The following is a 144179-nucleotide window of genomic DNA, read 5'->3' on the forward strand; positions in this document are numbered from 1 at the left end:
GTCTCCTTCAGGGCCTGCAACCTTGATCATTGGGAAGGTCGTTGTGCACCTTGGCGTGGTCAGTTCAAGCATCACCTGACCCTTTCTTTCTGTGGCACGGCTTCTTGTGTGTGCTGCCACGGGTGAAGCTGGTGGCGGGGATGGTGGTGGTGGTGGTGTTGGGGAGGTGGCGCTTCCCATCGTCTGGCGGGCGTCATCATACGGGACTAGCGGCCCTGGGTGCAGCGGCAGCTGTTGGGCTGGTGGGAGTGAAGAAGGCAGAGGTTGTGGTTGTGATACCGGAACTGATGGCACTGGAGCTCGCAGTGCAAGTGTGGCAGACAGAGTTTGCTGCCGTGGTGGCGCCAGAGCTGGTGGCGCTGGAACTGGTGGTGGAGGTGGGGGAGGCAGGGGTAGCGGCTGTGGATGCACCTGAGCATGCAGCTGCTGGGCTGGGATGACTGGAGCAGATCTTGGCGGGGCAGCGTCGAGGTCTGGATCGGCTACAACAACACACTGAGAGACTTTTGTTAGTACACTTTTTAATCCCTTCCTGTCGTGCTTGCCTTTTCTCGGCTTCTTCAAGCCAACATTTAGCTTTTTCTTCCATATCTGCTTTATGTTTAACAAAATACTGTTTTTACTGTGTTTCTCTATCTGCGCCCTTGGGCTCTGTTTTTACTCTCTCAACTAGTCGGTGCAGATAGTCTACACTCAATGTTCCCTTTGAACCAAACCCATAATGCTAAAAAACCCACATGTCGAGTTACATCTTCTAAATAATCTCTGGTCATTTGGTAAATCACACTTATAGTTATTATTATTATGATTATATTAGGAGCCTCCGATGCTTTACTCTTTCTATGTATTTTACCAATTTTACCCAAATGATGTTTACTCATAATTCTAGACAATCCCAGAGATGACCCTTCACACTTTTTTTTTTGTGTGAGGGGTGCAAAAAAATCCCAAATCAATTAAACACGTTAGAAAAAGTCCTCAAAATTTAGATCCGCTCTGCATACCAACGTAACAAACAGTTCCACCCGCCCCTATCGGATATCTCTGCCACTCCGGAGCTAGCCAACACCATATTATGTCTAATCAGTGCGCTTCTGCCCAGCTGGATCTCTGGCCAGACTGACGGGCGCTAGGCTAAGTCCTATCTCGCATGGGCGATACCGTTATACCCCCATCTTATAGACTTTCTGTAGGCGATATCTCACTATATTCCTATCGTATAACAGAGATCATCCGGCGGGCCGACACTGACGGATATTTAACACTCAAAAAAGAGAAAAATCCTCTAATTTTTATAAACTAAAAATGAAATTCCCACTTACTGCGGTTTTTGTTAGATCGGGCGGAGAACACCACCGGAGACTGGCGGTGACGTCACTCCCTGGATAGGTACTTTACCTTTTCTCGTGGGGTTCCCACTTTGCCCAGCCAGGGATCTCATCCCCCGGGGAGCGTCCTCGAAGATCAGTCACCGCCTTTCCGGGGTGCCTATCGCCGACCCTTGTTCGTGACGCCAAATTGTTGTGGAAATTTTCTAATAAATGGATGAGGACTCAGACGTGGTTAAATGATTAATTTATTACAAAAATATAAATATATATAAATAGGACAAAGACAGATACAAGACAGACACAAGACAGACACAAACATGAGAGTCTCATTCAAGCATGACAACTCTGAAGACAGGGGGGCAGTCCCCCTGCTTATATACAATCTTAAACACAATTCAGCAGTCCTAACAGCAGGTTATCTTTAGCACAGCATGTTCCAAAACATAAGCATCCAGCAGGCTACTTTGTCTCACGTGTGTATCTCCTAATATGGACTTCCCTAGAGTTAGCGGAAGCAACTGATGTGTCAGTTGAACACAGAGAAAGCTAAATGACCCAAGACTAGTAGCCTAGTGACTACCTGTTAACAGAGTGTTCTTACCCTCAGCACTCTCCCTGACCTGGGTCACAGTATAGTACACATGCATAATATGAACTAAACATGGTTACACTGAATCACACTACTTCATTATTGTAGTCCTTCTCCTTAGTCAGAATGGACATGTCCTAAATCATAAAGTTCATAATGATCTCTTATAATAAATAAACATGATCTAATCAATGATGATAAGTCAATAATCAATAATTTCTGTCACACCATCTTCACACGCTCTCACGCCACACTTCCGAATGCTCACGGCAAAAAAAAATCTACAAAATTTACTAAGCAAGTTTAAGCACCGGACTGCTTAGACACTCACCGTGTGGAGGGAAAGCGCGCGGTGATTCTGTGTCCAGTGTCTCGGGCGGAAGTGCACACAGTCCGACAGCTGGGAGTCGCTCACTTTCACTTAAGGCTGTATGAAATGTAGGGCCCTTAAACAATCTTTGCTTCAAACCCTTGATATCGATGGTCGCAATCGCGCTCAAATTGGATAGCAACCTTACCAATGTGTGCAGAACTTCACAGTAAGAGTCTTTGTCTGAGTACATAAATACATACATATGTTGGGATGTTTCCATCAGTAGCGATTCGTGACCATTAAAGACCGTTAATTAGGAGAGGAAAAAATTACTCTCCTAATTAATCAAATCTAATCTAATTTTATAGCGCTTTTCACAACACATGTTGTCACAAAGCAGCTTTACAATCTTTACAGGATTTACAAGGTTAACAATCGTATGGGTCCAAATCCCTAATGAGCAAGCCAAAGGTGACAGTGGCAAGGAAAAACTCCCTATGATGGGGGGGGGGTTAACTGCAATAAAGAAAATAATAATAATAATAAATAAATAAATAATTGAGATGACAGTACAGCTTTAGAAAGGCAATAACCAATAATATCTGTACTAGATAACTTCTTAAGCAAAATAAGGTTCACAGCTCCGTGTTCCTTGGAAGCGGAATATGTAAACAATGCTCACGAGGGCATCAAAGGACTGAATCGAAACTAGCCAGCGGTGGTACGCTAACGACAGCTAGCGTCGCCACAGCGGGCGGAAATTATCATACAGTTAAGGCCGCCCACTAAGAGGGAAGATATGATTGGTCAATTTTACTGTCATTTGAAACTGGTATTGCGCTGAATTATAACTGCCTGGCCCTCTGTAAATGAACAGCGGGCATCACAGTCCTGATGGGGGGAGTCTGTCATGGTACGGCGGGCCCCCTGCTGGTCGCACCTGTCTACAGAGGCAGATGTCCTGTCATTTTGTAGCGTTGTGTGCGTCCCTCAGGTGGGCGGAGCCCGCGATCCGTCTTACCTGAGGGTCGTTTGTCTATATATGTCTTGTCTTTGTACCAGTTGACCGCTGGTCATTATATCCTTAATTTGGATCAGTTCACGGGTTTTTGGTTTGCACACTTTCTTCAATTAAACCATCCTTTTACCCTGAGACTTGGCGCGATCGCTTCCATATTATTTCGCTCACCCTGCCCGTCACAGAGACACAGGCTCACAGGCTTCCACTTAACTCTCACCTTCCAACACAGATTGAATAGACACGGTTGAATAATTTATTTGCTAATATTTTTGTAATTGTTTAGATGTTGATTGTCAAACTGTAAGTAGATAAAATATAATTGGATAAATTATATTATATATATTTGTTTTAAGTAGGGGTGGGCATAGATTAATTTTTTTAATCTAGATTAATCTCACTGAAATCTTGAAATTAATCTAGATTAATCTAGATTAATCTATATTAAAATGGCTCATATGCGTGCTACCCAAGTAATGACTAAAAGTCAGTTTTTGAGATAGGGTTTCTTAATACAGAGGGTGCATTAGACCAGGGGCTTATCTCCTGTTTCCAAAATGCATCAATGACTGCTTGAGAAAGCTGTTCTACTTTGATACTTGAAGAAAAAAAAACATGCTCAATAAAATGTAGGCTACTCGTGTTCAACGGTTTATTCAGTTAAACATGAATTTGTAAGCCTATACTGTACATTAAAAGGGGTTGATAACATGTTTATTCAGCTAACATCCATCACTCCCCCTGCAAACCCAAACCTTTAGGACCTATTGCACTACACTATTAATATAAGCACTATTGCACTCATTGCATCTCTCATTTGCAGCTTTGCACCAAAAACTTGTATTGCTGCTATTAATATTTTTAGTTTAGTTATAATACTTTAATACTATACATAATGTAAATAGACTAGATGTTATACCATGCCACATAATCAAAGCAGTCATACCATCATGCCATAATTGCCTCACCTACAGGGTTGCCAACTCACGCATTGAGCGTGAGACACACGCATTTGACCGTTTTCACACGCTCTCACGCCACACTTCCGATATCTCACGCCAAAAAAAAATATCCAGTTTATTTACCTCAGATCCACATATATGATTCAATACGTTACTAGTTCGCTAGCTCTGGCGCCATCCACGGCGATATAACACTGAATCTGTTATATATATACAAAATACACTCGCCACCGGCTCCAGGTTAAAATCTCACTCCAAGCGAACGTCAAAAGTTGGCAACCCTGCACCTACACCATGGTGCTGATATAAACCAATATCAGTATCTGTCCCGACAGACTACTGAAATGTTTTATGTATACATGTTGTCCTGCACTGTTTTTATTCTTTTAATCGTGTTATGTGACTAACCTCACGGACGTAATTGGGGGGGGGGACCGGTTTTGGTCCTCTGCAGTTTTAACGGATAAAAAGAAATATTTAAATAGCGACGAATCTAGCGCTAGGACCGCTCCGAGCTCCGCTCCGGTAACACTTTACGTTCCTAAAAATGAATTTTCCATGAAGCAAACCTGGCGACTTCGTGGCGGAATCCTTGTAAAAACACGTACAATTTGTAATTCACAGGTTTGAAAACTCGTTCTCGCCCCTACTGTGCAATCTGGTTAGGAATACAACCGAGCTAAACTATCAAGTTGAAAGTCATCATAGTTTGCTTACCCATTTTGACCCAGTTCCCAACCCAACTTTAAGAATAGATTAACGGCGATAATTTTTATATCGCCCGATAAGAGTATCAAAATATAGCCGCAAGCGGCGATTGGCGGGTTCACACACAAATAGGCATATTTTGGCCTCAATAGGCAAAAGGAAGCCCAAAAGGTCCTTTTAGACCTAAAAGTGAAAAGAAGCTGTTTGGGTTTGGCCAGTGTGTGCTCTACAGATAGTGTGTGATGACATCTGCGTGTGTCAGAAAGGGAGACACAGAAATAGCACATCTGGCTAGGGCTGCATCTATGTGAACAATATAGGAAGGCCTGCATGTGTCTATACATGATTGGGCCTGTATATTACAGACAGAGAGAGATTGAGGGTGCCAGAGACTATGCTTTGTTAATTCACTCCTTGCACACCTTGCACGCCTAACATGACTGCCCGTGTATTCAAAGTATGAATGTAGTCTGCAAAGCCTGGCATTACATGACTGACATGACTGGCATGACTGGCATGAATGACATAACTGATATGACTGGCATGACTGAAATGACATCACTGGCATGATGAACAAAAGTAATATGACTGATATGACTGACATAACTGGAATGAGTGACATGACTGGCATGACTGTAATGACATGACTGATATGACTGACATGACTTACGTCTGACATGACTGGACTGACATGACTGATATGACTGGACTGAAATAACTGACATGACTGGACTGACATGACTGTTATGACTGGACAGATATGCATACAAACTATACATACATTTAGGTAGAAGTGTGTGTGTGTGTGTGTGTGTGTGTGTGTGGTAGTGTATGTACTCAAACTATGACAACATATACTAATACATACATACATAAGTATACATAGAAACTATACATACATATAGGTATAAAGGTGTGTGTGTCTGTGTGTTTGTGTGAGAGAGAGACAAAAAAGAAGCCAAATATCAGTTTGTATGAGCATGTGTTAGTCACTGAGATATGGGTGGGTATGGCTAGGGAAGTGTCATTGTGAATGCTATAGGAAGGCCTGCTTGCGCCTGTATGTGTGTGTGCCTGGTTAATAGACACAGAGAGATCTAGGTAGCCAGAGCAATGTTTGCTTAGGGCACAGAGATGGAAGGGGGAATGTGGGTGAGAGTGTGAGAGAGACTGAGTGTGTGTGTGTGAGTTTCAGCTTGCGTGCGTGTGAGAAGGAGAAGGTGACAGAGGGACTTTACATGCATTTTTATGCATTGTAAATAATACTGCACTGTAGAGCCATACGATAACCGATTTAGATGAAACTTGACAAATTTGTTCAGGATGGGATTCTGAATGGGCTTGTGCATTTTGGTCAGAATTGGATAAAATATGAAAGAGCTTTAAGAATATGAATATTATATGTATCGATGCTGTCCATTAAAAAAATATTTAGCAGGTATAAGTGTCCTCAAATCCAAAATCTTTGGATTGTTTTTTGATTTCACACTCTGTAGAGTATTATAAGACTTTGCTTGACATGATAGTATGAAAATCCTAGGAGCAGTATGAAAAGTGATGATTTCAAACTATTATTAACTGTAAATAAACTGTGCATTTTTTAATAGGACATGTAATGGGAAAGTTGTTCGCACTACTGCAAGGAATCAAAAGAGTCCAATTGCATGTTCCCAAGTGGAATTATGTAGGGGATACACTTGCTTTTTTTGCAATAGCGCCCCCCAGTGGCCAATCGACACCCGGCTGGATTATGTCATAGGGGGCGTGGCCTTGTCCACACCCAAGAGGTTTTGTGCAGATCGACCAATGGTAAGCCTGTCAAACGCGTGCCGATCACTGATTGGCCGATTACGTCAGCCATTTTGGAAGTATGGCATGTCTGCTTTAGGACCTGGTTCCCAGAGGCCCATAGATGATGTCTGCCAAGTTTCATGTGGATCGGCCAATCTGAGTGCATGGGGCAAATTTTTGCATGTTATAGCGCCCCCTAGCAGGTGAGGTATGGCAACCTCTGCGAGCTGCCCCAGACCCTCACAGGGAAGCTGTCTGTGAAGTGCCATCTCATTACATGCAAGTTTTCTTAAGTTAGAGCTCCATATGTGCAAAATTTACTATTGAATTTACGCCCCCTCATTTGATTGGCTTATACTGACTAGGTAGAGAAGAAATTAGCATTTTTGTTGGATACATTTTAAAGTTCAGACTCTTCTGAACGTTTTGATACCACATATGTGCATGTATGTGAAAAATCCAGGGACTAGTTCGCGCTCAAAGATGTGTGTGATTTTGCACATTATGCAAATTAACTCGAAATCTAAGTGGGCGGAGCTAAAGGGTCCTAGAGGCTTTTTTGTTTGGTTTGAGCCAAGGAATCCATCAGAAGTGGAATTTCGTTTCTATGACCTACGGTGTAGGAGATATGGACCAAAACGCAAAATGCTGCGCTATAGCGCCACCATCAGGCCAATGTGGGTCATTGTCTGGGTTTCCCTCATTGCACCTCTGGTGCACCTGTCTGACAAGTTTGGTGTTTCTGGGCCTTACGGTCTAGGCTGCAGTATGCGTTTTACAGCCTGAAAAATAATAATAAATATAGCCGCAAGCGGCAATGAGCGGGCTCCTCGCAAGTGGCATAGGTACCGACTTGCATGCCTGCGGCGAAGGCATAGTAGATATGGCTAGGCCAGTGTGTATGTGAAACCTATTGGTAGGCCAGTGCATGTGTGTGCATGTGTAATAGAGAGAGAGAGGGGTTTGGTGTGATAATGTTTGTTTTCATCAGTTAGAGCTGTGTATGTGTGTGAGTGATTGCATATAATGGGCAGTCTTAGTTGTCACAGTGAACTCACATGTCTGACATGACAGTGTATGTGCTCAATTTGTGATGCATACACATAAGTAGGTGTATGTGTGTGTGTGTGTGTGTGTGTGTGAATTAGGTGTTTATATGTGTTACTCTAATGTATGAGTAGGCATGGCTAAGGCAGTGTGTATGTGAAGCTTATAGGGAGGCCTGTTTTTTCTGTGAGTGCATGTGAAATAGAGAGAGGGAGGGGGAGACAGAGACCATGGGTTGTTAAGTGTTAGAAGGTTGGGGGAGTGTGGGGGGAGTGGATGAGAGGGGCACTCTGCGTCTGCGAGAATGAGAGCGTGCGTGCCTGCAAAAGGCTCTCTACCGCTCCTTGCACTGCTGAGTATGGAAATTGAAAATATTCACTGTAGAGTCATTTGTGGACGGATTTAGCTCAAACTTGGCACATATCACCTCAATGGTCATGTGAATGTGCATGTCAATTTTCATAAACATAGGACATACTATAGCGGAGTTATTAAAATATGAATTTGATGTGTTATGATGGTACCATTGTGATGCATATGAAAAATATAAATTTGTGGAAATCTTAGGATTTTTTGCACAACATTTGCATTGCATAGTCTGCTGAGTATATCAAGGTGTGATTTGAGGTGATGGAGTGAAAATCCTAGGCGTAGTATGGAAAGTGGAAATTATACATATTTGATAATATATGAAAATCCGTACATTTTTGTAAAGCACTTGCAATTACAAAGTTGTTAAGGATTCTACGTAGAATCATATGAGTCCAAGTTTGTTGTTTTATGTCATACTATGTGGGCGTAATTCAGGAGTTTCTAGTATAGCGCCACCTAGTGGTGCAATTGCCATCATACCCCAGTATGTCTTAGAGGGTGTGCACCTGAACATGCCATGTGAGTTTCAGGTCAATTGACATATGTAAAGCTTGTAAAGCTTGTGAAATTGTATACTGACAGCTAATTGGTCGATGGTGGCGGCCATATTGGACATATGATGGTGCAGACCTAGGACCTGTCTCAGAGGTGCATGTAGATGATGCATACCAAGTTTCGTGTTATTTGGCCAATCGGTGTGTGCAGGAGAGTTTTTTGGCAGTTATAGCGCCCCCTAGGTGTGAATGTGTGCCAAAATGTATGGGCAGGTGTAGACGCCCAACAGGTACATGTATATGAAATTTGGTGTGAATATGTAAAAGTATGCATGAGATACAGCAGAAAATGTGCATTTTTGGCTGTGAAATTTTTGCCCCTTGACTTGTGTGGCATGTGGCCACGCCCATGTGCAGAAATGTGCATTTTTTGTTAAAGATTATTAAAGTTCAGACTCTTCTGAACGTTTTGATACCACATATGTGCATGTATGTGAAAAATCCAGGGACTAGTTAGCTCTCAAAAATGTGTGCGATTTTGCATATTATGCAAATTAGCTCGAAAACGAAGTAGGCGGAGCTTATGGGTTCTTGAGGCTTTTTGGTAGGTTTGGAGACAAGGAACATGTATATGAAAAAATTTTTAATTTAGGACATACGTGGTACTGGCAATTTACTTGAATGCGTTTGCGTGCGCTGTAGCGCCACCTATGGGCGGATTTGGCTGGCGTCTTGCGCCTGAGTAGCGGGAGGGACTACTACCTATTGACCAAGTTTCAAGTCTGTAGGCCTTACGGTTTGGGCTGTGCGATCCGTTTTAAGGCAGAAAAAGAATAATAATAATAAGGAGAAAACAATTACAATAGGCCTCCAGCACCTTTGGTGCTCGGAGCCCTAATAAGAAGAAAAACTCGAGCAATTACAATAGGGTTCCCACACTATGTGTGTGAACCCTAATTAACGAACGCCGTTAACGCCGGTAACGGCCCACCACTAGTTTTAAGAATATTTTAGGCCCTCTGAGAGGGCGTAGAGGACCTTGACGGTTCCCCACTGGTTTCCATACATGTTCTCGCAAAACGTCAAATGTCTAATCTTTTTTTAATCCATCATTATTTAAGCTTGGATACTAATCAGTTCATTTAGGCGTATCAGAACCTGAGAAGAACCAGAAACAGAGAATAAAAGAAGGAATACGTTTAGGTGAAAACTACGTTTGTCTCCACACAGAAAAAAGTAGCCGAAGACAATCACTAAACTATGAAACATCTCTCTCTCTCTCTCTCTCTCTCTCTCTCTCTCTCTCTCTCTCTCTCTCTCTCTCTCTCTCTCTCCACTTCAAGATTGCTTTATTGGCACGACCAGTTTTAACAATTGTTTTGACCAAGCAGCAGTTTAAGAACAAACCTAAACATAAAAAGCACTAATAGAAAATAAGAAAATGTTTAAATACATAAAAAAATTAATAAAGCGATTATGTTGGTCTTTTTAGTGAAGAATTCTGACCTAATCCCACTGAGCATTACGCTCAGGAAGTGTGTGTGTCTCTCTCTCTCTCTCTCTCTCTCTCTCTCTCTCTCTCTCTCTCTCTCTCTCTCTCTCTCTCTCTCTCTCTCTCAACTCGCAAAACATCTAATCTTTTTTAGTGTTTGCTTTAATATACTGTACAGAGTAGATACTACGATCAGTTTGGACACCTACATATAGCCTAGGGATCGTTTTTGTCTGGAATCGACGAGTATTTACATGTATTTACATGTATTTGATACACATGAGTACGCATTCCAGTGCATTTGCATATGATTTCATGGGGGAATGAGACCGGGTTGCGATGTCCAGTCTGTTACGAGGAATTGGCCAAAGCATTTGCATGCCAATCTTTACTATTTTGGTGGCAGTGGCTCTTTAAATGAAAAAGGGGTTTAGCGTTGAAGCATAAGTGAACAGTTTTGGGACGGATATACGCTTTTGTAAGTCAGCTCTTTTGTTGTGCTGATCTGTAAGACAGTTGTGCCAAATGATGTTAGATTTTCGAGAATGTAATTTTGGTTTCAGGAAATGAGCCAAACCAATCGATATAAACTAATAAACTGTAATATGGGAGATATCTGGGACATACTCTGAACTGAACCAATGGCCCCATCTAATGGCTATAAAATGTATAACACTTTGTATCACACTTGTCTACTTGTGAATGCATTCAGGAGAACAATGAGAATAAATCTTAATCCTGTTACATTACATTAAGAATTATTAAGATCTGTTGGTTTCAAGTGTTTAATGAAGTCATTAATAAACACAATACGACTGTAGCATCTCTGCTGACATATGGATAAGTTCTCCAACTATTAATCTTTCCTTTATTCCCCCCATACTCAAAACAGCGGCCGAGCTGTTTTGAAAAGTGTTTTTTTTTTTTTTTCTTAGGAATCTTTTTTTTCAATCGCGCTATCCGCTCTTATTTTGAAATCGCGCACCGCGATCTCAAGACGATGCCGGGGATTGCCTTTATGGCAACAACAAACGACCCCCAAATGCGTTCACACCCCCCCCCCCCCCCCCCCCCCCCCCGTCAGTTCACGTTCGCTTCCCCCCCCCCCCCCCCCCCCCCCGTAACCGGCCCCGTCAGTGATTGAAAAAATAAAATGTGGCCCGTCATAATTTCTATTTGAGTACCCCTGCTTTATTCCATTAAACACAATAATAAAATATAGTGCTCACCAAGCAACTCAGCCACACAACACAATTCCATAATTTTCAACAGATGCATACAATTTAAATTTAAATCTATCATTAATCTCTACACAACACTAATGTACATGGTGTCACGTAGGGCTACGCCCCCCACTCTAGCTGTCACTTTGGTTTCCCAGCTCCTCGTGTCTGTGTTGTTCCCTGCTCCTTGACCCCGCCCTGTTGTCTGTTTCTATGGTTTCCCGTGTCTGCCACGTCTGTGTCGTCATTGTGTTCACCTGTGTCTTGTTAGCTCCGTGTATTTATAGTTCCTGTGTTCCCCTAGTCTGGTATCGATTGTTTTGTTCTGTCAGTCAGTGTTGTGCTTTGTTCATTTGCTCATTCTGTGATTTTGATGTTCTTCCCCATGTGATCTCCATTTGTTCCTGCCTGGTTTGTGAGTTCTCCTTGTGTTGTGATCATGCCAGTTTACTTGTTTAACCTGGATGGCTCTCCCATTATGACCCCTGCCTGTGACTATGATCTGATATGACTCCCCTTATTAAACCTCAGCACTCCTGTCCGCCTCCTGTCCGCCTCTTAGGTCCGCAACGCGTCAAGCGTTACATATGGTCATGACATGGGGGGTCGGGCCCTTCCACAGCGGCAGTTGTCCTATTTTTGTTATGTTGTGTTTGTCCCTCAGGTGGGCGGGGCCTATGATACCCTTCAACTTTTGCCTTTGTCACTTTTGATCACTTTTCATTTGCACTCCCTACCCATTACACACATAAGACACATTCATTATAATGAACTGAATCTCTACATTTTGTAGCTATACTATGTGATTTATAATATATATATTACTGTTACATCACCAAAATAAACACGATATGTGATTTATAACATACATATTACTGTTACATCACCAATATAAACAATACATGTGATTTATAATATACATATTACTGTTACATCACCAATATAATCACTAAATCTCTAATCACATGGATACATGTCCAGTGACCTCAGCTCAGAGCAGCTGATCACAAACTGTCAGGGTCTCATTTACAGTGTCAGTAATCAGTAATTTCATCCTATATTAACCCACATTTTTATCTTAATATTTCATCAAACTTCATCCATTTTCCCTTAAACATTTATTTTGCTCATGATCTCACACCCTGAGCCTCTATATTATTCTGAAGTTCTTACTGAGCATCGTGTCCACTGTCTAATTATAACTGTACTTCTTCCTTATAAAATTTTTTTGTCCTTGACATACTTGTCCCATAGAGCGTTAACAACTGCATCAATGCCTTTACCAATTACTGTCCTCTCAGTTTCTACTGAGGCAGCTCCTTCCTTAAACCCCTTACTATGTCCCAGTTCCTGTCCTTTACTGTACCCCTCCATAAGTCCTTCCTTAAGTCCCTCCTTTAGTCCCTCCTTGTGTCCCTCTGTTTTTGCCTTTTTGACTTTCTTGTCCAGTCGGGCACAGAATTCTTTTTCAGCTTGTTGTCTTGCTGCCTGTTCTGTCTCCACACACAGTCTTTTCTTTTCCAGTTTATGTATCTCTCTCATATAAGACATCTTCCTCTCTTCTTCCTCTTTACGAGCTCTTTCTCTTTCTTCTTCTTCTTTCTGAAAAGTTTTGAACGTTTCCTCTAATTCTTTTTTATATTTTTCTTCTATTTGCTTTGCTTCAGTTTCTCTCTGGTGTTCCATTTCTCTCTGCAGTTGTTTTATCTTTTCATTAGCTTCATCCTCTATTCTTTTTTTCTCTTCCTCTTCTTTCTCTTTCCTCTCTTTCTCATCCAGGTATCTTCTCTTCCTTTCCAGTTCTTTCTCTTGATCATACTTCTGTTGTCTCATATGTTGCTCAGATGTCCACTGTTTCTCCTTAGACTCCAGTGTTTGTCTCCACATATTTTCCTGCTCTTCTCTCCTCTTCTCCTCCTCCTTCATCCTCCTCTCACTCTCTAGTTTCTGAACCCGCTGGAGTTGCAGCAGTTCCTTCTTTTTACTCTCCTCTGCATGTCTGATTTTCTCCTCTAACTCTGCTCTCCTCTTCTCCTCCTCTAAGGTCTTCTGTTCATACTCCTGCTGCAGTTTCTGTTCATAAGCTCTTTGTTTTTGTATCATGTCTGCTTTGTTCTTCTCAAAGTCCTCTTTCTCCTCTCTCTGTTTCTCCTTCCAGTTTTGTTCTCTCCTCCTTCTCTCCTCCTTCTCCTTATCTCTCTGTCTCTGATCTTCTGCTCTTTGTTTTTCCCACTGTTTTCTGTTCTCATCTTTTTCTCTGTTTATTTGATCCATCCATTCTTTCATACTTCTTTCATCCTCCTCTCTTCTCTTGTTGTAATGTTCTTTTTTCAATTGTTCACGTTCTTTCATCTCTCTTCTGATTTCTTCTTCTCTTTCCTTAAATTGCTTCTCTTGTTCTTTTTGTTCTTCTTCCATCCTTCTCTTCATTTTCTCCATTTCAGCTTCATGTCTTCTTTTCATCTCTTCTTTCTCTCTCTCTATCTCCTCTTCTCTCTCCTTCAGTATTCTCTCCTGTTCCTCTTTTAGAGCTTTCTCTGTCTGCTGGAACATCTCATTAGTGTAGCAGCTCCCTCTGTTCATGTCCACTATGAAGTTGACCTTTCTCAGGAGATCAGTAACCTGTTTACGGTCATTGGGATTTCTGTTATTGAATACATGGTAACTTTTACTACATTTAATTATGAGGTCCTTAACGTCTTGTTCAGAATCTTCAACATACTCTTCAATGGTCTTGTTTCTCAGATCATCTCCTCTGGTGAACACCACCATGGTGTATTTTCTGGATTCATATCCAAACAGTTCTTGAATTATCTTCACTGCTTCTTTCTCCTCTTGTGTGAAACGGGATCCCACTGAGATCACCAACAGGAAGACATGAGGTCCTGGTGCTGCCATGGTGACACATTTAGCAATCTCCTTCTGTATCTCCACATTAGGAATACTGGTGTCAAACAGTCCTGGAGTGTCAATCACAGAGACCTGTTTTCCTTGTATTTCAGTGGACACTTTCCGACACACAGTAGTAACTGATCTGCTGTGTAAACCTTCTTTGAATACATCTTCTCTCCCCAGGATGGTGTTTCCTGTAGCACTCTTCCCAACTCCAGTCTTCCCCAGCAGAACAATACGGAGGTCACCTGGTTCCTCCTGTTTATCTGCAGACACAATAAATTTGTTAATCTCCTGAGTATCTTTCACTCATTCTGATTTTTAGGCTTTTCCTAAAGAAGCATGTCATGAATATTTCATTTTGATAATGTTATTTGGTATTTTAAAGCACATTTCATGATAACACAATATAGTTGAACACACTGTAATATTAAAAATCTTTAGAAACAGAAGTGTAAGCTGAGTAACTAACAGTACATGTTTTTCTGAGATTAAAATGTCCCCACATGTCATTTGTGACCATTTTGTTCATGTTGTTAAAGCATCCTTGGGTATATCATGGCCTGGCGGTTAGGGAACTGGTCTTGTGACCGGAGGGTCGTGGGTTCGATTCCCAGACAGGCCATGACTGAGGTGCCCTTGAGCAAGGCACCTAACCCCAACTGCTCCCCGGGCGCCGGGCTAGGGCTGCCTACCGCTCTGGGAACGTGTGATCCACAGCCCCCTAGTAATCACTAGTGTGTGTGTGTGTGTGTGTTCTGACTGCACAGATGGGTTAAAAGCGGAGGACAAATTTCGATTGGGGTGTAAAAATCACAATTGACAAAATATGGCACATTTAAAAAAAAAAAAAAGTGTTGTTCATGTTGCCTGATTCTAGGGAGAGTGGCACTAGAGAGTCCTCTGCTTTTGCCACTTAACATGGACTAGAACTGCCTACTATTGCAGGAAAAGGAAACCTGACTGACACACACATGTAACGCAGCACGCGCTGCGGACACAAACGTTGAGGAGAGCGAGATTTAATAGAGGGAATTCAATAATCAAAGTCAAAATCACAGGCAGGGGTCAAAATGGGTGAGCCATCCAGATTAGACAGGACAGGTACAGGGGCATGATAAACAGACAGTCACGAAACAGGGCAGGGTAACACTGAACAAGGAACAGACAACGGAGAGAATTACCACAAGGCAGCAACGACAGAGCACAGGTCCACACCACACAGGAACGCTAAACCACATCAGAACAACAATCCACAAATAACCGACCAGGGGCTAGGGAAATTATTAAATTTAAATAAGATGCTTTTTGATTGATAGTCATCAACACATAGTGTAGTTAAGGTGGGGACTTTAAAATACATATTTAACTGGCACTATACATATCAGACTGTAGAGATCAGACTGAAATCAGGCTGAAACTACATGTCTACACAGCTGGAAACAGTAGATGGATGTTGTAGTTTTAAACCATCAGCTCCTTGTAGGAAATACTTGAATGTTCCCACATTGATCCCATTTTCAGTTTCCTAACAGCAGCTAATGCACAAACAGGAAGTTAAAAGACACAATGTGCAAGAGCTGTGTGAATAATGCACCACATCCACTCAAGGCAAATAAATAAAATAAAATAAATAACTGTTTACCTTGTGTTTGTTTTGCATGTTTAATTCGGAGATCACAGTTTTCCTGTTTCAGAGCTTCATTTTCCTTCTGGTACTTCAGCAGTGTCTCTATCTGTGCGTCCATGTACATGTCTTTGGTGAACTGTCTTCCTTTGTTTCCTCTGAGGAGCTGGTTGACCCACTCAATCACCTCTGATGTTTTTGTCTGGGAGCTGCAGAAGTGGTATGTTCTTCCATAAGACTCTAATCTCTTAACATTTGCATCCAATAAGTGTTCTTTCTTATGGGATTGTGTGATGAGGACCATGGTATGTTTATTAACTCTTGAACTGAAGATTCTCTCAATCGTCCCCATTTCTCCTTTATCTTCATCAGTGAGGTGAAGCCCAGGAACAATGAAGATAAAAGCATGGACTCCAGGATCACAGAGAGAGACACAGTGGAGAGTCTCACGCATCACCTCCTCCTCTGAGAGCTGAGTGTTGTAGAGAGCTGGCATCTCCACCAGGGTGAGCAGGTGTCCACACACCTCTCCCTCCCTCACACACACTGATCTGGGATCTGGAGTTTGCTCTCTTTGGCCCAGCTTTGATGGTGATATCTTTTTATTCAGCAAGATATTGGATATTGAGGCCTTCGCTTTTGGCTCACTTCCACACAGCACCAGGTTGAATCTTTTGTTTGATACTAAAAGAAAAATGAATATCATTATTGGCAGAAGTAACAAACGGTATTAGATTGGGCTTGAAGCATTCAAGTAAATAGTTATTACTTATTTACTTTAAAACAACTTGTGAACCAAATACAGTGATTTGCCAAATATACTGAATTGTAAGAAGATAACTTCAAACATAACATTTGAAGTAACATCAACAATTCGTATTTTAGGGAAATTACCAGTGCATATTCATAATATATCGCCAGCAGATATCTGCATGATAATGGGGTCCAGATCACAGCAGCGAGTCTCACACATCACACTTCCTCCTATTTGATAGTATTTATAGCATATATACTTTTATGCTAAATACTTCCGATTTATTGGATAATAAGTTATCCTTCTTGGACTGAGACAAGGGGTGTCTTTGCCTATGTAGTGATTAAGTTTAAATTGTAACCGGTCTAAAATTCATTTCTGTTGCTTATGGTGAGATGAGCTGGACAAAGAATGAAGAATGTGGTTTACATATGTTTTTGGTTTAGGTGAAAAGGGACCTTAGTCCAAGGGTCAAAGGCAGAGGCGTTGCGCAAAATTCTGGGGCCCCACCGCAAGGAGGCAATGAGGAGGCCCGTGCGTGAGCTAAAATCTCGCGAGCGACCGTAGCGCGCGACCCTGCGCGAGCGGTGTAGGCGTTTATACTTTCGCGAGTGTCGCGAGCGTCACTGCAGTGTAAATATGGCTTTGCAGTGTTGTCCGAAACCATACGTTAACAAATACGAGCCTCTTGCAATTCCAGGACGAAACATGAGAGAACGTGAAGACGTTAAGATTGGGCGTTTTGAAAATAAACAACCATTAAATAATTTGATAAAAAGCGAATAATTTCGAGTATATGTATAAATATTTAACTAAGTTTAACGTGCTGGGAAATATTGAAATGGACCTTGAAAGTGATGTACGCTGTCGCGGCGCGAGGTCGTGCACCTCTCGAATTTTGTAACTTCGCGCGCGCGCCGCGCTTCAGCGCGATCGACAAAGTCATGTTTGCAGGGTTCATACACCTAAACAAGGTGGAATTAAAGCACTTGTACGGCACTTTTAAGGTCCATTTCAATATTTTCCAGCACGATAAACATAATTAAGTTAAATATTAATACATATACTCGAAATAATTCGCTTTTTATCACATTATTTAATGGTTGTTTATTTTCAAAACGCTCAATCTTAACGTCTTCACGTTCTCTTATGTTTCGTCCTGGAATTACAAGAGGCTCGTATTTGTTAACGTAATTTCAACATTTTAATGTACTTTAGCCTAAATTCCAGCACTTTTCAAACCTGAAACACAAAGCAACATCAAAATGCGTCAGGTAAATGTTCATTCCCCTTTTTTTGAGGGGTGTTTCTTTATACTACCACATATCGTTTCGGACAACATTGCAAAGCCATATTTATGTTTGATGCCTGGTGTATATATACGGTCTCTGGTCAGGTAAAAATGTTCTTTCCCCGGTTTTGCAGAGGTTTTTTATTCTCCACTGCCACCTATCGCCACCTATCGTTTCGGAGAACACTGCAGCGACGCTCGCGGCGTTCGCGAAAGTATAAACGCCTACACCGCTCGCGCAGGGTTGCGCGCTACGGTCGCTCGCGACAGTATAAACCAGGCTTTAGGCGGGGCCCACCTGTGTTCGGGGCCCCCCCGCAGTGCGTGCCTTGCGTGCCCCTCCCCTACGCCAGTGGTCAAAGGTCTGGTGGGCCCCTTTCCTGTCTCTGTTTAGACTAAGTATTGAGGCCCTTCTCACTCTACTCATCTTTCTTTATCAATATGTATGATGGTTTACAGATGTGAGGGGCCCTATGCTTCTTTGTGCAACTTGCGTATAAATATGAGTAGACATGCTGTGTTCGGGAGAGGAGATTCACAATTGGCCCGAGACCTCTCTCAAGCAAGACCTAGGTGCTTGATTTGATGCTGTTCTTTTTTGTAATAAACTTATTATTGACAACTAAGACAGTGTCAGCTGAGACTTTATTCATCATCACAGCATTGTTAAAGAAGAAATACACCTCAGGGGGACAACTGAAAGTTGATGTCTACTGTAAACCAGCCCATACAAAAGGACATAAAACAACCATACAACACTGGTAAATCATAAACCGTAATCCTGTATGACACTGATAGTGGCTGTATAGACAAAACAAAGAACAGCAAAGAAACACAGAAAACACAGGGTATAAATAAACAGGAATAATGAGGGGACTAAACTAGAAACAGGCGACAATCACAAGGGGCGGGGTTACAAATTGAGAGGGGTGTGGCAGGAGAACACATGGGAAAACAAAAACACTAGAACATGGATAAACAGGACAAGGACATGACTGACAGGAGGGGCGGGGCTAGACATGACACTGCCATAACATAGTGGAACACTGTTGGTTGGTTTCACCCCAGCCAGTGGCCCTGGCCACATGACCTGGGGCCCCCTTAACTTCCTGCTGGGCACATGGTTAAAGGTGGAGCTCTGTAAGTGTGACCTCATCTCTGTCATTCTCCCATGTGCTCTTTGTCGATGTCTTTATCTAGCCATGTGTTTGTTGTTATGGTCCCTGGCCCTGCCCCCTACATATGCTTGTTCCCTTCCCAAGTATTTCTGCCTGTTCCTTGTTATTTTTTTCCATCCAACACTTGCATCCTGCCCGTTATTATCACATGCCATGCTTCATCTAAAAAATGTTTGCGTTGCTTGGCAAAAGTCTTGCCAGAGTCCATTTGTGGAACTATTGGTGTGGGCAGAGCAACACCTCTTTCCCTTCTTGGCGTGGGTTGTGTAACCTGGCATCTTGGTCGGCTCGTCTTTCTGTGACGCTCGGGGCAGGGAGACGGACGAGGCATGAGTCCCACGGTTTCACGAACATCACTTTAAGTATACACAAAAATAGCGCAGACAGCGCACGAAGAACACATATACATAAAGTCGTGTCAGACTCAAACAAAGACGAGCATGGGACACTGCGCGAACGCACATTAAATAGACAAACCACATAAGCCCTGAGTGATCACAAGACGACCCACAGGTGAGACGAATGAACACATTCCGACACATCCACACCCACGAAGATCCACAGACGCAGATGTCTAGACGTAGACGACATAAACACACGCCCAAAGGGGAGGGGTCAGGGGCTGTAACGTGAGATTGACCTGTACCAGGCTCCATCGAGGATGGCTTAAAGGAAGAAAATAAACCTGGATGAGAACAAAGATGCAATTGATATGTAAAGAATACACCCAATATTTGTGGTCCTCTTACTTTAAATGGTATAGTCTAAAAAACATAATAATTTATTATTTTTATTGTAAATCTTTTATTGTCAAAATGTATTTCTTTGAATACCTTTTCTATTTCTTGGCTTTGATTTTTTATTTTATGTCTTCAGTGACTTTTTGAAATGAGAAACACCTTTCACTAACATGAGTTTTGTGACTTTCCCATGTGCTCATTGTTTTGCTAAAACCTTCAAGCCAATCCTTGTTTCTCCCACATTTCCTCTGATCTGTTATTATTTCTCCCTAGTTTGTTGGCACTTAAAGCCCTCATATTCTCATCCTCTATAGTCAGTTATTGAATGGCCATTGTTAGTAGCCGGCATGGTCCATTATGTTATAGTTGTGTTTGTGTTGTTTTTCCTGCCACGTATGAATGTGTATTCCTACCCCTTTGGCATACCTTCATCTCAGGGATTCACCATCGATTAGATGATGGGGCATGCCACTTACCCGGCAAAGGGGATAAAAGGCCACTCAGAGAAGACAGACGAGGGGAACGATTTTCCATCAGAGCGAGTGGATATTTAGTTGTGCGAGAGTTTGCTTGTGTGATTCTTTGGGCTTTGAGTGTAACGTGGTAGGATTCGAGGGTGAATCCACCGTGAAAACTTTTTATAATTATCTGAACCCAAGAGCTTAACCACAGAAAAATTAAGAACTAAAACCTAAAACTAAAACTAAAACCTCCGCCAAATGAACAGTGGGAAAAGCACCCAACGAAAATGCCACTGTAAATGCAGTATTGGGAAAAATGGGGAAAACAAAAGAACACAGAAAACTCAACTCGAGGAAAAATGCAACAAACGAACTGGGGATGCCAGGGGAAGTAGCTGGTTCTCTTATCATAGCGTTGAGTAACAGAAATCCCTTCCCAAAAGAACCAACAGAAATCTGGATAGAGAAATAACAGGAGAGGAAAACTTGAGAATGGCCAGGGCGGCGCAGGAGTGAAAACACTCAAACAACTGAGAGAAATCGTGGTGGCGAACCAGACAACGCAACATATTACCAACAAGAAAGAATGACTGCATGCACTTAGCACAGCGCAACAAGCAACTCAGCAGTGAGACACTGCAACTGCCTTTCTTAAATAGGGAGAAAGACAGCTGATCACGACTGCTCTGTCGAGATCTGGCTCGCGAGCTCCCCCCTGTGGCGACAGTTGGGACAACTCTGAAGCCAGCCCCGACATTGAGTATATTGACTGTACCTTATGTTCACACTCAAGGCTGATGTAGTTGTCACTAGTTAGTTTTGCTTTTTGTGTTTGTTCCAGAGAAATAGAACAGTCTCTGTGATTGGGCATTTTTTCCATCACCCCAGAAAAGAGAGGGAATGGGCCAAGGAGCTAATTCCCCCCAATACATGTTATACATTATATATTATTGTGGATTTTCACACTCTTATACCCTTTGTGCATTTCCATTTTAAGCGTGGCCCATGTGTTATAAAACAAGTGGTTTCATAGTAGTATACCTGTTCACCTGAGCACATCAGGCAGAACCATGAGAATCATGTTCTTTGATTTCTCCAGCACATTCAACAACCACACAGCTTGTGCTGCTAGGTGAAAAGACCCATTCCTATTCAAACTCCACACCTCTGACTTCAGGTCCAACAGAGTGCTGTCATCTGCAAAACTTCACTGATGACACAGCCATCATGGGGCAAACCACAGATGGATAGGAAGAGGAAAATAAAAAGCTAATGGAGAACATTGCTGACTGGTATAAGCTCAACTACCTATAGCTAAACAGAAATATCAAGGAGTTTTTAGGAAGTCCAAGCCCGCCATTTCACCATACTTCTCCCCAGCCTGGCTTTGGGTACAACCTGGTTTATAGCTGCTATAATGAGTTATAACTGCTATAAGGAGTTCCTTATGAAGGGAGATGGGGAAGGAGGTTGCCACTTTATTTGCACATCATTCGCTAGCTGGCATTTGTTTGTCATTTGCTTTGGGTTTTATTTTTACCTGTGTATGACTTTGCACTTTGTTGTATAACTTCAAGACAACATTTACTCCTGCTAACACACCACTTGAATATTGCACTGAAGAGACAGAGAAGTACATTCATCAGCAGCAGGTTACAGATGCGCTAAATTAGAGAGCGCTGTGGCAAAGAGTGCTGTATTACAGCTGTGCTGTGTTAGAAAGCTCTGTGTTACAGCTATATTGTTATAATGGAGGTTGGGGGGCAAACACTCATACGGAGATAGATGCTACTGGGTGGATTTGTCCCGGTCTTACAAAGGCAACACGCAGGAGACAGCAGGTGCGGTGCAATGGTGTGGTTTATTATCAAAATCTGAATAAAAGCAGTAGAACATGCAGGCTACAACCTAAAGCTATCCACCATGTGCACATATCTATTCACATCTCTCTACCAGTATTAACATTGTAGTGCACATGTGCATGGTCTAAGGCACTTTGAGCTCGTTAGCACAGTGTGAGGGTTACTCACACTCCTGAGATGCAGATGCTACCAGAGAACAAAATGAAGTGTGGATCCAGGCAAAAGGGGAAAAAGTGAGCAATGCTGGCTAAGGCCAGCTAAGGAATTGTGTCTTGAATCCTGCTCAGTCTGGTTTTAGGCAGGGACACTGTACAATAACCACTGTAACCTCTGTAACTCATAAAAATAATATTATAAATGCTTTGGATGACAAAACGTCCTGGGTTGCAAAACGTCCTATTTATTGATTTATCCAAAGCATTTGATACTGTTGATCACAAAACTCTTCTGCAAAGCTTGAAAAGCATAGGCTTTAGTTCAATTGTTTTAAATTGGTCTTCAAATTACCTGTGTCACGCCTGGCTCCGCCCCCTCCCTGTCTGTCTAGCCCAGCTCCTCCTCCCCTGGTCTTCTGTTTAGTTCCGCCTCTCATTTTGTCATTGGTTTCAGCTGTCGCTTGTTTGTGTTCGTTTGGGTGTGTATATATTCTTTGTGTTTCAGGTCTTCAGTGTGGGTCAATGTTGATGTCGATAGTTTTGCGTCTGTTCATGTCTTAAGCTAGGTGTAGAGTTTTTGGGCTGTCTTTCTCCATGTTGCAGTTGGATGTGTGTGCCTGGTTTGAATTTCAGTGTGTAAGGTTTGTTTCTGGTTTGTCACGTTTCCCTTTGTTGTGTTCAGTTTGCCTGGTGTTGTATATGGTTAGTTTTTGTTGAGTCATGTTTCCTTATGTTGTATTCTAGCTGTGTGTTGTCCTGAGTTTGTGTTTTAGTTTAGTAGCCTATGTGTTCAGTGTTTCCTAATTCAAAGTGTATAGTATGTATTATGGTCTTCATTTCTGTTTGTTCTACTTGGGTCTCGTGTTTAGTTCTGGTGTCCTTGTATTGCCTCTAGTCTTACGTTTTGGTGTGTTCATTATCTTTATGTGTCTCTTAATAATACAAGTTTGAGTTCACTTGGTTATGTGCTGCGTCTTGTTTTGTTGGTAGTCTTTGTGTCTGTTATATGGTAAAACATGCAACAGAAGAGTAGAGTTATCCGTGTGGGCGCTTTACGGTTACCCAGTATGGCTACCTCTAGCAGCCTTGAGTCCCGCTCTCTAACGCCAGTGCGTCCGCCCCCTAGTCATGGTACCACCCCACCATTACAACCTGAGTGGTAGAACTTAATGTGTAGCTATAAATTATTGTAGCTCATCATTATTAGAGATAAAAATGGGTGTTCCCCAAGGTTCAGTTATTTTCTATTTACTGTATATAATTTGGTATGGATCTGGATTAAGTAAAAGTTCATCTTTATGCAGACAGTCTGGTATGCTTCAGCTAGCTAATTACAAGAGTGTCACGGAACAGCTCCGGACCCCTCCTTTTGGGCGTGTGTTCATGTCATCTGTGTTTGGTTATGACCGTATATGTATTTCTGTGGGTGTGGATTTTAAGTGAGCATGTTCATAGGTCTCACCTATGTCTCATCTCATGATCACTGGGGATTGTGTAGTTCATCAATTTAATATGCGTTCGCGCAATGTCCTGTGCTCTGTATAGTGCACAGGGGGTGTGGTGATGAGCGTCAGGTGGAGATCAGGTGGCATTCCTTACAGTACCCCCCCCCCTCAAAGGAGCGGCTCCAGACGCTCTACGACGAGACGGGGGGTCTACCGCGGCGCCTGGGAGTGGAAATCCGCCAACATAGTAGGGCAGAGAACATCCCTCGCTGGAATCCAGGCCTGCTCCGCAGGACCATATCCCTCCCAGTCTACGAGGTACTGGAGTCCGCCCCGTCGGCGTCGAGACTCCAGGAGCTCTCGGACGATGTACGCCGGCCGACCATCGATTTCCAGGGGTTCAGGAGGGCTAGCAGGCACAGGGGGAGTGGTGAACGGACTATAGTGGACCGGCTTTAGGAGAGAGACATGGAAGACAGGATTAACACGATAGTGAGCCGGCATAAGGAGTTTATATGAGACAGCGTTAACTCTGCTGAGTATTTTGAATGGTCCGATATACCGTAGGCTTTGTAAGTTTCTTACAACGTTGTTTCAAATGCAGGTTTTGTGTGGACAGCCATACCCTCTGTCCTGGGTGATAGATCAGGGCTGGAAGACGACGGCGGTCCGCGTTGAGCCGGCGTGTGTGCAGGGCGCGGCGTAAATGGACATGTGCCATCTCCCAGGTGCGGGCACTGCGCTTGAGCCACTCATCCAGGGCCGGGACGTCAGCGGGTGTCTTGTCCCACGGGAAGAATGCAGGTTGATAACCATAGACACATTGGAAGGGTGTGAGTTTGGTTGCGGAGTGTATGATGGAGTTGCGGGCATATTCTGCCCACGGGAGGTATTTGTGCCAGTCATGTTGGGAGGTACAATACTGACGGAGAAACCTCCCTAATTCTTGACTGTATCGTTCTACCTCTCCGTTAGATTGGGGGTGGTAACCCGAAGTCAGACTAACTGTTATGCCTAGAAGCTTGCAGAACTGCCTCCAGACCCGAGATGTGAACTGTGCTCCTCGGTCTGAGACGATATCTTCAGGTAAGCCGTATATGCGGAAGACATAATTAAACAGATCCAGCGCGGATTCCATAGCAGTAGGTAGTTTGGAGCGAGGAATCAGGCGGCACATTTTAGAGAATTGGTCTACGATAACCATAACAACTGTGTTACCTCACAGGGACGTAAGCGAGGGTCAGAACACAGGAGAGCAGACAGGTAACAGAAAGGCTTGGTATGCGGCATGTGTCGGCAATACTTCGCGACTGGGGAGTGGAATGAGGGCGTGTATAGTGCACAGGGGGCGTGGTGATGAGCGTCAGGTGGAGATCAGGTGGCATTCCTTACATGCTCGTCTTTGTCAGAAGCCTATGTACGTTTTGTGTTTAAATGTCAAAGTGCTATGCGCTACCCGCGTTGGAATTATACGTGTGTAAATTAAAACGTGTGTGTTTCTCTGATACATGACTTGTTGTGTCTGCCTCCCTCACCATACAAAGAGGCAATGAACTGCTTATAGTTAATCAAGTACAAACATCCTTGGTAGACCTAATGTTGGTATTAAATACTTAAAAATCTAAATTTATGATTTTTACATGTTCACGTTCTCAAGCGTATTTTACACGTTTTAGATAGACAACTGGGTTGATGCTTTTTTGTATGGCGGAAGAGGCTGAAATTCCTCCAAGCTGATGTGCTGGGCTCATCAACAACTACCAGTAATGATTAGGTGCAGTTATTGCTGCACAAGTGGGTCACAAAAAATACTAAAGCAAAGGTTTACATACTTTTACCACTCACAAATATGTAATATGGCACAATTTCCCTGATAAATAATAATAATTTGCTTCATTTGTTGCCTTTATCTACTTATATCTGATATATTCCCACACATGTACTCTGTTTTACTCCTGCTCACTTTCATTCCCCTGCTCTCCAAAGCATATCTCCATCTTTCCAAGCTCACCTCCACCTGCTCCCTACTCTCACTACACATCATAATGTGCAAACATCATAGTCCAAGGGGACTCCTGCCTAACCTCGTCCGTCAGTCTGTCCATGACAATTGTGAACAGGAAGGGACTCAGGGCTGATCCCTGATGTAGTCCTACCCCCACTTTAAACCTGTCTGTCATTCCTACCACACAGAAATATAGAAACTTCTAAAGGGTTTACAAACTTCACATACTAGAATAAACAAAAATAAACAAATACATCAACAACCATTTTATAAACCATGACCAGTAATATTGAGATCAGACACTGGAGGAACACAAATAAATAAGTATTTTTATGTAGTGGTTTATGAGCTATAACCACAGTACTCTATTTCTGATATTAGACCAGACTCCTGCCAGTACAGTCTCCTAATGCTTTAACTGTGGAAAATGAGGTCTTTCTGATCTGGTTTTACACAACATTTTGCTCACATCAGTAAATACACATATAATCTGACCAGCTCATGTGGAACACATTGGGAATGTTGCCCATATTCTCATTGTACTTCCACACAGATGTGATGATCACAGATACGTGTACCATTTTTATAAACCCCACCAGGGAGGCACCCAGGAGGCACCCAGACCAGATGTGATGATCACAGATACGTGTACCATTTTTATAAACCCCACCAGGGAGGCACCCAGGAGGTATCCAGACCAGATGTGATGATCACAGATACGTGTACCATTTTTATAAACCCCACCAGGGAGGCACCCAGGAGGCATCCAGACCAGATGTGATGATCACAGATACTTGTACCATTTTTATAAACCCCACCAAGGAGGCACCGAGGAGGCATCCAGACCAGATGTGATGATCACAGATACTTGTTCCATTTTTATAAACCCCACCAGGGAGGCACCCAGGAGGTATCCAGACCAGATGTGATGATCACAGATACGTGTACCATTTTTATAAACCCCACCAGGGAGGCACCCAGAAGGCATCCAGACCAGATGTGATGATCACAGATACTTGTACCATTTTTATAAACCCCACCAAGGAGGCACCCAGGAGGCATCCAGACCAGATGTGATGATCACAGATACTTGTTCCATTTTTATAAACCCCACCAGGGAGGCACCCAGGAGGCATCCAGACCAGATGCCTGAACCACCTCAGCTGTATCCTCTATGTGGAGGAACAGCAACACTGCAGACACCACACCAATCCACCTCTTCACCCTTCCTTCACTGCTGAACAACATCCCAAGGTACCTGAACTCCTCCAGCACCATGGTGTCAGGATTAGAGGTGTTGATTCTCATCTCAGCTATGATCCAGTGAGAGATGGAGGTCTCAGCCTGACAATGCCAGCAGGACCACATCATCCACATAAAGCTGACGAGGAATCAGTCCACCAAACTGGACTTCTTCTACCACTTTACTATGCCAAGAAATTCTGTCTATAAAAGTTCTGGACAGAATCAGTGACAAAGCTCAGCCATAGTGGAGTGCAACCCAACTGGAAACCAGTTTAAAACCAGTTGCTGCCAGACATGCCACCCTCATGTTCAGTTTGTACAGGGACAGGGTTGACTGTTGCAGTTGGCCCAGTACACCATAATCCTGGAGTTACATTATGCCCATTAGGGTTCAGACGACTTCATTTGAATGTCTAGCATTGCTTATTTATGTTTTTAAACCAGTGCTGTTGCTGCTCATTTACCGGCCACCCAAAATATCACAATTTCTAAACATTTACCATCAAACACTTAGAAAAACCTCAATGACAGACTGCACACATCTTACATTCCTCCTTTATCATTCTATATGTTGATGATGTTCTATTAAGCAGTGAGACCAGAACACATTGTAAAGAATTAAAAGCACTTTAGGACTTTCTGGTGAGCAAAAGCCGCAAGACCCACCATGAAGATTGTGGATTTAGAACATCGTTTGACACAGGAACACGGTGGTCTTCACGCTGTAGCTCATCACTGAGCTAAGATGGATACTGTAGTGTGTGGTATGGGCCCTTGATTATGGGTGTAGAGGCAATTTAACTCCATGATTTGGATTCTGCAGCTCAAACAAACCTTTACAGTTTTTTCTAGTCCTAGACTGAAAACAAGTTTATCTAGTATAAACAAATGCATTACACTAGGGCTGCACGATTAATCGTATTTTTATCGTTATCGCAATGTGAAGTTTCACGATAAACACATCGAAAGAGCCACGATAACTCCTTGAATAACAGCAAACTCAAATTGCGTTATCCTCGTCCAGCAATAGAGGGAGCTATTCGCGCTGCAGACTATGATCACGTGACGTAAGTAGGCAAGAGGCAGAGTGAGGCAGAGTTGCCAGGTTCGCGGTTTTCACGCCAAATTGGGCTTGTTTGAAAATCCAGCCGCGGGTAAAAATTCTGGGGCCGCGGAGTGCGGTTTTTGGGCTACTTTTGAGTTGGGCTACTGCGGAAGTTACAAGTCAACACTAAGAATCGATCGCGATATAATACTTAATTTGTCTCCAGTTCACACTCGCAACACCCCCCCCCCCCCTCCGCCGACAACTTACACTCGCAGATTTTGTGCGGAAAACTTTTGTAGGACCTGGCAACCCTGGAGTGAGGTGAACACGCTCATCAGACACGCGATTTGGTTTAAGCCTGGTTTACACTTGATGCGGCGCGAGGGTCCGGGAGACGAAAATAACGTAATCGCGGTGGCTTCGCCCGTGTGCAATTGCCTCGCGCGCTGTCGATTCACGAGGTCGTGCACCTCTCGAATTTTGTAAGTTCGCGCGCGCCGCGTCTCGGCGCAATGAGAACAGTCATGTTTGCAGGGTTCATACACCTATACAAGGTGGAATTCAAGAACTTGTATGTCACTTTCAAGGTCCATTTCAATAATTCCCAGCACGTTATTGAACTAAATATTTATACATATACTCTAAATGATTCGAAATAATTCGCTTTTTTATCACATTATTTAATGTTATTATTTATTTAAAGTTCGCGCACGCCGCGTCTCGGCGCAATGAGAACAGTCATGTTTACAGGGTTCATACACCTATACAAGGTAGAATTCAAGCACTTGTACGTCACTTTCAAGGTCCATTTCAATCATTCCCAGCACGTTATTGAATTAAATATTTATACATATACTCTAAATGATTCGAAATAATTCGCTTTTTTATCACATTATTTAATGGATATTTATTTTCAAAACGCCCAATCTTAACGTCTTCACGTTCTCTCATGTTTCGTCCTGGAATTACAAGAGGCTCGTATTTGTTAACGTAATACAAGAGAATTGTTCAGTCAGACAGATATTTGTTGTGAAACGAAGTAGTTACAATTTCAAGCCTTTTCAAATACTTTAGCCTAAATTCCAGCACTTTTCAAACCTGAAACACAAAGCAACATTAAAATTGGTCAGGTAAAAGTTCATTCCCCTGTATTTGAGGGGTGTTTTTTTATACTACTAGGCCTACATATCATTTCGGACAACACTGCAAAGAATGTGACACGGCAAGATTAAACGCTTCCGCCGTTCGCGGAGGTTAACGAGGTGTGCGGAGTCGCTCACTCGTCAAAGTATAAACCTAGATTGAATCTATTGTTGAATAAACCTGCAAAATATTTGGAATTATTCTGGATTCATTACACAGTAAAAAACAAAACAAATTAACGTGCTGCTGTTCAGAGAGACACTACATTTCTGTATTTTAATCTTAATTTATCGTGGTTCACATCGATATCGGGATATCCAACAATGTTATCGCACATCGCAATTCTAGTCCATATCGTGCACCCCTACATTACACTCTGCATTGTGTTTGAAGGTGTGAAATAAACCAGGAAACATGAACTTTATTGACAAACCTGTTTCTGTCAGCCCATGACAGGCAGCAGTTTCCTCAAAACAGAAATAACTTCATGAACACATACAAAAAAACCTGCAAAACTCGTCCTGCTGACAGCACCACCTTACACAGACATGATAGTTATCTGGGGTGTAGGATGGTTGTCATGGGGACTGCTCACTTCAGATAACTCTATGCATGAATTTAAAGTTAAGCTCATGCACACTAATTGAGGTACATTTGGGGTACAAGTTCAAACATATAGAGTCCCATATGTCCTGGTTAAATACCTCTTCCAAATCCCTTTGCCAAACATTTTTCAAGCTAATCAAAGAAGATGAGGACTCATTAGATAGGACAATATATATCCTCGAGATCAGCCTCTTAAGCCCTATCCGGACGGGATTAGTTTATCAGGGGGTCCTGGGGTAATTTTCTCTTTTACGGGGGGTCCTCTGTGATTTTAATCCCGTCCGGAACGAGCATGTCCGTGTTTTTCTCAGACGTCCTCAGAGAAAATTACAGGCGGAATTACCTACTGTTTTTCGCTGTACTCCGTGGTCGTCTGGTAATTTTAGTCCCGTCCGGATCCACATGTCTGAGTTTATACATGCAGACATCACCTCGCGTTTAATAAAACAGCTATATGTCCACTGCCACGCACCGTAGTTACACGTTGGGCGCGCGTTTTCACGGAGATCCACGTAAAGACAGCGGCGAGCGAAAATGGATTTATTTTATTTTATTTAACGGATTTATTTAGCTATTTACATTAATTAGCGATTTTTTATAATGTGTTTTCTGTATTGGTTTAACAAAATAGCTTAACTTAAACGGAGATCTTAAATGCTGAACTGAACAGTAGTAAAGTTAAAAGTTAAAAAGGAATCATCAGAGTTGGCAGTGTGACATTATTAAACATGCTATCACGTGACAAGGCGATGTCATGTGACCGAGAAAGCCAAAAACTCACGGGTCCTCCTGTTTTTTCAATTGCTGTCCGGATGCAAGAGTTTTATCACTGAGTACAAGGGTGAAATATTTTTCACAGACGTCCCCCTGAAAAACTAATCCCGTCCGGATAGGGCTTTAGACTCATATTGTTTAGTGAAGAATTTTTCTATCTCTGTCAGCTCCACCCGCAGCTGCTGTTTGTCCTGAGAGGACTTAAGAAAGTGTCTGATTTGAAGATACTTGAAAAAATCTGATTTTGGCAAACTATATTTCTCCACAATATCTGTGAAGGACAACAGAACTCCATCTGAAAATAAACAAGAGATCTGTGTAATTCCCTGGTTAAACCAATTATGGAGACCTATATTGCGCAATTGGTAGGGAAAGTCCGGGTTATGAGCTAATGGGGAAAACAGAGAAAGATGTTTAGGTATTTTAAAATAGTTTTTAACATCTTTCCATGTCAACAGGGTATTGGATATGACAAAGGAGGCAGAAACACCCTTCAATTTTTCCGGGTTATGGATAAACGGTAGAAGATGGGCTGGAAGAGGAGAACACATCCTAGACTCCATATTAATCCATAAAGACTCTGATCTGTTAGCACACCATCCGAGGATGTGCTTAATCTGAGCTGACCAATAATATGACTGCATGTTTGGTACCCCAGCACCCCCCTTTTCCTTCACTTTCATTAAATTGGCAAGTTTAAGTCTAGGTTTCTTATTATTCCAAATAAATCTTGAAAAACAACTATTCAAATCTTTAAAGAATACACTAGAGAGGTAGCAGGGAAGAGATTGGAATAAATACAAAAAACATTGTAGGAAGAACATTCATTTTGAGGGCATTTATCCTGCCAAAAAAAGATAGAGGGAGAGAGCACCAGACATCCAGATCAGTCTTAATTTTCTGTACCAGGGGTAAGTAGTTTTCAAAAAAAAGGTTGCTAAGAGTTGGTGTTAAGAAAATACCCAAATAGTTAAAACCCTTGTGGGTTAATTGAAATGGGAAGTCATCCCCCAGAAAAGCAGACAAAGACGCAGGGGAGTCGGTCTGAACATTAACTGGTAATGCCATGGATTTAAAAAAGTTAATTTTGTATCCAGAGAATGTGCTATATTGAGCAATGTTATCCAATATTACAGGGAGTGATTGAGCCGGATTGGTGATAAACAATATAACGTCATCGGCATATAAGGAAATTCTGTGGTCCTCATTTCCAACTTTGATCCCCAAGATATTGGTGTCCCTTCTGATCAGCTCAGCCAGTGGTTCGATCACCAAAGCAAACATTAAGGGTGAGAGCGGGCAACCTTGTCTCATGCCTCTTCTGATGTGGATAGCTTGTGACATTTGTCCGTTAGTTAAAACTGTGGCTCGAGGGTCAGAATATAAAAGTTTGACCAAATTAATAAATTTCTGTCCCAAATTAAAATTTTCAAGTGTGGCAAAAAGAAAAGCCCACTCCACCCGGTCAAAGCCTTTTCTGCATCAAGTGACACAATAAGAGCAGGGTGTTTAGATGTATTAACAAAGTCCACAATGTTTAGTAACCGGCGTATGTTGTCAGAGGCATACCGCATTGTCACAAAGCCAGTCTGATCGGGTTTGACTATCTTAGGCAGCACCTTATCCAGCATACGAGCAAGAACCTTAGCTAATATCTTACAGTCAGTGTTTAATAAGCTTATTGGTCTGTAAGATGCACAGTCCCGAGGGTCTTTACCTTTTTTTCAAAATTAAACACACTGTTGCCATATTCCACGTTTCAGGCACTGAGCCATGTTCAAAAAGGTCATGGAAGACGGGTAATAGGATTGGGTGTAGCTCAGGCCAGAAAGTTTTTAAAAATTCAGGTGGAAAGCCGTCGGGACCAGGAGATTTGTTGGAAGGCTTTGCTTGCAGTGCTTGGAAGACCTCTTCCAGAGAGAACCTGGCATTTAGGTTAGCCCTGTCCTCATTAGAAATGGCAGGGAGAGCTAACTTATCCAGGAAGGAAATATCCACCTCTGATGCTGTATTTTCTGACTTATAAAGAGATTGATAATAATTTTTAAAGGAGCTGTTTATAATTGAGGGGTCATATGTAATTGTGCCATCGGGCTTATTTATGGATTTAATAGCTCTCTCATTTTGTTCCTTCTTTAATTGATGTGCAAGTAATCGACTTGATTTGTTGCCCCACTCAAAATATCTCTGTTTTGAAAAGAGAAGCATTCAAATTTAGTTTAGCTCTTGCTTGACATAACCCCACCCAGTTAGACTGGGTGGGGCAGGATTTATGTAGTTTTTCTAGGCAAGCAATTTCTGTCTCCAGATCCAATCGTTCTTGATTCTGAGCTCTTTTTACTGAAGAGGAGTATGAAATAATGTCACCCCTAATTGTAGCCTTGGCTGCATCCCATAAAGTAACCGGAGATACTGGATGTGACAGAAATGATTGATTATTGACTAATCATCATTGATTAGATCATGTTTAGTTATTATAAGAGATCATTATGAACTTTATGATTTAGGACATGTCCATTCTGACTAAGCAGAAGGACTACAATAATGAAGTAGTGTGATTCAGTGTAACCATGTTTAGTTCATATTATGCATGTGTGCTATACTGTGACCCAGGTCAGGGAGAGTGCTGAGGGTAAGAGCACTCTGTTAACTGGTAGTCACTAGGCTACTAGTCTTGGGTCATTTAGCTTTCTCTGTGTGCAACTGATACATCAGTTGCTTCCGCTAACTCTAGGGAAGTCCATATTAGGAGATACACACATGTGAGACAAAGTAGCCTGCTGGACGCTTATGTTTTGGAACATGCTGTGCTAAAGATAACCTGCTGTTAGAACTGCTGAATTGTGTTTAAGGTTGTATATAAGCAGGGGGAGCGCCCCCCTGCCTTCAGAGTTGTCATGCTTGAATGAGACTCTCATGTCTGTGTCTGTCTTGTATCTGTCTTTGTCCTATTTATATATATTTATATTTTTGTAATAAATTAATCATTTAACCACGTCTGAGTCCTCATCCATTTAGTAGAAAATTTCCACGACACTGGAGAATGTTTATTATCCTCCCAAAAATAGCGAATACGCTGACGCATGAAGTCGCAAAATGTTGTGCTTGTGAGTAAAGAAGAATTAAATCTCCAAGTCTTGCTGTTAGATTTTGGAATGTCCAATTTCATTTCCATATAGACTGGAGCATGATCAGACAGAGCAATTGGGCCTATTTTGCTTCCAGTTACAAGGGAAATTGAAGCATTGGGTACCAATACATAGTCAATTTGTGAGTATGAACTGTGGGGGTTGGAATAAAAAGTATAGTCCCTGACTTGGGGGTTCAGTTCCCTCCAAATGTCAATTAATCCAGATTCCGTGCACATCTGGTTAAGCACCGTTGAAGATTTAGAATTGGTAAAATAAGTAGATGATCTGTCTAAATTTTGATCCAAAATACAATTACAATCCCCGGCCAAAACACCTAAGTGTTTACGGTTACTATTGAACAACAAAATTGCATCAGACATAAACTTAGGACAGTCTTCATTTGGTGCATAGATATTGAGCATAGTAATATGCTGACCATACAATAGGCCTGAGATCATGACGTATCTACCTTCAGGATCGCTTATTTGTTTTTCAAGAATAAATGGCAGATGTTTGTTGATCAATATAGCCACCCCACGTTTTTTTGGATTAGAAGTACAAGACACAAAGTACACTTGTCCCACCCAATCCCTTTTAAGTTTTAAATGCTCAAAGTCCGACAGGTGCGTTTCCTGAATCATGGCAACTGATGCTCCCTCCCTTTTAAGAAAAGTCAGAGTCTTCTTTCTTTTAATAACATGCCCTAGACCTTTTACATTCCAAGTTATGTATGTCAGAGAATCATTCATATGCAATCACAGAACTGAATAAGAACATTGCGACTACATGGGTGTAGAATGTGGTACAAATTGAGTAGGAAAGTGTAGGAGCAACCAATTTAAATTTAACATACATAAAACAACGGACACAAACCAACCCACCCGCCCCCAAACGGCAGGGCAAATAGAATGAGAATAGGTCACTAGGTCTGCGGAGGAACAACCGCAAAGATAACCCCCTAAGAAAAACACACACCCACAAAAAAAAATATTCCACATTCGCTGTGAAATAGAGAAGAAGCCAAACGGGCATCGCTCCGTTACTTTATATTAAAACAACATTTGTTCGGATCTCAAAACAGAGAAAGGATTTGTCTGCCAACTTGAGCCAAGGAAAGAATAAATAAATTAATAAAATAAAATACTCTTCTTCCCTCACTTCCTTTTAATAAATAAAAAGTCGGGGAGGACAGTTTGTCACCTTAAGTGAGAGATCCAAGAAAAGTCTACCTCTAGTAAGGACTGTAAAAAGAAAATTAAAAGAACACCACGTTAGTCGGGTTCCCAGTACAGTTACTTATCTGTCTCGATAGTTTTCAGGAAATTCTTTGCCTCCTCAACCGTCGAAAGCAGACGAATTTTGCCGTCGTGAAGACACCAAAGTTTTGCGGGATAAGCAAATCCCCTAAAGAACTGTCGTGTAGAAAGCTCTTGCCTCAGCTCGTCGAACTCGCGCAGCTTTCTGAGAACTTCAGCAGAGAGATCTTGATAGAATCGGAGCTGAGTACCCTCGTGTGTCACCTGTCGTTTCTGCAGCGCGGCTCTCAATACTGTCTCTTTGTCTGGATATCGAAGGAAGCGAACCAAAACAGAGCGAGGACGGCCACGCAGAGATGGCGTTGGTGCGAGTGACCTATGCGCCCGCTCTATCTCGGGAGCAAACTCCGGTGAAAGGTCGAGCCATCGCGGCAGCATTGTGCGTAGGAAAACAGTTAGGGACGAGGAACCTTCAGCGCCCTCAGGAAGGCCAACAATTTTTACGTTTTTTCTTCGTCCGCGGTTCTCCAGGTTATCAACCTTGGACTGGAGTTGGTGAGTTTTTTTTCTCCAACGCGGTTAGTCGGCTATCATGAGAAGTTGTAAGATCCTCTACTGCTGACACACGGCCCTCTGCTTCAGACAGCCTACTCTCGTTTGAGTTAACCTTTTCCGTTAAGGCAGTAAGAGCTGCACCTAGTGTGGAAAGGTTAGAAGTTAGTACATCGAGGCGGCTGTCAATGGTGTCCAGTCGTGCGTCCATCCGAGAGCCAAGCGCGCGTATTTCGGACAGCACATCCTCTTGAGATGCTAATTCCAATGGCGCCTGAGAAGTTTCTGGCTTAGCAGCTTTCTGCTTTGCTGCTCTGGACGGCCGGGCAGACGAAAAGAGCGGAAAGTCTCGTGTCTCCTGGCTTTCAGACATTTCGGGTCCCGTATGACATCAATTAAAAGGTGCGAATCAGTTTTATAGAGGATAGCGTCGAATATAAAAGAGTAATGGAGCGGAGCAAAAGTTTAAGCAGCCATCTCCCAGTTGGTCACGTGACTCCCCAATTTTGACTTTTTAATGTATAATTTTTAACCTTTGTGTCCTTGAGTTTCTTGAAAGGCGCTATATAAATAAAATGTATTATGATTATTATTATTATTATTATTATTATTAACACAGGAGCCAGAGTAAAGCCAAAACTATTTAGTTTTTATTTACATGTTTACAAAGATAAACAAAAGGCAGCATCACAACAAAAGGATAACTCTCTCTACCAGCCTTATATGCACCTGCTACCCACATTCTCTCATCTCAGCCATCTCCTCCCTACAGCATAATTTCCAGAATACTGACTGGAGTAAATTCCTCTTCACAAACCAGTATGGACTCACACTCACCTTGACACACACTCACCTCAGCTGTTAGGAACTATATTAGCATGTGCATTGACAATGTCACCTCTGTCAAGCATGTCAGAATCTTCCCCAATCAGAGGCCATAGATAAATGCCAAGGTACACTTACTGCTACTGCTGTTCATGACACATGACGGTTCTGAAGACTGCCAGGGGTGAATAAGGCATACCAAGCTTTTCTTTCCCAGGTGCATGGCAAGGGCCAACATCATATGTGATGTGGATGAAAACATGTGGCCAACTGCTGAAGACCGTTTAGATTAGACCAGACTGTTCAGTTTTGTATTCTGTTTTTCCCCCTTGTGTGGATTTTTGGGTATATGTGTATTTTTACACATATGGGACTATGGCTAATTATGTTTACAATTACGATAATTATTTTTTGGGTTAGGCCACAATTTACAGTAATGTCCGTAATACAGTAAAAAAAATTTTTTACTGCAAAACTGTTACTGTTACTGACTCCTTTTTTGTCTAATCTACATTCCATATAGTACCTAACAGTAAATATCACTCATTGTGTAAACAGTATGTTGCCAAAAATGCACACATTCGGAAAAAAAAGTCCAAATGAAGCGGATTACAGTAAAAATTAACTGACTAAGAAAACAACAGATGTTACTGTAAAATGTCTGTTGTTTGCTGGGAGAGGGTAAAATATTACATGTAATACTGTTTCTGTATTTCCATCAAATGTTAGTTTTGTTTACAGTGGTTGTGCAGTGATTGACTCTGTTCATCTCAAAAAGAGAATATGTGCTAGTGTTTGTAATAATGATTGGATACTGAACCAGGTTTGCTGTGTTGTAACAAAGTTGGTGTATAAAGAGAAAACTTTGCATTGTGAAATGCAGAGTTGTTATTTAGTTAAGAAAATGTGCTTATGAACACAATGTTAACTATTTGGCTATTTGTGTGAGGTCAATGTGTTAGCATGTTAGCAGTCGTCAAAAACTGTAATATGATACAAGTCAATTTGTTGACACATTATAAATAGATATTGGATACGGGAAACACCAGTTATGCAGCAAAGAAACTACAACCTGAATATCAACAAGTTGCACAAGATTTAACTTGCTGTAGAAACAGGTACATAGGGAAAGCACCTGAATGTTACCTAAAAAAAGAGAGATTAAGAGTGAGAAAGAGAGAAAGAGACAGAGAGGAGACAGAGAGAGGTGGTCCATAGGGACTGTGTGTGTGTGTGTGTGGGTGTGTGTGTGTGTGTGTGTATGCACTGTAAGAAAAAGCATCGTTTCGTTCATCTGGTGTGAGATTTTGAGTTACTTAAACAAAGAAATGTGGATTACTTAGCAAGCAAAAACATGTCAGGCCAACAGATTTCTGATATTGTGCCTACACAATTCTTTGAATTACCAGAAAAATCAATTTGCTGTTACACAATTTGTCTGAGGTCATTAGGCTTTGTGCCCATGTGCACAAAGGCACAATGAGGAACGTGGGGTTTCTCAGCCTTTTTTTAACCACTTTATTTATAGAGATTTTAAATTATCACACAGATACAGTTTAACATTCACAAATTAACATAGTTCAAGTATTTGATAAATTAAGTCCCACCCCCACCCCTATATACCCTCACGAACATGTGTGGTTTAGAAAAATTAAAGCCAAAATATAATGTACACATATGTACGAACATACACACAAACATGTAGACATATATAAAACAGAAATTGAATAAAAGTAAAGATCCAGTATAAAAACAAATTATACATAACAAAGTTACCAGTAATAAACATAAACCTAACAGGTACGGAGAGAATTAGCGTTACCCTTTAAAGAAGGAAAAATAAAATATTAAATAAAAAAATTATAAATACAACCCCTCTTGCCTTTACTCCGGTGCAATATTGCAACCCTCAATATATTTGAGGACTGGTAGCCAAGTTTTTTTGAATGCTTGCAGAGAACCTGACCTATAAGAACGCAGCTTTTCCAATCTAACATTACTCAAGATCTCCTGAAGCCAATGGTTGTGAGTTGGAGGAGAGGAAAGTCTCCACTTAAGGAGGATGGCACGTCTGGCAAGCAGGGTACCAAAGGCAATCACTCTCTGCTTTGTTGAGGGAATTTGGAAGTTGGGAGGAATCCCAAACAAAGCTACGATCGGGTTAGGATCCAGTGAGAGCCCAAGTGCAAGGCTGAGTGACCTAAAAACATCTGACCAGAAGGCTCTCAGTTTATAACAAGTCCAGAACATATGATAATGGTCTGCTGGAGATTGACCACACCTGGCACAAGCATCAGACCTGCCCGGAAACACTCTGGCCAGTTTAGCATTAGTAAGATGCAGTCTGTGTAGTATTTTAAATTGTATCAGGCAGTGCCTAGCACAAATTGAAGATGTATGCACCCTAGACAGAATGAAATCCCACTGCTCCGCAGAGATAGATACTGCTAAATCATGCTCCCATAAAAGTTTAAGGTCGTCAGTAGAGCCAGTTTCTGAATAACCAACAATGGTGTAAATGGCAGATATTAACTTACCCTGAGATGGATTTAGAGCAAGGATTTTATCCATTCTGGACTCAGGTGGATGGTTGGGAAAGTAGGGGAATAATTTGGACACAAAGTGTCTAATTTGAAAAAAAACGAAATAAGTGGCTGTAAGGTAGATCAAACTTTGCCCTTAATGCTGTAAAAGATAGAAAAACTCCATCAGCATACAAATCGTCAATAGTCTTAATGCCCTTCTCAGACCATACACGAAAGGTCGGATCAGTAGTTGAAGGGAGAAATTGATGATTGTGTGTAATGGGAGTATAAACTGCACTGCTTTGTAAGCCTAAACACTTTCTGAACTGGAGCCAAATCTTAATAGAATCCCGTACAACTGGATTGGCTGGTAACCATTTACTAGAAACAGGAAGTTGGGAACAAATTATGGAGTTAACACTAGCAAGACTGAAATTTCAGGATCTCCAGGACATCACCCCTCCTTCTTGCTAGCAATTAGCCATCCTTTTATTATGCAAATGCGGAGCACTGAGGCAGCAGGTCAAACACTAATATGCCTAAAAGTACGAGGAGTTTCGCAGGCAAACCGCGCAGACCCCCGCTCTCCTTTCCACAGAAAACCAGCTTATCTGTATATCACAGCTTCAAGAAGCAATTCGAAAGTTACAACCCGTGAAACTATCTTTTTTTTATAGCGCGAAGGTAATTATTCCTATGATGAATAGGAATTAATCTTTTGGTTTGAATCTCGCTAAACATTCTAACTGAAATAAATCTTCGCGATAAAGAATAAACGTTGTATTTGTAGTAGGCGTACGTGCTGTGCGATTTTCACAAGGCAAACCAGACACTGACTAGCCAATTTTATGTGTTTCATACGCATTGTATGCTTACTTCATCGCACTAAAGAATAAACTACAATAATGTGCTCGTTGTAGGCATACGTGTTGTGCGATTTTCACAAGGCAAACCAGACACTGACTAGCCCATTTTATGTGTTTCAAAAACATTTCATGCTTACTTCTTCGCACTAAAGAATAAACGTTGTATTTGTAGTAGGCATACGTGTTGTGTGATTTTCACAAGGCAAACCAGACAATGACTAGCCCATTTTATATGTGTTTCATACGTATTTTACGCTTCCTTTGAAGCGCCGACCCCGCGCTGAACATTCTAACTGAAATAAATCTTCGCGCTAAAGAATAAACGTTGTACTTGTAGTAGGCGTATGTGCTAGAAGTTATTTGTTTTATACTATCCAAGTATTATCTAAAATGAAGTAAAAATCGAAATCAATCAGTACAAATTATATATATTCTATCCGTATCTAGATATTTAGACAGAATCAAACATTGTATGCATGTTATTTCTGCAATTCGTCCGTTACGAAACAGCACTAATTTACAGGTAGAGAATATATATAATTTGCACTGCTACATAGACAGGAAATGCCACAAAATAATCTCTGAAATATCATAAAAATGATATATATTCTATCTGTATATAGATATTTAGAGAAAGTCAAATATAGGCATTGTAGCCTACATGTTATTTATGTTCTGCTTTTATGAAACAGCACTACTTATATAAAAATTCTAGCCATATCAATTTTGTTTTTCCACCTAATTCCAGATAATTACAGAACAATTAAATTAAATTTTAACTCAGAGACTGACTGATTATCCATTCATCTATACATCTATTCATCCATCAGATATAAAGAAATGGAAATGCGCAAGTATCGGTTAGTGATTAGCGGGTATCGATACGCATGTCATTAGCGCCTTTGCATCAGCCGCCGTGAAGGTTCACAATTTACACTTGTTGAAGATGGGTGGGGTGTGGTCTTCTCCAAGCTGGGATAAAAACGGACACACAAACACAGGTGAGTCATTTCATATATTTTTCTTGTTCTGCGAGGAAGACACGGACACTACGATGGCACACAAGAGGATTTACACTCCTTTGCAAGCTTTGGCTCTTCTGAACGCAATGGATGACTATGATTCCGACGGAGGAGAGGAACTTTGTTTTAGTGCTGAAGACTCCGATCTGGCACTTTCAACTGGCGCAGATACGAGTGGACAATCGGATGAAGAAAACCGTAGCCCTCCACGAAAGAAGCGTTCTGTTGCTAAGGATGTCAGTAAGCCTGCAACGAACATAAACGCAAAAGATGGAACCGCTTGGGAAAAGACTGATGTTGTAAGAAGTCTTGGACACGGCAGCACCACTTTTACGTTCAGTGAGACCGCAGGACCTACAGAGCATGCCAAGGTAATGTAAAAAACTCTTTTCGTAGATGTATACAAGAAAAGTACAGAGGTGAATTTTGCCAGCTATATTTCCTCTTTTGTATAGATGAAACTGTAGTGCATGTTGTAGTGTAGTGCATAGGAAAAAACATTGAATTGAATTTGGCCAGCTATATTTCCTCTTTGTTATATTTTATAAATATATTTATATTATATTTCCTCTTTTTTTTTACATATAAGTAATGTTATCACGGATGTACATAGGAAAAAGCATTGAACTGAATTTGGCCAGCTATATTTCCTCTTTGTTATATTTTATAAATATATTTATATTATATTTCCTCTTCTTTTTTTTACATATAAGTAATGTTATCACGGATGGCCAACTATATTTCCTCTTTTGTAGATGTAAAGATGAAAAAAAATAATTATTTTATATTTCCTATTTTTTTACATACAAGTGATATGATTTTTATTTTACTTCTACAGCGCAGAATCACAAGCAGGTTGCAGAGCTTTCTGTGTTTGATCGACATAGAGATGCTGAGGACAATCACACACTGCACGGTCCATGAAGCCCACAGAGCGGATCAGAGCTGGAACCTGTCTGTCAGCGAGTTGATGGCTTTCATCGCAGTGCTTTTTCTGCGGGCAATACTCTGCCCGGTTGGAGCGGTGGCCGATTGTTGGTCTAAGAAATACGCTGTGCCTGCAATCAAGGACACGATGTCGCGTGACCGCTACAAAGAAATCATGCGGTACTTGCGCTTCGATGACAAGGACACCCGTGCGGAACGTGTAAAGAGCGACAGATTTGCTGCAATCTCGGACATCTGGCAATGTTTTGTACGTAACTGCACTCTGTGTTACACGCCAGGACAACACATCACCGTTGATGAGCAGCTCTTTCCAACCAAGGTCCGCTGTCCTTTCCTGCAATACATCGCTACAAAACCTGACAAGTTTGGCATAAAGTTTTGGATTGCTGCTGATTTGAAGACCAAGTATATGTGCAATGCTCTTCCATATTTGGGAAAGGACCCCAGTCGTCCCAAGGGAGAAAGACTGTCAGAGAATGTCGTCATGAAACTCATGGAACCATATCTGGACAAGGGCAGAACCGTCACCACTGACAACTACTTCACATCCCTGTCTCTGGCCAACAGACTGCTTGCATGCAACACAGCTCTGCTTGGGACAATCAACAAGATCAGAAGAGAAATTCCTCCTCCAGCAAAAAACACCAAGGGACGTGAGGAATTCTCCACACATGTGTACACATCAGGAAGTGCCATACTGACAGCGTATGCTCCAAAAAAAAACAAGGCAGTCTGCATTCTCAGCACAATGCACAAACAAGTCACGATCTCCGAAGGCCGCAAAAGGAAACCAAACACGATCACGGACTACAACAGCATGAAGGTATGCGTATATGATGATAAATAATGTCACATTATTGAATTTTTATGTCATATATGTCAGACAAAATGATTATAATGTTTATAATGTAACATAACCTTTTTATGTTTCTTCTTTGCAGTGCGGTGTGGATATCATGGACCAGAAGGTGCGTGGGTATACGGTCCGCGCAGGAACACGCAGGTGGCCTGTTGCAGTGTTCTACAACATGCTGGACTTGGCAGCGATGAATGCACATGTTTTGTATACGACATGCACGAGGTCCACGGAGAGCAGAAGAGACTTTTTACATGCTCTTGCTGAGGAACTTCGGCGTCGATTCTTACAGGAAAAGACAATGGCGAAAAAGCAACGACCTCCACCTGCTCCTGGAAAGACGACGCAGTGCCAGGTGCAGATACACTGCAACAGGAATCACAGCTCGGAGCGGTGTGCTGTGTGCGCCAAGTACACCTGTCGAAAATGTAGAAAGGATGGGCCATGGATATGTAGCAACTGTTAGCTTGCGGGATGCTCAAAGCGCACTTGGCTGTATTTCAAATGAGATTTCTATTTTTCTAATAAAAATATTGTTGTTCTGCATCACACATTTGTTTTACCCTGTCATTGCTAAGGCAAGAATATCTTTATTGTTGTTATTACTGGGTGGGGTGTGTGTGTGTGTGTGTGTGTATAAAACTTTTACAACGGTTCTATTACCAGCATTGTTTCTGTAAATCGCGTATATACTCAAACTCTAACACAATGTGCAAGTATGTTACATTACAAAAAATATAGGTACACAGATTGACTGGTATCTTACAAGTTTGTAGTGGATTCAAAATGTATATATGTTTACTCTGCAGCACGATTCTGTGAATTTGCCATCGCACTACACGTACCGCCAACGCATTGTTTATTCTTTAGTGTAAGCATAAAAAACATATGAAACACATACAAAATCACATAACACGTATGCTTACTACAAATGGATTGTTTATTCTTCTTGAAGCTGTGATATACAGATGAACTGGCCAGGCTGAATTTCCTTGGAAATGGAGCGGTGGTCTGCGCTTGAAACTCATAAAATGGGCTAGTCAGTGTCTGGTTTGCCTTGTGAAAATCGCACAACACGTATGCCTACTACATGCACATTATTGTAGTTTATTCTTTAGTGCGATGAAGTAAGCATAAAATGCGAATGAAACATATAAAACTGGCTAGTCTGTGTCTGGTTTGCCTTGAGAAAATTGCACAGCACGTACGCCTAATACAAAAACAACGCGAGGATTTATTTCACTTAGAATGTTTAGCGCGATTCAAACCAAAGGATTCATTCCTATTCAGCATATGAATAATTATCTTCGCGCTATAAAGAAAGATAGATTGTAACTTTTGAATTGCTTCTTGGAGCTGTGATATACAGATGCACTGGCCGGGCTGAATTTCCTTGCAAAGGAGAGCGGGGGTCGGCGCTTCAAACACGCACATATCTTTAGCAAGACAAAGGGCACTAATCTCTTCACAGCGGGGAAGTGGGCTACTCGGCGGCTGATTTTCCTTGCGACTTTTTTCGTAGCGTTGGCCTTCCCAGTGTTAAGCGAGTATTGGGATGATGACAACTCCAGCCGAGTCCACAATGGACAGTCACTGTAAGAGGTACCCTTAATCCAATAAATTATTTTATGAATATTGCATGCCCAATAGTAATGACAAAAATTAGGCAAAGCTAATCCCCCATCAGCCTTCCGAAGTTGAAGAGACGCTTTTTTAAGACGTGCAGGTTTGTTACACCAAATGAAGGGAGTCAATGCGCAATCGAGTTTATTAAAAAATGCTTTGTTAATTAAGATAGGGATATGCTGAAATAGGTATAAAAATTTAGGTAGTATGTTCATCTTAATTAAATTAATACGGCCAATTAGTGATAAAGGTAATGATGCCCATCTATTCAGATCGGATATGGTTTTGTCAAGCAGAGGGATAAAGTTTTCTCCCATTAAATCTTTAAAACAACGAGTAAATGTGATACCCAAATATTTAAATTTTCTATGAGCAACTTTAAATGGAAAGGAGGATAAGGGAAGCAACTGAGCAGCTGAATTGACCAAGAAAAGCTCACTTTTCTGGAGATTCAACTTATACCCTGATATATTGCCAAATTTTTGAAAAATGTCCAATATAAAAGGAATGGAAGAGCATGGATTTGAAACGTATAACAGAAGGTCGTCAGCATAAAAAGAGAGTTTGTGAACAGAATTGAAACGTGAAATTCCCTCGAACCCTCGATGCTCACGCAGCCATATCGCCAATAGGTTCCAATGCCAAATTGAATAACAAAGGGTGAAAGAGGGCATCCTTGTCGCGTTCCACGGTGAAGAGGAAAAGAGGAAGAGATGGTACCAAGAACAGAGGCAGTTGGAGCTGCATATAACAGATGAATCCAGGAGATAAACCTGGGGCAGCAACCAAATTTTCTCAAGGAGAGAAACAAATAATTCCACTCCACCCTATCAAAAGCCTTCTCAGCATCAAGAGAAATTACAACCTCTGGAGAGTCTGATGGCTGAGAATATAAAATATTGGCTAGTCTTCTGGTATTGAAAAACGAGAGTCTACCCTGCATGAAGCCAGTTTGATCCTGAGCTATTAAATCTGATAGAACCTGCTGCAGTCGGGATGCGAGAACTTTAGCCAGGATCTTAAAGTCCACATTAAGGAGTGATATTGGTCTGTAACTGTCACAGAGTGTAGGGTCTTTGTCTTTTTTGAGTAGAAGTGAGATTGTAGCATTAGACATGGATGCGGGTAGAAGGCCGATATGGTATGAATCGTTATACACTCTGGCTAAGACAGGAGCGAGCAAGGAGGAGGATTCTTTAGAGAATTCTATTGTAAACCCGTCCGGGCCAGGAGATTTTCCAGAATTCAGCGACTTTATAGCTTGCTGTATCTCAGAAATAGTGATAGGGGATCCCATTCCATGAAGCTGAGAGGACAACACCTGAGGAAATGGCAATGAGTCAAAGATAGAAAGATCCCTCTGAGTTAAAGGCTGCGACTCTGAAGCGTACAAGTTAGTGTAGTGATCTGCAAATATCTGATTAACTAATTTGAGGTCAGTGACAATGTCACCGCAGGTAGATCTGATTCTGGGAATTAATCTAGATGCACAAATGGATCGTGCCTGGTGAGCCAATAACTTCCCAGCCTTGTCCCCCTGTTCATAAAAGCGTAACCTGGATTGTCTTAATTGCGTTTCAACCTTACGGGTCATTAAGATCTCATACTCTGAGCGAAGTTGGAGACGACGTTTATAAAGTGATGGAGAAGCGCTCACTGCATAGTCAGCCTCCACCTTTTGCAGCTCATCTAAGATCTCAGACAATCTCTGCTTTTCAGTCTTCCTCGAGTAAGAGATGAATGAGATGATTTGACCACGAATATATGCTTTAAACGCCTACCAGAGAGAGTGGATGTTGACCTCAGGGGAATCATTACATGAAAAGTAAAGATCTATTTGAGACGCAATACAATTTTTGAAATCAGTATCTGATAACATGTAAGAGCTGAATTTCCAGTGCCTATGATTAGGCCTGTCAATGGGAAAGTGCAAGTCTATGGATGTAGGAGCATGATCAGAGATAATAATTGGATGATATGAGGATGAGGAGACTTGCGAGATCAATTTATTATCTAACAGAAAAAAATCAATTCTGGAATAAGTATGATGCACAGCCGAAAAAAAAGAAAAAACTCTGTCTGAGGGGTGATTAGTTCTCCAGGGGTCTGAAAGACCCAATTGGGATGAATACTTTAGAACCCGACCTGAAGATTTAGACAAAACTGACTGCTTGGGGGAGGACCTGTCCAAAAATAAATCCTGTACCAGGTTAAAATCGCCCCCAATAATAATACGATGGGTATTTACATTAGGAAGACTACATTAGGAAAAAAATTTGTATCATCCCATGTAGGAGCGTATACACAAGCTAATGTAACCGAGAGGCCCTGCAACATGCCAGACACCACAGCAAAACGACCATTAGGATCCAAAACAGTATTTGTTGGCTCAAAGTTGAGATCTTTGTGAATAATAATGGCCGTCCCTCTCGCTCAAATGGAATATCCTGAGTGAAAAATATGGCCCATCCAGGGTTTTTTAATGCGGCGAACTTCTGAAGATTTAAGGTGCGTTTCTTGTAAAAAAATTATATCCGCCCGGAGCTGTCATAAGTGAGAAAACACCCTACCTGATTTGACTGCATTGTTTAAACCATTGACATTCCAGGAAATCAATTGCAAGCTGCTAGTTCTGGTATTCATAGCATGGCTCTAAGGAGAGAGGTCCACTGCACAGTACTGATGTCCATTGTAAAGGCAAGGAAAAGATAAAGAGAGGAAAGAGAGAAAGAGAAAAAAAGAGGGAAAAAGAAGAGAAAAAAAACAAACAAACGGGAGAACATACAAAACAACACAACATATACAAATACCACACAAAGCCCTAATCCTAATATGGTCCAATAGGCTAAACGCCGAGGTCCTGAACATCTTTAGTACACTTGATACCCAGTCTCCAGTACACACTCAAATTATAACAGCAAAAAAAAAAACTATGCTGAAAGGCATCATTATATATTCCCTTAATATTAAAATATTAACATAAAACAAGAACAACACCTCAAACCTAAACAGTAATAAATGGCAGAATCCCAGTAATAAGACAGTAAAGTAACAAACAAAAACATTCAAAATAGTTCCAGCAGCTCACTAGTAGTTTCAATGCTGTACACACTAACTTAAAGCACATTTTACCGGTTACGATGTGAACTACCGGATTGTGTAGATTTAAGAAACTCCTCCGCTTCACTGATGGAGTTTAACCTTATCTTGCCGCCGTTTGGTGATGAAATAAAAAGTCTGGCCGGGAACCGGAGCACCGGTCTGTGACCCGACTCATATAACAACCGCATCACATCTCTGTATTTAGCTCGCTGCTCAAGGACCTCCGGAGCGTAATCCTCATAGATTGCAACAGAATGTCCACGATACTGTAGTTTACCTCGTCTGGAGCGAGCTGCATGAATGATGTTCTCCTTCACCTGGTAATAGTGCAGCCTGATGATAACAGCCTGTGGTCGGTCACCCTGTTGCGGCCTGTTAACCAGAGACCGATGCGCTCGGTCTATTTCTGGCGGTGAGGAAAGCACGTTGCCAAACACCTCCGATAAAAACTCAGAGAAGAAAGCGGTGGGACGTGGGCCCTCCATAGATTCAGGTAGGCCGATAGCACGGATGTTATTGCGTCTGCTACGGGACTCAAGGTCGGTAACTTTAGCATGTAGCTTAGCTTTAGCATCCGTTAGCTCCGTGCAAACCGCCTCCAGCGCTTGGATCCGTTCATCCACAGAGTTCGCGTGGGTTTCGAGAGAGGAAATTTTTTGTCCGTGATCAGTCACAGTTGTTTGTAATTGATCAATTTTCGCCTCCAGAGCAGCGAGAGCAAGTCGGTGGTCGGCACAGATAGCGGTGCGGTGTTCCTCTAACAACTTAGTTAAGAGGGCGACACCGACCTGTTGATCCGGAGCGTCGTGAGTATCAGATATTGTTGTTGCATCTTTTTTGCCTTGTTTCGCTGATTTGGAAGCCATTATCAGAAAAAATATGACGTCCAAAATGAGCAGAAAGCATTAAAATATGATGAGCAACTAGAATATTCGAGCTTTAAGGTGTTGCATGCAGGAAATAATATTGTACTGGAGACCGTGTTTAAAGCATCCTAGTCACTAGCCGCCATCTTCGATCTCCTTGCTGTGTTTTAACAAAGTTGTTTGCATTGTGAAATGCAGAGTTGTTATTTAGTTAAGAAAATGCGCTTTTGAACACGATATTAACTATTTGGCTATTTGTGTGAGGTCAATGTGTTGCTGTGTTTAGAGTTTTGACAATGTATCACAAGTATTGGGAAATGCACGTTAGTAGTCGTAAAAGCACTTTAGGACTTTCTGGTGAGCAAAAGCCGCAAGACTCACCATGGAGATTGTGGATTTAGAACATCGTTTGACACAGGAACACGGTGGTCTTCTTCACGCTGTAGTTCATCACTGAGCTAAGATGGATACTGTAGTGTGTGGTATGGGCCCTTGATTATGGGTGTAGAGGCAATTTAACTCCATGATTTGGATTCTGCAGCTCAAACAAACCTTTACAGTTTTTTTTTAGTCCTAGACTGAAAACAAGTTTATCTAGTATAAACAAATGCATTACACTCTGCGTTGTGTTTGATGGTGTGAAATAAACCAGGGAACATGAACTTTATTGACAAACCTGTTTCTGTCAGCCCATGACAGGCAGCAGTTTCCTCAAAACAGAAATAACTTCATGAACACATACAAAAAAACCTGCAAAACTCGTCCTGCTGACAGCACCACCTTACACAGACATGATAGTTATCTGGGGTGTAGGATGGTTGTCATGGGGACTGCTCACTTCATATAACTCTCATGGAAAAGATTTACAAAAGAGAAAGGGACAACAAACTTCAAGGAAAACCAGACAATGAATATGTGGATAATTTATATGTATATTCACTAGTCTTAGAGTATCCCTATGTAATACATTTGCGTTTTTGCCCTTGGGTTTCGGGACGCCTTGAAAGTTTGAAGGATTACCTGAGCACAAAGCTGTTCAAAGCATCTTGATTTTCTCCTGTATGAACTAGAGCTGTGTCTGTCTGTGTTAACCCGGAGCTACTAAGTACTGACAGCTTAGAAGATGGCTAATAAGACTTTTAATAATAAGCCTTGTTCTTTAAAAACTACAGACAGTGGACGGAGACAAAATACAGATGGAGTTTCAAAGTTAGAAAATAGCAGACAAAAAGAGATTGATTATAAACCCAGCACAGAGGAAAGATGGAGCAGAAGAGAGAGCAGGTCAGTAGAGGACAGGTGTTCCTTCCAGTTGAAAATTAACTGATCTGTAGCTCATAACCTTCTTAAGCAGCTTTTAAAACACGTGACTATTTGTATCTGAGCAGAACAAATACTTTGCTTCTGTGAAACAAAATAATAATTAATTAAATAATTATATATTAATTATTAACAATTATTTAAAACAAATAATTTGCTTCTCTGAAACGTTTTGTTTGGAAAAATATCTTGTAATGAAAGCCATGATGTGAAAATATGAAAGTTTAAGGTTTAGTGTTAGCTTTCATTAAGTAACCGGTTCATCTGTACTCAGGTGTTGAAGTGCGAACTTGGTAGTCCACGTAACGAAGGTCCCTATTCAAACATAATCTTAATTTAACGTACGACACTTGATCTAATTAAAAAATGTTAGAATATCTTACCCAGATGTACATTAATTTTGTTTGACTTTTAAAAAAGATTTTTCCTTACCTCTATTGAATTCCATGTTTCAATGTTGTCCCAAAATCCAAAGTGAAAGTAAGAAATTGTCATGAACAACAATTGCCACAAGCAACCGGTTTTCACAGGTAGATGAAGAGACAGTTGCTTGTCATTGAAGTGTTGCTTATTATTGTGCGTTACACCCGCCCCATTGATACGTTACATTTTCTCTTCCCAGATTTTAGATTTATTTGTCACAAGAACAACACAACACTAGTGAATCTTGTTTAAATGGGCATCGAAAAGGCACGAAAAGCTTTCACTTCATTAATCTCATGGACGTATTAGTCAGATTCATGAGATTAAAGAAGTGATGCATGCCCTGGGAGGTGGTCTGCCACATACATCATCCCCTCAAAAGCTCTTAATTATTTTTATTGTACACTTGGGACCAGAAAGTGTTTCATGCGTAAGATGTAACCAGGGTTTAGCAAGCTACTGGTGAAGTGTAGTGAGCTCATGTCAGCCCCATAGGGGAGCCGCCCATTCACATTTCACACAGTCAAATCAAATCAAAGTCTATTTGTATAGCGCTTTTCACAACACGTTTTCACAAAGCGCTTTACAGGATTTACAAGGTTAACAATACTATGGGTCCTGACAGGCCCATTGACAGTCTTGCTGGGGTCCGGGACAAAAAAGTTTCATGTTTCATATATATACAACAGACCCGGTTGTCCCCCCCTGTCGACGGGGCTGGGTCCAGAACCCTAATGAGCAAGCCAAAGGCAACAGTGGCGAGGAAAAACTCCCTAGATGGTGGGGAATAGGAAGAAACCTCGGGAGAACCAAGACTCAAAAGGGAACCCATCCTCCATTGGGCGGCCCGTTAACACACAAATTACACAAAATACAGACAAATACACAAGTCACACACAAATCACACAATCAGACTAAGTAAAAGGTAAAAATGTTCTGGGTTTTGATATTGTCACTGTAAATGTCTGTTGATGAACGCCAGGCTTTCATTCCGTGTTGGAGCAGTGATGCTGGTATTAATTGGAAGATTATTGTCTGGACTTTCTTTTTCTAACAGAGACTTGGCTTGATAGCAATGGAGCAATAGTGCTGAATGAAGCTTCACCTCCCGACTTTAACTATTTTAATGTCTCCAGGGTAAATAAGAGAGGTGGTGGTGTTGCATGTTTTTACCATAAAGCATTCCGATGTAAGCAGATCTCATTAGGGGAACATCCTACGTTTGAATATCTGGCAGTACAACTCAACAGTACTTATTCAGTTCTTTTGATTGTTATGACTACATGCAGATTTTCTTGAAGATTTTGAAGAAATGCTTTTTAGGATTTTAATTGATTTTGATTGTTTTAATTGCTGGGGATTTTAATATTCACATGGATATATCCACAAATCCAATCACTTCAGAATTCATGAGGATGCTTAACTCTTTTGATCTCATACAGCATGTATCAGGCCCAACTCATAAGCATGGCCACATTTTAAATTTGATCATTTCTAAACGTATAGAGGTTAATAATACTGAAATTACTGATGTTGCAATCTCTGACCATTTTGGTGTATTTTTCAATACTAGTCATTATCTACTAGAACACACTGAAAATTGCACAATAACCAAGCGTTATCTCAGTGCTGGCAGTGCCGTGGCCTTCACAGACATGATACAGTCCCTCCCTCCTCTCTCAGAAAATGGGAATGAGCTAGTTGAAACATTCGCACACAGAGTTAGGAACTGTATTGATGCTGTGGCACCAAAGGTAACTAAAATAATCTCTGGTAAAATTAAGATGCCCTGGAGAAACACTCCATCTATTGTCAAATTTAGGCAAGATTGTAGGCAGGCTGAGAGACGTTGGCGAAGGTCAAAATTGCAAGTACATTTTGATATTTATAAAACAACATTGCAGAATTACAACAGTCAAGTGAAATCAGCAAGGAAAAACCATTTCTCTACCTTAATCAATTCATCCAATAATAAATCAGCTGTCTTGTTCAGAAGTATAGATTAGCTAGTAAACCCCACCTCCTGTGTCTTCCTGAGACTGTTTCTGTTGAAAAATGTAGAGCTGGGCGATTAATCAATATTATCTATTAATTCGAATTTACAGTTAAGGACGATGTGTTTTTATGAAAATGGATTTTCTGAGTTTTAATTTTCACCACCGACGCTGCACTGTGGGCTCCCGTAGTTCAGTGAGTTTAGCACTTCCCACCCATCCACCCTCAACACACACACACACACATAAACATGATGGCGGAGCTTGTGTCCAAGAAAAGAGCAACTAGCTGCGTGATCTGGAGTTGGTTCGGTTTTGCGGCGTCAGACGTAGACCAAACAAGTCCTCGCTGTAAGGTGTGTTTGAAACCGATAGAGGGAGAGAGCGAAGAGTGCTATTGTTCAGTTGCGTTGTGAATAAAGTTTCCCTCCACGGGATATTTTGAATTAAGCAGTTTCTGCCTCGGTTACCGAACCTGCGTCAATTGATTATACTTTCGCGAGTGACCGTAGCGCGCGTAGTAATTGACTTGAGATTGAATAAGGATGCAGGCAAACTCTCAGTCCATTTTCTGCTAGATTTAAGTGCCGCTTTTGACATCGTTGATCATGAAATACTTCTTGATTGACTACAGAGCTGGGTAGGCCTTAGTGGCTTAGTCTTAGACTGGTTTAGATCGTACCTAACTGGGCGTGATTACTATGTAGCATTAGGTACCTCTTCCTCCACACGTCAAAAAAAATAACTTGTGGGAACAACAAGGATCAATTCTTGGGCAGTTACTATTCAACCTATATATGCTTCCGTTACCACATATCATTAATAAACATGGTATTAGTTATCATCAACATGCAGATGACACTCAACTTTATATTTCGCTAGAACCTAAAGCCCTAAAATCAATTTACTCACTGTTTGACTGCATAGATGATATACAGACATGGATGTCTGACAATTTTCTGCAGTTAAATAAACAGAAGAAAGAGGTTCTTGTTCTTGGCAGTGATTCACAGAGGAATGATGTCCAGACTTATTTAAATCATATGAATCTGAATGCCAGACAATGTGTTAAGAACCTGGGCGTCACCTTTGATTATGAGCTCAGCTTCAAATCACACATCATGACTACATGCAAGACAGCTTACTTTCACCTTCGAAACATCGCTAAGGTCCGAGATATGCTCTCTCCTGCTGACAGTGGAAAAACTTGTCCTTGAATTTATCACATCAAGGCTAGATTATTGTAACGCTGTTTATCTGCTCTTCCAAAGAGCTCTATTTCGCACCTACAGTGAGTTCAGAACGCGGCTGCAAGGGTTCTGACCCGCAGGAGAAAGAGAGATCATATTACACCTGCACTCCACTCACTGCACTGGTTACCTGTCAGCTTTAGAATAGATTTTAAGGTTCTAGTCATGGTTTTTAAATGTCTTCATGGTCTTGCTCCTCTTTACCTCATTGAAATGATGGTTAGATATGTTCCAGTCAGGTCTCTCAGGTCTTCAAACAGTAATCTACTGGTGATTCCTAAAAGCTGATTAAAGATTGGTGAGGGTGCTTTTAGCCACTATGGCCCAAAGCTCTGGAATTCTCTTCCTGAAGAGCTCAGAGGCATTTCATGCATTTCATCCCTGCATAGTTTCAAGAACAGTCTCAAAACATTCCTGTTTAGATCTGCTTTGTTAAGAAACTCTCAATCTTATTTACTTTATTACATAATGTTGTCTATTATTTTATAATTTGTCACTTTATTTCATTATTTTATTGTGTTTGTTTTATTGTGCTTGTTTTATCTTTAATTTTAATATTTTATTTTTTATCTTCTTATCTTTGCTTCTTAATAGTTTGGGGAGGCTACCCACCCTCCGTGTGTTCCGCACCCCCCATAGACTATGGTGGGGAGGAGGAGGAGGAGGAAGAGGCCTCCTACATGGAGGAGGACGGGAGTCCGCCCCCCTCGGGAATCTCCAGCGGGACTGTTAAGGGGAGGTGGAGTCCAGAGAGGGGCCCATCCTCCGGAGAAAGTGAAATGGACTACTCCCGGGGTGGCAGCCCGGAGCAGTCCATGGAATGGAGCCGGGGAGAAGAGGAGGCGGAGATGGAAACTGACGGGGAACTCCCATGCGGCCCGCTCGGGGCGTCCTTCAGCCGTGCTGCACCTGACGCATCTGCCAGCCGCGCCGCACCTGGCGCGTCCGCCAGCCGAGCTGCACCCAGTGGAGGGTTCGCAACGCGGGCAGGAGGAGGACCGCCTGCCGCAGCACCAGCAGCTCCCGGTCTCTCTCCCCTGATCGCCCTTCTTCTGGCGCGCAGCCTGGCACCGTGTGTGTCTGTCCCGGTGTTTGTAAGTTTTCCCGTATGTGTGCCTAATTCCTTTTTCCCTTTCGTGCCTCTATGTGTTAATGTACCAGTCTGTGTGTTTGTGAATGTTGAATGTGTCTAACGTCTTTTCCCCGGTCTTCCCAGGGAGGGTGTTCTAGGCGGTTCGTGGTGGACGCTTCGCCGAGGGCGGTCACCTCCCAGACGCAGGACTGAGCGCATCAGATCCACCCATTGACGTGGGTTCGGGGCACTCGGTCCTGTTGGCACCCCGGGACGGGTAGTGCCCTTGGTGGGGGCGTCTGTCACGTTGAGGACCCCGGCCCCTCCCTTTTGGGCGTGTGTTTACGTTGTCTATGTCTATTTGTCTACGTCTGTGGATCTCCGTGGGTGTGGTTGTGTCTTGTGATAATCCGTCTCACCTGTGGCTCGTCTCGTAATCACGCGGGGCTTATGTGGTTTGTCTATTTAATGTGCGCTTGTGCAGTGTCCTGTGCTCGTCGTTGTCTAAAGTCTACACGTTGTTGTGTCTGTTTCATGTTCTACGTGCGCTATATGCGCTATCTGTGTGTTTAAATAAAAGTGACGTCTGTTGCCACAGAAGGATCTGTGTCTCATCCTTCACACCGCACCGAAAGTCACAGTTTCTTTCTATTTATACTGTAAAGCACTTTGAGTTGCATGTATGTATGAAAGGTGCTATACAAATAAAGATTATTATTATTATTATTATTGTGACGGGCAGGTGTGAGCAACTAAAAAGGAAGCGATCACGCCAAGTCTCAGGGAAAGAGGATGGTTTAATAGAAAGTGTGCAAACCAAAAACCCGTGCATGGTTCCAGATTAAGGAAATAATAACCAGCAGTCAACTGGTACAAAGACAAGACGTATATAGACGAACAAACGACCCTCAGGTGAGACGGATCACGGGTCCCGCCCACCTGAGGAACAAACATCACGTGACCAAAAACAGGACCGCTGCCGCTGTAACCGGGGGCGACCGGTAGGGGGCCCCCCCACAACGTGACAGACCCCCCCACCAAAGCCGCACTCCCCTCCAGATGTGCGGCTTACAGCGGCAGCACACAAAACACAACAAAGGGGCGGGAGGGCGGGGACAAGACAGGGACCCGCTTAAGCCCCACTGCTGTGTGCGGACCGGGAGCACATGGCCCAACACACGTCACAGGTGTGGATGTGTGCAGGCCGCCACACTGGGGTGCGGCCACGGCTTCCACCAACCACCTCCCGAACCTACCTCCTCGCTCGGAGCTGACCCCTGCCCTTTCGCTAGGGGTCACCCCAGACTCCTGGGGAGTGAACCCCTCCCCGGGGCCCCTCATCTCAAGGTGGACTCCTCCACCCAACCCAGGAGCGCCAGAGACCAGGGCCCTGGCAATCCGCAACAGGGACACGCTGGTCACCCCGAGCTCGAAGGAGAGGGTCTCCTCCTGGAGACCCCACTAGGTCCGGGAGTACCGCAGTCCACCACCAGGAGCGACCTGCAACACATCACACACACACGCACACAGACAACACATAACACAAAACGCGCACTGCTCCGACCACTGACCCCCCTTTTACACAGGGGGGAAGGGACCCCTTCTTGGCATGAGGAGACACCCTGTCCTTACACCCCAGGCATCCTCCGCCTACAAAGGGGTACAGGGGCTCCTCTTTGCTCAGGGGTCCCTCCCAACCGGTCAGGTCTCCTGATGGAGCTGTGCCTTCTGAGCCACATGTCGTGGCTCAGGAACCCCATAGCTCCCCCCTTAAAACATATTTAGGGGGGGGCCCTCTGGGGAATAACAAAACAAAAAACACAGACACAACATACACGCACCCAGGATGCCCTCGGCACGGGACCTCTAATGGGCCCCTCCCCACACACCGTGAAGAGGGGTGCAAGAGAGGAATTACATAAAACAAAGCACGCTTCACTCTAGGACAAAACGAACACGCAAAGACAGAACACAAACAAATGGACAGGACCCACCGATGCGCGCGCTCTGCGGAGTGCGACGCGCCCACTCCAGCTCTCTCTCTCACCGTTTTCACCACGGGATCCGTAGATCTTTGGAGAGAGAGAGCTATGCGCTAGCGGCTTGCGCGCCACGCCCACAGCGACGCGTCCCTCTGGCTCGCAGTCGCTCACCCCCGTCACCACGGGATATCGGGTGAGCGAGGCGAAAGGAGCAGAGAGAATCACGTCTCACGCGTTCTAGCGCGCAGCTAGGGTTAGATTTCTTAAAACTACTCGTTCAATTTGCACCATCATCTAGTCACTTGTGCACATCAAATTGTCATTTATCACTCCTTTATACAAACAGCAAATTATGTCGAGCACTATAGCAAATGATTCTGTACAACTGTCGGCTGTTTCCCAAATTCTCAATCGCTTTTGTCATGCAAATCATAATATATTATACTTTTCTCTACTAAACTGTCCTACCCCACCAAAACACCTAGACATTAGTTCATTGTATACATCATTATAATCAAAATAGTTAAGCCAGTTGTCAGGACATAATAAGCCGATTTTTATAAACTTTTGTAAACTGAACTGGTGATTAGCTCCCAACTGAAACATGACTTTTACTAATGAAGGGGAGTGTACTCTAGATCAACTAATTATTAAGCAGTTTTCTGAAACTACTCTAAGGTGCATCTATAGACTACTGGAAGCAAAACACAGTTCTACAATTTCTACCAATGGAAGATCCACAAAGAAATCACCAGGCTCAACAGCCAGAAGTAAGAAGAGCAGTAAGAGTGCATGGAAGGGGAGTAAGGAGGCATAACAGAGGGAGAGGTAGAAGAGGCCATGGACATGGGCATGTTGCAGATGAAATAAGGGCCACACTTATAGACCATGTCAGGGCCGGCGCCAGAACATATACAGTGAGGGGGCGTCAGAAAATTTTGGGGGGGCGAACGCAAGTTGTTGAGGTGGGGGGGGGGGGTGGCGAACGTAAGTTGTTGAGCGGGGGGGGGGGGGGGGGGGGGGGTGTGCGTGTAACGATTGTCGAGCGGCCGAGGGGGCACCATGTAGCGATTGTTGTAAAATAAATGGGTCTTATTTTTTACATTGAGGGGGCGGGACACCTCGCCTGAGGGGGCAACGCCCCCATTCGCCCCCCCGTGGCGCCGGCCCTGGACCATGTTATCAATCATGGCCTAACAATGGCTGAAGCTGGCCGAAGGGTGCAGCCAAATGTTGGGAGATCAACCGTGTTCTCAATAATCCAAAGTTTTTGTAGAGAGAACAGTTGGGTAATCCAAATAACTCTATACTGTAATACTTTTATGTTTACAGTACACACTAACACTTCATATTACAATTTTACATATTTTCTAAAAGTATACTCAACTCAGTCTTGTGTTTTGCCTTACTACTTGTGTACCACACAGGTCTGCAGGGCTACCTCACAGGGGTGGCAGAGGTCCCCTTTTTACACTTCAGCAGGAGAATGCCATCTGTAAAATGGTCGTAGCTAATAATGCTATTACTTAGGGAGATCCTCTGTCAGGGCTGGCCCCAGGGCGGCTCCTCCAGTTGCCACCAGAAGGAGCCCATGAGTCAGACCACAGGCTAATCAGCGATGATGGCATTCACCTGTCATCCTGTGTTTTTAAGGACGACAGGCGCAGTGCCTCATTGCTAAGTTGTCATGTCGTCAACCTCACGCCATTTCCTTGTTGTCTCTGCTCGGTGTCTCGCCACCGGTGTCTTGTTTCTCTGTCCATTCGAGTTTTTACCTCCTGCGCCGCTCCCTGGCCTCTCAAGTTTTCCTCCCGCTGTTATTCTTCCTGTCTGTTTGGTTTTGGTTTTTGGGAAGGGTTTTTTGTTTCCTCGCGGCGTTTGCCAGCTAACCAGCTACCTCCACTGACGTCTTTGGTTTTCTTTTTGGTTTTCTGTTTTCCCCCGTTACACGCGTTGAGTATTCCGCGATTGTTTTCTGTTTTCCCCCGTTACACGCGTTGAGTATTCCGCAATTGTTTCCTGTCTTCCCCCGTTACACTCGTTGAGTATTCCGCGATTGTTTTCTGTTTTCCCCCTTTATACGCGTCGAGGTTCTCCGCAATTACTTCGTTTCCCCCTCTATGTCAGCACTGAATACACAGCACACCGAGTCTTTGTTCCCTCGCGCTTGTGCGATTATTTAGTGTATGGACGAGGCGCTTGGGTTCGCCATCATAAAACATCCGCGGGAGATTCCGTCCCCTACATCTCCCGTTCTGACATCCAGAGTGCCCTTATAGACAACCATGACATCTTTGAAAACATACAGTCAGTAAGCATCTCAACTATTGACAGAGTGCTTAGAAGAAACCAGATGAGAATGAAACAGTTGTATGGGGTACCATTTGAAAGGAATGGTGACGGAGTGAAGGAGCTTTGCTATCAGTATGTGCAGGTAAATCATCTACGTGCATACAGTCACTACCCATTTACAGTAAATTTGACTACCGTACATTTGATGTGAATTCTGTTACTGTAAGATTATAACTTTATGTAATTTGTTTTCGTATCTTCTGAAATGTAGAGTATAATGGTGCTGGAATCAAGTGAGCAAACTCTTCGATTCCATATATACGTGGATGAGGCTGGCTTCAACCTGACAAAAGGCAGAACACGTGGTCGAAATATTATTGGACACAGAGCCACCGTTGATGTACCTGGCCAACGAGGATGGAACATCACTATGTGTGCAGCCATTTCAGAATTGGGTGTGCTAACTCATATTCCCACTTTAGGGCCATACAACACACAGCATCTCGTCACATTCATACATACACTACAGGGATCTCATCCCAGATGGTGATATGGCTCTAAATGACCATGAAAAGGCTCCAGATTTACCTGGAACAAATTATGTGGTAATTTGGGACAATGTGAGATTCCATCATTCAAACATCATCAGGCAATGGTTTGCAACCCACAACAGGGTGCTGATGCTATTTCTCCCACCCTATTCCCCATTCCTGAACCCAATTGAGGAGTTCTTCTCCGCATGGAGGTGGAAGGTTTACGATCGGCAGCCTCATACTCAGATGGCTCTGCTGGCTGCCATGGATGCAGCATGTGATGACATCACAGCAGAAGCTTGCAGAGGCTGGATTAGACATTCCAAAAGATTCTTTCCACGCTGCATTGCAAGGGAAGATATCCGTTGTGATGTGGATGAGAATATGTGGCCCAACAGACAAGAACGTCAGGAGGTATAGAAAACAGCACTGTGATTTGCACTGTACAAGGCTGCTTGTTTCATAGGTTTAAATTTCTGAACATTTTATTCTTTGTGCAAAGTAATGTTTTTCCAGACTTGTCTTTTGTTTATTTTTTTTATGACATGATCCATCAATAAATTTCTTTACAAAGAATGCATTAACACTGGAGCTCCTGAGATTTCAAGGTTCTGAGGACATCACCCCTCCTTCTCCTGCCCAATTAGCAGGACCATACATATGTTAATTTCAGAGCAAGACAGGAGCAGAAAGACAGGCAGGAGCTCTGTGGCAGGAGCTCTGTGGTGCACCAGGTCTAGTCTGTGTGCAGTCTGTGTGCACCAGGTCTAGTTTGTAGTCTAAAATAAATAAATAAAGTTTAGCCCTGTTTCGGCGTTATGTGTGAAGCGCTACATATTGACATAAGTATTATTTAGAGCGGTGAACCATTATCATTAGCGTGGTATTGGCGTTATGTATGAAGCAAGCGTCTCAGATTTTCTTGTGTATGCACTTCAATAGCGCCACACATTTACATGGCTGAACCAACCATTATCACGGGTCCATATTGTTCCCGTGAAACACATTATCATTAGCGTGGTATTGGCGTTATGTATGAAGCAAACGTCCCAGATTTTCTTGTGTATGCACTTCAATAGCGCCACACATTTACATGCCTGAACCAACTATTATCACGGGTTCATATTGTTCCCGTGAAACACATTATCATTAGCGTGGTATTGGCGTTATGTATGAAGCAAGCGTCCCAGATTTTCTTGTGTATGCACTTCAATAGCAGCAACAAAGTAATAAAGGTATAGTAAAGTAATATTTATTTTTACATTTACTTATTTTTACTCATACAGCATAGTAATATAATATTTTTTGCAGTGTTTATGCTTGTGTTTGACTGATATTTCGTTCGTGTAAATAAGATATTTCGTTTGTGTAAATAACTTAGCGTCATTTATTTATTTTTACTCATACAGCATAGTAATATAATATTTTTTGCAGTGTTTATGCTTGTGTTTGACTGATATTTCGTTTGTGTAAATAAGATATTTCGTTTGTGTAAATAACTTAGCGTCATTTATTTATTTTTACTCATACAGCATAGTAATATAATATTTTTTGCAGTGTTTATGCTTGTGTTTGACTGATATTCACGGATTGCCATGAACCATTATCACGGGTCCAATCACCTTTTATTGTTCCCGTGTATGCAGGGGATTAGCCCGGTTTCGGTTTCGGCGTTATGTGTGAAGCGCCACCTATTATAATAAAGTATAATTAGTATGCGCTGTTGTGGGTGTGTTCTTCAGAGTCATGATAAAAGCTGAAACCCAAAGGCAGGCGACTTACATTTTCACTACTATCCTGTGTGGAGACGACGCAAAACACCATGGCAAGACAGAGGACGTTCACCGGTCAAGAAGTTGCGGCTTTGCTGACCAACGAGGACTGCTGTGAGTCCGATGCGGGAGAAGGACCCTCCTGTTTTTTGACCAGCGATTCATCCGATGAAGAAAGAAGCAGTACATCGGATGAGGTACAACAGAGCCCTCCAAGGAAGACACCCTCAACTTTCTTGACATTCCACTTCAAGAAACCCGGAATAGACATCCATGTTTGATCAAAATAAAGTTGTTTTACAGCACATGAATTTGTTCTTCCTGTCTTTTCCTCTCCTTTTCCAGTCTGCTGTTTAGATCACAACATTTATCAGCCATATATATAATTGCGCCATATAATTTCTTAGCTTTTCAAACGCGAATTCAAACGCAGAAACAGAAAGTGTAACAAATATTATATAGTGTAGTAAATATACAAAGAGCTTCAAACAATATACAAAGAGGTTCAAACAATTTTATTTATTTTTATTGTTTGACGGGACTCATTTGAGAAACTGTCGTCTCTACGTGCGCTTGAATTGTACCTTTTGAAACACGAGTCTACAAAATTTCCGCTGTTTGTTGTAGGATCGGTAACATATACAGTCTGCTTGTTTGTAACCAAGTTTTTCGTGAAGTATCACGTTTGGTGCTTTGTATGAGCTTGGAGGTGAGCCGCTTGTGCTTTGGCAGGCGTATGAGCTGGGGGTGAGACGCTTCCACCGCATTACCAAGACAATGGGCGTTAATCTCTTCACAGCAGGGGAGTGGGCTACATGGACCTTACTAAGCCTTGCGAAAATTTTCGCGGCCGTCGGGTTCCTAGTGTTAATGGATTTCTGTCCATTTTCTTACAATCATGCTCCAATAAACAGTAATGTGTAATTTTATACTGCTAAAATTGACATATACTTTATAAAGCATGTTCAATCTGTCATCAAAAGAACAACATTGAGAAAATCCTTACAGAGTAAACATGATTACAGGACTAATCATTTTGACTGTCTTGTTCGTAATCAATGATTGAAGAACTTTTAATTCTGATGACTCTAACATGTTTACTGATATAAATACTTACCTTTGGGGAATGAACAAAGGATTGTGAGTGAGGTACAGGCTTTAGGTGGCCAACCATTGTGTAGTGCTGTTTGAACAAATTGTTTTGAGAAATGCACACACTGTGGTGCAAATGTTAATCCTGATCTGAGAAATGCTCCAAAACGACTGAGAAAAACTGTAAATTGTTTGCAAGTGAACATTCAGTTACAGTAAGAAAGGGAATTGATGAAGGCTTAGATCAACCAATGGTCTCAACCACAGGTCAGAGGTGCGTCTCATGAACCTTTACTGTAATTGGCAAACATTTATAGACACTAAACACGGCAGTATCACAAAGTCTCATAATGGAAAGACAAGGCCATGTACAGGGTGAACAGTCAATAGGAGAAGTAAGACTGTGGTGTAGAGGGGTAAGACTATATGGTGTAGATGGGTAAGACTGTGTGGTGTAAGGCTGAGGGGACAAAACATGTAAGTCATGGTCTCACAATGGCTGAAGCTGGTTGCTGGGTGCAGCCGAATATTGGAAGATCAACTGTGTCTTCAATCGTTCAAACATTTCATAGAGAAAACATGTATGTACTGTAATTCAGAAATGTGCTCTTTGCTGTAATGCTGCACATTGACATACTTTCTGACATGTTATTCTTTTTTTTTTTTTTTGCATTTTTGCATTCTTATACCATATAGGATATCAAGACTAGCTCATAGTGGTAGCAGAGGTTCAATTTTCACACAGCAAGAGGAGGCTGTATGTGCTCAGGTTGTTTTGAATGTGTAGAATAAGATTCTAATTTTGCAGTTTTTCCAGTCAGTTGTCTGTCTTTTCTGAATTTCAGTCAGTGTTTTTGTCAACAAATTGCAGTGCGAACAATACCGTCAAACAATATTGCTGTACAAATTTGATTCCAGTCCAATTTCTTGCTATCAGTCTCCCACATACAGTCATGTGTAACTTTGTGTTCCATCTAAGTATGTATGTGTGTACCATGTATTTGATATACCACAGAATGTGCAGCGTTCTTGAAATCAAAAGCTTAGCTAGTTTTCATCAGAATATAGTCTACAATGACTGTGACTTATAGTTGCACTGACTAAGTATTTTGACTGCCTTGTTCATAGGCGATGGCACACAGACTAGATACTCTGATGGCACTGACAAATCGACTGACCTAAATATTTGATTTTGGGGCAAAAACAAAGAATTTTGAGTGAAATATCTGCATTTGCAGGTATTTCATTGAGTTTTGCTGTTTGCACTAACTGTTTTGAGAAATGCACTAGTTGTGATGCCAATGTAAAGCATGATGTGAGAAATGAACCAAACTGACTGGGAAAAACTGTAATACACTAAGATGTTGCTCAAGCTAGTGTAAAACGTCATTTTGTTCAGGTTGTACATGCTCATTTACCTCGGGGCTCTGACGAGTATAATCAATAGGTAATGTCAAACATTCATTCAGAGATTGCACGGCTTGTAAAACATGGGGGTTCACCGTATCTTCTTGCAGTTGTAGCCTCATTTAATTCTGTAAGACAATGATTGATCTCATGTATATCATCGGAGATACTTGCTTTATTAGACAAGATGGTTATAAAACATGACATTTATGGCTCAAACTGATGAAGAATCTCTCATAAGAATAACGGATTCGTTCAACATCAAATTAGTGAGCTTAACACAGGGTACATAGCCGAAATCACTTGTCTCCGCGTACCGTGGTTACGTGCAACTGCCAGTCGACCTATGGCTACAATCACGTCTCTTCTCCTTCAAAAGAGATCAGACAGCATGAGGTCCTCCTCCTCGATTCATCGATTCATGTTCCTGAAGTTGACCCGAATATCGAATTGTTGTTAAATTATCGAATTTAATCATTTAATTACATGTTCGGTAAAACATTTACAAAAACTTACATTACAGAGGGGAGGTCCTCTGAGCAGAGAAGCATTTTCCCATCTATTGAAATGCAGCGAGCTTGCGTCAGACATAGTTTCCCAATCGTTTCTTACCGATGGTGCTTCTAACACTGAAGCGACCTTCCATTAGTTCATTGCCAGATTAATGACGTCATCTTTGAAAACACAAGTTTGAATAATTTAGTCAAATAAGAATAATCATGTTTCAAAAAAAATTAAAAAGTTTACTTACCCGGAGATGCACGAAAAGGGCGTACAACCACTATATGATCGACGTCAAGATCCGTATATAATGAAATCTCTTTGATCAAATTCTTCTTCAGCAAGCATTACCCCTTCGCGGGTTCTGCCGGCATCTATATATTGTAAACAATATGGTTAGGCATATAGAATAAACTATTAAAAGTATTTAATACTGAAAGTGTAATTTGACAAGGAATGATAGAAGTTTTCTATGATAAACCATTCTCAGAAATCTTTCTGAAATCATTCCATTAAATAACCGCTAGATGGCGGTATAGGACAAGGAATGGAAGACGGATTTAAATGTAACGTTCATTCAGTCAAGCGGCTTGACTTCACAGCTTTATACTTAAAGCGTCGCAATCGGCGTGAGGGTCCGCGCGCCAAAAACAACGTTGCGGTGCTTCTGCCCGCGCACTGTCACTTCACGCGGTCGTGCACCTCTCGAATTTTGTAACTTAGTGCGCGCCGCGCTTCAGCGCAATGAACAAAGTCATGTTTGCCGGGTTCATACACCTTTAAAAGGTGAAATTCAAGCACTTCGGTTATTTTTTTGGCACGGGGAGAACTTCTCTAGTGGAGTTTGTTTGGGTTCTGGCGTTTTTTGAATATCAGGATGGTTTCGAGTTAAATGATCTCTCAGACTTGTGGTATTCCCACAATATTTCACCTCCATGTTGCACAGTTTACACACGGCTGTGCTTTTATCCAACTCTTCCCTACCATCATGGTTTCTGAACCCAAAATATAACCATTGGGCATTTTTACTCTTGCTGCAGCCATGCTTAACTGATCACCCCAGCCAAGTGGCGGTGCTCGAGAAAAAAAAGGATGGTCTCGCGAGATAAAACGCGAGACGTTAAAATGGTACGCATTTAGCGGATACATATGTTAGTTTGTGAATTATGAACGGGGCACCATCCTGATTGCTCAGGAACCAGTATTGTGATAACGGAGATAGGTGGAATATGGTTTAATCAGTCAAAATTTATTAAATGGTTAATATGACAATTGAAATAAAGGATAACATGTGGGATGATTTGGCTCAAAGTGAAACTAAACCTATACGTGAATCTACTAATCAAACCAGATACAGTACATAATGGTAAACACCAAAGAATAGAAAGTAGGATAGTATGAAGAGAAGATCCGGGCATAGATTACTATAGTAACAACTATTGCTAAATCGGACTCTGGGAGGTAGAGATATAATTGTTCGCTAACAGACGAACTGGCAACCCCAAACAGCATGTGAACTCTGGGTCTTACTGTGACGTAGCCCGGCACGTCCGTGCGTGAGTCCGGGGGAGGAAGGCGTGTCGACCGACGCGCGTTCAATGTTCGTTCACTCCTGAGGTGGCTGGGTCAGCTGAGTCTGTCTTTCAAGATGGCTCGAAACGCTAAGACCTGGCGATGACGTCACAGTCGTGGCTGGAGAGTAACAGTTCACTTGATGAGATGGACTTCGAAGTTAAACTAAAGTTAATTTCTATCGGCCAAACAGAAATAACTCGAATTTAACTAAGAAAGGAAGATGAGCTTGACTTTAAAACAATGAAAACAAAAGTAAGTTTGACGAAGACACAGACTAAATAAAACACTTTCTCGATAAATAAATTATAACGAAGATCTCCTAGAAGTTGGATAAAGTTCGAACTTAATTGCGGTCTCTTGGCATCACTCCAACTCTCTTTTTCACTTCTCGAGGGACACCTTTTAAGCAACATTTAGGGGCGTGACTGTAGTTCCCCATGAGTTGCTATTCTGGTGGTCATTGGACTCTGATTCCTGAATATGCATAATCTCTGCCCGGACAGGAGGTAATCCGAGAAAGGAGAGAGAGGGGAGAAGAGAGAGAAGGGGGGTTTGTGACCCTGCCCGTCTCTCAGAGATTTAGTTAATGGGAGACAAAAGCAGACTATTACAATTTCAAGACAATTGGAATTCTCTGATTCCTAAATAAATTGATTTGTATGCTCTGCCTAAATAAGTATTAATTTGACTCTACCAGCCTATACCTTGAGCCATTCTTAATTTCCACTTCTGGACACTGAATGACACATAATGCACAGACAGGTATGAATATGAGGTCACAAAAGCACATATGAAAATGGTTACATTTGGTAAGTGACACAACTTAATACATGTATATGTATATGCCTACTATAGCACATTACATTTTGAGACTCGGATAGATATATAAATCTTAATTAGACATTACACTGGACTACAAATGTATTGATAGATCTCAAATAATGTAGCACATGGATATGAGAATATGTAGGTCTCTATGACCTTAACACACAGAACTTAATGAGCATGCATATCTAAACAGCAGAACACACAAGAATATGTATATGCATGCATGCCTTCACGATACAATTCAAAGCTACAAAGATAGGTGTATCTAACTACTGAAATTATAGTAATACATGGGTATGCATCAATGTGGTGTGATTATATAACCACAGAGATTCTGATAACATTACATAATGCTGAATACATGAAAGATCACGATTGGTTTCTTTATATCAACCACAGATCACATAATGTTCAATTCAGAGGTACTCTGTCCTGGTGCCTGAAGGCTGGGAAGATGGATATTGGTTCCATGCATACTTTGTCCTTTCCTTGGGTGAAAGATAGTCATGTTTGGTGTCTCTAAACTGCATTCGCCAAGCTGGTTCCTGTAGGCTGAATTCCAATTCCGTGTACAGATCAGATTTGGAGTTACAAGGATTTCCAAAATATTGCACCTTTAGTTCTGGGTCTTAACACAAGAATTCAAGGTGTTATAAAATGGGGTCAAACCTTGGGGAATCAGATAGGCCTGTGATTTAGGCTTATGGGTGTAGACCTTTCCTGCTCTCTGTGCCCTCCTGAGAAGGGTTGATCCTGGCCAGAGCACATTAAGGGTCTTTGTTTTACTCTCAGACAATCAGATAAGTTATGTCTTCCTAAGCTTTTTGGAGAGGAGAGCCATTAGGAGTAGGGATTCCTTGTTGATTGTTACCGAGCGGAGGATCAGTGTTTATGTTTACATACACTTAAAGAGCTGTGGATGGGTTAGTCTCTTGCCTTCCAAGGTGAAAGTAATCCACTTTGTGATTTTGCAATGTCTTTGGCTGTCTCCGTTACACGCATATGTGGGGAAAATTGGCTAATTCTAAAGATCGATCTCAGGTTTCATAAATTGATATCGAATCATTCAAATGAAGATCGATTTGATTTGAAAGATCGATTTTTTAAGCACACCCCAAATCATTAGGCAGCATGGGCTGCAGTTTCACTGCTATGCTGATGTGCAGATTTATATCTACACCAAACCTACCCATAGCTTGCCTCCTCTTGCCTTGTTGAGCTGCTGTACGGATGTTAAGGCTGTTAAGGCTGTTAAGGATGTTAATTGCTTCTCCTGCTACAGTTAGGAGACTTGGTGACACTACTAAGTGCAGAATCACAAGCAGGTTGCAGAGCTTTCTATGTTTGATCAACATAGAGATGTTGAGGACAATCACACACTGCGCAGTCCATGAAGCCCACAGAGCAGATCAGAGCTGAAACCTGTCTGTCAGCGAGTTGATGGCTTTCATCGCAGTGCTTTTTCTGCAGGCAATACTCTACCCGGTTGGAGCGGTGGCCGATTGTTGGTCTAAGAAGTATGCTGTGCCTGCAATCAAGGACACGATGTCGCGTGACCGCTATAAAGAAATCATGCGGTACTTGCACTTTGATCACAAGGACACCCGTGCAGAAGGTGTAAAGAGTGACAGATTTGCTGCAATCACGGACATCTGGCAATGTATTGTATGTAACTGCACTCTGTGTTACACGCCACACAACACATTAATGAGCAGATCTTTCCAACCAAGGTCCGCTGTCCTTTCCTGCAATACATCGCTACAAAACCTGACAAGTTTGGCATAAAGTTTTGGATTGCTGCTGATTTGGAGACCAAGTGCACTACCGTTCAAAAGTTTGGGGTCACTTAGAAATGTTCTTATTTTTGAAAGAAAAGCAGTTTTTTTTTCTATTTAGCTAACATTAAATGCATCAAAAATACACTCTATACATTATTAATGTGGTAAATTACTATTCTAGCTGTAAACATCTGGTTTTTAATGCAATATCTACATAGATGTATGGAGACCCATTTCCAACAACCATCACTCCAGTGTTCTAATGGTACATTGTGTTTGCTAACTCTGTAAGGAGGCTATTGGATATTTAGAAAACCCTTGAAAACCCTTGTGCAAGTAGGTTAGCACAGCTGAAAACAGTTTTGCTGATTAGAGAAGCTATAAAACTGACCTTCCTTTGAGCTACACTGTAAAAAAATCCGTTAAATTTACGGTAAAAGACTGGCAGCTGTGGTTGCCAGAACTTTACCGTAAAAAAAAATGGTGACAATGTAAAAAACACTACGGTATCTTTTTTGACAACCGTAAATTTCATCATTTAGAACTGTTCTTTTTTACGGAAAATGACTTTACAGCTTACAATAATTGTCACGGTCACAGCTGCGGACCCTTCCCTGTGGGCGTGCCGCTTCGTTGTCTGCGTGTCGTTATGTCCATGTATGTACTTCCGTGGGTGTGGGTTGTTTGTGAGCGTGTTCGTAGTCGCACCTGTGCCTTGTCTCGAGATCACGAGGGTTTGTGTTATTCACCTATTTAACGTGCGTTCGCACAGTGTCTTGTGCTCGTCTTTGTCTAAAGTTTCGTGCCTGTGTGAGAGTGTCCGTGTGTGCATGCACTCCGCACGGAGCTTACGCATGTTTGAGTGTTGATTAAAAGTTGTATGTTGCACTGTCCGACGCTTGTCGTGCCTCCTCCTTCAGCGTCACAGAAAGACGAGCCCCAAAATGCCAGGGTACACCTCCAAAAAGGGGAAGAAGAAGGCTAAGCGCCGTCACGTCTCTTCCCCTGCGCGTCGCCCCGAGGTGCTGGAACCAGAGATGCAGCAGGACCCGGTATGCGCTAGCCTGCTGCGCAAAGCCCAGGCGGCCCAAGATGAGACAGAGGCTGAATGCTTCCGCCTGGCCGCCGCAAGGATCTGGAGCGAGAGACCCCACGCTCCAGCCCTGGCTCTCACTGAGGAGGAATACGGGGAGCCCATAGTGGTGGGGGTGGCCACCATCGCCCTCTCTCCCCCCGAGGTCGAGTTCGGGAGTGAGGACTCCGGAGATGAGGAGAGTCTCCCCTCCACCGGGAGCTCGGACGGGGAGGAAACCAGCTGCTTCCCCTCCGAGTCGGTAGCTCCCGAGACACCTGAAGGAAGGGAGAGCAGCCACATCCCATCCGTTTACTCGGCTCCTACCGTGTACTACGGGGAGGGAGGGGAGGAAGCCAGTCCACCTGCATCCATCCGCTCGGATCCCGGCAAGCATCACGGTGCCGAGGACGACATCAGCCCTCCCCCTTCAATCTACTCTGCACTCACCGTGTATTACGGGGAGGAAGACGACGTCAGCCGCCCTCCGTCCATTTGCTCTTTGCCATCGGAGCTGGACAAAGAGAGCGAGGAAGACGTCAGCGACGACCGGTGCTCGGACAGCACCATGCAGTCCGCGAAGGACGTCTCTCGGTGTCCCTCAGAGGGGAGCAGTATGGACTGCTCCCACTGCCTGACCCCGGAGGAGCCCATGTCGCTTGGTCAGAGCGTCTCCGAGAGTGAGAAGGAGATGGAGACATCGAGGGACGAGGCGATGGCACCCCAGGGAGCGCGTAGGAGTTCTGGTGTAGCCAGCTGTCCGAGGTGGGTGTACCGAGCGCCCTTGGAGTCGCCGCGGACACCAGCCAGCGCGCGGCACAAAGCCAGGACTCCGGCCGCGCCCAGAAGGACGGGCGAAGCTCCCCGAGGGAAGCCACCGGGAGCACGGCCAGCGGGAGCCCCGAGCAGCGCAACGCGCGCGTGGAGTCGCATCCCGAAGACCGGAGGGACTCCGCCGCCTGTACCGCCCGCTGCGTCTGCGCCCCCAGGAGGGACCACGCCACCGTTTGCGCTTTGGCAGGCAGCCGGAGCGCTGTCATGGCTGCCTGTTCCTGTGTGTTTGTCTATCCCCGTGTGTCTCCCTAGTCTCATTAATGTATTTTCCCCTGTCTTCCCAGGGAGGGTGTTCTAGAGCTGTTCGCGGCGGTTCCCACCATCGGGGGAGACGGCTCTCGGAGGCTCGTGAACCCGGCGGCTCCGGACCTGCCCGTTGGTGTTGGTTCGGGGCTTTTCCAGCTACGTGGGAAGCTCCGGGAGTAGCGAGCCCCTGGTGGAGGGTTCTGTCACGGTCACAGCTCCGGACCCTTCCCTGTGGGCGTGCCGCTTCGTTTGTTGGGTTGTCGTAGTCGCACCTGTGCCTTGTCTCGAGATCACGAGGGTTTGTGTTATTCACCTATTTAACGTGCATTCACGCAGTGTCTTGTGCTCGTCTTTGTCTAAAGTTTCGTGCCTGTGTGAGAGTGTCCGTGTGTGCATGCACTCCGCCCGGAGCTTACGCGTGTTTGAGTGTTGATTAAAAGTTGTATGTTGCACTGTCCGACGCTTGTCGTGCCTCCTCCTTCAGCGTCACAATAATACGCTGTAAAATTAACAACTTTTAAAAATAAACCTATTTACTGTGAATAATTTTAAAAACAACTGTTTTACTATGATGAACACATTACAACCATTATTATTTTACAGCATTTGATTGTAAAGTCCAACTTCACAGTAAATTACTGGCAGGCCGCCATCACTCGGGCCGTCCAGTTGTCACCACATTTTAAGACAACAAGGCACTTTTATTTTGCCTTAGCAACGTAATCACGCATGAAGCCGTGATCACACGTATTAAACACAATATGTGAACCATGAGAGCAGGTCATTAGCACTGTAACATTACACAAACACGGTAGGTAGACTCAGACAATGTACAACTACATAAACTAATACAGGGAGACTTAAACTAACAAAACATATGATCAAATACATAATCAACAACAGCATGTCATAACACTTACACATAACGCGGATCAATAACGGAACCGCAGCGGCTCATGGGAAGTAGCGCCGTCCCCGAGTGGACCGACGCTACACAATTTTCCAGACTTTTCCAGACAGACAGGCAGAAAAGCCTTACATTGCCTATGTCAGACAAAATGTTTTTATAATGTAATATAACCTTTTTATGTTTCTTCTTTGCAGTGCGGTGTGGATATCATGGACCAGAAGGTGCATGGGTTGTTGTTCTACATCACACATTTGTTTTGCCCTGTCATTGCTAAGGCAAGAATATCTTTATTGTTGTCATTACTGTGGTGTGTGTGTGTGTGTGTGTGTGTGTGTGTGTGTGTGTGTGTGTGTGTGTGTGTGTAAAAGTATTACAGCGGTTCTATTACCGGCGTTATTTCTGTAAATTGCGCATATACTCAAACTCTAACACGATGTGCAAATATGTTATGTAGGGGAGAGAGCCAAAGACATTGCAATATCACAAAGTGGATTACTTTCACCTTGGAAGGCAAGAAACTAACTCATCCACAGCTCTTTAAGTGTATGTAAACATAAACACTGGTCCTTCGCTCGGTAACAATCACCAAGGAATGCCTACTCCTAATGGCTCTCCTCTCCAGAAAGCTTAGGAAGACTTAACTTATCTGATCGTCTGAGAGTAAAACCTTGATTCCCCAAGGTTTGACCCCATTTTATAACACCTTGAATTCTTGTGTTAAGACCCAGAACTAAAGGTGCAATATTTTGGAAATCCTTGTAACTCCAAATCTGAACTGTACACGCAATTGGAATTCAGCCTAGAGGAACCAGCTCAGCGAATGCAGTCTAGAGACACCGAACTTGACTACCTTTCAACCAAGGAAAGGATAAGTATGCGTGGAACCAATATCCAGCTTCCCAGCCTTATGGAATGTTGCACTTTAACCTTTTCTTACCTTAGCGCAGCGTGTTCGTTGATTGCAAAAGAAAACATTACCAGTCTTGTCTTTTAACCTTTTATTTACAAATAAACAGAGATCTCTGGAGAGCTCACATAACCTAATCATGTCACCCCATGTGCAGCTGAAGCTGGTTCTCTTTCCATTATATATGCTTCCCTCTAAACATAGGAGCTGCATGTTCCTACAGCTGTCTCTATTCTGGAAGCGAGGTCCTACTACCTGGCCTTACCACATAAGGTCACAGTGAGCCTTGTCTCACACATCCCATTTTTAGCCTACTGCAAACACATAGAGTATTGGAAAAGGCACACAAGCGCTTACACAGACATTCTTACTAACAAGCAACTTGATCAATAATGTATTGTAAGCAAAACATATAGTGATTAATATTAGAAATTTGATTAATACTTTGACTAGTCAAATTATATATGAATTATGATAAGCTGTTGATTCAATACTGTAATATAAACAAACTATGAAGGGATTAAAATGAAAACCACAACAATTCCCCCTTTTTGATCAAACTTTAAGTTAATCCAAAACTACCTTTTCATCTTCTGACTCCAACTATGACATCATACCCAAACATCTTTGTGGTTCCTGCTTCTCAACCTTACTGCTGATTAAGCTTCTCACTAAGCTTCTTCTGCATTGGAATACAACATTCACCTGTAATCATAAGTCAAAAACATACCCACAGAAGTTAACACAGACATAATAAGACAGTTAATTAAATTATCTGCTGTGCTTCCATTTGGTATAATCTGATCCACAAATGCCCTATATCTTAATTTCTGACGTATTGTCCAGTGATGGTCCCAGTGTTGGGGCAGGTCTAAACCATGCTATGTTTATCCTAATTAGGCCTAAGAGGTCTTAACCCGATTGGCCCACTCCTATTACTAGATATACAGTACGCGACCTGTACTAGAGATGTGCCAGTACTCCAGATGAAAACATCCCAATTCTATTGATAGAATAACTAGGTCCTTGGTAGGATGTGCGTTTCTCTGAAAAATAATGCTTACCTTTGAACTTTATTATTGCTAAATGGCCGTCCCAGCTGGCCAGTAGTATGATTATCAACTCCTAAAGCTTTATGTGAAACTCTCCAAGCGATCTCAATTATGCAGCTACTATTAAACAATATTGGCCTTGACCCACCATGGACCCACATGCACAGGGGGCAGTCCCCTGTAAGGTCCTTTAACATGTTAAATACTAACAATCTCACTGCTACTACTTTCAATGATAATACAAAAACATATAGACAAATAAACAATATTACACAAGGCCTGTAAAACAACATTAGACAATATTACTGAACATCCAAATACATCACAAAACTTTTACTGCAGGTGAGGATAGACTGTCCTCCTGATGTACCTCTGCTCTCGGGTAAATTATTCTGACCCGTTGTTTGAGAGCTCCGTATCTCGGTGCGCTGGTTCTGATGCTCCGCACCGGCTGAGGTGGTACCACGTTTCTCCTTTGCCCTTCAGTCGGACGGAGTGTGATGTTCTCTTTAGTGACCTCGAATGGACTGGTCCACCTGGGCTCTGACCACTTTCTTTTGATGACCTTGAGCAGGACCCATTTAGTGACGGGCAGGTCCGTTGATTCTGACTACTCTCCTTGTACCTGGACAGAATCAATCAATCAATCAATCAATCAAAGTTTATTTGTATAGCGCTTTTCACAACACATGTTGTCACAAAGCGCTTTACAGGATTCAAAAGGTTAACAATACTATGGGTCCTGACAGGCCCATTGACAGTCTTGCTGGGGCCCGGGACAAAAAAGTTTCATGTTTCATATATATACAACAGACCCGGTTGTCCCCCCCTGTCGACGGGGCTGGGTCCAGAACCCTAATGAGCAAGCCAAAGGCAACAGTGGCGAGGAAAAACTCCCTAGATGGTGGGGAATAGGAAGAAACCTCGGGAGAACCAAGACTCAAAAGGGAACCCATCCTCCATTGGGCGGCCCGTTAACACACAAATTACACAAAATACAGACAAATACACAAGTCACACACAAATCACACAATCAGACTAAGTAAAGGTAAAAATGAAAGTTCTGGGTTATGATATTGTCACTGTAAATGTCTGTTGATGAACGCCAGGCTTTCGTTCCGTGTCGGAGCAGCGATGCTGGTATTGTAGGCTCCGACTGCAATGTTACTCTCCAGGTGAACCTCGGAGAAAAGATACGAGATGTAGTAAATATGTAACAGATTAATCAAAAGCAAAACTAAACAGATGAGTCTTTAGTCTAGATTTAAACATTGAGACTGTGTCTGAGTCCCGAACAGAGGCAGGAAGATTATTCCACAGTTGTGGAGCTTTAAAAGAAAAGGCTCTTCCACCTGCTGAGATCTTTTTGATCCTAGGAACAGTTAATAACCCTGCGTCCTGTGAACGAAGTGAACGCGCTGGGTTATATTGTTCAATAAGTTCACTAAGATAGTCTGGAGCTAAGCCATGCAGCGTTTTATATGTTAATAAAAGTATTTTATAGTCAATACGGAATCTAATTGGCAGCCAGTGTAATGACGATAGTACGGGACTAATGTGATCAAACTTTTTAGTTTTTGTTAAAACTCGTGCTGCTGCGTTCTGAACCAGCTGGAGTTTGTTTATCGATTTACCAGAACATCCAGCTAGGAGACTGTTGCAATAATCTAAACGAGAGGATATGAATGCATGGATTAGTTTTTCTGCATCACTAATATTTAATATGTTTCTAATTTTGGCAATGTTGTGCAAGTGAAAGAACGCTACCCTAGTTATATTATTAATATGTGTATCGAACGAGAGATCTGGGTCTATTGTGATGCCCAAGTTCTTTACCTCTGCACTGGGGGTTATAGTAAAAGAATGTAGATTCAATGCTACATTACGTATCTTGTCTCTCGCAGCCCTGGACCCAACTATTATTAATTCTGTTTTATCGGGATTTAGTGCTAGAAAGTTACACGCCATCCAATGTTTTATCTCTTCTACACATTTCTCAATCTTACTGTTTGCGCCTAAATCATCGGGTTTTGCCGATAAATATAGCTGAGTGTCGTCTGCGTAGGAATGGAATAAGCTTCACAAATTACTTTTTTAGTTCATTGTAACCTTCTTTGTACGACCCCGAGTGTACCTGTCAGGTTTCACAAGCGCATTGGGGGACCCCCGAAAACTTCTCACTTTCATGAGCTCAAACGGAGTGAATCCTGCAACAAAATTCACTGACAATCTTCCGGCCAACAATACAAATACATTTGTGCACATACCTTTACCTTTACCATTTATAATTTCCATTTTAGCCTGAGATTGAGAATGATAAACCAACCCACATCTGTGTCTCAAACCCAAATTTTGTTCCACAAATTTTAGCTCCTAGCTAGTAAAGTGCATCCCATTATCTGAGCATACTTAATTTAGTATACAATGGTGCAGTATCCAGTAATTTTATCAAGATTTTGCAGACTGACAGAGTCCTCTGCCCTGGTGGAAATGCTTCTACCCAACCTGAGAATTTATCCTCAGCCACTAACAAATACTTTAATCCACGTATTGGTATTTCCATACCCATGTAGTCAATCTGAACTTCATCTCCTATTTTCATTGCATTTGTACATAATCTTACATATGTGTATTTCCTTACACTATTCTCTGCTGCTGTAACAATGCGAATTTTCCCCATTGAGTGATTAACAAAGAATTATCATATCCTATCTTATCTCCTTTGGTCCAGGGAGCCTACTTAGACCTTTTCTTAAAGCATGACAGCTGTTATGCATATTTCAAATATCACATTACTCTGTCCAGTCTGCTATTACGTCAGCATAGGTGCCATCAGTTAACCAAAATTTTCCTTAATTTATTTTTACCCACGTGCTACCCTGTGTGCCTCAGTTAACACTGGTTTGATCAATAGATTCTGTAAAATTAGTTTCCCATTTGGTCCTTTTCAGACTTCCTTATTTCTTACCATATTTTCTCAGCAATTTTATTTTATTTTATCTATTTATTTATTAAATTTTTTCTCTGGGGTCAATTTTTCTGTACTTTACACAGCTCTAGGTCCTGTGGTCTGCCCTGCAAACCAACTAATGGGTTCCTACTTGCCTCTGTCTCTCAGCTTACCCCCTTTTGTTATCGTACAATTTCTGATTTATGCTGTGTGCATGGTGTAGTCTAACAGGAGTATCTCCCCCTTTACTGAAATACCATTCAGGAATGTGTTTCAGAAACTTCTAAAAAAAAATGATAAGTTTTAATCAGTAACTGCTAAGTCCACGGCCTGTGTCAATGTCTGTTTTAGTTTAATAAATTAAACTTAATAAACTTTGATAAATGAAATTATTTTAATACACTAGTTATTTCAAGATTTAAATTAGCTCACCCTCAGAAAGTTAGTTGTTACCGATGCCTTGTTGTACTGGTTTTCCTTATCATGCTCACCTACTCCTTACCCATGTGACCAGGATGTGAAGATAATTAGATTTGTGGAGTGGCGGAATCTCCCATTATCTACCAGCACTGTTGCGCATGTCTCAGCTTTGCAGGGTTGCCGCTCCCCAGGCCCCAGTACATAACCTAGTTTACCTGATCCAGGCCCCAGTACATACTATTTTCTAGTTTACCTGATATACTACTGCATAAAATAATACACTTAGGGGACATATTGAGGTCTCTGGAGCGGATCCCGTGCTCTGAGGTCTTTTGGAGCGCAACAGCTGCTCAGAGACATTTTATCTCTGCCCAGCTTCAAGAAGAGTTTCAACATCTTCCTGTTTAGATCTGCTTTTTTAAATTAAGAAACTCCAACTCTGTTCTAATTGCCATCTTCTTTACCTTATTGCAATATTATCTTAAAATTTGTAATACATTCTTTTATTATGTTTGATTTCTTTTTATCTTTAATTTCTTTTACCATTTTACTTTTTGTCTATTTTATAAAACTTTGAGTTGCATGTATGTTTGAAAGGTGCTATACAAATACAGAGTATTATTATTATTATTATTATTATTAAACATTTCCTAGTCACTTTAACTGGCATCAGGTTTCTCATATTAAACTGACAACACACAGACCCATTCCAAATTTAGAAAAAAACATGGAAACGTTGATTATTATTCATAAAGCTACTTTCCTGGATTATATTTTCAAGGCCCACAGTGTAAACGATTTCAAGTATTTATTTTTATTATTATTATAATAACCACCACTCCTAAGTCTCCCAGACCCAAACTCGGCCAAGGTCGGCCTGAAACGTATTCAACACTCAATCAATGACAATATATGAACCTACAAAGTATAGTCTGAAACTAGGGGAGGGTGCGAAATTAAGAAATTTAACTCAGAAGTAAAACACCTGTAATCTCAGGACGAGAAAATATCCACGCACGATCACTAAGCTTTACCGACCAGACATAAGGAGAACCTACATACAATGCATGGAACAGAAACAGATGCAATAGGCTTAATTATACAAAATGACCCTCAGCAAGCCTTACTCACAATGCAAATAAATACTCAGCGTAATCACCAAAGACACAATCTACAGCTGATACTAAATATATGCGGGACCAAACCAAAGGGGAAAGCTGAACAAATTAAATACGAATGAGGGAGGAGTCACATATGACATACAAGACTCTAATGTTTTATAATTAATTACATCTGAGGACACACGGTTCTGTGTTGGTCACCCATACTGTCACATAACAGCCAGCCCTTCAAATATCACACTGCTTATGATTTTCTTCAATAGTATAAATCACTTTACTAGTCACATTCATCTGTTCCAATAAGGTATTCCAAACCCTTAAAACCAACATTACATTCTACATTTATATGATTTGCATTTTCCTCACCAGTTACATACGTTGATAAAAACAGATACTCACCCGGAAGTTCTAAATATAGAACAAGAGTTCCGTTCTGACACCGTGAGGTTTTACCATCCTCAATCAATTCAGGTGCATTGTCCGGCGTTTGGCTTTATCCAAATTAAGTTATTTTTGGACTCCTCGGATCCAAAGGTTAACATAAAAAACCTAGCTCACAGGACTCGAACCTGTGTATTCCGTTTCGTCTCGTCAGAGGAACGGATCAGCCGCCACACCATAGAATAAACCTTTAATAAAAATTTAATTTTCATTATTACACAAAAACTCGTTAGTCCTTATTATGCCGGTAGGGACTCGAACCCTAAAAATTACCTTTGGGACTCTAACCCATTTCGATAGTTACAATTTTTATTTTATTTTACTTTAAACCATATACTTTTACCTTTTTAGACAAGACTGGATTTAATTTAGAATCATCCAAGTACTGTCAGTTCACCACAATTTAGTTACAATTCAGATTTTGCAGATTTGTTTTAACAGGTTTAACAGTCTTGTCTTTTAACCTTTTATTTACAAATAAACAGATCTCTGGAGAGCTCACATAACCTAATCATGTCACCCCATGTGCAGCTCTGAAGCTGTCTGGTTTTCTTCCATTATATATGCTTTCCTCTAAACATAGGAGCTGCACGTTCCTACAGCTGTCTCTATTCTGGAAGCAAGGTCTTACTAACTGGCCTCACCACATAAGGCCACAGTGAGCCTTCTCTCACACATCCCATTTTTAGCCTACTGCAGACACATAGAGTATTGGAAAAGGCACACAAGCGCTTACACTGACATTCTTACTAACAAGCAACTTGATCATTAATATAATGTAAGCAAAACATATAGTGATTAATATTAGAGATTTGATTAATACTTTATGACTATTCAAAATATATAAATTATGATAAGCTGTTGATTCAATACTGTAATGTAAACAAACTATGAAGGGATTAAAATGAAAACCACAACAGGAACCAGGACAAAGTACCTCTGAATTGAACATTGTGATCTGTGGAATCTGTGAAAGACACAAATCATGATCTTTCATGTATTCATTATTAAGTGATTTTATTAGAATACCTGTTATTGTATAAACACACCACATTGATGCATATCCATGTATTACTTTGTGTATCTGTAGTTAGATATACCTGTTTTTGTAGTCTTAAACTCTATAGTGAATGCAGGCATGTATATATATTAGTGTGTTCTGCTGTTTAGACATGCATGCTCATTAATTCTATGTGTTAGAGCAGGGGTCTTCAACACGTCGCTCGCGAGCTACCAGTAGCTCGCCACCCCTTTCCGAGTAGCTCGCCAAAGGGCCAATAAATTACATATAAATTTGTAAACCTAATAGGGCCAATGAATTACATATAAATTTGTAAACCTAATTGGTCCCATCAAGAAATCTACTTAAATTTATGTCCAATCAAAATTCACAGTTGTCTCTCCCCTTCTAACACTAAATGATTATTCGCCAATTATACAACAGTTAGTTCACAATCCGACTGGTTGAAAAGTGTTCTAACCCTGCAGATATGTGTGATAACAGCACGGTATTCTCATTCTCTGTATCACTCCGCGGACGCGTTGTCAAGTAACGGCATGTACATACGATAACACACTCCCTCTCGTGTTCTATTGCTATAGGCTGCCGTCAATATTGAATAAACCAGGGGTCACCCACGTCATGAGTCGCGCGCGGGCTTGTTTTAAAAATAGCTCACTATAGCGCCATGCACCAAAGCGCTGCATCGTTTATGTTTTTGCTACTATTATAGATTGTCCGCGGTTGCTAGCGGTCTTCCCGCTTAGCAATTGACACTCGCACACGCAACTTTCGTTCGCCATCCCCCCCGCTCAACAACTTTCGTTTGCTGCCACGCCAACCCCGGTAGCCCTCCACAATAACTGGTATCCAAGAAGTAGCTCCCAGTTCCAAAAAGGTTGGAGACCCCTGTGTTAGAGTCATAGAGACTTGTGCACTCACATATTCCTGTGCTGCATTATTTTAGACATATCAATACACTTGTACTCCGATGTTTATATATAACCAAGTATCAACATGTAATGTGCTATATTAGGCAGCCCCGTAGACGGGGGGGGGACAACTGGGTCTGTTGTCCCGGGCCCCAGGGCCAGGGGGGCCCATCAAAGAGCCCAGCAATTTATTTTTTATTTAAAGTCTATAATTTTAAATATAATCTTGAAATCTAATCTAAAATCTAATATAAAATTCTATACTCAAAATAAGCTTGTGAGCGTGGTGCGAGTGGGTGAGTATGGAGGTGGGTCCACTACAGAGAGTGAGATGAATGCACGCACAGAAGTTCCAGTTCCAGGTGTTTAATGGTGGAATCCAACAAATAAATAAATCACTGACTAATAAACGTAAAGAAAAACTGTATAAAGGAAAACAAATATGTAAAAAGTACTCAAGCCCGCAAAGGCTTATATGCAGTACCTTAAGCGAGTCACTGGCAAACAGCAACCAGTCTAGCCCCTAACTTCCTTGGGCTTAACACCAGCACATACAATATCCACCATCCAATAACCAACCTTAACCAACCAACATCAACCTCCTCTTTAGCTCTGAGAGGAAGCCCTCTTATACTAGTAGCCCCTCCCCTTAATTAAGCTGGGGCACACCATTACCGCTGGCAGGGGTTACCTATAAACACAAACATACATAACATTACTGCAGTAACACACAATATACATAACATTTTACATTTAGTGCACTATAACAAGAATAATAATTAATATGTCCATTCAGTGTGTACATCTCCGTCCTCAGGTATTCCCAGGACCTGTAACTCCCCTCCCCTCCTTTAGTAGGCTGAGGGCCCTTCGACCACTATAAGGAAGGAGCTGGCCGGGCCGCCAGTCCCCCTGAAAATCACACATGAAGAGGTAAGTACAACATTTAGTCCCTTACATGAATGTCTGTAGAGTATTGGTGATGGGCCAGAGCTACTGGCATCATCACATACCCCCCCCCTTACCGCAGTCACTCGCTAGAATGACGAGAGAGGAAGTCCGCTGTGACGTTCTGGGTGCCTTTCCGGTAGCGCACCTGGAACTTAAAAGACTGCAGTGACAGGTACCACCGCGTAATCCTGGCATTGCTGTCACGCATGCGATGCATCCACTGCAACGCCCTATGGTCTGTTTCTAGCACAAAATCAGCACCAGCACCAAGAATCCAGCGCCCACTTAACTGCTAATGCCTCCTTTTCAATTGTGGAATAGTTCAGCTCCCTAGGAAACATCTTTCTCCTGATGTAGAGGACTGGTCTCTTGTGCTCGCCCTCACCCTGCAGCAGAACTGCCCCTAGGCCGCTGCCTGAAGCGTCCGTTTGCACTACGAATGGTCTGTTGAAGTCTGGACTGCACAATACAGGGTCTGCGCATAAGCACTCCTTGAGATCCTTGAATGCGGTCTCACACTCTTCAGTCCATTTCACCCTTTGAGGTTTGTCCTTTTTAATCAAGTCTGTTAATGCTGCCGCCCTGCTGGAGAAGTTGGGGATAAACCGCCGATACCAGCCGACGAGACCTAAGAAGGACCTCACCCTTCTCTTTGTCGTTGGTGCTGGACACCCCTTGACCGCTTCCACCTTGTCAACTTGTGTGCGGATAAGTCCTCCTCCCAGGACGTAGCCCAGGTATGACACCGTGTCTCTTGCTAGATTACACTTTGCTGGGTTCGCCGTTAATCCAGCGTCTGCGATGCGTTGGAGAACTATGCCCACGTGTTGGACGTGCTCCTCCCACGTCGCGCTGAATATTACGACATCGTCAATGTATGCTGCTGCGAAGTCCCCTGTGTCTTTCAGTACAGCATACATCAGTCTCTGGAATGTTGCAGCAGCCCCATGGAGACCAAACGGCATAACCAGGAAATGATACAGTCCGCTCGGTACCCGGAACGCTGTCAGCTCCCTTGCTTCTGGGCACAATGGCACTTGCCAGTAACCTTTGCACAGGTCCAGTGTCGTCAGGTACCTTGCCTTCCCCAACCGCTCGATCAGCTCATCTGCTCGCGGCATGGGGTAAGGGTCAAATGCAGAAACTGAATTCAATTTTGAGAAGTCAACGCAAAAGCGAAGCTCTCCATCCTTCTTGGGGACTAGGACCACTGGGCTGCACCATTCACTCGTGGATGGCTCAATCACCCCTAGCTCAATCATCTTTTCAACCTCCTTCTTGAGGTTCGGGATCAGGCATGCAGGAACTCTGCAATTGGTCTGCCTGATGGGCTCTTGTTTCAGCAGCCGTATTTTGTGTTCTGTGACATTAGTCCTCCCTGGGTCTTCACTGAAGACGTCCGCTGGAACGTGTTTCCTCAGCTGTAGCTGTTGCTGAAGTCCCAGGTGTGAGAGGCTGAGAGGTGCAGCTGGTCCGCTTCCTCCAGGAAAGTACTGCTCTTTACTCTCCTCTTCTTCATCCACGGCCCGAACCCATAGCTGTTCCGTGGTGCTTACTTTGGCTTTGTTCCATGGTCTGAGCATGTTGATGTGTAGTATTTGATGCTTCTTCTTTCTATCAGGAAGCAACAGTTCATATGAGGTTTGGCCCACTCGTCGTACAACCTCGTACGGCCCCTGCCATTTTGCAAGCAGGCTTGTGTCTGAGTTGGGCAATAAGACCAGTACTTTCTCCCCTGGCCTCAGCTCTCTGTCTCTTGATGCCTTGTCGTACCATTCCTTCTGTTGTTGTTGGGCTTTCCTCATGTTCTCAGTCAGTGTTGTCATCTTTTCTCTCATTTTCAGGACGTGCGACAGAATGTTCAGTCTCTTTGTTGGATTAGGTCCTTCCCATGCCTCCTTGAGTACATCCAATGGGCCTCTCACTTCTCTTCCATAGAGGAGCTGGAACGGTGAGAACCCAGTTGACGCTTGTGGCACTTCTCAGTAGGCGAACAACACGTATGGGAGCCACTTGTCCCAGTCAGAGCCAGTCTCTGACACAAACTTGCGAAGCATGCCCTTCAGGGTCTTATTGAAGCGCTCAACCAAGCCGTCAGTTTGTGGGTGAAAGGGGGTCGTCCTGATGCCTTTTATACCCATTAACGCAAAGACGTCTTTAAGCTGCTTGGACATAAAGTTTGTTCCCTGATCTGTGAGTATTTCACGTGGTATGCCTACTCTGGATATTAACTGTAGGAGTGCATTAACCAGCTGGCGTGTTTTCACTTTACTTAGTGCAAATGCTTCTGGATAGCGTGTTGCATAATCGGCAATTACTAAAATATAGCGTTTGCCACTCTGACTCTTGGGTAGGGGACCTACTACGTCCATGGCGATCCGTGAAAACGGGATGTCGATAACAGGTAAGCTTATCATGGGTACTCTGTCTGATTTTCTTTTTGGTGCGGTTAGCTGGCACTCTGGGCATGCTTTGCAGAACTCTGTTATATCTAACTGCTGACGTGGCCAGTAGAATCGGTTCGCTATTCTGCTCTGAGTTTTAGCGTGCCCGAGGTGACCTGCCCATGGGTCAGAATGCCCTAATTTAAGTACTTCCTGCCTCAAACCTACAGGTACCACGAGTTGTTCTATTTCACCTTTTACTCTGCAAAGAATGTCCCTAATTATTGTGAACCGGATCTCGCCCTTCTCTGCACTGGGGTTCTCTGCCTTTAGGAATAGTGGTTCAAGTGTCTTGTCCTGACGTTGTAACTGCGCTATGTTACCAGGCAATGCGTCTACCTCTATATCAGGACATTCTACTTGTTCCTCAATAGCAGTGCCTCTGATTTTATCTTGTCTTTTCTGACTTTTAGACTTTTTAATTTTAGGAGTCTCATTATAGGGTAACTCCCTCAAGAGAGTTTGATTTATATTTTCCATTAAGTGCATACACCTAGACGGCTGGTACCCACCCAACAGCGGGAAATACAGTGGTGTATAGTTAAAGTAAACAGAAATCTGGAGCGCAGAAAAGAAAGGAAAAACATTTACCTGACTAATTTTAATGTTGCATTGTGTTCCAGGTTTGAAAAGTGTTGGAATTTAGGCTAAAGTACTTGAAAATGCTTGAACTTGTAATTACTTCGTTTCACAACAATTCGCTGTCTGACTGAACAGTTTTCTTGTATTACGTTACGAAACATGAGACGTTAAGATTGGGCGTTTTGAAAATAAACAACCATTAAATAATGTGATAAAAAGCGAATTATTTTGAATCATTTTGAGTATATGTATAAATATTTAACTTAATTAAGTTTACCGTGCTGGGAAATATTGAAATGGATCTTGAAAGTGACATAAAAGTGCAGTCATGGCCTGGCGGTTAGGGAACTGGTCTTGTGACCGGAGGGTCGTGGGTTCGATTCCCAGACAGGCCATGACTGAGGTGCCCTTGAGCAAGGCACCTAACCCCAACTGCTCCCCGGGCGCTGGGCTAGGGCTGCCCACCGCTCTGGGCACGTGTGATCCACAGCCCCCTAGTAATCACTAGTGTGTGTTCTGACTGCACAGATGGGTTAAAAGCGGAGGACAAATGTCGATTGTGGTGTAAAAATCACAATTGACAAAAATATGGCACATTTCAAGTGCTTGAATTCCACCATATAAAAGTGTATGCAATGCAGCGCGTGAGGCCCTCACGCACGGGCGGTGCCACTGCGATTACCTCATTTTCACCTCGCGAACCCTCACGCCGCGTCAAGTATAAACCAGTCAGCTGTCAGAAACAGCTTTGATGTGTGGCTATATTATATACTATATGACCTAACACGGCGGCACGGTGGTGTGGTGGTTAGCACTGTTGCCTCACAGCAAGGCGGTCTGGGTTCGATTCTCGGTCTGGGCTGTTCTGTGTGGAGTTTGCATGTTCTCCCTGTGCCTGCGTGGGTTTCCTCCGGGTACTCCGGTTTCCTCCCACAGTCCAAAGACATGCGTGTTAGGTTGATTGATCACTCTAAAAAAAATTGCCCGTAGGTGTGAGTGCATGCGTGTGTGTTGGCCATGCGGTGGACTGGCGACCTGCCCATGGTGTACCCTGCCTTCGCCCGGAGATGCTGGGATTGGCTCCAGCCCCCCCGTGACCCCGACTAGCGGGATTAAGCGGTTCAGATAATGGATGGATGGATATGACCTAACACAAGTATTGTCTGCTACAGAGGAAATTCAAATGAAATAAGGCTTTCTTGTCCAGGGCCCCAGCAAGACTGTCAACGGGCCTGATATTAGGCATATGCATATCTATGTATTAGTTTGTATGTTACTCATCAAATGTAATCATTCTCATGTGTGCTTGTGACCTCACATTCATGCCTGTCTGTGCATTATGTGTCATTTATTGTCCAAAAGTGCAAATTAAGAATGGCTCAATGTGTAGACTAATAGAACCAAATTAATTCTTATTTAGGCAGAGTATGTAAGTACATTTATGTAGGAATATGGAATTACCTTTGTCTTCAAATTGTGCTAATCTGCCTTTTTTGGTTAAGTCATTAAACGCGAGGTCAGTGATAAGAGCAATGAATAGCCAACCATATGACCATATATATGACAATAAAATAGCTTTATTGTAATGTGCTGTTATGGTAATAGACAAAGGAGTATGGAGTGATTTTTGTTTCAATAGTTCCACAAAAGCAAAAGTAAATCCAAGAGCAGAAAGTACATGTTATGAATGCAAAACAGAAAAAAAATATATCAAAAGTATATTTTTTTATATAATTGGTTATTTGAAACTTATTTTCGTTTGCATTTTGACAAGTTTTTGGTTCCATTGTTTTTGTTTTTTTGGATTTTCCCAGTAAGGTCTTTTGCTTCTGGAATCTCTCTTTGCTTCTGCTTCGTTTTTTGCTTCTGACTTTTGGAACACATTTCACGTGTGGGAGGGTCTTAGATGAAGGCGTTCCTCTGCAATCTCCATTGGTCACTGATTCCGGACTGACACAGAGCTCTGAGACCGCCTCTGGGACCAAGCCACGCCCACCCCACCAGCTTCCCAGCGTTTTCAAACATGGCGGAACGGGTGTTCTTTTTCACAGTAGCATGTAAACTGAGTTTTACCATAAACGTTTATACAAAGGTTTTAGTTAATTGCTAAATGGTCTGTAGATATTGCAAATTGATTTGATAGCAAATATGTGTCGTTCCCCTCATGTCAAACCTGCTCCTACGCCCTTGCGTAATGGTAATCGCTGTATCCCCGTGCTGTCACCTGTCATAACCCCCATTTTCATGCCTGTTTAAAGACTGGCTTAGGCCAGTGGTTAGCAACAACCGAGAGGCCACTTCAGTCGCTGCTTTAAGTCATGCTGGTATTAAAAAATATTTTGTAGGTATTAAAAAGGTATTAAATTCAACTTAAGAATCTCTGTATATACCCTGGTCAAGTTATCTGCACAAGTTGTCTGTGCCCTGCGGCTGCGACATCACCGCTAAGTCTCCGCGATTCGAGCCATCTCACGTGACCTGCTCCGTAGGACTTAGCCACCTCAAGAAACGAACCGTGAACGCGCACCGGGTGGTCCGCGTCACCACGCCTCTTCTTCGAAGTAAGACGCTCAGTTCATATGCTGTTTTGGGGTTGCCAGCTTCTATTTCTCCCGGAGTCCGATCTAGTAAATACTGTTACCATTAACCTGCCCAAACTTTCTCTTTCTCCTTTTCCCTGGGACCTACGCTAGTTAGGCAAGCCTTAGGGTAGTCATATAATCCATTTAAATCTAATGATCACCGACAGTTGTTTATCATTCGCTGTTGTTGTTTAATTTTCTATTCTTTGTTGTTTACTATTATACCTCCGGTTAGATTAGTAGATTTACATATGGTTTCGTTTCATCTTGGGCCAAATCATTCATATGCTATTCTTTATATCAATTGTAATATTAACCATTTAACACTCGCAAGACTGAAATTTCAGGATCTCCAGGACATCACCCCTCCTTCTTGTCATCAATTAGAGAGCTATTATCCATCCTTTTATTATTCAAATGTGGAGCACTGAGGCAGCAGGTCAAGCACTAATATGCCAAAAAGTACGAGGATTTCCGTAAGGTAAACCAAACAATGACTAGCCCATTTTGTATGTGTTTCATATGTATTTTATGCTTACTTTGAAGCGCTGAACCCCGCTCTCCTTTCCAAGGAAAACCAGCTTGGCCAGCTCATCTGTATAGCACTTTTCACACAGCTTCAAGAAGTTACAACCCATGAATCTATCTTTCTTTATAGCACAAAGGTAATCATTCCTATGCTGAATAGGAATTAATCTTTTGGTTTGAATCGCGCTAAACATTCTAACTGTAATAAATCTTTGCGCTAAAGAATGGACATTGTATTTGTAGTAGGCGTACATGCTGTGCAATTTTCACAAGGCAAACCAGTGTCCCATTTTATACAGAGTTGTATAATCCAGGTTCAGAAAGTAAAAGTCCTCACCAGGATTTTGCTCAAGCTTGCTAGATTTTCTAATTAGTGCAATCCAGGTAAAATTTGTGAAATCAACACAAGCCTGAGCAAAATCCTGTGATGAACCTGTGATGATGGATGGAGACAGGCACGACGACGGTTTTAGTGCTGACACAGTGATTTATTCTGTGATGACAGTGTGAAGTCCGGCGCAATAGCGCAAGCACACAAACACATGTAGCTCACTCAAGCACGAACTTTAGACAAAGACGAGCACAAGACACTGCGCGAACGCACATTAAATAGGTGATTAACATAGACCCTCGTGATCTCGAGACAAGGCACAGGTGAGACTATGAACACACTCACAGACAACCCACACCCACGGAAGTGCATACATGGACATAACGACACGCAGACAACGTAGCGTCACGCCCACAGGGAAGGGTCCGGAGCAGTCACCGTAACAGGCCAGCTATATTTATTTTATATTTCCTATTTTTTTAACATAATATATATATATTAACATTCTTTGGGAAGCAGGGAAGGCAGTAATGCGGGGGAAAATAATATCCTACTGCACACAAGAAAAAGACAGAAAAAAAAGGTATTAGAATTGGAAGAAAAAATAAAATCTTTAGAAGCTGCCCATGCTGCCTCATCACAAGAACACACACTGAACAAGCCGAGAAAACTCAAACTGGAATTAAATGAAATAGATAAAAAGACAATTTTTACTGCAAAGACTACGTTGGCAAAATTTTTAACATGGCAATAAATCTGGAAAATTCCTTGCTAATCAGTTAAAGCTTAATAGGGAAAAAACAACTCTTCTATTAAGAACTTAACAGGTAGTATTATTCACGACCCACAACAAATAAATAAAGCTTTAAGAGTTTTATGAAGCTTTATATACATCACATATTAGTCCATCTGATTCAGCTATTGAAGAATTTAATAATATAAATCTCCCAAAACTGGAAAACGAACAAGTTGTTGCACTGGAGTCACCACTTGCTCTGCCTGAAGCAGCTACCAAATAACAAAGCTCCAGGACCAGATGGATTTCCGGTAGAATTCTACAAAGAATTATGGTCTGTGCTAGAACCAACCTTTTTTAGAATGGTCAATCAAAATGATCACGAACTGTCCCCAGACATGAATTCTGCTAATATTAGCGTACTTCTAAAGCCAGGCAAAGACCCTACACTTCCTTCCAGCTATCGCCCCATTTCACTCATAAATGTAGATCTTAAAATTATTTGCAAAACACTTGCCACTACAATCAGGTAATATTAGATATTTAGGCATACATGTCTCTGCTAAACTTTTAGAATTAGTACAGTTAAATCATATCCCTCTATTAAAAACAATAGAAGATGATCTCACGCTGGAACGCTATACCTATATCACTCATGGGGAGAGTCGATACCATTAAAATGATGGTTCTACCCAAAGTCAATTATTTATTCTCACTAATCCCAAATAAACCCTCTGCCGCTTGGTTTAAATCCTTAGACTCAAACATCTCAAAATTCTTATGGAAAAACAAGCCATCAAGAATAAGTCTGAAAACCTTACAAAAGCCAAAACTCAATGGTGGCTTAGAACTACCAAATTTTTATCAATATTTCCTAGCCAATAGATTACAGTACATTTTAAAATTGAACAAATACGACTTAATAGACAGCCCATGGTTGGACCTAGAACAAGCATTCTGCGGGAAATTAAAACTCAGACCTCCCTTACATTAGCCCTAATATTAAGCGTCAGGACTGTTTTAAAAGCCTCAGTATAAATACTTCACAGACAGCCTGGTGGGAATTCCTTAAATTAACTCGGTCTCCACTCATCCCATGCAAACTAACACCCATTTGGAACAATCTGTCAGAACAAGAAAGTATTACATTTCACATCATGGCATGATAAGGGAATAAAAAATTTAGAACATATTATTAAAAATGGAAACTTTGTCACATTTCAGGAACTTATATCAGTAACAGTAGATTTCTTGAATATCAACAATTAAAAATCAATCATTCAACAGATTTAACCGCTGTAACAACTAGGAGAGAGGGCTGAACGCAAGTGCGGACTGAACAATGAATTTAATGACAAAACTGATACATATACACAAAGCACACAAAACATACACCAAGAATAATCAAACACCTAACATATGAACCAAACACTAACAGAAATAGCTAGGTGGACAAGGCTAAATAAAAGCAAAGACATCAACAAGCAAAATCACTAGAGAAACCAAAGTCACACAAAGTACATCTAATAGGGAATACAAAATAGTGATGGGACATCTGAAGCGAGGCTTCGAGACGTGTACCGAGTAAAAAGGGGGCGTGTCCGATGAAGCCCCGCTTCGGAGCTTGAGTCATAAGCCGGGTTTCCATCCAAACCTTTCGAAAAAATAATGCGCAATTTCCAAGTTTCGGCAGAAAAAAATGCGAATTAAGCCTTGTTTCCATTCATTACAGTTATGCGAATAAACTTTAGATCACGTGAGAGGACGCCAAACAATAGTGGTTTTACGTCCATCTGGCAGTTACGCATTTTTGCACGTTGAGGTTTTGAAACATTTTTTTCTTTTTGTTTTCTATACATGGAGAAGTTAAATTCAATTTTTGCTCTCTCCAGAACTGTTTTTGTATGCATTTGCCATCTTTACATCGCGATCATGTACAGAACCACATGACACGTCATCGTTTATGCGAAAAACCCTTTTCCATCCAGTTTTTCCGAATTTTGGCGATGCGATAGTCTAACTTTTCCACCTCCTCCTACCGTAAAATTCTTTTTGCGATATTTGGGGCTTTTTTCGAATTTTGGACTTTTTCCATGCACATTTTCAAAATGCGCAAAAACTCGGTGGATGGAAAACCCTCTATATTGAGCAAAATCACGTGATCAGCAACAAACGAGGCCTCGCATTACATCGGCCACGTCATTGCTATATTTTGCGTATCGATTTTCAAAATAAAAGCGCTAAGAACCCTGTTGCTTCGTGTGTTGTAGTAGGTGGTTACATTTAAAATCTGCAACGTTCTAAATTCTTCTTTGTTTGATCAGGATGTACATCAGATTCACACATCAAAAACAGACTAAAAACCATTGGAAGAGGCAAACCTTATTTGTAATGTTAAAAACATTTTACATTTGGCAGACGCCCTTATCCAGAGCGACTTACATTTTATCTAATTTTTATATAAGTGAGCAATTGAGGGTTAAGGGGCACCTCAGTCATGGCCTCAGGTCTGGGGATCGAACGCACAACCCTCTGGTTACAAGACCAGTTCCCTAACCACTTCCCTTCCCTAACCACCAGGCCATGACTGCCAAACCAGATCTAGAACCCCCAAGAAGCAATTATTTTAAACACATTCTGTTTTTTTTTTTATCAGTTTCTAACTCAAAATATTCAGTCTGCCTCAACAATCACTCAATTCCCAATATAGTAAAGTACAACATATCTTCATTGTCAAATAAGTCCATGACATACAAGAAAACCCAACACAACCACTAATGGTCAAGGATTAGATTGGCTACAAATCATTTAAATAATTAAAACATGACAATTAAGTATGATTTAATTGATTCTCCTGTTAATAAACATGAGTTTGATGGAAACTTTGTGACAATATTGCATTTACAAATTTTTGAATGTATGATCCAACTGATTGACGAGGCTGTTACAGTTTCACCAGCAGATGTCACTAGTGAGTGATGAATAAAGCCTCGAGTAATGAACCTTTTTGCAAAGCAAAGGGTTGTAAAGCTTCATTGCTTCAAGAGGCTTCATTTGCCCATCACTAATACAAAATACAAGGAGTACATACAGACTAGTATTACAGACACAAAAGACCAAGATACCAAATAGCATTCAAACAAGAGATACTTACAATAACCGAACACACTAGAGACTAAACACAAGACTTAAATACACTAACCAACCAAGGGACTCAACAAGACACAGCAGAAAGCAATAACGAGGGGGCAGGGGAGTGAAGACAGACACAACTAGGAAATTTCAAAATAAAAGACAAACAGAAGACATGACCGACAGGAGGGAGGCAGGACTGACAACCGCAATCAACTGAATTCAGAAATATCAGAATGGGTAACTGAATTTTTAAATCTAGATACTCCTAAATTATTATCAAAACTGTATAAATTATTGTTAAAATCTGATGATTCAATCTCCCTTCCAATAGCCAAATGGGAACGAGATCTATCTATTAATCCAGATCAACATTTCTGGACCGACATATGTACAAATATTTACAAAATAAGTAAAAGCCCCAACTTACAACTTATACAATACAAAGTCCTTCATAGAACACACTATACAGGACAAAGGATGTTCCAAATGGGCCTAGCACAATCAAACATATGTACCCACTGTACAGGCAATGTAATTGATCACTATATGCATGCTATATGGGACTGTAGGCCTGTTCAGGAATTCTGGCAGAAAATATGTGTAGACTTGTCCACGTGGCTTAAATGCTATATCAAACTTCCCCCAGACTGTGCATCCTAGGAGACGTCAGTGAATTGGCTATAGATGCAAACACATCACACATAATTCTTACTGCCCTATGCATCGCCAAGAAAACCATTCTTACCAATTGGAAAGCAAAAAAGGACCTGCATATTACTCATTACAAAAACTTATTACTTGATCACATCTGTCTGGAGAGAATGTCTGCTTCCTCTAAAGACCAGTTGGAAGAATTTAACTCTCTTTGGTTCCCACTGATCAGTTCCATTAGCTAGTCGGGGAGGCTGGCTGGGGCCACGACTCCCGGGTGGCCGGTTGGTGGCTGGGGGTCGACCCCGGGAGGACTCCTCGTGCCAGCCACTTTCTGGGCTGGAGGACCGGGGCTGCCGACCTGGGATGTTTGTGTGTCTGTCCTGGCGCTGCCTCTGGGCTCTGGGGTGCGGGGCCGGGGGTGCGGTGGGGAGCGGGTGCTGGCCCTAAGGGGGGTGGCTGGCCTCCCCTGCAGGGTTAGGTGGCGGGACCCAGGGCCCTGTGCCTGGGGCCACCCGACCCCGTGCTGGGCGCACCGCTGGGTGGGGTGGGTTGGTCGGCCGTGTGTCGGGGCGTCGGGTCTGGGCCTTGGGGCTCTGAGGTGCCTGGGTGGTGGGAGTGGGGCGGTGGCTGTTGGGGGTATCTGGGGTGGGCCGGAGGCACTGAGTTCCGGACTCAGACCAGCTTGTCTTCAATCCTGTGGATGTCAGCTTTCGTTTGATGTGTGATTGATATGGCTGTGGGTGATTACATAGGTGTGTTGTGTATATGGGACAAATGTGTGGGGGTTTATATGTTGTATTGAGTTATATATAAGGGATGAATGTGTGTGGGTGTATACGTATGCGGAGAGAATATGTGTTTAGGTGTATGTGGCGGTCCAGACCGGCTGTTCTCTGTGGTGGGGGCAGTGGGGATCTGGGCTTGGATGCGGTGACAGAGGGAGCTGCCCGCCCGGTCTCCCCGGGTCGACCGCTCACTGCCTCGAGCCGGTGGGGCAGTGAAGCTCGGTGCTCAATGAGCCAGCTAGCAAGCTGGCTCTCCTCTTCCAGAGGACCATTTCCTCTGGACCTAAGCATTCCCACAGCCCCCCCCCCCCCCCCCCCCCCCCCCCCCTACACACACACACACACACACGCACACACACAGTCCTTGTACATTTAGGATCCTGGGGGACAGGCATGTACCCAGAGGTCGATGAGGTGGGCCTGCTGCCATGGTTCACCCGTCTCCTCACCACTGTCTGTCTCTCAGTTTTTACTGCACCTTAGACATTGAGGGCCTTTGAGGGGACGGTGTGACAAACGCTGGCCAGTGGCCTGGGGCTTTGTCCATGTTGGTCCCAACACCTGTCCCCTCAATTTTAACTGCACCATAGTATCACACACTACCACACATGCATATACACCAACACCTACACACAACACAGCACTGGGGGTGGAGGGGTGGGAAGGCCTTCCTTCACCCGTTTCCTGCTCCCTGCCGGGGCGGGAGTAGATTGCGAGCGCGGGGCTGGGCTGGGGGCGTCCTGGAAACTACTACCGATCCTTGCTGGTCCAGCCATTTGCCCCCGCCGTGGAGGGGTGGGTTGGTTTCCTGGGGGGGGGGGGGGGGGGGGGGGGGGCTCCTGGGGGGGGGGGGGACCTGCACTCCTTGGCTGTGGGGGGCGCTGTCCAGGGTTCTCACTCTCCCGCCTGTGGGGGCGGGCATGCGTGGGTCACGGGGGAAGTGCTGCCCTGGGAACTCCACCGCTCCTGGGGGGGGCCGTGGGCGGGTGGGATTCCCGGGTCTTTTCTGCCTGCCTCTGGCCTCTGGCGGAATGTTGTCGCAGCTTTCTATCCTTGCTGGTAAGTACATTCCGTACATTTATCCTATGTTGCACAACTAGGTTACACATAAACACACACTCACACATACATCACGTCATTTGTGCTAAATGTCTGGTACACTTTCTGCTTTACTTTGCTGTGTCATTCGAGCTGGTTGGGGTTTTTTTTTTTTCTTTTCTTCTTTTTTCTATATATTATTATTATTATTATTTTTTTTTTTGTTTTTTCCTGCCCTTCTGTATTTTCCCTTTTCATTCTTTCTCTCCCCCTCTTTTCTTGGTCCATCTAACCCCAATAATTATCACATTGCATATTGTTATAATTGTCATTTGAACTGTACATAAAAACAAAGTTGTCCTCCAAAGATGGGGGGGGGGGGGGGGGGGGGTGGAGGTGGGCCATTTAATAAAAAAATAAAAATAAAAAAAATAATTAAAATTAGTCTAAGGTGTGTTTACAGCGGTGAGTAGGTCCTGTCACATTTTGGGCTATACCTACTGACTAGGATGGAATCGAACGCGGTTTTCAGTGGGTCTGATTTATTTTCATAATGAATGTTGAAATCACCCACAATTACAAATCTCTCAATTGTTGGGACTAATTCCAAAAGAAACTCCTTTCTTTTTTTCTTTTTTTTGCCTATGAGAGTATTGCCTATTTCACCTATCAAAGCTTCGAATGAGTTAATAGAGGTGGTTGGTTTTACAGTAAAACCTATATCTGTGTCATATATTGTGGCTACTCCACCTCCACGCCCTGTAATACGGGGCTGATGAACATAACTGTATCCAGGAGGAGCTGCTTCATTAAAACTTACATATTCGTCTACTCTAGCCCATGTCTCTGTTAAACAGAGTGCATTTAGTCTGTTATCTGAGATTATTTCGTTTTACTATCACAGCTTTTGATGCAAGTGATCTAATGTTTAGAAGTCCTAGCCTTAGCTTAATATTGCTGCTCACTTCATGTTGATTATTTAATTTTAATTAGATTTTAAAACATATCTGTTTATTCCTATATCTGCCACGGTTAACAGACACAGTCTCAATGGTTTGGTAGGTAGGGAAGTAAGTTCTACTTAGTACTAGTTCTCATCCAAATACCCATTAGCTGCTAGGTCCCTCCTGTGCAATAGTTGGCGCTATGTATCACAGAACTGCAATTCACCCCAGGAGGAGAAGAGAGAGTAAAACGCTCACAAAATAACGCAGCAAGGAGAAGAACACCAGCCTACCTGTTGATGGATTGATGTAAGTTTTATGGTTTAATTCAGGGATGGGCAACTTCCATGATAAAGAGGGCCAAAATTTTTTCAGCACTATTATTGGAGGGCCACATGACCACGCACTTCAAATAATTGAATATAGACACTACAAATTATTCTCAATAAGAACACATTTTAACTGAATTCAGATCTGTATGTTTATTGCACCAACATACATCTATTTTCTGCATATAAATGCATTAACATGTCCTTAATAAGTAACAAAGAAAAAACATTTGCTTAATAAAAAAGTGCAAAAAGGAATTTGAACTCCTTCATATCAAAGAACTGTAACGCGTAGCGCGCTGCGGAGCGAGGAGGCGGACACAAACGCTGAGAAGAGCGAGATTTAATAATGGGAATTCTATAGGCGAAGTCGTTAGTACAGGCACGGGTCAAAACAGGAGAGCCGTCCAAGTGGTCAACAGGACAGGCAGGAGTCGTAACAGGAGAGCCATTCACAACGGAGAAACACAACAGAGATGGAAAATACCAGAACAGCGATGACAGAGATAATCCACAAAACCGAACAAACGGGCAATGGGCGAAACACAGAGATACACAGGACAAGTACACAGGACAAGTACACAGGACTAAACTAGACACAGCTGAACACAATGATGACACGGGCGTGACAGACAGAGGGAAACCAGGGCAACAGACACGCAGGGCGGGATAACCAGGCAAGGAACAAAACTGACACGGGAGAGAGGGGCGTAGACCTACGTGACGAGAACAAAAAAGTCCTGCTCTATTGGTTTTTTTCTTTTAATTATTAAATTATTGATCTTAAATTTAAATTTAACCCCCTCCTACAACCCACGAAGCAACAGGGTTCATAGCTTTTATTTTGAAAAACGATACGCAAAATGAAGCAATGACGTGGCCGCTGTAATACGAGGCCTCGTTTGTTGCTGATCACGTGATTTTGCTCAATATGACACAAGCTCCGAAGCGGGGCTTCATCTGACACGCCCCCTTTTTACTCGGTACACCCCTCAAAGCCTCGCTTCACATGTCCCATCACTAATGAGTATCATGATAACTCCAATGATTTTATTGGAATGCCGTTAGCTACGTTAGCTGATACATGCACTGTTGGCATGAAGGTTGTGGCTAACTTGTCTACTAGCTGAAAAGTTTGAATATTAAACTTACATCTACAGTGGTCTCTTTGCCCCGACTTAAGACAGTTTATTTCTCTGAGCACTTATGCAGGTGCTTCTCTCCATGTTGTAACAGCACAACTTAGGACCATGATGGAGAAGGTACAGTGTTCCTTTACATGCAGCAGATGGAATCAGTGCATTACCATAATAGGACACATCTTTGGTGGGTCGGCCAGAACACCACTTGAGTCCAGGATGAGTTCAACAGCTTTATTCTTGAGGTTGATGTAAGCAATAATGTGGAGTCCAGCTATCCAGAAATCTTGCACCCCTATAAGGCATTTTATACACAACCTCTAAAATTCCACAACCAAACATGGCAGACATAGATAGAAATGTCATAGCACCTATCTCTACTGGACTTAAAAACCTTATATTTGCCCCTCACCCACGTTCTCTCACCTCAAACACCAAGGCTTCATATTTCAGTTTCTTTCTTTTGAATGCTTCAACTGCATCCTCAAATGGAATTGTTAATTACATTTATTAATTAATTATTACATTAATATTAATTAATCTAGCCTCACTGCAGTTAAAACAAAGATTTGTGGGACCTACAGTCTGGTGTGTGAGAAGGGATAATTCTGGGAACTTCATACATGCTTTGAAAGCCCCTGAACATGATTAGTGTTCCCCTACCCACTGTTCAAGGTTTTGCAGAGTTGAAAGGATACTGTAACTCTCTCCAAGCAAAAATTCTATGCTGCTCACATAAAATGTAAAGCATGTAAAGAGTCACCAGGTGACTCTTTACTCATACAAATATTTCCAGCTAAGCCAGTGTCTCTTTTTCCCTGGGAGGCTACTGTTATGTCCTGTTTACTTTTCCTGCTCACAAACACAATAATGATTTGCCTTCTCTCTGGTGTTATGGGTTTAGGGTTAGAACATGTTCGAACACGTTTGATGACTCACCTGTCTCAAGCCCTGCCCACCTGCCTGACCACATCCCTCTGCTCCAGTGTACAAAACCTCTCAAGAATTCTACATTCTAAAATCAAAAATCAAATCATAATGTATTTATACAGTTGTGACAAAGCGGCTTTACAAGTGTCCGAATCCAAGCAAGCCAAAGGCAACAGTGGCAAGGAAGAACTCCCTAAGAGCATGAGGAAGAAACCTTGAGAGGAACCAAGACTTTGGGGGGAGGAACCCATTCACCTCTGGCCGACGCCAGTCACTATAACAACATTAGAGAGATATATAAACAAAGAAAAGATGGGAGTTCTGTTACGAATTGTCCAAACAGAAAGGGATCCAAATGTGGAAGAGTACTGCTTTTATTTACACAGGACATGTTCACAGTATCTGATTGACAAACATGTACACTGATATGGAACACCAAAGTGTTCTCGGGATGGTCAGGCCGGTCCAAGGTTGTATCGGGAGAGCAGAGTCCAGGAGGTACAGGAGGGCTAGATGGGAGGTGAGGTCTGGGGAGTAAGCAAAGGTCAGAACATTGGAGATCAAACAGGCTAGAGAAACACTCGGTATGCGGCATGAGTTGGCAATACTTTGCAACCAGGAAGTGCACAGAGGGGTGTACAAATAGTAGGAATAAGGGCGGGGCAACAGGAGGTAGTTGAGGCTGGCATCCTCTTTAATCTGGCTCATTCGTCTGTAAGATTAATGCAATGAAAGCTGTTCGTGTTTTCAATGTGACAAATAAATCTCAAATCTGGGAAGAGAAAAGCAACACAGAAAACATTTCTGTCTCTCATCTACCTGTGAAAACCAGTTGCTCGCAAGATATTGGGACAACACAGAAATATGGCGTCCAATATAGGTAAGGGAAAATCTACTGTCAAACAAAATTAACCTACATCTGGATAAGATCATCTAACATTTTTGAATTACATCAAGTGTCTTGTAAACGTACGTTCCATTAAGATTAAGTTCGAATAGAGACCTTCGGTGCGTGGACCGAGAGTTAAGTTCACACTGCCTTAAACATCCGAGTACGGATGGACTGGTTATTAAAAATGAAAGCAAATGTACAATGCAAATGTAATGTAAACTTTAAACATAACATATAACTTTAAACATATTTTAACACATTGGCTTTCATCACAAGATATTTTACCAAATGAAACATTTTTCAGATGGGACTCTGCACTACCTGTGATTTTAGATCTATGACATGTTTCACAGAAGTAAATGATTTGTTCTGCTCAGATACAAATAGTGACGTGATGGTCTCGGAGGTCTGCACGCATGTGTTGTGTTTCCAACATTGTGGTTATTCTTTTCTCACCGTGTACCGCCAACAAGACCAAAGAGTGTTAATGAGTGAATATCACAAATGTCCACAGCAGAGTTTTACATACAAATGCGCATTTCATAAAACTCGCTGGTATCTCTTGTTCTTGTAGAAACACATAAGCGCTCAAACAGGCTCTTCTTCGGATTTATCTTGCTACAGAAGGGCACAATCTCTCTATCTATCTATCTATCTATCAAATATGTCATAAAATGCAATAAAAAAAACATTTTGCGCGTCTAAATGAAAGTTTTAAACACCATAAACAGCACCACTTTCAATGTTCTAAAACAGCATGTTTTACGGTATGTCAGTCCAATGGCGTTAAAGTCTTCTTAAATAAGGTAAAGAACAAGGTCAGACTTGAACGGTTCATTACAGATCAGTTCATTTTCAACTTGGTGTAGTTTTTAAAGAACAAGGCATATTATTACAAGTCTTATTAACCATCTTCTACGCTGTCAGCCTACTTAGTAGCTCTGGATTAACACAGACAGACACAGCTCAGATTCATAAAGGAGAAAATCAAGATGCTTTGAACAGCTTTGTACTCAGGTAATCCTTCAAACTCCCAAGTATGAATCCCAAGGGTAAGAACACAAATGTATTAAATAGGGATACTGCATTTTCCATGACAATAGTCTGAAGTGAGCAGTCCCCATGACAACCATCTTACAGCTCAGATAACTATCTTGTCTGTGTAAAGTGATGCTGTCAGCGGGAGCCACCGGACGAGTTTTGCAGGATTTTTGGTTTGTGTTCGTGGAGTTATTTCTGTTTTGAAGAAACTGCTGCCTGCCCACACTACGTGTGTGAACCCTAATAATAATGATTCTGACAAAAAAAGCCCTGCAGCAACAACTTTTTGTCTCCTAATGAACTGGATCAAACACAATCTATTTGAACTTCAAAGTATCTTTCAGTCAGACTGTATCGATTGTGAATCAGGAGACGGACACAATTGCTGGAGAGAGGCTGATTTATTGACGGAACTAGCTCGCAGTTTCACTGCGCCAATGCGAACGGTGCGAGACCGGCGAGGCATAACGACTCACATTACTTTAACACACAACGATGAGAATGAATACAACAACTCGTAGCGTTTGCACTGAAGTAACAACTCGTAGCGTTTGCACTGAAGTAACAACTCGTAGCGTTTGCACTGAAGTAACAACTCATAGCGTTAACATACAGCAATCATACGCAGAATGGAAGCCGTGAAGGCTATTTTACATAACATGTCAATACAAAAAAAAATCTTACAGCTCAGATAACTATCTTGTCTGTGTAAAGTGATGCTGTCAGCGGGAGCCACCGGACGAGTTTTGCAGGATTTTTGGTTTGTGTTCGTGGAGTTATTTCTGTTTTGAAGAAACTGCTGCCTGCCACGGGACAGAGAGAGACAGGTTTGCCAATAAAGTTCTTATTCCCTTGTTTCTTTCAAGTGATCAAACTCAGTGCTACCAAGGGAGCCGCAGAGAGCGAGAAAGGGTTACATTTGATAAAAAATGATGACTGTATAATAGCTTAAACTGGGAAATGAAAAAATACAATAAAAAAAGTGCGCACACACAAATGTTTTCCAGATAAATTTTGTATCTGTATTTTTCTTACAAAAATGACATTTTTCTGGTTACAATATTCTCTTCTTTCAGTAGAACATCTGCTATATTTTATTCAAAAAGATAAAGGAGGGCTGTGAAAAAAAAAAAAAAACTCAAAATCTTTATAACAATCACATTTTTAACTACTGTATGTAAAGCATGTAAAGAAAATAGCAACCAAATTATGGTTGTGATTATAAAATAAAAAATAAAAACAGAATTCAAATTTTACAATAATAATGATTCTGACAAAAAAAGCCCTGCAGCAACAACTTTTTGTCTCCTAATGAACTGGATCAAACACAATCTATTTGAACTTCAAAGTATCTTTCAGTCAGACTGTAACGATTGTGAATCAGGAGACGGACACAATTGCTGGAGAGAGGCTGATTTATTGACGGAACTAGCTCGTTTCACTGCGCCAATGCGAACGGTGCGAGACCGGCGAGGCATAACGACTCACATTACTTTAACACACAACGATGAGATAATGAATACAACAACTCGTAGCGTTTGCACTGAAGTAACAACTCGTAGCGTTTGCACTGAAGTAACAACTCGTAGCGTTTGCACTGAAGTAACAACTCATAGCGTTAACATACAGCAATCATACGCAGAATGGAAGCCGTGAAGGCTATTTTACATAACATGTCAATACAAAAAAAAATCAACAAACGAGAACTACACACTACAATCGACGATGACACACACTAAACTAGAAGGACACAAATCACGCTAACCAAGGAACAACTAACTGTTCTGACATATACACCGAGGAGATTAAATCAGTTAGAGACCGGGACATAAACAAACGATACCGCTGATATCCATACTTAAATGACCAAACGCTGACCATGTAGATACTCAGTTAACATGACTAGGAAAAACAGATACTTAATCAGACGCGGAGAACTCCGACCTAACAGGGTTACGTGGCGTGAAACAAGAGCCTGATGGTTACACAAACAACGACCTCCAACGAAGGAATGAGAACACAGGGAATAAAACCCCAACTCATTACACAAACAAACCCGAAACAGCTGATGAGACTAACACTGGGCGGAGGAAACAAAACAGGGCGTAACCACGGATGATTAAACAAAACAAAATAACTAACAGCACGATCTAGGAGGAGGGCCGAGTCAGACATTACACAGACTTTTATCCTTGGGGTGGCCAGAAGGTGGCCAAAGCTATTTTAGGGGGTCCATAGACTATGACAATGAATATTTTAAGAAAAGCATTCAATTGCAATCAAAATCTGTAAATGTTATACTTTTCATATCAAGTACATCTTAAGCATGCTGGAGATCAGATTTGTGTATGAAATTTGCAGTGTATTAACAATGTACAACATGTAAAAGTAAAAACATAGATGCACGCAAATACACGCACAATTTGTTTAGAAAAAGCATCTATCAATGTTGCCATCTCGGCATGAACATAGCTTATTAAGCAAGCATTAATAATTCTACCAGGTGCCTAGTTACACAATGCTCAGCTTAGTAGAGCACAATTCTTCTGTTGTGGTGAGATGCAGAAAAATGTTTCACATAGTCATCAATGTTGAGGGCACGCATCCTCCTCGACTCAACACTGAGAGTTCCAAGGTGACATAAGCGGTCATCAGCCATTTTTGTCCTGAGGTGTGTTTTAATCAGTTTTAAAGCTGAGAAGCTTCGTTCACAGGAAGCAGTGCTGACTGGAGTGACCACAGCAATCGTACAAAGCCTGAATAGCTCATGGAAAACCTCTTTGTATGGTTCAAGAAACACAATAAATTCAAGCAAGGTAGATGGTCTGTCTAACCCACTCTTCACTCTCCTATCTAAAAGCCACTTGGTTTGATGCACCACATGCTTGAGGTCACTTAAATCTGACTCATAGTTCTGTGCAACCGCAAACAGGGATTCTTCATTCAGGAAAGTTGCACTCTTTGGGTTCAAAGACTGCACCCCTTGCATATTCTCACAACTTTTCTTTGAAAAACGCCTCTTCAGTTCAGTTATGAGACAGTCAATCACCTGATAGAAAAGTTCTCTGGAGAAGCCATCATCACCACAGTTTCTTTGGCCTACAGTTCAACACCAGTGAGTTAAGAAATCTTGAGCTGATTCTAGGATGTCTTTTATATTGTGTTTGTACACCAATCTTGCATTGCTCATGAAATCAATTATTAATTAATTCAATTAAATTACATCATCTGAACTCCAATTTTTACCCTTTATCCCCATAAAGCTAACATTTTACAGATGTTTACTTTTAATAACAACAATGTATATGTATATTGAGTTACTTGTATTAGCTTAGATTATTTAATTTGACTGGACTTGACTGGCAGCAACTGCGCATGCCTTGCAACCACAACCTCGGTCTGATGCTAAGCCAAACCATCGAATAGCAGCTTCTCAATGTCATTGCTGGTTGCATTGAGTGTCAGCTGGTTCTTCCGTACAGCCCCTGTTTAATTTAAAAGAAAACGTTTATAATTTTTTATTTGAATGGAAAGAAACAACCCACACACTAATAGGATGTGTTCAGAACCATCTAATTCTACACCAGTTAACGTCAATTAGCTATTTTAAATAAAGTGCTATGTTTTCTTGTTTGTTAAAGCAGGTTATAGAGATTTTTATAACTCGTGAATTACCGTTTACATTGCCATTCCAGTTTGCAGTTTGTCAGCCTAAAACCTAAAATATACTGACATGTGTTCTTTGTCTTTATTTTTATTTTTTGAAAAATGCACGATTAAACTACAAAATTAAACATATTGTGACGATGGGTGCGAGGCGAAGGACGAGACACAGATCCTTGCTTTAGCAGACGTCACGTTTATTTTCTACAACTATTGCGCAAGACAGCGCACGTAAAACATAGACCGCACACACTGAAACGTGTAGACTTAGACAACGACGAGCACAAGACACTGCGCGAACGCACATTAAATAGACAGACCACATCAACCCCACGTGATGACGAGACGAGCCACAGGTGAGACGGATAATGACAAGATGCACCCGCACCCACGGAGCTACACTGACGCAGACGAATAGACGCAGACCACGTTAACACACGCCCCAAAGGAAGGGTTCGGGGACCGTAACGTGACAGACGCCCCCACCAAGGGCACTACCCGTCCCGGGGTGCCAACAGGACAGAGTACCCCAAACCCACGTCGATGGGCGGATCCGAAGCGCCCAGTCCTGCGTCTGGGAGATGACCGCCCTTGGTGGAGAGTCCACCACAAACAGCCTAGAACACCCTCCCTGGGAAGACCGGGGAAAACACGTTAGACATAGGGGTGCACGATATGGACTAGAATTACGATGTGCGATAACATTGTTGGATATCCCGATATCGATGTGAACCACGATAAATTAAGATTAAAATACAGAGATGTAGTGTCTCTCTGAACAGCAGCACGTTAATTCGTTTTTTTTTACTGTGTAATGAATCCAGAATAATTCCAAATATTTTGCAGGTTTATTCAACAATAGATTCAATCTAGGTTTATACTTTCACGAGTGACCGTAGCGCGACTCCGCACACCTCGCGTAAAAACCTCCGCGAACGACGGAAGCGTTTAATCTTGCCGTGTCACATTCTTTGCAGTGTTGTCCGAAACGATATGTAGGCCTAGTAGTATAAAAAAAACACCCCTCAAATACAGGGGAATGAACATTTACCTGACCAATTTTAATGTTGCTTTGTGTATCAGGTTTGAAAAGTGCTGGAATTTAGGCTAAAGTACTTGAAAATGCTTGAAATTGTAACTACTTCGTTTCACAACAAATATCTGTCTGACTGAACAGTTCTCCTGTAATTACATTAACAAATACGAGCCTCTTGTAATTCCAGGATGAAACATGTGGGCGTTTTGAAAATAAACAACCATTAAATAATGTGATTAAAAAAGCGAATTATTTCAAATCATTTAGAGTATATGTATAAATATTTAACTCAATTAAGTTTAACGAGCTGGAAATTATTGAAATGGACCTTGAAAGTGACGTACAACTGCTTTAATTCCACCTTGTATAGGTGTATGAACCCGGCAAACATGACTGTTCTCATTGCGCTGAGACGCGGCGCGCGCGAACTTACAAAATTCGAGAGGTGCACGACCTCGTGAACCGACAGCGCGCGAGACCATCGCGCACGGGCGAAGCCACCGTGATTATGTTATTTTCGCCTTGCGGACCCTCGCGCTGCGTCAAGTGTAAACCAGGCTTAAATCAAATCGCGTGTCTGACGAGCGTGTTCACCTCACTCTGCCTCTTGCCTACTTACGTCACGTGATCATAGTCTGCAGCGCGAATAGCTCCCTCTATTGCTGGACGAGGATAATGCAATTTGAGTTTGCTGTTATTCAAGGAGTTATCGTGGCTCTTTCGATGTGTTTATCGTGAAACTTCACATCGCGATAACGATAAAAATACGATTCATCGTGCAGCCCTAGTTAGACACATTTAACGGGACGGACACAAACACACAAACAGGAACACTTACACACAGAGGAACAAACGGGAAAAAGGGGTTCGGTACACATACGGGCAGAATCACGAACACTGGGACAGACACACACGACACAGGCGCCAGGCTGCGCGCCAGAAGGAGGGCGATTAGGGGAGAGAGATCGGGAACTACTGGAGCTGCAGGCGCTGCAGTAGGCGATGCTCCTCCTGCCCTTGCTGCAAACCCTCCACCGGGCGCAGCGCGGTTGGCCGACGCGCCAGGTGCAGCGCGGTTGGCCAACGCGCCAGGTGCAGCGCGGTTGGCCGACGCGCCAGGTGCAGCGCGACTGGTCTCTCCCCTCGGTGGACCGTAGGGCATCCCTCCTTCTCCTCTCGACCGCCCCTTGGAGCCGGCAGTGGGGTCTTCTCCCTCTGTCTCCATCGCCTCACTGCCCCGGCTCCAGCTCATGGGCTGCTCCGGGCTGCCACCCCGTGAGTAGTCCATCTCTTCTCCCTCGGAGCGATCGGAGGATGGGCCCGCCTAAGGAGTCCACCTCCCCTTTACCGTCCTGGCAGACAGCTCCGAGGGGGGAGGGCTCTCCTCCTCGTCCTCAGTGTAGGACCCCTCGTCATCTTCCTCCTCTCCGCCGTAGTCAGCGGAGAGTGCGGAGCACACAGACGGAGGGTACTCCTCTTCATCCTCCTCTCTCCCACCGTAATCTATGGTGGGCACGGAGCACACCAAAGGAGGGTAGTCCTCTACATCCTCTTCTCCCCCACCATAGTCTATGGTGGAGGCGGAGCATACGGATGGAGGGTAGGCGTCTTCTCCCTCACCGTAGTATATGGTGGGGGTGGAACAAACTGAGGGAGCCTGGACTTCCTCTTCGCCTTCCTCTTCCTCCTCCTCCTCGCCCTCATCTGCGAACTCGCCCTCTGGGGTCTTCTTGGTGGCGTAGAGCTCCACTGAGCCCACCCGTATCGTCGAGAGTTCCCATGTCATCAGTGCTGTCACCTGGTCCTTGTCTAGTTCTGTGTATAATAGTCCCTGTGTTTCCCATGTCTGTATCGGTCTTTTTGTTCACTCCGTTGTTTTCCTGTTCGCCGTGTTGCTGCCGTTCAGTGAGTCCTCCTTGTTGTGTTTTGCCATGTCTGTCCGTATTTCATGTTCTGATTGCCCTCCCGTTTTGACCCGTGCCTGTTATATCGACCACGTCTTTGGAATTTCCTTGAATAAATCTCGCTCTCCTCAGCGTTTGTGTCCGCCTCCGTGTTCTGCCCAGCGCAGAACGTTACAGATGTAAAATAATTTGTTTAATTTTGTACTGAATCTGTGATTACCATATAAATGGCAGTGTTAGGACCACTTCTGGCCCAAATATGCAGACCAGATCTGATTTGCCGTTGTGGAGACAGATCCGTAACAGACTCGGCTATTATAAGACAATACTGTATTGCATCCGGGCCAAATAAAAAAAACGGAGGTGACTGTAATGCGGGTTTGCCGGAGAAAAACCAGATCTGGATCAGAGTTGTCTGCTATCAGGGTCTCTAGGATGCTGCAGTGGGGCTTGACACTGCAGCCTTGACAATTCAAGCAGTTGTGAGATCGAATCTTCTGATGTTGGTGACAGTGATGGTCGCATTGTTAATGGGCTCTTGCCAGCCTTCGGTGTGGAATAAAGATTTGTCGCAGCTTGTATCTTTTGTTGGTTGTGCAACATCTGTGCGTCTAGCTCTGCCTTGTGATGCATGCGCTGGAGTTCCAGTTCTAACTCCTCTTGGTTGCGCTTAAGTAGCATTTCAAATTTCTCTCGTTCTTTCTCTCGTAAGGCACGTAGGTTTTCTAGCTCAGCTGACATGGGGTTGTCATCATCTATGTTATCTGGAGCTTCCTTGGCTGGATAATTTGGAACTATGGTGTCAATTTCACCAGGAGTGTTTACTTCTTGCAGCCAGCTTAGAGCATCGTGACACACATCATGAACTTATCAAGATTACCTTCTCATAGGCTTCTGATTCTTCTTTGTCATTGTCATCACCGAGCCTATCATGAAAAAGCCTGTGTATCTCCTGGAATCAAGTGACAGCTAGGTCGAGGCTCTCCAGTGCTGCCTTCAAACTTTCAGGCTCATTTTCTCTCATGTACATTTGCAGCTGTTATCGTTTTAGTTATGGCTGTTTTAGCTTGTCCTCACTTCCTCCTCACTGTCACATGGTCTACTTCTCCCTCAGACTCTTCTAGGTTGGACATGATGCCATTCGTGTTACCTTTTATGTTACGAATAACAAACATCGTTGTTGGGTTTTTTTTTTTTTATATTATTGCCATCTGGTTACACACAGCATAGTAACCGCTGGTTAAACTGTAAATGAATGAAAATGCAACATTCAGGATCATAATACAAATAAATACAACCTTTGGTATAAACCAGGGGTACTCAAATAGAAATGATGTCGGGCCACATTTTATTTTTTCAATCACTGAAGGTGCTAGTTACCGGGGGGGGTGGGGCGGGGGTTGGCGAACGCATTTGGCCGTCTGCTACCTGTTTGTTGTTGCCATAGTGGTTGTTGGCCGTCTGCTACCTGTTAGTTGTTGCCATAGTGTTGACAAGCTGGCTCACCCCCAAGCTCATATGACCAAAACACCAAACGTGATACTTCACGAAAAAGTTGAAGTTACAAACAGACTGTATGTTACCGATACTACAACAAACGGCAGAAAATTTGTAGACTCGTGTTTCAAAAGTTACAATTCAATCGCACGTAGAGACGACAGTTTCTCTAATGAGTCCCGTCAAACAATAAAAATAAATAAAAATGTTTGAATCTTGCTCTTTGTATATTTCATATACTATACTATATAATATTTGTTGTAATCAAACACTTTCTGTTTCCGCGTTTGAATTCGCGTTTGAAAAGCTAAGAAATTATATGGCGCAATTAGCTTGATGCTAATGTTATATAGGAAATCCCATATCATTGCTAGCGAAAATTAGCATGGTCGCGTTGCATCACTGCATCACTGATAAATGTTGTGATCTAAACAGCAGGCTGGAAAAGGAGAGGAAAAGACAGGAAAACAAATTCATGTGCTCTCTATCTATCTATCTATCTATATATATTTGTGTTAGAAGCATTTGATAGAAGCATTTGTGTTTCTGCTTGTTTGTGATCTAAACAGCAATCTTGAATCTTGCTCTTTGTACATTTCTCATACTATCTCTATCTATCTATCTATCTATCTATATTTGTGTTAGAAGCATTTGATAGAAGCATTTGTGTTTCTGCTTGTTTGTGATCTGTGATCTCTGTGATCAGAGACTTTCTGGGTGAGGCTGCTGCCTCAGTCTTGCTCTGTGAATTAACATAATAAAGGGTGATGTTTGGCTTTGCTAATTGCTGGCAAGAAGGAGAAGAAGGAGGGGTGATGTCCTCAGAATCCTGAATTCTCAGGAGCTCTAGTGTTTTAAGCTATTGAAAAGAAAAACTGATCACCACAAAGAGGTAAGAAGTAGAAATACCCATTCAAGAGGTTGTTGATGTTTGGGTTGCAATATGTATAAAATAGTTTTTACATGAAGGATTGTTAAAAAACTATTGAAATATTTGCAGAAAAACAGAATGTGCAGTGCTCTGGGGCCTTTATGACCACCACTTTCATCCACGTTAAGGTCATTTGTAGACAGTGACAGTAGTACATTTAAAATAACATGTCTAATTCCAAATATGCGAAAACATGAAACCATGCTTGCAATGCTTATTAGTTTGTATAATATTATAGCACCTAGAAAAAAGTTATTGGTGCCTGATTTTTTTCCTTTTAGGACCTACTTCTTGAGTAATTTTCGTCTGAGCCCAGCATGTGAATCAATCTGGTTGCCATGGTAACCACCAATTGTTTACCCTTTTAATTTGTTATAACATTTGTACTGTATAAAACTGGGTCGCGACTTAATGATAATGAAAAAATGTGGGTCCCAGGCTCGGACCAGTTGAGAACCCCTGGTTTAGAGTGTAATGTGTGTAGAGCTTAGTGTGTGTGAAGCTGTGTGTGGTCATGTATGCTGTGTTTATGAAGGTGTGTGTGTGGAGTGTGTATGTATGTGAGAGAGATGTATGTATGTGTGTGTCTGTGAGGTGTGTGTGGAGAGGCTATGAGAGAGATATGTGTGTGTGTGTGAGAGAGGTGTGTGTGTTTGAGTGGAGTGTGTATGAGAGAGATAAATGTATGTGTGTCTGTGTGTAAGAGAGATGTATGTATGCATGTGTGTGTGTGTGTGTGTGTGTGTGTGTGTGGAGTGGATGTGAGAGAGATGTACGTGTGACAGTGTGTGGAGTGTGTGTCTGTGGTATATATGTGTATGTCTGCATGGTGTATATGTGTGTTTGTGTGTTGAGTGGGTATGAGAGAGATGTATGTATTGTAGCGTCGGGCCAATGGGGGGTGCCGGAGAGTGATGCCAGTACCCATGAGCCTCTTCAACTCCAACGGTGTTGTGTGTTCATGTATGTTTATGCCTATGTAATGTTATTAGTAATTAATGTTTATGCACATTGTTAGTCGAGTCATTCCGGTTTTCATTATGTATTTGTGTCTCTCCTAAGTTTACCCTCCATGAGTGTGTGATGTTGGTGCATCTATGACTTATCCCTGTGTTTCATGTACAAGTTTAAGCTGTTTAACCTGTTTATTGTGCCTGCGTGCGGCAAACTTGCCTAAGGCAAGAATAAAGCCTGTTGTTCTTTTAAGAATTTTAATTAACATAAATGACTGCTTTGCTTTGTTGGTTGATAAATTTGATACAGTGAGGATGTGATGTTCAAAAGAATTAAACTTGAATCTTGATCTTTGAGAGACGCATATCGGAGTCATACAGTGTGGCGACACAACCTCCACGACCATTTGGACGGGGGTTATGAATATATCTATAGCCAGAGGGAGACGCTTCGTTTAGGGCCACATAGTCCAGGTTTCAGTCAAGCAAAGCATACATACATTATGATCGGTAATCATTTCATTAACAAGTACTGCTTTAGATGACAGGCATCTAATATTTAGAAATCCTAATTTCAGATTTAAATGATTCTCAGTTGCAGCGTAATTGAATTTAACATTGATTAAATTTTGTCTACAAATTTTGTGAGAACTGTTTTTGGTACTCGAGGAACAGACACAGTTTCAATCCGGTGTGACCTAGGTCTCTCTGCAGCCTGTGTGTCTGCTGCCTGGCCTCGGCTCTGGTTTGTCAATGTCCATTAACAACTACTACACTACCACTATTAAGCCTAGCAGATATGCTACTAGAAATGAGAGCAGCATCCTCCCAAGAGGAGTGAATGCTGTCCCGCTTCAAAAGACCAGGCCTGCCCTCAAAATGTGTTCAGTTGTCTATATGACCTACTTTGTTTTCTAAGCATCATTTAGACATCCAGTGGTGTAGCCCCCATAACCTGCTGTAGGTTTCGGCGCCACGCCGAACTGGAATGGGACCAGAGCATATTACGGCATCTGACATTGTCCCCGCTAACTCACACACCTCTTTAACATTATCTTTAGTAATCTATGACTGCCTCAACCCCACATAATTGGTGCCGACATGTATGACTATATTGTATGTGTGTGTCTCCCCTCAGCAGAGGGACTGTAATCAAGAACAGTTCAAAATAACAAGATCAAATATCAATCTGAATAGTGATGAGTAGTGATAGCAACCATCAGCAAGAACAGGGAGAAAAACTGTGAAAAATGTAACGCTCACCGCGTCACACAGCGCCAATTATGATAGTTTGGACTACGCCACCCTCAACTGGAGGGAAACTAATCAGTAACGTTTCACCCGCGCTAGATTACTGCCAGCGAAAATAAAATTGTTGGACTGCAGAGACTGAGATGCAGATCATTTATTATACAAAATATAAAACACCGGACATTCTTAAAAAGAAGCACCGTGCGGTACAGCCACAGACTTTCCGGAGCAGCTACCTAACACAGGTTACCTCACTTCCACCAGCGGGGGTTGGCGCGCACCTAAAAGAATAAAGCAAACAAACCACTTAATACACAAATAACCCACACCACACGTTCGCGTGAAAACGCTCAAAATAAACTCAAATTCACTGCAAATAAACCCCAAATAGGTAGGTGCCGCCAACACCTCACTCGCTCTGCTCCCACCTTTCTCCAACCGTACCGCCGGGCTAAAAATAAAAACACAACAGTAAATCACGTTCCACAAAACACGTCTGCCACTAACAAACTCCAATTCCTAAAAAGAAAATTAAAGGGGAGAAAACAGTGGTCTAGCTCCCACGCGCACTCTGATGGCTCCGTGCAATAGCTGGAATGACTCAGATCGCCCGTGACTTGGCCACCTCTGCGACCGCTCGTATGCAGCTCACAACACACCCGGTCAGCTTCTAAAAGCCCCAAACAATCTCAAACTCCGAGAATGGGTAAAAGCTCTGGCCACTCAACAACTCCGTGAGAATGGGTAATAACTCTTGCCACCCAGAAACTCTGTGAGAATGGGTAATAACTCTTGCCACCCAGAAACTCTGTGAGAATGGGTAATAACTCTTGCCACCCGGACCCGAGCGCGTCTCTCGTCCCGTCAAATCAATCAGCTCCCGAGCTAACGAGAACACACGAGAGTTTAAATACCCTTCGTAATGTGCACTAATTCACTATGGGCGGTGCCCTTAATTAAAAAGGGCTGTATTTTCAGGCACACTCTGTAACGGAGTCTTCCTGTTACATGTAGATGGTCAGAGGTGAACTTCGGTATAGCCAGTGTGTATTTTATTTAAAATAATTAACACCCTTGAGCCAGTGTGGCTTTGGACATAGGTAATGCTGTGCCGTTTGCTGTGATGGTTAATTAAAGTCTAGCTCTTATTTATGCATAGAAACATAAATCGACAATATAATCTGTATCGTCTTTATGCGGATAAACGAGGGGAGTCGGAATTCAACACAACACTGGCTGAAAGCCAAAACTGTCACACATGAAATACTACAGGTACAGTTCAGAAACTGATCAGTTCAGTTAAATGTACAGTGAGTACATTTACCCGCTTAACGACGGGGTTAGAGACTGAAATGTCCGTTGTAAAGCAGTTTTTGTCGTTAAGCGTGACCCTAGATTTAGATACGCTTTGATCGTAAATACAGTATAGAAAAAACTAACAATGTTCTCGTGCGTACAGCGTAAGAAAGAGCGATCGCGTTGCCGAGATGGCTGCAGTGGAGGCTGCGCTGCCTCAGCTTATCGTCCACAACACTCCAAAACACTCCACTACACCCCACAACACTCCACTACACCCCACAACACTACACTCCACTGTGCTGCCACTGCTTCTCCATGCACTGTGTGAAATTTAAAAAAAGTTGGTCGTAACTCCGGTCCACCGTTAACCAGACACACTGTTAAGTGGGGACTCACTGTATTCAGTTCAGTAGATATATGCGGCTTATACAACATTCCAATTTTTTAATTTTTTTTTACTTGGTAGGTGCAACTTATATTGAGGTGCGCTCTATAGTCCAGAAAAAACTGTAATTTTAATAGTTTAATAGTTCTGCTGATTATATTGTACTGTAGAGTAAGTCTGCACCTCCATGTATCATCTTGTAGTGTTGTACTCATAGCATATATCAGTTTTATCATTATGTTCATCACAGAGACACTGCGTTTTTTTTTTTCATTTTGATGAGACGATTTTACAGTGCAGTGAAAATCTTCAGTGTTGACATCCTGTTGGTTTGATTTTTTTCATAATCTTGTAGTGTCTGATCTGAGGATCGTGTTGCTGGGGAAGGATGTTCCAGAGACCAGCAGAGTGGGAAACTTCATCCTGGGAGGAGACGTGTTTGAGACTGAAGCTCCTCCTCCTTCAGTAGAACATCACAGTGAGAGAGTCAGAGGACACGTGGAGGGGAGATACATCACCCTCATCAACTCACCCCACCTGCTTCACTCTGAACTCACTCCAGAGGAACTGACTCAGAGAGTGAGATTGTGTGTATCTCTCTCTGATCCTGGACCTCATGCATTTTTAATTGTGATACAACCTGACCACTTCACAAAGGAAGACAACAGTACAATAAAAAGCATACTATATTACTTCAGTGAAGAAGTTCTGAAATATTCCATTGTAATAACTACAGGTTATGGCCACACATCACATGATGAGGATGGATATAAGAGAACGAGTGTAGTAATTCAAAATTTAATTATTGAATGTCAAAATAGACATCACACATTTGAACAGATGGACAAAGGTAGCAACCGTGAGCCAGTTCGAAAGTTGTTTGAGAAGATTGATGAAATGATCAAAGAGAACAGGGGAGCTGTCAGGTGTGAGATCACTAAGGATGGATTGGAGGCTGTACAGGATAAAGACAAACTTGTGACACAAACAGATAAGAAAACTCTGACATTTCCAGGAATGTTACAATCTGTTAAATCTGGGAAAGTAGGTAAGTACTGATTTGAGTAGAAATATCTATCCAGGATTGATGAGTTAGTTTCTGTATCACTTACTGTAAGGAAATTCTGTGCCAGGTTTAGGAGGACACTGTCTGCATACTTATACAAAAAAAAAAAAAAAAAAAAAAAAGAGATGTGGACAAATGCATGTTTTTTTTGTGAGTGCATACTGAAACACATATGGCGGTCCCCTCTATCAAATGCAAGTCCCACTACATCACCCCTGAGTTTATACCAAGATCAAAGGGAAGCTGTGTCAAGTTACAAGAACAACAGGTTTTATGTAGAAAAAATAGAAAATATCTTTATTGGCATTTAGATTCAGCTGTCAATCACTGCATTACTACAAACAAAAAAAAACAAGTAAAACTAGTGTTACGACCTATCTAGGCTCTAGGCCGTAACAGGGGTGTGAAGGGGTGGAATATGAATGACACAGTGGTTCAAGGAAATATAAAGTATGGTGTATTTACAAATGTTCACAAACAGAATATATTTACAGGACAAAGTGCACACAGGTACAAACATCAGAAGTGACCCAGGCCAAAACAATGAACAAAAACCATACCAGAAATAAACAGACATAACTATACTAACAGGGTGAAACAAAAGACAACACTACTCTGACTCCCTATATACAAAACAGATACAAACCCACAACCCAAACAAAATGGCAGCCACTTCCTACTCACTGTGTGCACACACAAACCACCAATATACATATATTTATCTATATACACAACTCTATACAATTAGTATTCAAGGGGCACACAAATCCAAATCCAAAATACAAATCCACTAGGTCATACACAGTATATCAATATCTTAAGTTTCGCAAAATCTAACAAGTTCGGCAAGGCTGTATCGCAACGGGGAGCCTCCTGTTTCCTCCTTTTATCCCAGGAAGCCGAGAGCGGAGACTTCATGTTCCCAGGGACATCAGGGATTCCTGGAGTGGAACATGGACCGGACTCCCTGTAACAGAATTGCTTCACCCGAACACATAAGAAGACAGGGTCATAACACTAGAAATGATTGCACCACAGGTTATCAAGAGCAATTAGGTCTGGGACATAATACTATTTTAATTTAAATCCTTACAGATGAAAAAGACTTGAAATGAAATGAACATTTTACTTAAAATCTAGCACTGCATTTAACGCACATGTAATTTTAGTGAAGACCGCACACAACCACCATCCCTTCTAAAATATACTTCTGCTCTCCGGCGAACTTCCTTAATCTCTAAACACACACAACAGTCACTTCACTCAATTGCCACACAGATTTCCCACAGCTATGGTGCTTTTTTAATGTCACCAGAACCTGAACCCATTATTATTTGAAACACACATCTGTGTAATTCATTGATTATGTGTAATTCATTCATAGGCTATACAAAAATTCAAGTTAAAATTCAGGCCCGGTCGAAATTCAGGTTCAGGTTGAAATTTGGGTCGGGAAGGCATCCGGGATACTTAGGATGAGCAAACAAACTCAGAGCTAATCAAAATACATCTGGCCAATCACAAAATATCTCAGAGGTCTTTGGGAGACACGTCTTTTTTTTTGTTAAGCGAAGTCAGTCGGGATTTATATGCAATTGTTTTATTTAATAGGTCAGTCTGTTCAGTATACGCGAATTAGCTTCAATCACCGTGCAGTTAGCGTGGTAGAGCCAAAGCTAGCGGGTTCACTAGTATTTTGAGGTCCAAAATAACCCACGCATACTTTCCAAGGTTATACTAAGCACTCACAGTGACCCAGCTGTTCGGGGAAGTTGAGCGACGGTGTATGAGCGGGTGCATTCCGGACCACTGTACACTTGGTTGAGAAATCAAGGCCATCGTGGACTTGGACAGGTTGTGACGGTTAGTAACGCACAGATGGATGCAGCCAGGTCAAAAGGGTTTCATTTAATGAAGTCCAGATCCAAAGACAAAAACAAGAACAGTCCTGGTCAAGCACAAAAGATTATCCAAAATAGCAGGCTAACATAACAGTAGGGGCAAATCCGAATAGAGAATAATCCAAATAACAAATACACGTAAAGACTAGTAATGAAGACCATGCTCGGTATGCAAACTATGAAAGTTGTGGCAATACTTCGCAACATCCATCTGGTTTCCAAGGAGTTTATACTTCAACGCAAATGAGGTACAGGTGGTCTTAGCCTGCGCTGAGAATTTTGGGATCTGGAGTCCAGTCGCATGACAGAGGTGTGCTTGCTCGCCAGTCTTTATGTGCTACTGGAGAATTTTTATTAATTTCTTCCGAAGAACAGAACTAATCCTCTCTCTACATTTACATTTACGGCATTTAGCAGACACTCTTATCCAGAGCGACAAACGATCTTTGCGATATGTGTTGCATGACTAAACTAATTGCATGACTAAACAGATATCAGGCTTTACTTAAAATACTTTAACTTAGGTCAGCTGAAGCTCAAATACAGGCACAATTATTTTTGCAGTTAGAACTGGTACAGGTGTTTTGGCTTTTGTTCAACTCCCTTTTTCTTCAACTTCTCCATCAAATAATTTTTCTTACTAGGTTTTGAAATTTAATTATTGATCCACGACAGTAGAGAGAAGGGAGGGACTAGCTGTCTTGCCTGTGAATATTCAAAGTTAAGGCATTTCCCTCCAGTTGGAAACAAAAAGAATGCAACAACTAAGACACAGAAGCATGGGAAAGATAGAAAAAGTTAAGCTATATATCCACGGACACTGAAAAGTTTATACTTTTACTGCAGGTACATCATTTAGGAGTTGGTTTATAGGATTATATATATATATATATATATATATATATATATATATATATATATATATATATATATATAGGATTTATGTACAGGATATATCAGTCAAGGCATTTCAGTAGTATTCACACTTCCAAAGCCATCAATGACTTAACAGGCTTCCCTAACCCTAGCTTTTATAAACAAAGAGCAGCAGTTTAAACTGTACTCTAAACTTGCACCCAAGATGAAAATTTCAGACCCCTCCATGATTTCTAAGCGTGAGAACTTGCAAAGTTGCAGGGTGTTCAAATACTTTCTCACTGTAATTTTAAATTGGTTTGGATAAAATAATCAGCTAAAAGACTCACAGATCAGACTGTTACAGTGTGTCATATGCTGCTTTTTGATGTTCAATTGTATTTTTTCTTTATGAATATAAGTGCTGTTAGGTTGAGACAGGGCAGGCGTGACAAGAGATAAAACTAAACAAGGGAAAATAACACGACATGGGAAAACTTACATGACTAAAGAACTGACAAACACAAACGAGGCAGATAGGCAACATACTAAAAAGGAATGTAACATGAACAGGAAAGTAAAACAGGCTTAACGCATTGAAACCAGGCAGACCACATAACTAGAAACAACTACAGAATAAAGGCATAAGGAAACACATGGGCAAATCCTAAAACATTAGAAACGAGGAACAAACCAGGACACAGGGGACACTCGGAAACTGGAATGGAGCTACGAGCAGATCCAAATGATGATTATACCAAAACAACAGCACAGCGCAAAGACAGAGCATACAACCACAATAACCAACAAGGAACTAGGGAAATGCAGGGAATACAAATACAGACAGAAACCAGGAGAATAACGAGACACAGGTGGAAACGATAAAGACAGGGTGTGACAAATAGAAGGGAAACCAAGGAGATGTGGAAACAAGGCGGGGCTAAGACAGATGAACTAGGACAGAGGCAGAGGGCGGAGCTAGACATTACAGCTGTCTGTAACCAGTAACGTTTCGCGACTTGAAGACGGACGCAAATGCGGAAGAAAACTCAATTTATTGAGAGAAACACTCTGAGCCTCTTGGAGGCGAATCGTGCCGACCCTTAACGCACGGGAACGGCGAGGCATGTTAAACACGAGACAACTCTACTTTAACAGACAAGCAGTACTTTAACAGACATGCAGTATAACTCAAAGCCTTACATAGGCCAGTCGTGTTGAGACAGATCTACGTTAACAGACAGGCAGTATAACTCAAAGCCTTACATAGGCCAGTCGGGTCGAGACAGCGACACAACACTAAACACAACCCGTTAACAAAATGACATACACATCATGAACCAAAACATCCAGGGACTCACACAGGTACAACGCCTGAACATCCAAATCAAACAAAAGCAACACAGAATAAAATAAAAGAAAGAACAACCCACACAATCACAGGATTACAGAAATACAAAACTAAACTCCAAACGTAATAAACACTTAACCAAACCAAAGACCCAAAACGTGTTAACACGATCTAGCACATGTACACAGAAACCTCGCAGAGAATAAACGGCTCTGCAAACCTAACAACCCCAGAACCTCAAGGATCAAAGCGAGAGACTACTTAACTTTGGTAGCGTAGATAAAGAAAGCCGGAACGACAGGTGAGCACGACTCAACGACCAGAAATGGAAGAACAACAGAACCGAACCAGACAGACGAAATCTACCCACGGAGAAACGAGACTAAGCACGGGCAACGAACAGGATGACTCACGCCAGGAGATTAGACATCGGAGAATATAACTGGGTACTAATCAGCCGAGAACTCAAAACAGCTGAGTGACTCTAAGAACCAAACTAACACAGAGGGCGGGGCTAACACTTCACAAAGACTATTGAAACGTAAGAAACAGAAGAGACGGAACATGACCATGTAACATAACCAAAGCACTGAGAATTTGCAGTCTAATAGAATCTATAAAATGTCAGTTTCATAGAAAATGACAAGAATGCTGGAAGACAATGGACATGGATGACAAACTGTTTTTGAACAATGGTTCACAAGTGAACAGAGATGGAGACAATTAATGTTTTTCTCTTTCAGTGTCTGAGAGGCTGAACGTGGTTCTGTGTGGGAGTGACGCAGCAGTGAAGACCTCCATATCAGACCTCATTCTGGGACAGAGAGAGCAGAGTCCAGATCCCAGATCAGTGTGTGTGAGGGAGGGAGAGGTGTGTGGACACCAGCTCACCCTGGTGGAGATGCCAGCTCTCTACAACTCTCAGCTCTCGGAGGAGGAAGTGATGCGTGAGACTCTCCACTGTGTCTCTCTCTGTCATCCTGGAGTCGACGCTTTTATCTTAATCACTACTGTTGGTCCCCTCACTGATGAAGACAAAGGAGAAATGGAGAAGATACAGAAGATCTTCAGTTCAAGAATGAATAAACATACCATAGTCCTCATCACACAATCCCATAAGATAGAACACTTATTGGATCCAGATGTTAAGAGATTAGAGTCTTATGGAAGAACATACCACTTCTGCAGCTACCAGACAAAACCATCAGAGGTGATTGAGTGGGTCAACCAGCTCCTCACAGAAAATGAAGGAAGACAGTTCACCAAAGACATGTATGTGGACGCACAGATAGAGACACTGCTGAAGTACCAGAAGGACATTGAAGTTCTGAAACAGGAAAACCGTGATCTCCGAATTAAACATGTGAAACAAACACAAGGTAAACAGTTGTTTATTTATTTTATTTATTTGACTTGACTTGCATTATTCACACAGTTCTTAACTTCCTGTTTGTGCATTAGCTGCTATTAGGAAACTGAAAATTGGATCAATGTGTGAACACTGAAGTATTTCCTACTTCAACATAATACTAAAAGTCTAATCTCTACAGTGTAGTGATATATACACAGTATACAGTGATATGTATAGTACCAGTTATAATGTATTATAATATCATCTTAACTGCACTGTGTTGATGACTATCAATCAAAAACCATCTTTAATTCATTAGTTTTAGTCTCTCACAAAATCTACATTTTAAAGTCACCAGCTGTGGGCTGTCACAACAATTAAATTGTCTGCTTGTATTGCAACAACTGCTACTCTGTAATGTCTGCCAGACTAGGCCGGCACTAGATTCTCCCACAACAGAGTCCTCAGTGATTGGACAAAAACGGAGCTCAGTGACTAAAAACAAAACATTTAAATACTGGACTAGGATCTTCCTTTAATGTTGAAAATAAGCACATATTACACAAAATATTAAGAAGCACATATTACACATATTACAGTAGTAACGTTTACCTGTAAACTTGCAGAAGGGTGTAACGTCCGAGAGCTAAGAGGCGGACACAAATGCTGAGGAGAGCAGGGTTTAATAAATGAGGTGCTAACATGATTAATACAAGCAGTAGGGGCATGGGAACTGTGACGCATACTACTTCAAATAAAGACAAGGTGAAGAACAGAAGACACGGACAGGACTACCTGGGAACAGATCTAAACAAGGTTAAACAGAAGACATGGACCGGACTGACAGCAGGAGTGAACACTGATGACATGGGTGTGACAGAGGGAAACCATGACAACAGATAACAAGGCAGGATCAACAGACAAGGAAAACACAGGCACATGGAACAGTGGACCGGAGTGACAGCTAGAGAGGGGTGGTGGGTCACTAGTGTTTCTGCTACTGAGTGCTGATTGGTCAGTGACCTGATGATTGACAGAACTGCCAGGGGCTCTGATGGTGGAACAGCAGAGATGGAGAGTCATTCAAATTTTGAACCTTAATGGTGAGCAAGAATAGTCTAAAACATTTGGTTAAGGGATCAAAGTAAATACAAAGTTTATTAAAGAAAGAAAGACAGAAAGATGGATCGATTCAGAAATCTCCGTTACATACACTAAATCATCTACAAGAGAGAGCTGCTCCCCTCTCACAGACCATAGTTCTTATACTATTTTGCAATGTAAATGCATCATAATTCAGTGGCAAGAGGTGAGGTGATGGGCCACATGAGGGGAGCTGATGGGCTGAGGTATCACCCCATCATTCCTCCCCTCAGGGGTCATCAAGTCAAGGAACCTCCGGTCCACAAGATGTGCTATCCTGCAGATATAAGGCGTTCTTATCTACAGACAGGCTACATTCAGGAATTTCTGCCTTAAACGTACAAATGTTCACATACACCATTTACTACTAGAGAGAGAAAAACAGCCTACAAACAAGTAAAGCATACAGTAATCAACGTGTCATTGGTCTTATTGGTCAACGTGTCATTGGTCAACGTGTCATTGGTCATTGGTTCAATATATCTTAATAAAGTGATTTTCATTTTACTCAATATGTGTGATCAATACAAACATTCATTGATGAATATGATTTACATAAAGACAAAATATGAATTATTCTATTACAAGAGTCATGCCAAAATCACAGACTTGTCATTGGTTAATGTGTGTGTCAGTCCTTTTGCTGCAATAGCAAGCAGTTCTAGTCCATGTTAAGCAGCAAAAGCCGAGGACTATTTAGCAACACTCTCCCTAGAGACAGGCATCATGAACAACATATTATTAACATTTTAATCTCAGAAAAACGTACTGTTAGTTACTCAGCTTACACTTCTGTTTCTAAAGATTTTTAATATTACAGTGTGCTCAAATATATTGTGTTATCATGAAATGTGCTTTAAACATTTTTTTATTATCAAAACAAGATATTCATGGGATGATTGTTTAAGAAAAAGCCTAAAAATCAGAATGAGTGAAAGATACTCAGGAGATTTTTATTTTAAATTTATTGTGTCTGCAGATAAACAAGAGGAACCAGATGGCCACCGTATTGTTCTGCTGGGGAAGACTGGAGTTGGGAAGAGTGCTACAGGAAACACCATCCTGGGGAGAGAAGATGTATTCAAAGAAGATTTACGCAGCAGATCAGTTACTACTGTGTGTCGGAAAGAGTCCACTGAAATACAAGGAAAACAGGTCTCTGTGATTGACACTCCAGGACTGTTTGACACCAGTATTCCTAATGTGGAGATACAGAAGGAGATTGCTAAATGTGTCACCATGGCAGCACCAGGACCTCACGTCTTCCTGTTAGTGATCTCACTGGGGCGTTTCACACAAGAGGAGAAAGAAGCAGTGAAGATGATTCAAGAACTGTTTGGATATGAATCCAGAAAATACACCATGGTGCTGTTCACCAGAGGAGATGATCTGAGAAACAACACCATCAAACAGTATGTTGAAGATTCTGAACAAGCCATTAAGGACCTCATAAATAAATGTAATAATATTTACCATGTATTCAATAACAGAAATCCCAATGACCATAACCAAGTTACTGATCTCCTGAATAAGATCGACTTCATAGTGGACATGAACGGAGGGAGCTGCTACACTAATGAGATGTTCCAGCAGACAGAGAAAGCTCTAAAAGAGGAACAGGACAGAATACTGAAGGAGAGAGAAGAGGAGATAGAGAGAGAGAAAGAAGAGATGAGAGCAAAACATGAAGCTGAAATTGAGAAAATTAAGAGTACAATGGAAAAAGAACGAAAAGAACAAGAGAGTGAAAAGAGAAGAAGAGAGGAGGAATTGAAGGAAAGAGAAGACGAAATCAGAAGAGAGATGAAAGAATGGGAACAATCAGAAAGAGAACAGTACAACAAGAGAAGAGAGGAGGATGAAAAAAGAATGAAAGAATGGATGGATCAAATAAACAGAGAAAAAGAGGAGAACAGAAAACAGTTGGAGAGACAAAGAGCAGAAGATCAACGACAGAGAGAGGAGGAGAAGGAGGAGAGAGAGAGAAAAGAAGAAGTCTGGAAGGAGAAACAGAGAGAAGAGAAACAGAAGTTTGACAAGGAGAAAGCAGACATGATACAAAAACAAAGAGCTCATGAACAGAAACTGCAGCAGGAGTATCAACAGAAGACCTTAGAGGAGGAGAAGAGGAGAGCAGAGTTAGAGGAGAAAATCAGAGATGCAGAGGAGAGTAAAAAGGAGGAACTGCTGCAACTGCAGCGGGTTCAGAAACTAGAGAGTGAGAGGAGGATGAAGGAGGATGAGAAGAGGAGAGAAGAGCAGGAAAATATGTGGAGACAAACACTGGAGTCTAAGGAGAAACAGTGGACATCAGACCAACATATGAGACAACAGCAGTATGAACAAGAGAAAGAACTGGAGATGGAGAGAAGAGACCTGGAGGAGAAAGAGAGGAAACAGAAAGAAGAGGAAGAGAAGAAAAGAATAGAGGATGAAGCTAATGATAAGATCAAACAAAAGCAGAGAGACATGGAACACCAGAGAGAAACTGAAGCAAAGCAAAGAGAAGAAAAATATCAAAAAGAATTAGAGGAAAAATTAAAATCTCAGAAAGAGACTTTTCAGAAAAAAGAAGAAGAAAGAGAAAGAGCTCATAAAGAGGAAGAAGAGAGGAAGATGTCTTATATGAGAGAGATACATGAACTGGAAAAGAAAAGACTGTGTGTTGAGATAGAACAGGCAGCAAGACAACAAGCTGAGAAAGAATTCTGTGCCCGACTGGACGAGAAAGTCAAAGAGGCAAAAACAGAGGGATTTAAGGAAGGAGCTGAGTCAGTAGAGGCTCAGAGGACAATAGTTAGTAAAGGCATTGATGCAACTGTTAACACCCTATGGGACTTTCTACAATAGGACAAAAATTAATAAAACAAAAGTAGTAATAAGGAAGAAGGACACTTATAATTAGACAGTGGATATGATGTTAAATAAGAACTTCAGAATAATACAGACTCAGGAGATGTGAGATCATGAGCGAAATAAGTGTTTTGTAACAGTGTGAGGTGTAGGCAGGATGCGGGGACATTCAATTCATTCAAACAGTTTATTGAAGAAACAATGGCTACTAACATAGCAAACAAGGAACATGCAACATTAACAAATTGGACTCACAATGACGAGCACGGGACAAGAGAACTCACACAATATATACTTAGCACATAATGAGCTAAGTGTAACACACTGGAATAACAAGACTGTCACGGTGAGGCGGCCCCTCTGTCCACAGCGGCTGTTGTTGTTGTTGTTTGGTGACGTCATGTGCGTCCCTCAGGCGGGCGGAGCCCGTGATCCGTCTCACCTGAGGGTCGTTTGTTTGCCTATATATGTCTTGTCTTTGTACCAGTTGACCGCTGGTCATTATATCCTTAATTTGGAGCGAATGCACGGGTTTTTGGTTTGCACACTTCTATTAAACCATCCTTTTTCCCTGAGACTTGGCGTGATCGCTTCCTTTTCGTTGCTCACACCTGCCCGTCACAGAATGACCAGCTACCCTTCGGAAGCCGCCGAGTCTCTTTTTCTTTCTCCTTCGTTCGTGGTCATGTCTCGTGGTGAGTGTTTGTCTACGTGGTGTTTTGTGAAGAGTTCCGCTGTGCTTTTGTGTTGTGTTTGTGGCACGGCGTGGACCAGGGCTGTGTGCCCTGGGAAAACTCTTCGTGTCTGTTGTTTGTTTGCTTGTTTGAAGAGCTCTGCCGTGTCTGTGTTTGTGGCACGGCGAGGACCAGGGCGTCTTCCCTGGAAAGGCTCTTCATGTTTTGTGTTTGTTAAAACGTGTGTTCATGTCGACGGATGTGTGGATCAGTGTGCGTGCTCGTTATGTTCTATGTTGAATGTTTTGTGTGTGACGCGGTCGCTGCTCGTCACCGTCGCCTCGCTCCCCGTGTGTCTTGTGTAAAATGTGGGGAGCGACTGCGACTCTGAGCGGCGCGCGTCACTGTGTGTTTATGTCGAGCGCGCATGTGTAGGTCCCGTCTGTCTGTCTGTGCACCGTTTTTGTTTGCTTGTCTAGTCTTTGCGTGTGTGTTGTGTCCCAGCGTGTTGTCAACTGTTTGTGTAATTCCACGCATGCTCCTCCCCCTGAATGTGTTTGGGGGGGGGGGACCGGCTGTGGTCCCGTGCAATGGGGTGTGGCACGGAGGGCGTCTCTCCCGAGGGAGGCCCTGAATAGGGTAGGGCGTGTTTGTGTTTTGTGTTTATGTGTGTGTGTGTGTGTGTGTGTGTGTGTGTGTGTGAGGTTGTGTTCTTTGTGCAGGTGCTTCTCCTTGGCAGTGTTCCTGGACCTTGTGGGGGTCTCCACCTGGCAGGAGCCCCCTTGTGTTGTGGGGTGACCGGAGCCCGGTCGTGAAGAGCCCCTCCCTAGAGGGCTGGGGCCCCCGGATGTTTGGGGACCATGGGGCTCCGGTCTGAAAAGCTCCTGCTGGGGATGGAGATCCTCCCTCCTGCCCGGGTGACCAGGAGGCCCTTGGGGCTGCTCCCTAGCCCACGTCGGGGGTGCTCTGGGCCTCGGTCTCTGGCGCTCCTGGGTTGGGTGGAGGAGTCCACCTTGAGATGAGAGGCCCCGGGAGGGGTTGGCTCCCCAGGAGGCTGGGGTGACCCCTAGCAGAAGGCAGGGGTCAGCTCTGGGAGGAGGTAGGTCCAGGAGGTGAAGTAGCCACGCCTTGGAGAGGTAGCCTGCACACCCACACACACACGAGGGACGAGAGAGGAGCCGTAGTCCCTCGTCCTCACACCATGGGGCTTACCAGCTGAATGCCGGTTAGGGCGTGAGGGCCCTGTGACCGACTGGGGCGTGGCTTTGTGTTGTTAACGGCCCGGTCGGTCCAGGGTCCCGCCCGGGGAGGCGAGCTGAGTAATGTATGTTTTTGTGTTTCAGCTCCTGGACTCAGGAGGTGTCCATGCCTGTCCCTGCCTTCCTGCCCCTTCGTGTTTTGTGTGCAGCCGCTGTGTGCCACACACCCAGTGGAGGGGAGTGCGGCTTGGTGGGGGGGTCTGTCACGGTGAGGCGGCCCCCTACCGTCCGCCTCTGTCCACAGCGGCTGTAGTTGTTGTTTGGTGACGTCATGTGCGTCCCTCAGGTGGGCAGAGCCCGTGATCCGTCTCACCTGAGGGTCGTTTGTTTGCCTATATATGTCTTGTCTTTGTACCAGTTGACTGCTGGTCATTATATCCTTAATTTGGAGCTAATGCACGGGTTTTTGGTTTGCACACTTCTATTAAACCATCCTTTTTCCCTGAGACTTGGCGTGATCACTTCCTTTTCGTTGCTCACACCTGCCCATCACAAAGACGGGTGAACACACACACAAACAACCACACCCGCAGGTACATACATGTAGTAGTGGGGCTGTATCATGACATGTTTATGGGGGAAAATGAATAGAGTTTGATCATATATATATAAAAAAACGAGTTAATATGAGAAGAGAAAAACAGCAGATTACTGACACTGTAAATGAGACCCTGACTGTTTATTTTGTTTGGGGTTTAGGACAACTGCTCTGTATCCATGTGATTTGGGATTTAGTGTTTGTATTGGTGATGTGTCAGTAATATGTATATTATAAATTACATAGTATAGCTGACATAGAAAATGTAGTGATTCAATTCACTATGATCAATGTGTCCTATGTACATGTGTGTTGTGAAGGGATTGATGAGGGGGGTTCATAATGATTTTAAATAGCTCAATTGTATGTATCTGGTGAAAATTAGGAAAGTGTATCGTTCTGTGTACACCTGTGTACAATGAATGACAATAAAGATTGTCTAAGTCTAAATGTTTTAGCTTTAACATGTCTACCTAAAGAAATTGTGTTTAACAGTGTTTTTAGGAATTAAATTTTGAGGCAAACTATAGAATACACAGGGTAAGGTCAAATTCAAAGAGGAAAAATTGTTCAAACATGTCAAACATGCAGCTTGTTGTGAATATTATGTTCAGATACATAATAATGACTCTCCTGTGAGAGAGAGGCAGACACATGTTGAGAAGAGTGATATTAGGGGTAAATCCAACATCAGGTTGTGTAGAAGGGTCCAGAGTCAAAACATCAAGAACAGAACAAAAAAACATTGTTAACCAAGAGAAAGCAAAACACGATAAAAAAACAAAGCACAACAAACAACAGGCTATACACAAGATATGGTGAACACAACAGAACACAGTTTACGTACACGACAAGGTCTTGTACAAGTGACCAGCAACAGAGCCGGCCCTGACCAATGTGGTGCCCTAGGCGAGATTTTGGTTGGTGCCCCCTGCATCATCAATCATCGGGTTGATTGTATCACTATTAAAGAAACAAATAAAAAACAAATTACTTAAATATTACCGTATAACAACAATAAATATAAAGGTGTTGCACAAAAAATATTTTAAAACTATTTTACATAAAGTAGTGCAGAGAACGGGGCAATTTGCCTACTGCAACATTGTTATTATTTAAAAAGTGCATCTGCAATTAACTGTGACGGGCAGGTGTGAGCAACTAAAAAGGAAGCAATCACGCCAAGTCTCAGGGAAATAGGATGGTTTAATAGAAAGTGTGCAAACCAAAAACCCGTGCATGGTTCCAGATTAAGGAAATAATAACCAGCAGTCAACTGGTACAAAGACAAGACATATATAGACGAACAAACGACCCTCAGGTGAGACGGATCACGGGTCCCGCCCACCTGAGGGACGAACATCACGTGACCAAAAACAGGATCGCTGCCGCTGTAACCGGGGGCGACCGGTAGGGGGCCCCCCCACAACGTGACATTAACAGAGTTAATATATATATATTTTAAAACTTGCTGAGCTAAGTTAATAATAGCACCTACTAAATTATTAATAGCTGAACACTTATCATAAACATCCTGCGATTCCATCCTTTCCACTTGTAAAACCTCATGGCAGTGCTGGCTAGGAGCTGCTAATATGATCAGTTGATTAGTTTCAAGTTTTCAAGTTTATTTAATTTATATAGCACTTTAAAACACAAGTGTTACCCAAAGTGCTTCACATAAAAACATCAATAAAAAAGAAATTAATAAAACAGAATAAAATAAATAGAAAGTATATACACTGCTGAAAAAAATAAAGGGAACACTTAAACAACATAATATAACTCCAAGTCAACCACACTTCTGTGAAACCAACCTGTTCAGTTAGGAAGCAACACTGATTGTGAATCAATTTCACCTACTGTTGTGCAAATGGAATAGACAACAGGTAGAAATGCGAGGCAATTAGCAAGACCCCCCTATAAAGGAGTGGTTCTGCAGGTGGGGACCATAGACCACTTCTCAGTACCTATGCTTTCTGGCTGATGTTTTGGTCACTTTTGAATGTTGGTGGTCCTTTCACACTCGTGATAGCATGAGATGGACTCTACAACCCACACAAGTGGCTCAGGTAGTGCAGCTCATCCAGGATGGCACATCAATGCGAGCTGTGGCAAGAAGGTTTGCATTGTCTGTCAGCATAGTGTCCAGAGGCTGGAGGCGCTACCAGGAGACAGGCCAGTACACCAGGAGACGTGGAGGAGGCCGTAGGAGGGCAACAACCCAGCAGCAGGACCGCTACCTCCGCCTTTGTGCAAGAAGGAACAGGAGGAGCACTGCCAGAGCCCTGCAAAATGACCTCCAGCAGGCCACAAATGTGCATGTGTCTGTGCAAACGGTTAGAAACCAACTCCATGAGGATGGTATGAGGGCCCGACGTCCACAGATGGGGGTTGTGCTCACAGCCCAACACCGTGCAGGACGCTTGGCATTTGCCAGAGAACACCAGGATTGGCAAATTCGCCACTGGCGCCTTGTGCTCTTCACAGATGAAAGCAGGTTCACACTGAGCACATGTGACAGACGTGACAGAGTCTGGAGACGCCGTGGAGAGTGATCTGCTTCCTGCAACATCCTTCAGCATGACCGGTTTGGCAATGAGTCAGTAATGATGTGGGGTGGCATTTCTTTGGAGGGCCACACAGCCCTCCATGTGCTCAGCAGAGGTAGCCTGCCATTAGGTACTGAGATGAGATCCTCAGACCCCTTGTGAGACCATATGCTGGTGCGGTTGGCCCTGGGTTCCTCCTAATGCAGGACAATGCTAGACCTCATGTGGCTGGAGTGTGTGAGCAGTTCCTGCAAGATGAAGGCATTGAAGCTATGGACTGGCCCGCCCGTTCCCCAGACCTGAATCCGATTGATCACATCTGGGACATCATGTCTCGCTCCATCCACCAACGTCACATTGCACCACAGACTGTCCAGGAGTTGGCGGATGCTTTAGTTTTGGTCGAGGAGGTGGGGTCGCCACAATATATGACTCTGATATAGGCATTTCTCAAAAATTTGGCTTCAAGTTTAATTCTTTTGAACACCTCATCCTCACTGTATCAAATGTTTCAAATTTAACAAGCAACAAAGTGTCACAGTCGTTTATGTTAATTACTATTTACCGCCCCCCTGGTTCATACTCTGAGTTCTTGCAGGAGTTTTCAGACTTCCTGTCTCATGTAGTGCTATCAGCCGATAAGGTGATTATAGTGGGTGATTTTAATATCCATTTTGAAAATCGGTGTGACTCTTTTAGCATTCATTTTCAAGCAATTCTTGATTCAATAGGTATCACTCAGAATGTGGTGGGTCCTACGCATAACTGTAGTCATACTTTAGACTTGGTCTTGTCATTTGGTATTGACATATCCAGTTTAGCAATTCTTCCTCAGAGTGAGGCTGTTTCTGACCACAGCCTCATAACATACGAGTTGTGTTTAACTGACTGTGTTCATCGGCCACCCCGCTATCAAATTAAACGAGCTATAACACCCAGCACCATAGCCGCGCTCACTGATATTTTACCGGGTCTGACAAACACTGATCCACTTGTAGCTCCGGAAGGACTAGAGCGTTTCACCGAGCACGTCGAGACTTCCCTTCGTACAGCTTTAGACAAAGTTGCACCACTACGATATAAGAGAGCCACGGAGAGAAGAATAGCGCCATGGTACAATGAGCACACGCGTAGCCTCAAACGAGCCGCGCGGATCCTGGAACGTAAATGGCGAAATATGAAGTTAGAAGTGTATAGACTATCATGGAAAAGCAGCCTTATTGAATATAAGCATGCCCTCCATATGGCAAAGTCCTTATACTTATCAGCCTTAATAGAAAAACATAAAAACAATTCAGGACTCCTTTTTAAAACTGTTTCCAGCCTTACGAGGAGTCATGAACAAAACAATTCTCTTATTCCACTAGAGTGTAGCAGTAACAATTTTATGAAATTTTTTAATGATAAGATTGATAAAATTAGGGAAAACATTAGTAGTGCTATCTCAGAGCCTGTCAACATGCCAATGCACCTTGACAGCTGTCTGGTCAGCTCTGATGCCCTGTTAGAGTCCTTCTCCCCAATTGGTCGTGAGGAGCTTATTTCACTGGTGAAATCTGCTAAACCCTCCACATGCATACTAGATGCCGTACCAACCCATCTACTTAAAGAATTACTGCACAGCAATGTAGAACCGTTGCTTACTATAATAAATTATTCTCTGAGCCTGGGCTACGTTCCCAGTTCATTTAAACTTGCAGTCATCAAGCCGCTAATTAAAAAACCTGGTCTTAACCCCCAAGAACTGTCCAACTATAGGCCAATTTCTAATCTGTCATTCATATCCAAAATTTTAGAGAAAGTAGTTTCTTCACAACTCTCTTCCTTCTTACAGACAGAACATGTCTTAGAGTTATTTCAGTCTGGATTTAGAGCTCATCACAGCACTGAAACAGCACTAACTAAAGTACTGAATGATCTCTTAATATCCTCTGATAAAGGACACATTTCGTTTCTCATACTGCTAGACCTCAGTGCTGCTTTTGACACCATTGATCATAATATTCTACTTAATAGACTGGAGACACTCGTTGGCATAAGAGGTCAAGCACTCTCCTGGTTCAGGTCCTACCTGACAGATCGTTACCAATTTGTGCTAGTAAATAACGAATGCTCTGAGCATTCTAAAGTAAAGTATGGTGTCCCACAAGGATCTGTACTGGGCCCCATATTATTCTCATTATATATGCTACCACTGGGCACTATCATTCGTAGGCATGGTATTAGCTTCCATTGCTACGCAGATGATACTCAGTTGTATATATCTTCTAATCCAGATGATACCACCACAACTCTCAAGATTGAGAACTGCGTCCAGGATATTAAAAACTGGATGGCGTCTAATTTTCTTAAACTAAATTCTGACAAGACCGAGGTACTGGTTCTTGGGCCTAAAGCTGTTAGAAGCAATTGGGCTGATATTCCCCTTACCCTAGATGGTTTTTCAGTAACACCAAAATCTACTGCAAAAAGTTTAGGTGTCACTATTGATTCTGATCTTTCATTTGACACACATGTATGCAATGTCACTAAGGCTGCCTTTTTCCATTTACGTAATATTGCCAAGCTGAGACACTTACTTTCATTAGCTGATGCAGAGAAGCTAGTTCATGCTTTTGTCTCATCGAGATTGGACTACTGTAATAGTCTTCTAATTGGATGCTCTAAACAGTCCATAAAGAAGCTACAACTTGTACAAAATGCCGCAGCTAGAGTCCTAACCAAGGCTAGGAAATTCGATCATATTAGTCCCACTCTCGCCGCACTACACTGGCTGCCGATTAAATATCGCATTGAATTTAAAGTTCTCCTGTTAACCTATAAGGCGTTAAATGGTCTTGCCCCACAATATCTGAGTGAACTCATTGATTACTACAACCCATCTCGCCCTTTGCGCTCCCAAAATGCTGGATTTCTCGTAGTTCCAAAAATTAGTAAAACTACAGCCGGAGGCAGAGCTTTCTCTTTTAAAGCCCCTCAATTATGGAATAGCCTTCCAGCTCCAATCCGAGACTCTGACACAGTTCCAATCTTTAAATCTAGACTTAAGACTCACCTGTTTAGTCAAGCCTTCAGCTAAAATTCCCCTTGTAAGGTGTAGGGGCTTGGGGGCCCCCAGACGTTGAGATTTCTGGTGATCTGAGATGTTGATGCTGTCATCCAGCTGTGTCTTGGCATCACTCTATTTGTGACTATGACTTGACTGGAAAGCAATGTCTCAGTGAGCCCTCATGCCTGTGGTCACCTCTGAACCTCTCCCTTTAGTTATGCTGCTATAGATTAGTCTGCCGGAGCCACATGCTGATCACTGGCACGTGAGCTACGTACATTTAAATCAACGGTGGTTTAAATTCATGTCCACTCAGTCTGTATTATCTATCTTCTTGCATGGCTCTACACAAGACGATTGGATACAGGCACCTGCAGGCACCTGGGGGATGGTCTGGCTGCCGGTGGATGTGCTGATACCGGGGTTCACCTGGGGAGTAACACTGCAGTCGGAGCCTACAATACCAGCATCACTGCTCCGACACGGAATGAAAGCCTGGCATTCATCAACAGACATTTACAGTGACAATATCAAAACCCAGAACTTTCAATTCTACCTTTTACCTAGTCTGATTGTGTGATTTATGTGTGACTTGTGTATTTGTGTGTTAACGGGCCGCCCAATGGAGGATGGGTTCCCTTTTGAGTCTTGGTTCTCCCGAGGTTTCTTCCTAATCCCCACCATCATAGGGAGTTTTTCCTCGCCACTGTCGCCTTTGGCTTGCTCATTAGGGTTCTGGACCCATAGTATTGTTAACCTTGTAACCCTGTAAAGCTGCTTTGCGACAACTTGAGTTGTTAAAAGCGCTATACAAATAAACTTTGATTGATTGATTGATTGAGTTTTGAGTTTCAAGTTTATTTAATTTGTATAGCACTTTAAAACACAAGTGTTACCCAAAGTGCTTCACATAAAACATCAATAAAAAGAACTAATAAAACAGAATAAAATAGACAGTGTGTGTGCATATATATATATATACATACACATACATACACATACACACACACACACACACATGTATCTAACAATAATAAAGTAAAAAATGCCATATCACATCCACACAACAATTTAGATAGCTCAGCTACAATCATAAGCCACAGAGTAAAAATATGTCTTTAATTTAGTTTTAAAACAAGTGACTGATGATGCTCCTCTAATATCAACCGGCAGACTGTTCCACAATTTTGGTGCTGCAATAGAAAAGGCTCGATCCCCTTTCCGCTTAAGTCTAGACTGAGGAACAGACAGCAGCAACTGCGACGATGATCTTAGAGCTCTAGGGGTCTCGTAATAACAGAGCATATCTTTAATGTAAGAGGGAGCCAGGTCGTTTAAGCCTTTAAAAACCAACAATAAAACCTTGTACTGTATCCTAAGTTGGACAGGCAACCAATGTAAAGATGCTAAAATTGGAGAAGTGTGATCTCTTTTCTTAGCACCCACAAGGAGACGCGCAGCAGCATTCTGAACCATTTGCAGATGGCCAACAGATTCGTGACTTTTACATACTTTTACAAATATAAAGCGTTACTATAATCAAGCCGGGAGGAAATAAAAGCATGAATAAGCTTCTCTAAATCAGAAAATGTAAGAAATGATTTAGCTTTAGCAATTGCCCTCAGCTGGAAATAGCTCCCCCTGACAACAGCACTAATTTGCTTGTCGAATTTTAGTTCAGGATCAAAAATAACACCTAGATTTTTTACATGGGATTTTACATAATGTTTAAAAATTCCCAGGTCTGATGCAAAGGCCTGTGTTAACTTCCCTTGTAAAAGAAAAGTATACTTAAGTGTACCTTTAAAAAGTATACTAAATATACTTTTCATATATATACTTTAGTCCATACTTAATGTACTATTTTGGAACACATTATGACAACTAAGTATATTTAAATTCCAATTATGTTATGTTTAAATATATATTAAATGTATTAAGTTGTACTTTTGAGTGCTTTTTTCGTACCACTCAAGTTGCACTTAAGTGTAATTAAATATGTCATTTTTAAGTACAATTGTTATTACACTTTAAATAGTTTTAAAATGTACTACTGAGTGCACTGATACACATATTGTATGTGCTTCAGTGCTATTATATTTTAATTTTGACATCATTTAAAACACACTTAAGTACATTTTAAATTATATTTCAATCAGTAAAAAGTACACTTTAATAAAGTGCATACTTTAGTATATTTTATATAATTTATAAAAGTGTACTTACATAAAAGATACTAAAAGTATGTAATAAATACAAACAACTCGTATTTAAATTAGATGTAATTACCGTTTATTGGGCTAAACTGGAATAACACACTGCAGTTAAGTTCACTAATGCATATATTGATAAAACACAACTATTAAACTATTATACTTCTTGGTTGTACTGATACATATGTTCAGTAACATCACAATTTATAGATTTTAGATAAATTTCACTGAAATACAGTTACATTGCAAAATTCTTTCAATTTACTATCAGTGCATTCAATTACAGATAAATATATTTTAAATTTACTTTGTTATATTACAATATAATACATTTTGTTTTCAAATGCTTTAGCTTATTGCTGAATGTAAAAAGCAAACATGCATACTGCATACCACATTTTTAATATGTATTAAATGAGCACTACCATGCTTTAAACATTGCAAATATGTTGATGAATGCACAACTTTAAATTGTGCTCTTTTGTGACTCTCTGCACTCAATTACAGGTGACAACATCAGGCAGTTCTAGGAAAAAGTAATATCAGGTAGAATCATCCTATTACAGCAATATCAACTGTTACACCAACATCAAGATACTGGTGATGCATATTAACAAAAAAAATTGCATTTGGAAAAAGAAATGTTCCGTTTCAAACTGCATAGTAACCATGTCACAAAAAACAATGTGTAAATGTTGAAACAATGTTTAGTAATAATCACCAATAATCAATAATAATACTAATTAACACAAGTAATCCCTCTTTGTTTAATAAATAAAAGTGAGCTTGCAAGTGCTTAGTACAAAAGTAAAAGCAAACCAGTCTTGCATTTTTTTGTTGGTGAACTGCTCATTGTTGCATTTTCTCCTTGTTGCAGTCCGCACATCTGAGGCAGATGTATTTGGAAACTCTGCCATAACTGCATCTGTCAGAGAAGACAAATTAATACATATTTCTGCTTATATAGCATACTAATATGAGAATATTGCCTTTTGTGTTTTCTACTGTACATGAAAACCTCTGCTGGTCTTTTAGCATTTTCCATCTCAAACTGATAACATTTAGAACATTTAATAAGCGTAGCTTAATTTGGTAATTGAACTTACATTGTATTATTTTGTACATACTATATACTCTTTCAAGTATGTGTAAGGAATGCCACCTCATCTTCCCTAACCAGCCTCACCTGCCACTCATCACCACACCCTTTTCAGTCCCACCAATTCCTAACTGCGAAGTATTGCCGACTTATGCCGTGTACCGGGCGTTTGCATTACCTGTTTGATCTTCAGTGCTCTGACCCTCACTCACTCCCCAGTCCTCGTCTCCTGCCTAGTCCGTCTGTACCTCCTGGTTGTGGGTGGCTGCTGGTGTACGGGGATACAGCGACAGGTGATGCCAAATATTACGGAGCTCGTAAGGCGACGTTAGTATCTCGTTCCCACGCGTTAATAAGTCGTGGCCACGCGTTATTTATTTATTTTTTACATGATGTCACCTTACGGGCTCCGTAAAATATAGTAAAATCCATAAAAAAATTTTTTTTTGACTGTCATGTCAATGGATTCAATGTAAACGCAATCCATAAACGCAAGAAGCCGCTTTCGCCATTCCGGATGGCTCAGTCAAAACCATTACGTCTTAATGAACCAATACATACATCAGCGGCGAAAATTATTGTAAAAATACCAGGTTTAGCTACATGTTTTTATTTTCTAACATGAGCTAAAACACAGGGTAGACTCAAACGACAAGAGTTTACAACTTCATCTTCAACCTTTTCAGCCCTGGTGCGAATGTGATCCTCACACGTCCCTGGATTCACCAGTTACAACTACAGACACACTAGAAAAAAATCTTGTTTCTTATTTTATGTCACCGTTAACTACACGGGGTTGACGCGAACTTAAATAGGTAGATAGATGGGCCTATTATCACAAGAGCTTGTGGTTAGATCTGACAGTGTTCAACGCTGTAGCGAACGGCAGTAACTTTGTTTTACCTCAAAATATGAAAACGATTGAAACCATTAATAACCCAAATAAATCCACCCAATTAAAAATGTACGATCTGGTAAATGTAGTGGTAAATGTACGATCTGGTAAATGTAGTGGTAAATGTACGATCTGGTAAATGTAGTGGTAAATGTACGTTCTTCTGACTTGTCCGCGGTGAAGCACTAGGTCCTGCTTCTCGTCCCGCTTAGCAGTAAATGAATAACACGAATGAAGAACGTTGGTATGATTGAAACGCAATTTGGCCTCTATGAAGGTTCTGGGCGGAAACTGCTGGCCACTGTCATTGAAATAGCCAATTTCGGAAGTGCTCTGTTTGCTTATTAAGTCAATATGATAATTAAAATATAATCTCCCGACCCCCCCCCCCCCCCCCCCCCCCCCCCCCAACAAAAAACTCATCGGATCTACACGATTCACGCAGGTCACCCTTTTCAACTTCAAAACGGCGAATTTCGCCGAAAGGTGACAGATTTTCATGCCTGATAATTGACAGTTTGTTATTGCAATAGCTTAAACAGTACCAACATTGAGACAATTGTTAATGCCTATAACCATGCTGGATTTACAAGCATACTTTTTGAGTAAGGTAAATATCACTCCTTCATTGTGAAGAAAAACATGTGGGGTTACCTGTAATGGCATACACCTTTTCCACATCAAGCTGTCTTTTTAGTGGCGCTCCCTTTGAAGATTTTCCTGTAAGAGTGGATTCTCACAAAGTTTCTTTGGTAAAGACCAAGACAGACAGCTCCTGTGCAAAGATGCTCATCCTAGTTCTGCTAAGTCTCTGGTAGGCCCTCTTTGGAACCATGACATTAGTGTTGGCCAAGGACTGCAGAATGATCAGACAAAATAAGAATCTTCATCAGTAACAATAATATGATGTACCATGGACTGTCATCACAATACTGTGAACATTCTGAAGGGCTGATTGTTTTACATTATTCAGATGTGTGGTATTAATGCAATCAAGACTTTTAACATTAAGACAGTAAGCAGAACAATAATACATAGTAATGGTAAATATTGTCATATGGAACAAATGTGTGACATGGAAACCTGTTTTGTTATTATTTGGTTGTCAAAAAATGCTGCCAAAGAGAAATGTTACTTGATGCAGATAACATTTGATATTTCTGAGTTTGAGCTGTCAACTCAAACTGAAGGCGTTTTCATACCATCTCATTGTCATCTAATGATGAAGCTGACGCTCCAGATACTGTGATGTCAGATGGGGTTCTGCTCTGCAAGCTCGCTATTCCACGAATAGATTCAATGCTCTCCTTTAGTGACTTGACCAAGTCAGGCAGTTCTAGATGCAATTAAATGCAACCAAGTGTTCAAAAACTGTTTTAATGGTTAAAATGTAAACAAAGTAATTCAGAGTAGTTTGGTATGAAATCCTCTGCTCTAGAAGAACTTAAGAGTCAGAACTGTTCAGAGTTGGTGACAGTATTCAGACGTCCACCTCTCAAAGCTCACTGAATGTTATTTCATGAAATCTATGAATACCAGGCATGAAAATGGGTCAGGGGTTAAAAAGGTGAGAAGACCGGGGGGCGGGGCATGTGACGTCATGGGGATACGGCGACGGGGCGTTGACATGTGGGGGGGCGTTGACATGTGACGTCATGGGTATACGGCGACCTGGGGGTAGGGGTGGCTGCTGGTGTACGGGGATACAGCGACAGGTGATGCCAAATAAGGGCGTACTCACACTAGGCTCTGTGATCCGGGCCCGGGCACGGTTGCCTGCCGAAGCACGGTTCGTTTGGCTAGTGTGAACGCTCCAACCGGGCCCAGATCAGTTAACCGTGCTCGGGCCCGCTTGAAGAGGTGGGCCAGGGCACGAATCATGTGGACTCGGGCACGGTTCGCTTCTAGTGTGAGCGCTATCCGTGCCCGGGCCCGCTTGGTGCCTCATGTGATTGGTTCATTTCGCTGGAACTCAAACATGACATCAGTGATGCGACGCTCACGTTAAACAGTCATAGCGGCAAAGCGATTAGCAGACAATCGTTGTGTTAAATTATCGATAAATCTGTGCTTGCGCCGTGTTTCTGCACTCCCAAAACGACTCCAAAAATACAATAAAAAGAGAATCGTGAACTCCATAGTGTTGTGCGAGCGCGCTTTTTTTCCAAATAAAGCGGCGTTGTGATGACGTAAGCGTGCTCGGGCGCGGTTGATGAAGCCAGTGTGAGTGCAGGCCAGCGGGGGAGTGGGGAGGGGCGATAACCGGGCCCCAGCACGGAACCAGCAAACCGTGCCTAGTGTGAGTACGCCCGGAGTGTGACATCATGTAAAAAATATAATAACGCGTGGCCACGACTTACTAACGCGTGCGAACAAGATAATTAAGTATTACTTTATATAAAGCCAGGTTTACCTTCCTTGGGCAGTCAGTTCACGAACATCCCTGGGATCTGCTTGCTTTGCTGTGAAAAAATAAACTTTGTTGCCGCGTGTGAAAGGCGACATTAGTATCTCGTTCCCACGCGTTAATAAGTCGTGGCCACGCGTTATTATTTTTTTTACATGATGTCACCTTACGGGCTCAGTAAAATATAGTAAAATCCATTAAAACATTTTTTTTACTGTCATGTCAATGGATTCAATGTATGGAGCCAGATCCTTAAACGCGAGAGGCCGCTTTCGCCATTCCAGATGGCTCAGTCAAAACCATTACGTCTTAATGAACCAATAAATACATCAGCGGCGAAAATGAGTGTAAAAATACCAGGTTCGCGTGTTTTTATTTTCTAACATGCGCTAAAGCACAGGGTAGACTCAAACGACAAGCGTTTACAACTTCATCTTCAATCTTTTCAGCCCTGGCGCGAATGTCCTCACACGTCCCTGGATTCACCAGTTACAACTACAGACACACTAGAAAAAAAAAATCTTGATTCTTATTTGATGTCACCGTTAACTACACGGGGTTGACGCGAACTTAATAGGCCTATCTATCTACCTATTTATCACAAGAGCTTGTGGCTAGATCTGACAGTGTTCAACGCTGTAGCGAACGGCAGTAACTTTGTTTTACCGCAAAATATGAAAATGATTGAAACCATTAATAACCCAATTAAATCCACTGGGAAATGTACGATCTGGTAAATGTAGTGGTAAATGTACGATCTGGTAAATGTAGTGGTAAATGTACGATCTGGTAAATGTAGTGGTAAATGTATGATCTGATAAATGTAGTGGTAAATGTACGCTCTTCTGACTTGTCCCCGGTGTAGCAGGTCCTGCTTCTCGTCCCGCTTAGCAGTAAATGAATAACATGAATGAAGAACGTTCGTATGATTGAAACGCTATTTGGCCTCTATGATGGTTCTGGGCGGAAACTGCTGGCCACTGTCATTGAAATTGCCGATTTTGGAAGTGCTCTGTTTGCTTATTAAGTCAATATGATAATTAATACATATAATCTCCCGACCCCCCCCCCCCCCCCCCCCCCAAAAAAAAACAAAAAAAAAAACCAAAAAACTCATCGGATCTACACGATTCACGTAGGTCACCCTTTTCAACTTCAAAACGGCGAATTTCGCCGAAAGGTGACAGATTTTCATGCCTGGAATACACAGCCCGATGTCTAAGACATTGCAGTACAAAGGTCTGGCTACTTAAAATGCTATTTTTCTGTTGTGAACACTTATTTTCGCATATTTCCCAGTATTTCTCCACCATCAACATGTTTAAATATCACAAGATGTATCTAGGTTCACTGGTGGGTATATTTGTGTTGTAGACATTATGACATCTGGTTCCTATCACCATCACTCTAAAGATATCTGAGTCTTTACAATGAACCATTTCACACCAAACTATTCTGAATATTTACATGTCAAACACTCAATTATGGAGTGAATTTGAAAATATATGGAATTCTTTATTAATATTAAGGAGGAAAAGGTTATAGTAACATTGTCATGAATAGATTACTACAACCTTTAAACATTCCCACATTTAAGCAATTTTTTCAACTTCCATTCACAATGAGAACCTACCACAAAGAGATGTAATTATGGCTTCATCATCAATTTGTAGTCTGGCTGTCTTTGGTCGATGACTAACCAGGATTTCATCTTCACTCTCATCTTCAAAGAGCTGCAAGATGACCTACCATATTAATTACATGACAATTTAGTATGAACATTCAGAGAATAGCAAAATATATTGTACCACAAATAAAAACATTACATCACTCTTGCTCCAAAAGCATATCTGGTCTTCATTATATGGTTTTAGAACTTCTCATGTAATTGAATATTTTTGTCCCATATCCAAAGCCACTTAAATTTGACATGCAATATATTTTACTATTCACCTGGAGTCTCTCTACATTTGTATAGAAACCCTTACCTTTCTCTGACTTGATGCAGCATATGGGCCATGGAATTCATCAGGATCACAATAATCTTCATGCTAAAAAACAGAGGGAACTGAAAGTTGCTCACAAAGAAAAAGATAAATTGACAAAGTGAACTGAATGGAATAAATGTCATGTTTCTTCATAGCTCTGTTCATTTCGTGGATGAGTGTTTCTATTTTACCATAATATCCTGAGGGGATTTGACACTTGAAATAAGCGCTGTCAGACGCGACATCTTGCGATCTTAATTCCACATTAAACGTGTTTTCATGCTCCCCCAACGAAGCCCAGGTGTGCGGGTACTGCACCTCAACCATTGCTACCTCCCACGCGCCCGAAAGTTCCAACGGCATAGCGAACTTCGTCGTGTAACGTGAAATCATATTATCCGGATAAACGCTAGCAGACGCGTTACTCGGGAGAGTGACATAAAATCCTTGCTCGAGCATGTTTGATTAAAAATGAGCCCGATGCACGCGTATAACGGTCTTTATCGCCGTGTGATATCCAACACGTCCTTAGCAGGAACCCAAGAATTAAATTTATCAGGCCAACCGACCCATTTGATAAGACAGTATTTAATCCCCTTACGTCTGCGCGTTTGTAATATTCGCTCTACTTTAAAAGCCTTATCCTTATTAAAAATAATCTTCTGTATCTCCTGCTCGTAAAATACCCCTTCCAAAATTTCTCCGTCATAATCCTTTAACCTATATACATGGGGGTCTCTAGGTAATCTCTCGTAAATAGTGAATATTTCGTCTGTATATGTTTGTTCATACCCTTTTTCAAACGGATGTTTAACTCGCGAAATTCTAACGGTGTCACCCACGTTAAAAGCGAAAGCACGTCTTTTTTTACCTTTAGGAAAACAATACAGCGTTTTAAACACACTGAATGCGTTGGTTTCGTTCACGTCGGATGGTTTCATCTTAATACTCGAATGATAAGTATTATTATAGGAATGAACCAGATCCTGAATAACGTCGATGTATTTTCGCGTGTTAAAACTTGTGAAATATCTCCACATACGCGTTTTCAGTGTACGGTTAAACCGCTCACACACGCTGGCTTTCACCCCAGTACCGGTTGCAAAGTGCGTAATTTTAAACTTTGTCATCAGAGCTTCAAAGTTTTTATTAAAAAATTCTTTACCACGGTCAGTTTGAAGCTTTCCCGGTTTTCTTCCTTCGTTTAAAATTGAATTGAATGCCTTGGTTACCTCGACAGCACTCTTATTTTTAATTACGCGAACCCACACATATTTTGATAAGATGTCGATGCATGTTATCATGAATTTCATACCGTTATTATGCTCAGATAAAGCAGCCATATCGACCAGATCGGTCTGCCATTGCGCATCGATATCGAGAACAAACACTCTGTTTGTTTTAAATTTAGTCTTAACCGGCTTATGTAGCGTGTAAGAATCCTGTTCCATTAACCATCTTTTAACTCGCTTACCGTCAACGCGTTTACCAATTTTAGCAATAACGGATCTTCTCAGATTTTCAACCCCCCCATAAGACCCGGGCAAAGCGGGTTCGTAGTATATATTTTTAAACACCCGCTCAGTCATGGTGCTTATCTAAATAGACAATGACCGCAATGTTGCCAAAATCATTCATTTATTGAAATCACACACGTAGAAAATACACATTTAAAAATCACACACGTAGAAAATACACATTTTTTAAAATTCACTCAATTTTCTGGTCGCGATTACAGGCAGAGTGCTCCAGACTTGGTTACCTGGCTTATTCAGAGTCTCGTGAACCCGCCAAAAGTCAGTTACGTCTGCATACAATTCTGCAGTACAGATCGCGTGATTTTTTTCGCGAACGTCTCTCAACGAGTCGGAAATGTTTCTCTCGCCGCTCAGGTCAGCAACAAAAGTTTCCGCAGCTCCACGTAGCTTCTGCGCTGACGGGATCGCTTTCACCCCGCAAAGCTTCAGCGCGCGAGCGATGACTTTTTCGAACCATGGTTTAAAGAGCCGGGTGAATAGCTTTGGCGCGTTGTTTGCCAGGTAGTAGTCCTCTGGATCCTGCAGGCATGCATGTTGACGCTGGCTAGGATGGTCTATGGCGCAGCCGTGGCAGGTTTCTTTCAGGTCAGTTGCAATAATCTGACCCAGCAGTTCCCCGGTTACGGCGCGAACGATGTTCAGGATCGGAGCAGTGATGCAGCCGTCTGTGCAGTCAGCGACTCCAGAATCATTCAAAGACAGCCGCTCGTACGCGTCCACGAGCGCAGCCATTTCAGCATCATCTTTTGGGTCAAAGTCCTGGGATTGCGCCTTAAAAATGTTGAAAGCCATAGCGAAAATAAGCGATGAGAGCGTAGCCTTTAGCAATGCCTTTAGCGACGCTCGGGGTGCCGTTTTTAAAACCCTGCGCGAGGGAGAGTTCGTAGGCGGAGCTGTGGGTGGGTCGGGGCGGAGTAAGCGCTCATTGGTCGTCTTCGGTAGAGGGGCGTGGTATGTTCGCTTCAAACACGTCAGAAAGATTTCTCCGAATATCGCCGAAATTATTAATATTTTCTGCATAACGAAAAAGACTGTGTACTTTGTAGAAAAAACTTTGCAGCTCATACCAATTGCACACCCCGTAATCAACCATTATAGCATCTCCTTCAGAACTCTCAGCCGCATAGCAACGTAAATTCATTTCTACGCCGCAAACCGATGTTGCTTTAATTGTGAATGTCCGTCCTTCACTTACCCAGCAATGCGTCGAATCGCAGTGATTTGGCAAATTATAATTTTCATAAGCATACTCATGTTGAGAACACCATTTTATAAAAAAATGCCAACTACCCTGGTCAAAAGTTAACATTTGATCCACATAAGTCCACATCAGATCGTCCTGCGATGTTGCTATGAAAAGCTTCACACAGCGCGTCTCATTATCCACTATTGAGCCAGCCACACGTCCGTCAGACAGAGTCCAGATCACAGTTATCGGCGAACCAATTCTTGAGATAAATTCGACAGATTTTCGTGGTGCTCCTGGACAGCATGCCATTTTTAACTCTCTGGTTGTAATAGCGTACACTCTGCATTCTCCGAGTCCCCTTTAAATACGTTTAAAGCGGTTTGGAGGGGGGGGTGGTCTACCCGCATGAACTCAGTTGATTAAGATAACGGCCGATCCACGAGACTTTTCTAGGTTGTAAATATTTTAAGACAATTAAACTTTTTACTTATCTAAAATATATTTATTTTCCATGGAAGACACTATCTGTGTGAAGTTGATGCAGACAGGTGATTGCAACGGTAATTGCGTTAAGATGACTCAGACCATCTAAACTAATTTAGATAAAGGGGTCTCACGATGGTCCTGATCAAACGACTCTCTACAGCCATATGTTTCTGATAAAAATCAACTAATTTAAATTAGAGACACTCTGGTTTGGGACACACAGCTCATACTTCAAAAGACCATATGATTTTGGATAGCACACACACCTAGGCACATGCTCTCACACACACACACACACACACAGGCACGTGCCCTCACATACCTAGGCACGCGCCCTCACTCACACACACACCTGGACACACACACACGCATCAAAGACAGGATCACTATCTGGTTACAGACACGGGATGATCCCTAATACATTAGATTGGTGGGAGTCAATTGTTTAGGGGGGGCTATCCACGCTCTTACCTATCACACACAAACATAGTTTAAAGCACAATGGAGACGGTGATCTCCCCATTCACAACACCCTCCTTGCCACGCTGCCCCACTCAGACGCTCCGGCATCCCACACAGGCCCTCACACACACACACACACACACGTGCCCTCTCACACACACACACATACACACACACACACACACTACTTCAAAGAGGAGCATTTAGGGACTCCTGATAAAAAAAACAATTACTATTAGATCTCATCCCCACTATGTACAGTACACGATAAGGGGGAGGGGTCATAAAAATTTATTGGGGTCATAAAGTTTTATTGGGGGGCAATAAACCTGTCAAGACGGCTTTGATAAGAAAGTTACATGTACCCCATCCTATTTTATATATATGATGCGGTTCACCTGTCGCTCATCGCCCCTCCCCTTTGCTACTATTTAAGCTTCCTCCTCTCTCTTCCGGGTTGCGAAGTATTGTTGCCATGCCACATACCAAGCGTTTTCTCAGTGTTACTGCTCTCCCGTGTACCGACCTCTGCTATCCTCCTAGACCTCGTCCCCTGCCTAGTCCCTTTGTACCTCCTGGCTTCTGTCTCATCGGCGTGACCCTGGACTTTCCTGACTACGATTACATCACTCCTGCACTACACCCCCTGAACAGAGTTACTCGCCTGTTTGATCACTCCGTGATTGCTGTTTCAATAAAAGCGGCTATTATCCGCACTTGGATCCTTGTCTGCCTGATCAGTACGTTACACGTAGCCTATTTTAATTATTTAAATTATTTTATTTATCTTTTAGTAATTCTTATTGTCTTATTTATTTTTTTCTGTTTCCAGTTTTATTGCCTTTTATTTGATCTTCTTTAATTATTTTATCTTTTAATCATTTATCTTTTATTATAGGGCTTGAAAAGCTGTATATTGTTATCCCTCATACTTCTTATTATTGCTCTTCTTCTTCTTGTCCACATTTCTGCATTTAATACAGCCCATACCGCTGTGTACAGACTCCGTTCAAACTGTTTCGAAGGTCTCGACACTGTGACTGTGACTTTTTTGAGTCAATAGGATTTATATTTATTTATAAATTTTAGTTAAAATTTTTTGAAAATCCCCATAGGAATGAATGGCGGAATGTTCAGAATTTCAAATCTTAACTGCCAGTTAGAGTCTGTGCTGTCATGAAAAATGATCAAATATCTCCTGGATAAACTGCTGTAAAATCCTTACACCTTCACCTAGAAGCTCCATTTAAATTTTAAATGGGAGAGAAACTTGTCCTTTCTGTCACACCGAGATATCTATTCATTTGATCAAGTTAGTTTCTCTCATACCCACTCCACACACAAACACGCATACACCAAGCAGACATACACATATATACCAGACACACACTCCACACACACACACACACACACACGCACACACACACACACACACACACATCTCTCTCACACACATCATTTACGTTTACATTTACATTTAAGGCATTTAGCAGACGCTCTTATTC

At 42.2% G+C, this 144179-nt stretch overlaps 2 protein-coding genes across 2 annotated transcripts; one reads left to right on the top strand and one right to left on the bottom strand.

Annotated features, from left to right (window-relative positions):
• Positions 1 to 11312: 11312 nt before the first annotated feature.
• On the bottom strand, positions 11313 to 49988 carry LOC143517658 (uncharacterized). The gene is made up of 3 exons (XM_077010392.1): positions 49894 to 49988; positions 15878 to 16543; positions 11313 to 14498 (listed from the first exon to the last, which is right to left on the bottom strand). Exons 1-3 carry the CDS (start codon positions 49907 to 49909, stop codon positions 12556 to 12558), a joined length of 2625 nt encoding a protein of 874 aa, XP_076866507.1. The 5' UTR covers positions 49910 to 49988; the 3' UTR covers positions 11313 to 12555.
• A 47694-nt stretch (positions 49989 to 97682) lies between these two features.
• Positions 97683 to 125978, top strand: LOC143517656 (GTPase IMAP family member 8-like). The gene is made up of 4 exons (XM_077010389.1): positions 97683 to 97833; positions 112161 to 112853; positions 117722 to 118357; positions 120452 to 125978. The coding sequence occupies exons 1-4, from the start codon at positions 97818 to 97820 to the stop codon at positions 122320 to 122322; spliced, it is 3216 nt and encodes a 1071-aa protein (XP_076866504.1). The 5' UTR covers positions 97683 to 97817; the 3' UTR covers positions 122323 to 125978.
• The last annotated feature ends 18201 nt before the right edge of the window (positions 125979 to 144179 follow it).

The sequence above is a fragment of the Brachyhypopomus gauderio genome, chromosome 6 (genome assembly GCF_052324685.1).
Source record: "Brachyhypopomus gauderio isolate BG-103 chromosome 6, BGAUD_0.2, whole genome shotgun sequence".
Taxonomy (NCBI): Eukaryota; Metazoa; Chordata; class Actinopteri; order Gymnotiformes; family Hypopomidae; genus Brachyhypopomus; species Brachyhypopomus gauderio.

Bases quoted from the DNA above. Each gene is read 5' to 3' on its own strand.
- LOC143517656 (XM_077010389.1), top strand. The intron at 112,854-117,721 runs GTAAGTACTGAT...TTTCTCTTTCAG, and splicing joins TGTTAAATCTGGGAAAGTAG to TGTCTGAGAGGCTGAACGTG. The intron at 118,358-120,451 runs GTAAACAGTTGT...TTGTGTCTGCAG, and splicing joins ACATGTGAAACAAACACAAG to ATAAACAAGAGGAACCAGAT.
- LOC143517658 (XM_077010392.1), bottom strand. The intron at 14,499-15,877 runs GTAAACAGTTAT...TTGTGTCTGCAG, and splicing joins ACATGCAAAACAAACACAAG to ATAAACAGGAGGAACCAGGT.